This window comes from Mizuhopecten yessoensis, unplaced genomic scaffold, assembly GCF_002113885.1.
Source record: "Mizuhopecten yessoensis strain PY_sf001 unplaced genomic scaffold, ASM211388v2 scaffold9561, whole genome shotgun sequence".
In the NCBI taxonomy this organism is placed as follows: Eukaryota; Metazoa; Mollusca; class Bivalvia; order Pectinida; family Pectinidae; genus Mizuhopecten; species Mizuhopecten yessoensis.
Window position 1 is genome coordinate 140,961 of NW_018408109.1, and position 144,179 is coordinate 285,139.

Sequence of the window (144,179 nt, forward strand, 5' to 3'; positions counted from 1 at the left end):
AAATCTCAAAATTTCTAGAAAGATTTGGGTATTATTCAGTTTCAACACTTGTAAAATATACTTTTCTACTTGAAGTGATCTATCATTTATAATGTATCTATTCATCAACAATTTTTTGTTGTTTTCAAACAACAAATACATTTGTACAAGCATGAATGCAGTATTCGAATCAATAGGATATCTTTCATAAGTAAGTATTTTTGATAAAGATCCAGTGAGGTCAGGAGTAGCATTTTATACGGGGTTTTCCACACTTAACCATTTTTTGTCTTTCATAGATTGAGTATAAAAATGTTGTGAATGTGATTAGAATACATGTTATATAGTGTAGTGCTATACTTTATGTAAAAAATTCTCTACATACTGTTGTGCAGTGTTAGTGCTGGCACGTTTTATCCTCGGATTACTGTTTAGTTAATAATACATGATTTTAATTTGATATGTTAGTCTTAAAAATCGGTCCTAGTAGTTTTAATAGGGCTCCTTAAGATGTTTCTTTAATTTGGGGTTGGGGAGCAGGGAGCTGTTTTGTTTGTATTTTTATGAAGCTATAAAGCCTGGTGGGGTCTTGAACAATTGTTACAATATCGTGGAGAAAGTGTAGGTGATAAGATTAAAAAGTAAAACCACTCTTTATGTTTACCAGGTATATTTGGAATAGCCACTTAAATAAATGATTCTTGAAGAATTGGATTAAATTTTCCAATCTGTGAAATGCAAAATTGTAGAAATTAAAAATAACTGAATCCCTCTTTCTTTCTTACTTTTTAAGTTTTCTAATCAGCAGTTATCTAACTTCATATTTTATTTTGTTGTATTTTATCATGCAGGTTATTTTTTTTTTTAATTCTTTCAATTCAATATCATTTTTAGTTTAAGATATTTTGTAAAACTTTTCACATTTCATCAATAAATATCTTTTAAAATAAATCAAATGTGATAGAAACTTGAATAGATTATGAACTGAATGTAATGCTGTATTCATTTTTTGTACACGTTATTCACATAAATATTATAGAGTTAATTCTCAGTGCTGCTGAAAATAAATTAAAAGAATTACAAAGTAACAAGATTATAATAACAAGATTAATCTTCATGTTAAAGTAATATAGTCAAAGTTTGTTTAACCTTAGTTTTTTAGGACATTTGGTTGTGTATTGTTTTAACTGTTTACAATAAGTTACAAAAAATAATAAAATTTGTTAATCTGTTTCAGTTTTGTCTTTATTTGTTATAAACAGAGGTGATGCTAGCAAGATCCTACCCTCCGATATCATTGTAATGTATACAATAGAGAAAGGTAGGGACTATATACTATATCCCACATCTCCAGATCATGATTTACATTATAATCTCCACTCTCGGCCTTTCTCACATATGGTTTTCAAGATCTTTTTATCATTCTTGAAGATTTTTAGCTGATAACTTTTATATGACTTAATTATAAGAAGTAAGCTATGAGGTATAAGTGATGAAACGATGGCTGTTGTCTTCCGTGACCTTTGAACGTAGACCAATTCAATTACAGGGGACTATTAGCTCACCTGGGCCGATGTGAGCTTATGCTGTTGCTCAGCGTCCTTCGTCCAGTGTCAAGATTTTACTTTAAATGACTTCTTCTCAATAACCAAAAGGCCTATGTTTATGGTATTTGGCCAGAAGCCTGCTGGGATGAAGGGCTACCAAGTCTGTTCATATGAATGACTTCACCCATATTCAAGGTCACATGAGCCAAATATGATCAAATTGTTAAACAACTTCTGAATATCCCAAATGCCTTCTTCTTTAGGGTGCAGGGGCTCCATCAATAATGGTGATTATGCCATCGGTGGTCCTATCACAGAGGCGTGAAAAAATGGGGTTATTTACAGTGATTAGTTTGGTTTTTTTTTGGTGTTTTTTAGCTCACCAGGTCTGAAGGACCATGGTGAGCTTATGCCATACCGCAGCGTCCGTCCGTCAACTTTTCCTTTAAAACGAAACTAGTCTTGAACGGCCAAGTAGATTTTGACTAAATTTGGTCTGGAGTATTCTTAGGCCAAGGGGACTCAATTTTGTATAAACGGTGGGTCTGCCCCCCCTTGGGGGCAGAGGGGTGGGGCTCATTAGGGGAAATTGAGGTAAAACCTTAAAAATCCTTCTGCTACCATAGGGAGGGATTTCATCCTAATTTAGTCTGGAGCAAGAAATGGTGGGTGTGGCCCCCCTGGGGGCTGAGGGGCGGGGCCCAATAGGGGAAACATAGCAAATTCTTTAAATTCCTTCTTCTGTAGGAATGAAAGGATTTTGTCCATTTTTGGTAAGAAGCATCCTTGGGGGAAGGGGAACAAATTTTGTATAAATGGTGGGTCTGGTCCCCCTGGGGGCTGAGGGGTGTGGCCCAATACGGGAAATATAGCAAATTCCTTAATATCCTTCTGTAGAAATGAAAGTATTTGTTCCATATTTGGTCTGAAGCATCCTTGGGTGAAGGGGAACCAATTTTGTATAAACCATGGGTCTGGCCCCTGAGGGGCCTGAGGGGCGGGGCCCAATAGGGGAAACATAGCAAAGTATTCTTTAAAATCCTTTTTCTTCTGTAGGAATGAAAGAATTTGGTCCATATTTGATGTAGAGCATCCTTGGGTAAAGGGGAACCAATTTTGTATAAACGGTGGGTGTGGCCCCCCCTGGGACCTGAGGGGCGGGCCAAATAGCGGAAATTAAAGAAAAACCTTTATAATCCTTCTTCTACCATATTGATTAAGGGATTTTATACTAATTTAGTCTGGAACATCCTTGGGCAAAAGGGACTCAATTTCGTATAAAGAGTGAATGTGAGAAGGGAGGGGCCCAATAGGGAAAACAGCAAATTCTTCAAATACCTTCTTCTGTACGAATGACAGGATTTTGTCCAAATTTGGTATGCACAGTGTGTCTAACCCCCCTCCCGGGGCAGAGAGGTGGGGCCCAATAGGGGAAATAGAGGTAATACCTTTAAAATCCTTTTACCATAGGGATTAAGGGATTTTATCCCAATTTGGTCTGGAGCATCCTTGGGCCAAGGGGACTCAATTTTGTATAAACGGTGGGGTTGGACCCTCTTGGGGCAGAGGCCAGGGCCCAATAGGAGAATTCAAGGTTTAAATCTTTAAAATCCCTCTTCTTCTGTAGCATTGAGGGATGTTATCCAAAATTGACCTGGAGCATAATTGTGCAAGGGTGACTTGTTTTAATGAGGTTGAGGTCACCGCATCCTGTAACATGCAGTGTTGGTTGGTTTAGTGAAAAAAGCTGCACCTTCAGCCAACCACACCACGGGTCTCGGCACGTGGCTGATATCAACCTCATTAATATCAAAAACTGTGACAGGCTGACTGTGAAAACTTTGAAACTCTGAAATAGCGTGTGTTTTTGGAGGAAATGGAGTTCATGTCTGCGGAAGGAGAATACATTTTACGTGCATATAGGAGTTTTTTTTTATGAAAAATTATCCATCTGTCCAGCGGTACTAAACATTTTCCGTAGATCAACTAGAAATGTTGATTTTGATGCAAGAAGTTTAGGTGGGTTCGACATCGAGAGCTTTCCTCCCTTCTCGAATATATGATCATTGGTCAATGGGGGTGCCATTTTTACCGAAATTCGATCTAAACCCCTTAAACATGTAAAATTACTCTGAACACCTTAGTTTAGGTCCAAACATAGCTGTAACAAATTCTTAGGTCCCTGTGATAACTACGATTAAAATGAGACACTGACAAAAGGACAATGTCATCAAGGGTGTCAGAAAACAAATGAATAGCGGTAAGCTTCCAAGTATACTTCACGAAATTTCTGGCGCGTCAGGTGGATATGTGTCTTTTTTTACACCAGTTGAGGTATTCCATCAAGTACAAGTACGATATCAAACTGAACAGCTATAATATAACCTATTAGAAAATCATAAGTTTGAACACACCTATTTTTAGTCATGTGTGGGAATCTGTGAGTAATTATGGTGTAAATATTAATACAAGAACAATAATTGATAAATTTGGAAATTATTTATATGCAGGTGGATAAATGGCCTCAAACGTATTGGTCACTTCATTTAACTTTATATTCTGAGCAGGTGTACTTCTGGGAGCTTCAATGTGGCCAAATCAGACCCTAGGGAGGGCACTGAGACCATTATTTTCAATTCTGTCTGCAGTATGGCAACGTTGATGCAACATTTAAAACAAATCGCTGCATGGGCCGACCATATGGGATTTTTAGCATTGGAGTGGACCCCACCTTACAAATACAAGTGGCCCTAAAAACGAGCCCTGTGGTAGACCTTTACCTGAAAAAGAAATCCACATTATGTTCAGCCAAAAAATAAAAGTTTAATTGTGCCTTTGCTTTACAGAGTGGATCCTCAGTTATATGCCATCGTATACCCGACATGACGAGGACCGCTGCGTGAGCCGACCATAAGGGATTTTCAGCATTGCAGTGGACCCCACCTTTTCAATTATGTACAGTGATATTCTTAGTACCTGGAAGGTGATGTTGAAATCGTTCAACAGTGGAAGCACCAACTCCAGAAACATGTAGTATAGGTGTGTTTCCTTTGCATTGATAATCCGATAGCATCTCTGCTCTCTTCCTCCTGACTCATACTTATCATGAATGCTGAAACACAGTATCCAAATCTTCAAGGGGTCCGTGTTTGTAAATTCAAGGAATTCCTTGTAGGTTTCCTTACGCTGTGAGCTGTAAACACACAAGTATTTTTTTTTTTTTTTATCAATCATAAACAGACAATATATCACATTCAATGTGTTTGTAATTATTCGGTAATGCTGATAATGATAAAAGTATGTACCTGTGAATAAACATCAATAAGGAATTCCTCCACTAAGACAGGTAGGGATTTGATGCCGGCCTGTGCACAAAGGTTTGCAAGATGGCAAACGCATGCTCCTTCATTCTCGATAGGACGCTGGTTTTTGCACCAATCATAACACTAGCATTGTCGCTCATGTACCCACACAGTTGGTCCATTGAATTGCACGTGTCCTGTTGAAAGAGTTTATTAAAATTAAAAAACACATCACCATGTATGGTCTTGAAAAATGGTTTTGAAAAATTTGTCATAGTTGATTAATAATGAAATCTATATTTCTTGAAAGTTTCATATGCTCATTACTTTAACATAAAGAGCAGAAGGAAATATCCTTCCCTGAAAATGTCTTCGATGCACTTAAACAAGTTCGCAGCTGTGCTGAAGTTGAAGTTTGGCATTGTCAGGAATTTTGTTTAAATGGTTTTCTCTCTGGGGTCATAAACCCCAACAAGAATGATGAGGCATATGTCATCCCACTGATTATTGGACTCGTCAGTTGAATTGAGAACTTTTGGGTTCTGTACAGTTCTGCTACATACTTGTTACAAGGTGATGCTAAAGCGTTTTTAATCACGTTTGTAGTTTTTGTTCGTTTACATGCGAATTCCTTTGCAATCTTAGAATCTGGAAACATTTTTGAAACGGTGTCGGTGAAATGATCACTGATCAAAAACGGTAAACTTTGTTCGGCCACAAAACTACAAAAAAAGCACTTCAGATCTGTTAAGATTTTCATGAGTGCAAAACCCCGGACGAAACATATCTGAAACTTAAGCGTTGTCGGCATTGGTGTTCATTGGCAAAGGTACATTAGTACGTTATACCAAGTAGAAAAGGAACTGTTGAAATATAGTTGCTATCCGGAACAACTCAAAGCAAACAAGATTGTGACATTCCACTAAGTCCAGGAACAGCTATATCAACCCTCAGTATATCCGGAGTACTGAAGGAGGTTTCCATCTGTGCACTCTACATTCAGTAAATCTGTTACAGGCAACGACTGGCATCAATTGGATAGAGAACTTCTGTAATATTATTCTGAAACAGTAGAGGGGCAGACAGACAGACAGACAGATTATTTATTTCCTCTGGATAGAGATTTCAAAATAACACCAAACTATACAAATGATAATTACAGTTTCCGATTCAAAATAGAAAGTCCTGCAAGCGTACCTCAAAGTTACATTTACTTGGTCAATCGCTTTATGAGTATATTGATTCCACAATTCACATCCATACATGATTCCTGGCGTAATCACAGACGTGATTATAGTATTACTCGTCAAGGGGTCTAACCCATTATAGTGCATACCAACACCTACACGTGAATTGAGCGTCCGCCTTCTTTTTTTTTTTTTTTACAAGAGTTAATTATGCCTTCATCGTCTTTCAGGTTGTAGGTGAAACTAACCCCGCGTAGATGGTGCTAGTAACCCATGAGAGTTCTTTCTCACCAAGATGAACAGTGCGATTGAATTCCATGCGATTAAGTGTAAACTGCATGGCGTTACTCTTTTGGGGGTTATAATTAAGCCGCCACTTGCATGAATATCTGTGCACAATGTCTAATAATTCCTTTTGAAGGTGGTCCATGGAAGCGGCCAAAACCATGGTATCGTCCGCTAGAAGAACACCTGGAATATGTACATTTCCCACTTTCAGTCCATGATTGTAATTTTCGAGTTCAGCTATTAGATCATCAATTACTATCAAAAAGCACCAAGCGGACAAAGTCCCGACCGACCCCTTGCATCACCGGATACCTTTAGCTCAAAAGTTTATTGTAAAGAACTGATGCTTCAACGTTTCGAAAAGAGTCAAACAAAAGGCGCCAGAATTTCCCGTAAAAACCAAGATGGTACAACTTGTACATCATACCGGTTATTCATACACTATTAAAGGCCTTCTGGTTGTCTAAAAAAAAAAGCAGCGAATACTTTTGAATCACTTTCTAGGTAATGGCCGATGGATTTATTTGCCACAAACGCTGCGGTTATACTACCACAACGACTACGGAAGCCCTGCTGCAGCGGATGAGGAAAGTTCAGTTCAGTGCATTTCTTCAATAATCTATAGTATATGATCTTATCAAACAATGTTGGAACAACATGAGTAAGAGTGATGTATCTATAGCTATTCGGGTCTAGCTTATCTTTATTCCCTCCTTTGAAAAGACTAATAACCACACAATATTCAAAATGTCTAGGATACTGTCCGGCAGACATTATTCCATTGTGAATTCTTACTAATACTTCAAGAGCTTCGTCATTCAAAGGTTTAAATGTGCACTCTACATTCAGTAAATCTGTTACAGGCAACGAATGGCAACACTTGGAAAGAGAACTTCTGTAATATTGTTCTGAAACAGTAGAGAGGTGTTTCCGGTCTGGTTGTAATGCATGGTTTAGGACTCTTCTCTTCAAGCCTTAGAACTGGCCTTCACCTAGTTGCACACGACATCCTGGTTTAATATGCGCTGTCTGGTCACATCGCCAACACAGGCGTCCATCACTATAGGATTCTGATGTCTCTGGTTGTTGTACATGTTTGTTTCCACTGCCGCTTGAGTGGTTTTGCAATTCCAGATTTTGAATATTGCTAATTATAAAAAGTATGACGAACCACAGCCAAAATACGTCTAATAAAGGAAAGATAATTTAGCTTCCTCTAATTGAAAAATATATAATTCCATAAAAGTTTTCAATAGCATATCTTAAAATGGTTAATACTTCTTGTTAATTACTTTACAATCTTGCTGCACTTTGAATTCAATGGTATGTAGATGATTGTATAAGTTGTACGTATAACATGTACGTCAGGTACTGTCCATGTCAAGTGCAGGAATGATGGCAAGAACTAACAGGTACACGTACGAACACGCTATCACCTGACAAGACATTACCATGACAACACAATACAGGTGAAAAATACTCAGGTGGACACGTGGACTGCACAAAAATAGATGGCATTAAGTTAAGTTAAGTTTATTTCCGGTTCAGGACTAGTGAAAGTCCTCTATACCAGACTCTTATGTTACACAATACATATATATATATATTTCTATTCGGTACACGTTAATGTCTATGGTTTGATTAATGATTTGTAGTTAAAGAAAAGTTCTTGATGTTTCCAGTGGGTATCTAGCCTGTTTTGAAATACATTTACATTTGGTCCGGAGACAACATTTTCAGGCAGATTGTTCCATATTGTCACTGTTCTTACCGAAAAAAAGTTTTTCCTAAGCATCATTGTTGCACGCTTAGGGTATACTTTTTTGCTATGTCCTCTGTTACTGTGACGATCAGCGGCATCTTTCCAAAGTGTGATTGCATTACAACATTCTGTATCATATATTTCGTTTATAATTTTGTACAGTTCTATCATATCTCCCCTACATCTCCTGAAGGCCAACGTTGGTAGTTTAAGTTTCTCAAGTCTCTGACTGTAGGTGAGGTCTCTCATCCCCGGAAGGCACTTTGTCGCTCTTCGCTGGACTGCCTCGATCTTGTCGATATATTTTTGAAGATGTGGTGCCCACACTGGACTAGCATAGTCCAGTTGTGAACGAACAAGACATTTATATAAAGGAATAAAAGACTTTGTGTCCATAAACTGAAATGTTCTCCTAATAAGTGCGAACAGAGTTAGCTTCTTTTTTTTAAATTTTTTTTCGGAAATGTGCTCGTCAAATGATAGGCTGGAATCTATAATTACACCGATATCTTTTTCCTGGTCGGATGTCTCCAACATTTTGCCATCTAGGTGGTAGATTGGTTCCTGTTTGTTTTTCCCTCTGCTTCTTTCCTTGCCTTTTCGCATAATATATGTATACTATTAGATATACAGTACGAGGTAATAAATAATTTAAAAGTACAAAACAGTTGATACTAATATTACCAATCTGGTAATATTTAGAACGTTTGAAAGATTTGTCAGAGTTCTCATGTTTCCACGTCGTGTTTTCCGCCATGGCCCATGTTAAGGCATGGTAAGTATCCATTGAACTCCCCTTTATCAACGGAAATTCAGAACACCGCGTCGGGTTGACATTCGTAGAGTATGTTCCTGCCTTTCCTGGGCTAGGCTCCGATACATACCTTGTACGTTTCGGCATCTTGGAGCGCTATGCCCCTTTTCGCGCGAGTATTGTGTATTTCAGTTCAATTATTGTTAATTTCTGTGTAATTTAAGCCATATACCGTGTCCGACCATTTATAGGAGTTGTTTCCCTTCCTTGGTATTTTATAAGTCTACAGTGAACGAGCTGTATGTTAGGTAGTCTATTTGATGTTACATGGTTACCTTAAATTGGAGATGGAGCAAGAGGCTTAAAGGGTTGTCACTGAAAGTAGTGCAACTAGTTTAATATCCCGGGGTAGGGCCAGTTGATCACCCGAGCTTTTACCTCATAGATGTTAATAACACATATACACAAAATAGGTTACGGAACTAAAGGTATTTACTCTACAGTAATGCATCACCGGGAATGTTGAACACTATTTAGGACAATATAGAGAGTACACAAATCATGGAAACCACTATTATTATTTTTTATTAAAAACAAAATACAAAAAAGTGTATGTACATTCTCGTGGACACTGTGTTTAAAATAGCCTCTTAGAATGCGAGTGATCGTCAAATACATTTGTCTTTCAGTGTTAACGTTGACTACCATTATAACGTCGTTTATAAAGCCTTTCGGAGAATTTGAAAACATATTCAATCTGTAAACGGATACGCTCATATATATAATTACTATTATCAATGAATTATTAACAACCCACAACACAAGAGAGGTCATTGGGACAAATGAAGGTAGATATGTTAAAGGAACGGACATCCTAATCTAAATGTCCCAATAGAGACTGGACGCTGGAATGCAACTCCAAAATCAGATAGAATATGTCCTTTATGTCCAACGGGTATAGTTGATGAACCACATTAATTGTTTAAATACCAAAATAATTATATATCATCAATAAGAAAAAAAATTATATATCCATAATTATTTCACTACAAATGCTAGGTAATTAAAACGTATTAAAATGTTGACCTCTTGTAACACACCTTGTGTGTCATGAGTGTAAAAAATAAAACTTGAAACTCAAACGAACAAAAAGATAAAAGACAAACGGTAACTTGAACAGTGAAGCGGCTATGGTTATTTGTATCTTTTTGAACAGTGAAGTGGCTATGGTTATTTGTATCTTTTTGAACAGTGAAGCGGCTATGGTTATTTGTATCTACTTGAACAGTGAAGCGGCTATGGTTATTTGTATCTTTTTGAGCAGTGAAGTGGCTATGGTTATTTGTATCTTTTTGAACAGAACAGCAGGTTTTTAGGTAGGTTAGAATTGTTGCAATATTTACCGTTTCGAAAACAGATTTGAGATCTGTTATATTATTAATAAAATTTTCTCGTGTTGGCTGAAGGTCAATGCAATCTAATACGTGTTTTACGATTCGTGACATGCCATGTATTGAGGCTGGTCTTTGCTTTTTAATAAATAAGAATGGGTAATGTATGGTACAATGAAGTAAATCATCAGAATCACGAGTACGACTACTGAAATCGCCAACCACTATTACATTTTTATGTACAGAATATTTTTTACACATATTTTCTCGTACTTGGAAAATGATACATTCATATAGCTCGTAATACCGGGAAGAGTTGGGTGGAATATATGTAAATAACAACAAGTAAGTTGATTCTATTCTGACAAAATCAGGATTTTAAAATCCATTGACACTCAGCTTTTAAATTAAAAAAAATAATAAAATGAAAACAAATTGAAACAATTGCGACGCTTAGATTTCGATTTTGTCTTTAAAACTATTTCTTTATATTGTTTAATTGTGCTTGAACTCACAACATTAGACGGAAGATTGTTCCAGAAATAAACAGTTCTGTATGTAGACAGAAACATTCTGTTATCTAATCTTGAATGCGATTTGTAAACTTTAAAGTTGTGTCCAAGTGTAGATGAACTTTCCCTGTATTAAAAAGATTGGTAGTGGCGGAGCAAATCATTTTTCGGAGTGTATGCTTTCACAGCTGGAGACAAATTCTACTTAGCCCTAGAAGCAATCTCCCGTGTTCTTGGAACACCTTTAGTCTTATTATAAACAAGTAAAAGTTTAACTAGCTAATAATAAGACTAAAAGGCCCTTAATCGATTATCTGAGAACAACGCGGTATAATATATTCCGTCGGACTGAGATTTATTTTGTATTTCTCTCCCTTTTTATGATTGTTGCGGACGGTCCTTATTACTCATAAAAAAACCAAATCAATAAAATATATGATTAAACATTTTTGAAAATGTTAGTGTATGCCTGAGCATACAAGCATACATATATGCTACGCCACTGATTGGAAACTTCACAGTCATATTTCCCGGATAATATTTTGTAGACCTCTATCACGTCACCACGGGATCTTCTATATATACGCTAATGTAGGTTTATTTATTTTCTCTAATCGCTTCTTACATAATAAGTCTTTTAGGCCAGGTACATGCTTTGTTGCTTGAAGTTGAAAATTTCCCATTGTTTCAATGTATGTTTTGCGTATTAAATGTGTGGTCTAACTAAAGATGGGAATAGCAACCTAAAACTCTCTAAATTCATTTGTTCCATTGTTCTCCTTAGAACTTACACCATTGTGCGACTTCGCTTCTTTCATTCTCTCACTAAGGATTTTCTCTTGTTGGGTCATGTCACGTGTGACACTTCCTTCGCTAGATTAATCAAAGTATCACAGGGGTTACGGCCACGTGGAACATCCAACATCCCCAAAGTCTTTATATAACTAGTATATATATGTATCATGTCCATGTTTTGTTCGTACAATCTTTCATGGTAAATGCTCAATGTTGTTGTTTTTTGTTGTTGATGATGATGATGATGATGATGATGATGATGATGATGATGATAATGATATAGATGCTTTCGATGATGTTGATATTTTGATGATGATGATGATGATGATGATGATGATGAAAGTGGTAATGATTTTAATAATATCGTTGATATGTGAAAAATGTACCAGTTTTATGAAATTCATGTTAAAATGTTATTTCATGTTGTTGTACTTTGACGGATGATGATGTAGTATTTGATGTTGATTTAAAGAGATGATTATTTCATGATGATGAGTTATAAGACGACGACCACGACAACGATGATGATGATGATGATGATAATGATGAAAGCGATGAATTATGCTTTCGATGATGTTGTTGTTGCTGCTGATTTGTGATGAATGTGCCAGTAATATGTATATGTTGTACTTATATGAAATTATTTGTTGAAAAAATCCTATAAGTTGTAAAACTTACGGGAAAAAAAATTGAATTGAATGTATTTGGTGGGACTATGTCCAGTTGACAATCAGATGTGCATGTATCATAGTGACCACTGGTTCGGTTTTATTTTTATCTAACGTCCTATTAACAGCTAAGCACATTTAAGGACGTACCTCCATGTGTGTACTATATGTGCGGGAGGCATGGCATGTTGATGTGTTTGCCTCCTTGTGATAGCATTAATCTGATTCCGACTTTTGCATGCTACCTCACTGATATAGCATGCACAGTATTCTACCAGGTCACGTTATACTGACAACAGGTAGACCATTTTGTTTGTGATAGCCCTAACAACATGACTTTGGTATGTCCCGGCCTGGGGACAGAGCCCATTACCTAACCAACTTAGACAAGCACTCAACACAAAGACCAAAGGCAGGGGCGTAAAAAAAAAGCCCGGGCAAGTGTTACCATTTGTCAAAAAAGTAGCCACTGAAACCAAACAAAAGATGACGCCATGTTATCAAGATAATATCTTAATTGACCTTTGTATTAATTATTTACTAGATACTTATAATACTACATCATATTTTCCGGAATATCTAATATGTCATGATCGTCTAGTACTTCCAATCCGGTATTTTCGGTGTTTCAAAATGAAGAAGGCTTCCAATATTTCAAAAACGATATATACCTTCTTCAAGCCAAAATCACGTAATACTGATTCAAAAGGTGACACAATCCCTGCCACGACGTCGGTTACTAAAAACCCGGTACATGCAAATATTGCTGATAATCTAACAAGTCCACCCGCAGGCCCAAGCAGCACACAGCAAAGCACGTGCTTGGACCCTCCAAATCCAAGAAAGACACCCCAGCAAAGACCATTGTACATTGACATGGTATTTAAATCCCAGCAAGAAATCAATTCAGAACAAGTTGTCCACAATCTATTGACGACACCGTCTCTGTGACAGGGCCTAGACACATTTGAATTCCCTTCGATGTAGTTGAGACAGTTTTGGGGTTTAACGTTACGATATTGTCGATAGAAACTACAAAAAAATATTTTTCTAATCAGATGATCTGATGAAGACTTCTTATACATTCTCGAAAGGAAAATATGAATTAGCATTATTGTAAAAAACGTGGGACCCAGACCTTCTCCGTCATGGCATTTAGACTAATCATATAGAAAACAAACTTCTGGTAGCATGACTGAAAAAATAGGGTAGACAGGTCGGGATTTATATACTTTTCTCCCACAATCATTATAGGTTTCCTCACTCCCGATTCATTGGATTAACATGCTAGGAGTTGATAAACATTTTTGGCTACCCACTAGTGAGTAACACCCTGGACGTGATTTCATTGGTCACTTTTTTTTTTACTTATGACGTCACGTAACAATGCTTTGCGACGTCATCTTCCATTGTGACGTCATGATCACGGCAATTGTTTCCACCATCGGATGCATACATAGTGTACTTTCAAGGGAAACATATGGCTTTCCAGGTAAAATATGTACATTATGGGAGGAGAGGATTCCAAACTCGTGATGGTAGAATATCATGTTTATCTAACTCTCGTTAGTTAATTTTAAAATTGTAAAAGACGCTCGGTAATTATACAATTTGAAAATTAACTAACTCGAGTTAGATAAACATGATAACCAACCATTACTCGTTGGGGAACCTCTATATAACTTATAGAACTTTTACTTATAGATTTTCTCCTTCTGTTTTGAGGGGGGTGGGGCTAATTCATTTGATTTTATTAGCAGCTTTTATTAACGTACTCAGAAGGCGTCTGATAAGCAGTGTCTAAAATCATGATTAGAAAAATAATTGATTCTATATATGACTATCGTTTAGTGGAAGTCGGTTTCACTTTATATTTTTTACTGAACAGTACCAAGACAAACCAAGACCGTCTTTCCTCGCTAGCAATGCTACATGTCCACAGAGAAATTTCTATAAATACAACTTCATAACACAAAAGAAAAGGAAAGTGTCTTGTATCTAGACATTTCTAGCTGTAAGCTGTAAATTGCATGTTGGCTGGGCAACGTGTAGTGTAAAATAAACATAATAGCGAACATAAGTTGTGTGATGTTTTTTTTATTTCAGCGCATTTTACACTAAATATGTCTTTAAATAACTGTCTCGGATAACAATTTGAATGCTTCGTCAACTCTTAAAAGTCGGGGGGCTTCGTCGGGGGGCTTCGTCCCCCCCCCCCCCCCATCAGGGCCCTGTCCTGGACTAGCTGGGGGCCTTTGTGGCCTCCAAACCCCTGGCCTGGGCTTACACTTCAATTCTTCAATTTTCCCCTTAGCGGAAGTCCCGATTCTGCAGGGAGCCCCGGGAGTCCCACATTAATCGTCTTATACGACATGTAAAGGCCGATTCCTTTCCCAAACTCGCAGGTGTAACAGTGACCACTGGACAAGAACAATGTCTTTATATATATGATTGTGAATTAGAGTGCGTTATTTCAAATCCCCCTACTCGGTATGTCTATAGTACGCATGCCGGAGTCGATACCGTCCTCGACATGTAATCTACCTGCCCGCCAAATGTTTAGAACTGCTGGAGTACTTTCGTTTTCAGATAGCCCTGATAACGCTTGGTACCTTGACATATCTGAAACCTTTGATGAAATTAAAACTGTCAACTCGGATAAGTACCGAGAAGCCCCGAAGGATTATTTTGAAACCTACCCAACCATGTAGAGTCGGGCTTTATTGTGGAACAGAATGGAATTGTGTTAAAAACCTGTCTCGGTGCTATTTTAAGACGAACGTGGAAGTCCATTCATTACGGGTTCTAGGTCAAACAGGTCTACCTTGTTAAGTCTTGGTCTGCTTCACACAAATACCCGTGTGTGTATACAGGGTGTGTTCATGTAACATGGCGGAGTAGCGACACAGGTACCCGAACGACAACATTCTCACCTGTCACAACGATTTCATTAGCCGATAACTTGTCCTGCTTTGGAATATATATATAGCTGTAGTAACACCGGACGTGTATGTGTTAGGTTTCACTGGAATATTTACCTGTGATCAAAGATTGCCTACCTGTATTTAGTTATAGTGACTACCAGGTACAAGTAACGTGCTGTGTTGTAAGCGAGCACAGGTGTGACAAGAAAAAAGTGAAAAAAATCGTATCCAACACAATGTGTTTTGTGACATATTGATTTGTTTCTACCATGGAACATATCCTTGTGTAAAAACAGAATGGCGAGTAAATCTACACGAACGGTGAGTTATCTAAAGTTTACCTGGTACTGAAATATGTATACAATGTGGGATTTAAATAATCAATTACCTACATCACAGACCTATTTTCTTTATGCATATATACATAACTTCTATATTAATGTCTCACTCTGTCATTCCTTCTGTGTGAGTAGCAAACAGGTAAACATACTGTCATCATAAAGCTCCTTATTATAGAGAGCTGACTATGTGTGAATTTTCAAGACGACCGAATATATATATATCATACATCAATACTGTACACAAAAACCAGGGTCCTCAAATATATAGCACATATTAACTGCATAATAACATTTTTTGTCGTGCAGGCTCGAAGTACAGGTATAATTTTAACATGCCAGTATACAAGACACTTTATTTTTGTCGTTTATGTGTATGCATGTAACATGAAACGGGTCTGCGGATCTAATCTTACGACAGAGTTTATAAAAATGTCACAGCAGGTTTATAAACGATCGTGCAAGCATGATCAGAAACAACACGATTCATCAAATCTAAACCTAAATATTCGTCATTGTTTCTCGAGATAGTCAACTCATTTTACAACTGTGAGACCGTGTCGTAGCTCACATCGACAAGTCTATAGGAGTTTTCTGCGCTTTCAGCCTGCATCCCTACCCCCAGGTTTGGAAGTTTTCTTTAAAAAAATTGCCCTGCCCCCATTGGATCCCACCTCCTCCGACTGGTCATTTAACCACGTATCCGCAACGGGTTCAAACTTTACACTGATCACATACTGTTTAAGTTACATTCGTCATTTTCCACATATTGGTCATTTTAAAGCATCAAAACAGAAATGTACAAGTTCATAGTATGCATCTGTATGAAGTGTACTAGTTCATACTATGCATCTGTATGTAGTGTACTAGTTCATACTAGTACGTATGTATGTATGTATATATATGTAGTGTACAAGTTCATGCGTATGTAGTGTACACGTTCATGCGTATGTATATATATGTAGTGTACAAGTTCATGCGTATGTATATGTATGTAGTGTACACGTGCATGCGTATGTATATGTATGAAGAGTATAAACCATAATCTAAAAAATACATTGATAAATGCATCTTCGAAATCCAAGGGTTCTTCTCCCGACACACATATTAAAGATGCAATAACCATTGAAGTAAATCTGAAATCTCGATGCGTGACAGTCATTTAGGAAACATAGATATATATAGTAATAGTTATTATATGGTAAAAATGAATAAAGACATCCGGAAAAGATACTGAACGGTTATACTCCCATTACCCCTGTGTGTACACAGAGATGTGTCTGTATACTAAAGTTATAGTATACAAATCTTAATTAACGATGGTATACTGAGAGGAATAAATGCACGTATATATCTGAACAAATTACTTTTTATTAGTAAACAAATATATATAGGTATATAATAGCAAATGGGGTTGATATTGAGGCATTGAACTGTTATTAATGATTCCTCTCCCAGCTTGCTTATAGCTTGTACAATATACAATGTACATAGCATTTTAGCTCGGTGACTGTCAGTTATATTACGTGTCCCGTGTAGGAATTGAGAGGTGTGACGAGACGTTAAAAATATTTTAGAAGAACTACAAAGAGATCGAAAGTCATTAAGTCCACATGTCTTGTACTGTTTCCGCAAGTTACTTTACGAGGGAAAAGGCGACGCGGTATTACAATTGTTATGGTCTCCCTCAGGTGAAAATCGAACAGGTAGGCTTATCAAATACCAAAATGTACACAAAGAATTAAAAGTGCCTTGTGTATCGGTGAAATTCCACATTCCGTACACACAATCTCATTATACTCCTCACAGGTATGACGACGCACGATATTTCGTATAAAGGTATGCACAGGTGTGTTGAATTGATACAATTTCTTACCTGGAGGTGTTAACCACTGCCTCAGAATTGTATGTTCGTGTCTATAATACACGTCAGTATTACGTGTGTATGAAGCGTTTTATGATAGTTTGATTTCACAGATGGTTTGATAAGAAGCTCGAGGCGAACCCCTACTTTAACTTTCAAACTCATTGGTGGCCTTGATAATGTTGATTCTCTATCCCAACCAGCAATATCACGGGTTTCGTACACATACAGTACCCTTATGTGCCCAGCCACCGGTCTCCTGGCGTTCAACAGGTACTCTCAAACTCTAAAACACATCAGTCACATGGCCTTGATCATATGCCCTCACCTGGCCTTGATCAGATACCCACAAACTCTTAAACCAGTCATCAGTCTCATGGCATTGATCAGATACCCACAAACTCTTAAACCAGTCATCAGTCTCCTGGCCTTGATCAGATGACCTCACCTGGCCTTGATCAGATGCCCTCAAACTCTAAAACCAGTCATCAATATCCTTGCCTTGATCAGATGACTTCACCTGGCCTTGATCAGATGCCATCAAAATCTAAAACCAGCTATCGGTCTCCTTTCCTTGATCAGGTGCCCCCAAGTTCCAAAATCAGCCACTTGTCTCAGACACCTCCAAGTTTTTAAACCAGCCATCATGATCCTTGCCTTGATCCGATTCCCCGACAACTCTAAAACGAGCCACTCAAACTTGATCAGATATCCAAACTCTATCCAAGTCTCCCAGCCTTGATCACTCACCACAAAGTTTAACCTGTAACTAAGTCCGCGACTTTAATAAGTTTCTCCCTAACTCTACCTAAATCTCTAGACTTTGATCAGAAACCCTGTCAGTTTACCTGCAACTTCCATCCAAACAACTAGTCTCCCAGTGTTTGCCAGTACCCCTAAATTCGATATAAGTCGTCCGTTTACCGGCCTTGATCAGACTTCCAAACTCTTTCTAAGTTTGCTACTAAGGGGGCATTTTAGGGGGGGGGGGGGGGGGGGGGNTACAGTACTGTTAGAGCTTGTTACAGCTTAATACAATTTCATGTACCAATGCACTAGATTAAAGCAAAAGATGACGGGACAAAGCAGTATGTTGTTTTGAGACTATAACAGCATTTGCTATTGTAACGTCATCAATCTCTGATGTGACGTCTTCAATTTCATTGTTGTCAACACTTGATTTGCTGTTCAAAAAACTGTTTGAAATAGCTAAATAAAGGGTAACTACTCTATCAAAATGTTAATATAAATAATGATTTTATTATGGTCCTATAACACACATTTCTATTGCTGACAAACTTACATGACTTTATTAAGTTTGTCATCAATGGCAATTTGTGTTATAGGACCATAACAACATTTGCTTAACCATTAATTGCTTAAGTAATACCATCATCCTTTTTTGAGTTATTGTTTCTCAAAAATAACAAATCAACAAACCAGCATGTTCAGAACACATGAACGACCAGTCTACCTGTACTTGCTGATCGGCTAGAGTCGAATGTCGTATGATTTCAAATATATAGTCATTAAGTTAGCATTTATGAATAAGTAATCCAACACATTGTTTCGCCATTTATTGCAACACATCGCATTGTTATATACAAAAAATATCCGATATTTTCAAAATATTGCGCTAAACCCAATAAAACAGTTCTGGACAAATGCCGGCTTAAGTGGTGGCCCCACGGCTTTCGTCACCTTAGAACTGTGTCATAGTCTAGCATTAATAGGTAAATCTGGATATTGAACTGATACGGACAGCATTTAAAGCTTTGAGACGGGATAATCTAATCCTAAACGTAATAACTTCGTGTCGTGGCGGTTTTTATTTGCCGTTTAACGTCCCCTCCGGCGTTATACGGTCACGTGACGCATTACTACTCAAGTCACTTAATGGAATATCAATCCGCTAACGTTATAATTCAACCGCTACGAATCAACGGGGAGAACATTAGAGAAAGTGATTGATTCGCTTTTAGCAGATCGTCGATAAAATGTCAGTAGTTCAACTGCGATGTATCCGTAAGTGTTGCGTCACTTATAAATCGATTTAAACTCAAGAATTTTAAATATTTTATTTAGGATGTGCAACTTATTATAAAACAGGAAGCGGATGTAAATTTGATTAATAAGTACAATTATCTATTTCAGTGTTTTTTTTAAAAAACTTTTAATGTGACTTAAGTTATTAAAAGATTTTTAAAAAGACCCCCACTACTGTATGTGGTATATACATATAATGTACCTGTTTATACAAACCACCATACCTGTGTATGAAATATCTGTTAATAAAAGTCACAGCTTCATAATAAATGTCTGTTATCATAAAAGTTGTCCCCATTTCTCAAACATGTTTAGCTCTACATATATTCCTTAACATTTTCTTCGCGTTTGTTACCACAGATTGAATTCAGGTTCATATAGCACTATACCAACGAATGTCCGAGATCATAGATTGATTCTCTATTGGTTTGGTTTTATTTTGTTTAACGTCCTATCAACATCTAAGGTTATTTAAGGACGTGCCTCCATTTGTGTTGTGTAAGCGTGTGTGTGCGTATGTGAGCCGGAGACATGGTATGTTGGTGTACTTGCCTCCTTGTAATAGCGCGGATCTGATACCGACTTTATAGTGCTATCTCACTGAAACACCATACCGAAGGCACCCAGCACGGCATTCCGCCTGGTCACAAAACATTGACAATTGGTGAACCAGTTGTTGCCATTACCGTAAATGCTGAACGTTAAGCAGGGAATCACACCTACCATTTTTAAGGACTTTGGCACATGTATGTCCCAGCCTGGGGACAGAACCTAATGCCTTCCTCACCTGGGCGAACGCTCAACATTAAAACCAGAAATAAAAGGTCGTTAGAAGAAGAAAGAAAGATAAAGATCCCAAATGTTGGAATGGGTGCAGCAGATTTATTTTGGTCGCTTTTTACTGTAGCCACTATTACACTTGTATAATCTAGGATAGAGCACGTCAAAGACCTTACATGTACCCCACCTCCCAGCATTGGCAGAATTACGTATATAGTCAGTCACATGCCCAGTTAGAGTCCTTTTCTTCACAAATTGTTTGTACATTAAATACACAACTTGTTTAACCAACTCCGTTGAAGAAATATATAAACAGGTCATGCTGAATTTAGCACACAGACTCTGGCAAAACGAGCTGTATTCTTACCGCCTGCTTGATATAATAACAACAATAACCTTGGGATAATAATTACCCGTTATGGTGTCGATTTCGTCGAAAAGTGAACAAGCGAGGTGATTTGTTTCCTCATGTCGAACGAGAATATGAAATGAAACGTTGAAAAATAATTTTGTTTCATCCAGCTGCAGTTACTTATATGACGTCCCTATTATAGATAATATGTTTTTAAAATTAAGAAAGAATCATAAATCCTTGTACCAATGTTCACCATCAGTGAGGATTTACATGGGTGCAGTCATTCGGTTGCATCTGTTTTAGAGGTGCACCAATATCCCAGGCTGATTGGTGAAAAATGTCCATACTTCTTTAGGAAGTGAGTTAAATAAATGGGATTTTCAAAATAGCATCTTTTCTCAACTGTCTGTTTTTTTTAAAAAAAATAGTATATTTTTTTCATTTTTAAATACCCCCGGCAAAGCAACACCACCAACACCTACTGGCAAGTCCGTAGATCCTCCTCTTTATGAACGTTTTTTTTTTTATATAAAACCCAGCAGTAACGGCAGGACACGGGGAAGTGACCAAACACAGTAGGACGGTATTATATAACGGGTTTGTTTGCTCTATACATACTCCTGTTCTGTCTATTGTAACCACACGGGGTCGGGTTGGTCGTGTTACCATACATTCTTGTGAGGCTTGCTATTATGTGTATAACAGGCCCTTGTGTTATCGAAAATGACATACGATTTTAGACATGAATTTTCTGGTTTCAAGCTGTTAATGTTAGCCTAAATTGCCGATCGATCCAGAATATATCTAATTCGTTCATTGTATGGTTGTCACCCTTAAAAAAATTAAAGCTGTTTTACGCACATTATATTTCCGGGTATACAATATAAGATCCTAGCTTAGGTTTACACCCCATGATCTCTCCAATATTACAAGCAATTGATAATCGGTAATACAATTTATTATATTTCATATGACGATGATCTGCACACTGGCGTCGGTTTATCATGAATGTAGCTTTAAGTACATGTAACAGTTCAATCATTGCATTTTAACGAACTTTAGGGGTTCGCAAATTTTCCCGGAGTATCGCGGCTCCATAGAGTATGCGTTTTCTAGACTTCATTTCATCAAGCCATTTCTTTCATGTCTGACCTCTGCCCTCTATACAGGGGCACTGGGATCCATTACTGTCAATCAACTTTATGTTATCACGCTGTTTATCTTTTGTGTTTTCAATTTCACAAATGTCATAATTAACATTCCTGCATTTTTTATTTTTTTTATGGCTTCTACTTCACGGTCTGTGGTTTTTGGAGAGAATATTTGCATTTCATATTTAATGTGGATTTTTTTGTCTGTATGATGTTTTCTATTTTTACTGAGGTTTGATGAGATTGTATGTTACATGTAACTGATAGCAAGGACCTTACTTATGTTTTGCCCTGGCAAGGTAGTGATATGTACACCAAAAACAACTCCATCTCGTTGAAGTATCACCCATTAGATAAGTCAGACATGTGTTGGTTCGTTACATGTACATCAGACCTACACTGCAATTATTTTAGATTAAAGTCCGTAATTTATATTTCTAATAATTTACATAAAACCAAGTTATGCATTTTTCAACAGTCGTATTTTCAGAATGATGATTCAAATTTTATATTTTCCATATCAAAAAAATACATTAAAACCATCTAGGAAACAAATTGTGTGTCATAAAGTATAATGAAGGGTGGCCGTCTACGTGGATTATTTTTGGAATGAAAAAAATACCTCATTGTATAACAAACCTACTTAGCATCTACATTGTAAATTTTAAATTACGGACATGCTTCATGCACTTGGATTTCTTTGTATAGCATTAATTTATTTTAAGTGCCTAGAGAACACTTATACCTACATGTGCGTTATAACTTAAATATTATCCTATAGTGAAATCTGATAAAAATGGACCTGATGTAAATAACGACAATTCATGCGTTTCTTGTTTAGTAGCAAAAATACATTTTGTTGACAAACCAGTTTTGCATGGTTCTGTGTTCACCCAGTCGTAACACACAGGCGTAGTTTTCTTTCTTACACATATTTCACAAACATGTTATATCTTATATACGGCGTTCATCATCGTTTTGACGTACGTAGCAGAATAAAGATTAGCTGGCGTTTTTCTACCCACGATTCCTTGAATTGACATTTTATACATTCGGTAAGGAGATTAAGGAGGCATGGTAGTCTAGTGGTAGGACGCCGTGCTCGTGACCGAAGGGTTGCGGGTTCGAGTCACGTCACGGCACTTTGTTGTATCTTTGAACAGGATACTTTACTCCGCTTATTCCAGTCTACTCAACTCTAAATGAGTACCTAGTTGGGCAGTGCTGGAATTGTTGAAGGCTAGCTGTGAGCGCCGAAATGGTAACACCGGCTATTTGCTGGTTGCAAAGGCCCTAATAGTAACCACGGATAACCTACGAACTAGGTTGTGATAAAGCGGTATATAAGAATCTCGATTTATTATAAGCTCGCTATGCAGATTTAGTATGTAACTTGACAGGATCATTATGCTGTTGGCAAGGTTGTTTCCACGAATACAAGGTCATCACTTCACACCTTCATCCAACTTTTCTGTTATAACCTGTACATGCTTAAGACTCGAGCGAGGTATAGTCACACTTATCGTTGGTAATTTTCCCCCTGGACACTTGTACATAAAACACCATTTGAACGATAGCCCAATTAAGAAAAAAAAACTGTTTAACAGACTTGAAATGTCTTGTGAAACTTGTACATTAAAGTGTACAAGTTGCACAAGACATTTCAAGTCTGTTAAACAGGTTTTTAATGGCTTATGCCATCGATTTACGACTTATATGTACGACTTGGCTGATGCTATAGTTACGTGGTTTGTTTGTCGTCCTATTAGCAGCTATTGTCATTTAAGGACGTGCCAGGTTTTGATGGTTGAGGAAAGCCGGACTTCCCGAAAAAAAACCCACCGACCTACGGCCAGTAGCTGGCGACTGCCCTATGTAGGTCTCGAACCGGCGACCCAGTGCATGGTGGAGGGCTTGTGGTAGCAGAATGTCAGACGCCTTAACCACTTCGCCACCGCGGCCCCGCTCCTATCGTTACGATATTCTATTCGACACAAAGTTGATGTGATCCACAAAAACAAAATTTGTATATCAAAGGGGTGGGGATGGGGATCGGACAATACGGACATATGACAAATTATGTTATAACAAAAAAATATCATTGCCGATAGTGTATTACGTTAGCTGCCTTCTTTTATAATCAAGAGGAAATCAAAATGGAACTTATAATGAACATATGAACTTCGTATATGACTCTTTACTTCAGTAAATGGCAAAGCAACTCTTTCTCATAGAAAATGGCGAGCTCTTTTTCTATGGAGTACAGAAGATAACGCCGAAACGCTAATCTCTTTGGCAACTATTGAGAGTAGAAATGTCAACAATGTATATAAGCCGAGGAGATGTTCAGCTCCCGTAAGAAACTATAAACATTTACTCTTCGTATATTTGTATTATGCTACCTTTTCACTAGCCTTGTAACGTATTATGTCATTTCACAGTAGTAGCACTTTAAAGGGGTCATTAAGGGGGTCCCAACATCTCTAGACACTGTCGTTATATATATGTCATCGAAAATCGCCCTGAATCTGGTTTGTTTGTTTTTAAGGTCCTATTAACAGCTATGGTCGTTTAAGGACCAGTCGGGTTTTGGTGGTGGAGGAAAGCTAGAGTTCTCGTAGAAAAACCATCGACCTACGGTCAGTACCTGACTGCCCACATAGGTCGAGAACCCGCGACCCGGTGGCGGTGGGCTATAGTGGTAGAATGTCAGACGCCTTAACCACTTGGCCACCGTGGCCCCACACCGTCTTTACTGGTAGGTTATTGTAAACCAGTATCAGCGGAAATCAGTTGTATGACGTCAGCCACTGACTGACCTCACGATCAGTGGTAACTTGGAACCGTGACATGATATTTGCCCTTGACTTACATCACCATCAGTGGAGCACTTCCTCAACTGACCTTACCTGTTGATCGGAGAGCCACCACCGGTCACCGTGTTCTAATGACCATAGCTGTAAACTGACTCTCCAATGAGAGGGCATACATAATGTGTGACGTCATATGACCTTTACTTTAGACTTGACCTATACCAGCAGAGGACAGCATTCTAATATAACCATGATTGTGAGAGCGTACAGTTCAAAGGGAATTAAATTAAATATATTGAAAACAGAAGGTACTGTACAGTCATGTACGGAGTATGTTTTGTTTATTAGTAACTTATACTTGTAGTTAAAAGCAATATGTTAAAATATCGAATGTTCTGGTCTCTTGAGCAAACTAAATTATCAGATATTTAAAAAAATGTATAAAAAAACAGAAGAAACATTACAAAGGAGTCATGATCATAGAGTAACAAACAGATAGGAATCGTGAAGAATACATTGCTATACATGTTTACGTGTGTCCATTTAGTTAATGTCTTAATGACTAGTTCAGAGAGTAGTAATCTTATTTCTCGTGAACGTGGTAAGTCGTGATTTTTGTTCTTGTCAAGGCTAATATAGTAATTAAAGGTTCAAATTGCAAGTTGTCAGTTTTCTGTCGACAGACCTTCAGTGTAAAGTTACATAAGAAAGCTTTATTCAAACAGAGTAGTTTGCGTTGCGTGATGAAATAGTCACAAAAAGTACACAAAGTGGTAAACCAATACTCGTATTTCGTCACGACACAGGTTCTGAGCAGCCTGACGAGACTACACGCTGCAGATCTTACATGATGTAACCATCTCATTTAATTCAAAATGAATAAGGTCAATGTTTTGAGGATTCATATGCCTAATTTGAAAAGTTTGATCAACCGTTACCCGTACTGAAGTACCCATAAAACCCCACTCGACTCCCCTCTACTTCAATCGTTCCTTGCCAAGGTTATCGCTGTAGCGTTCTTTAAAAATAACCAAATAAAAGTTTGATGGACTATTCGAAGGCAGTATACGTTCTGTGGAGACATAGCGTGACACGGAGAAGGGCTTTAAACCAGGTTATGACGAAACAATGGACGTTCTTATCGCTAACACAAGTTTGGGGAATTCAAAGGAAGATAAACCCTTTAAAGGTTTTTGTTTACCTACGTACGTATGTGTAAGTATAGCGTACACAATGCGAATTGTTTAGGTAGCAAAAGCCAAAGCCAGCTTTTCTTCACAAACTCGTGTGCACAATGCGAAATCTACTCTGCTGACATTCCTATGATAATTGGTGGGGATAGATATAGGTGTTCCTATTTACGCTGGACACGCACTTTGTCGCCGTAAAGATGTCTGAATAAGGGAAAAAAGATCGTATTTCATTTGCGAAAAATAAAGCAAAACAAAATTACGTTAACATTTCACTAGAATGATGAAACTTTACTTTGGTGTAAAGGTTAATATTCATATTAACAGCATTTACATATCATATTCTCGACAGATCCGGTTCGGAAAGACTAGACATATTTTCCTAAGCGATACTGGTGAAACATTTTTAAGAGAGAGTTCACACTCACAAACTCTTAGGTAAACATTATGCAAAGATGTAGGAAGACGACGATATAAATCTCCTATATATAAACAGATGACGCTCACTAACATTATACAGTGTTAGTAAAACATGTATATCGTTTTTTATGTTGTGATATCTTTGTACCCTCCTCCCGGAAATATCAACAGGTGCTATTACAGTGCCGACCCTTGTTGGAACCCACTGTTAGTCAATTCGTTGTACTAACGTTTAGTGGTCTTCTTGAGATTGAAACCTTGGTTAACTCATTAAGATTTCGTTTGAAAACCTAACGAAACTTTTTTGACAAAAAGTAATACTGTATGGTAATTTCTACAGTGTCAATCATTATTCGACCAATCGGAAAGAAGGTTAACTCATAGAACCTAAAAAGCTGAATACTACTTGTAACCAGCCAATCAAATTGCGATATATTGACCAATTGATATGATTCATAACAGCATGCTTTAAGGATAACACAGCGTTTTATAACAATGAAATAATAATAATAGTAATTCGAGGTTCTTTGGTCACATGATCTGAATTTCAGATTTTTATTTCTCTTAGACATACAAAATATGTAACAACCTAGTTCGTAGGTCGTTTCAAAGCGGTTCACAAATTATTATCCGTGGTTATAGGGCCTTTGCAACCAGCCAATATCTTTCTCAACTCCCTTGGGAGCATACAGCCGGTTCTGCCATTTCGGCGCTCCTAGATAACATTCAACAACTCTAGCACTGCCCAACCAGGTACTCTTTTACAGCTGAGTAGACTGGAACAAGCGGAGTAAATTTTCTGGTCAATGCTACAACACAGTGCTGTGGCGTGACTCGAACCCGCAACCCTTCGGTCCTGCCACTAGACTACCGTGTCTCAGCTGCACTGAATATTTGGCAATTCCCTGTGAAATTAAGGGTCAATGAAATTTAACAAATTTAACACATTTCTATATCTTGTTTATTTGGTATGCAAACTAGAAACAGAGATTGAAGTTGTCAATATGTTTCCATAACATGAAGTCGTGTACTCGTGTCGTAAACATTGGGATTAGTTACGCCAAGTTGTCGTAACTAATCCCGGTGTTTACAACACTTACCACGTTATTCGGTAATACTGGTGTATAACAGTCCTATATTTAACATGTAACGACCGCTGTAACACCGTAAAGAATGCGTTTTTCATAGAAACGTAGACATGTTTAGATTACTGCCTGTTCATGAAGATAAGTCTGCAGACCGTGACAGGAAAGAAATAAATGAAAAAAATGATGATGATTCATGGGGCGTCGAGATGTACAGGAGCATTTATCGTTGGTTGAGTAAATATCACACAAGACCAGGATTAAGCCAGCTGAAATATGTGTTTTCTGAGGAAATGTACGGAAAATTGTGGGGTGAAATACTCCCGTACACTGTGTCTCGTGAAGGACTTCTTTTTATTTTCTCAGTATCACCTTTCTAAAATAATCTCGTATGCAATGGCCGTACAAAGCGTTTCTATGACACAGAGTATATACTTCGTTTCTTGATGACTATCAGTTATATCTATATAGGGTAGCTATTTAGTTCAGGAGTAGGGTGAATAATTTGATATTTTCACGAGTGCGAAGCATGAGTGGAAAAAATGAAAAAAATGAATCCACGAGTAATATATAACTGGTTGCCGTTATTTTAATTGACTAGCGTCAATTGAAAACCATTCTCGAATTTCCGTCATAATGAGAATACGATGTCAAGCCTTCATCGGTTCCTGATTACTCAAACAATGGCCGGAATACCTAACAGTTTCCGAAAACGTTTTGGTCGGTAAAGTTTTTCTAAACGCTGGGAGTATACAACAGATATGTAAATATCATTTAATGATAAGTATACGTATTAATGTGTAGTTATTATTACATTACCAGTTAAGCCTATTACAGTAAATCAGTAAACCTTAATAGATGATCGGCCTTAGTTTCGCAACTCTCCGCCAGGAATGCGATCCGCTATACAATTTACAATCTTCTCGTTTACGGAGAGTACCGAAGGTTCCCGATTGTACAACATATTGCGGACGCAGTCCTGATGTAGGGTAACGAAGCTAAGGCCGATAAGCAGTTTACATAATATTTTTTCTCGAAAACAGTCAACCGGATGCGTACACAAAAAACCTTACTATTCAATCTGCATCTTCCCGCTTTGAAAGCCGACGAACATGTACCACGCCCAAATAATAAATGTTATGTTTGAATGGGAATGTTTTAATCCAAAATTCATATGATTATATTGCTAATGGATTTTCACTAAAACTGACTGTCTAAATGACATGTGTGCGGCCATTAATACACCATATATCATACATGTAAATTCATACCAACCCCGGTGATATCACAAAAGATATGAATTTAACTCTCTCAACGTTCTCAATTGTCAAAGTAAGATTTTTTTGTTACAGGCTAAGCTTACTAAGATGTCAAAAGAAAATGTAAACATATTTTTGTTGTTAGGATGAGAAATTACCTCGAGACGTAACCAGAGCCGAGTATTTAGATTATATGCAATACAACATCAGGATGTCGAGGTTAATTTTAAGCTAAGGGCTTTCTTAGAGTCAAGGTGTTTTCTGGTACAAATGTCGGATTTGGAGATCAATATCGTTACTATACCAGATCTGTTATTGTAGGTTGATTACACTTCGATTTGTGTCAACAGTAGAGAGGTGAAGACAGCGTCATCAAAGCCAGAATGAATGTTAGGGAGAGAGAGAAGTACGGTGTGCATTTTACGAGTGCGCTATCCTCTACACCAACAAACTACCCAAGGGAATATATCATGAATTTACACAAAAGAAAACACGTGCATTCGAATACATTTAGATACATGATTCTATCTCTGAAAGAGTAGAAGCCCGAACCAAAGCCAGCGGCACTGGTCACGATCACACATGTCATTTTGAGTCAAAAATTAACCGGGCCGTAACTTAAGCTGATGATAACGATGTGTTTAATCTATCGCCTAATTTTTTAACTTCCCACTAGACACGGGGTAAACATGTTATGTTTGAATGGGAATTTTTTAATCCAAAATTCATATGATTATATTACTAATGGATTTTCACTAAAACTGACTGTTGAAATGGGATGTGTGCGGCCAGCGAGAGACAAATCTCACGCATGAGTTTCCGTATGTCCCCGGGTCACCTCAGACCATCCCAGATTTCACCTTCGGGTTCTACCGGGATTTATCATACAATGATAACGTCAATAGAGAATATAAACTGTTACGTTGAACATATTTTGAGATCTTGTCTTCACTTCGTAAAGTGTAGAACACATACGGACACTCCTGGTAGAAATGTATGGTCGATTGTAATCACCTCATGAAAGAATATACACTAAAATACATTTTCCTTATAAAATTGAAAAACACTATATAATTTGCTCAACTTCGGGCCTCTGGTAAGTAAGCAAACATGTTACCTGTTTTGTAACTAACGTGTATTATTACCCATCTGACTATTTTTGTACCTTACCTGATCACGCATGCCAACCTATCACTAGTAATTTATATTTGCAAGAACGATGTTTCTGCCAGCTTTGATGAATTCTGCAAATATACCTTACATTCCTGCTAAATTAACCCTTTCAGTGATCCCTAGTGCCTTGCTTGTCAATACCCCGCTTTTGGGCGTTTACCCAAGTCTGGTAGGCAATGGACTCCTTCCCAGGCCGGGACATACCAAAGTCCTTAAAACGACATTTTTTGTTGTTCCTTGCTTAACGTAACGTGCAGCATTACGGGTAATACTTCTGGACAGTGAGTTAATACTGTAAAGTCGGCCTCAGATCGGCGCTATCCCAAGGAGGCAGACACCCCAACATACCTAGCATCCAGCACACATACACACATGTACGCATACTTTACCTACACGGAAGCACGTCTATGAATGACCTTAACTGGTAAATAGGACTTTGAACTCAATATAACTAAATCAAGTCAAAGTACATATGTAAAACTATCACATATAAAAATGTGTTAGTGTGTCACATTGTATGGGACTATTCCTTCTTGTAAATCAAATAGCTTTGACTGGGAAAATCCTGATAACCACACTTTTGTTCAAGAATGTGTCGACCTTGAAGATGGCGATCACGGAAACAAAGTTGAACTTTATTTCTCTTTATAAATGTAACAGTATGCATCGTGATTTAAAGATAAATGAAGTTAACATTTCGTTTTGGTTTTGAAAACGTACCTTGAAACGATTTCCCGTTTGTATGTCTTTTCATAAATACATTCGGATCAGATATCTGTTTTATATATCTATTAATACTGAAAAATAATGGAGTTTATTGTTCATTTTGTCAGACAAACGGGATGTCGGATAGTAAACAAAGACACGTCAGTAACATACATATTGGAGGTGGCGCCTCTCCCCCGAGGAAGCGGTCATCCCATTCTATACAAGCACCAGCCACTTCTGCCTGGGGTGGAGATGAACGCCATTTTGACGTTTCTATCACAGACGAAAACCCAGAAAGTGCGAGTCCTCGGACAAAACAGAACAATGGTCTCGCGGCATTGGAGGAGTGCGAACTTGACCCGAAATTTGGGACCACTACACTTTCGTCTGCTAAGGTTTCGGATCAGCTGGTAAGTTTTTAACCATTCCCATCGAGTTTAATGAACTTTATTATTTATTCTTATAAATAAATTTTGACAACCTATATTTTTTTGTGGCAGAAATTTTCCTTTACTATAAAGCAATATAACTACAAAATTTGAAGAAATTCTACTGAGAAATGGTGACACAAACCTATTACCTTAATGTATTCCTAGTCAAGCACTTTCACTTTAGCTCGCCTGTTCAAAGAACAGAGAGCTATAGCGATACTCCCGCTATTAAATATGTGTACTAGGATGCTGATATTTAGCATGGAGGTTCCTGTTGGGTATACAATTGATGTAGGGAAGTGAAAATTAAAAAAAAAAATTCAAATTTTGAATTTGTTTGACCTGTTTTGTAATAAACGTTTTTGAAGCACATCAACGTTAAAGTTTTACCTGCAAGTTATTTAGAAGCTTGTCATTCATTAAACATGCTGATATTTGGCATGGAGGTTCCTGTGGAGTATGATATTGATGTAGTGAAGTTAAAATATCTAAATAATTTCACCCATTTTTTGAATTTTGCCACCTGTTTTGTACTAGGATGCTGATATGTTGCATAGCGGTTCCTGTGGGGTATAATATTATAGTGCAGTTAAAATTAAAAAAGTGCAAGTGATTAAGAAGCTTGCCATTCATTCAATATGCGTACAAGGATTCTGATATTTGTCACGAAGGTTCATTAGGGCTATACTTTCGATGTAGCATAGGCATAATGAAAAAAATAAAAAGGTACAGGATCAAATCCAGGTCGGGTCAAAGCCTAAGACTTTAAAGTAAGGCAATCTTCTCACTCCCTGCTAAGGATAATGTGACCGAGTGAAGTATCATGTCAATGTGTGTGCGGCATGATATTTCAGTGAGACGGCACTATAAAGTCACCATAAGTCTACCTGTCGCAAGCTGACGCCGTCTCAATATGACCTATACATGAGTTAAAGGGATGCCGAACCCAAATACACATTGACACCATCTCTGGTAACACCTTAACACCTGTACGGAATCCAATCGGAAATAAACCTTCCATAGCTTTGATGGGTTATTCCAGGGTAGGGCTAAATAGGATACGGAACTGACATCATGTTTCAAAACTCCCTATAAACTGTATTTATTTTCCATATTGTTTGTGTATGCCTTTACATGAGTAAACATTATTACCATTACTACTTCATAGATACCTGTATTTGAGTAAATATCGTATTTAATCGATAGAAAAAAAAATGATTTTAAAATGTTTCTCATTATATCTAAAGATTAATTAAACATAAACAATCCTATAATAATGATACACACAGATCATATCATTATACCATTTAACATACCTTTAGTGATTTTTATGTTGGTATTGCAGCAGTGCGCTACACGAATTAGAGCGCTTAGTAAACCACATGTGTACCGCTCATTAACTCTACGTTGAGGGTCCTCAGGGAACTATCAATACTGCCTTGGATGCAACTAGCATATATTTTGGTTGAAACCAAAATAATATCATTGAATTTTCAACTAAAAAATACAGCATTTTCTGTAACATCTTACTCATCATCAACTATCCTTTGGTATAGCTTCATATAAGGAAGTGTAGTGATAATGAAAAGACATAACAAGATGTGATTCTGGCAGTTTTATACTAGATATGGTGCAATAGTAATCTAAATCGCACTCATTGCTATGAGCACACTGGAATTTGTGACGCTTCATTTAACCCTCGTATCACTTTAATTCCAGCTAAAAGTTTTACAAGACTCGACTGTCGTTCACGAAGCGGTGGGAAATGGCAAAGACAACGATGACCACCGATCCTCAGGTCGCCACTCTACAGCAAGCGACAACTCGACAGAACAATCGGACGAGCCCTCCATAACCAGGTCACATGACTCTGGGGATTCTATTGTCCCCAGTAGCTGGACTTCCTTCGCTCAGAGCCTGTTCACAGTGAAGGGGTCCAGTAGCTACTGCTGTGCTGCTCTGCCACTGCCCCTTCTACCAAAGTATGAAAAGGCAGATCACTTGGTGAGTATCACAACGACTGCTAATTAAACCACACAAAATATTCAAATGTTCAATCCTTCAATCAAGTGAGATATGTTTTGCTATGTGTAAGGGTGACGTGCTAAAATTGCGAACATCCAGTTTTTCGTTTTAATCAGTTATAGAAACAAACATGCCAGAAATATTTGAGAAATTGTTTTCTCGCTGCAACGAAGTAGCGGAATCGAGACTAAGGTGTTGCTTTTCAGGCGAAGTCGGCGGCGGCGTCAACATTACGTTTTTGCGTTTAACTTAGTTTCACTGAAAGAATAAGAGTTAGACCAACCAAACTTTGAACCATAAATGCATCTTAGGTAGTGCATCTCAACCCATGCATCAAATGCTGGATACGGCCTATACCTTCATGGTCCATTGACTTTGTCGGCATCTCCATCAACATTAAGTTTTTGCGTGTAAATTAGTTTCTCTGATATGTGCATTGATGGTCAAAGCGGGGCACAGGCGAGAATATCCATCCGCATGGCTTGTTTTGATTTTTTACTGCGTTTGGTTCAGCCATGAGAATGGAAGTCAGTTTGTTTTGGAACACTATAGGCATAGAGTTTTCATTCTATTGACCTTTATTATCTCTGATGAATCTTAACTTTATGAAATAGCCATACATTGCTGTCCAATGTTTATTACCTTCTTTGACTTTTGCATCAACAAAGAAAATCGTTAATTAGGTGCTTCATATTTCTTAGTGATTTTTTCGCAAGTAAAGAACCACTGACTATCTTTCCAGAGCACCAAGACATCTGCTAATACACCAGAAGTCGATCACTTTTCACATTGTCCGTTAACGTCGGTAACTCTCTGTTAGTGAGTATGTAAAGCGCGTCAGTCATGCTACTGTACAAATTAACAGTAAAGTCTATCTAGGTTCAAACTAGCAGTGATAATCTGATAACAGGTACTGTTTTGGCGGTGTCTGTAACAATTTAAGATAACAAGATGTAAGTGATAAGACTTTTTAGTCGAGAAAAAGATTTTTATTAATTTGTTTTTCTGTCAAGGCCTCATTAGCTTCCTGGGTGACGATCCTGAGAATCATGGGAGATCTACCAGACATTGACACTGTAGACAAGATTGATGTCGCTGGGGTAAGTCACGTGACCTCTGGAATCACGGGGGTCTAAACCAGACGTAGAGCAGACTGGGTTATTTGCCTCAGTACAATTTCTCTCCACTAAGACGCGCTCATTGATACTTGGTTATGATACTGACACCCTCGTGATTACATCGGAAATGTGTGCGAGGGAAAAAGTTGGTTTTGATAAGAAAGTATTGCATGTTATAGACGTTTTGTTGAAATGTATTTGAAAACCCTTAATTTCAATGTTGATAATTTCTTCGAAGTTAAATTCTTTCTGCACAATTTACAAGACGCAATTCATCTAGGAAATGCTACATCCCCGTTGGCGATATAAATCTCAACCAAACATAATGTCAGGATTGGTAGGTGGGTCCTGGCGTTTCTGTTCAAAGTGAAGCATAAAAGAAAGTAGAAAAATCTATGGTATCAACAGGATAGATGTCGCTGGTTTAAGTCACATGACCAAGAATCATGGGTGATGTACCAGAGGTAGATATCGTAAACAAGATAAATGTCGTCGGGTTGAGTACCATGACCTCGGTAATCATGGGAAATCTACAATACCGTATACATTGTGGACACCACATATGTCGCTAGGGTAGGTCACATGACATCTGGAATCTGTCGCATCTGTCTGAACTGTATCTTGTATACAGGACGGACAACATCATGTACCCGTCTCTTTGTTGCCCAGTAAAAGTGGATAGCTTTAACACCATTGTATGCTACACCTGGCGGAGTAAGTGTAGCGGAAAGGGTGACCAAGGAATTTAGGTTATCTTAACGTAGTTAATTACAAGTACTACCAGAATATTACGTTGAGTTAGACAGGTACATGTAAAGTTTTGAGAAACATACGAAATAATTATCTTTGAAAATAAAGTTTGTGGATTCTTTAGATAAGGCGTCCAGAAGTGTTTTTAACGGGTGGTAGAAATAATATATTTTTATGTCTGTTTTGCAGTGTTGTTATTTTGCCATTTTGTTCAGACAACAACATTATTACATGTCTGGATATTTCCGAAAAAATGAGATACAAGCTTTTGATTTCAGTTTATTTTCTGGAAGAGTCGATTCAGTTTCCAGGGGATAACAAAGTAATATAATGTGTTGTATTATGTTAACATTACAGCAATCAACGCCCCCTACTGTCCAAGTCCGACAGTTCTACCACAAGAAATACACAAAGAAAGACGTAGATGATTCACACAAGAAATATACAGAACTGGTAAGAAATCTTCGTCAAATTTACTATGTCGGATATTTGTAGCATACATGTGTCTGCCTGTTATCTGTACTAAAACCATATATGGGCGGATTGGTCGAGTGGTTTATATTTCGGCCTTCCACGCTGGAGGTCGGGGTTTGATACCCGAAGTCGTCGTACGCATGGATATTCAGAGAAAGTGTTTTTCTCCTGCTCACACAACTCAAACAACCCTGGTGGAGTATAAATTGATCTGGGGTGGATGTAGTGGTATCTGTTATGTAGCATTTAGTGAGGTAGCACTATGTCAATCTGTCAATATTATTGTAACTCTAGTCTTCCTGAACGTTCGACCCTAAGCAAAAACATATTATGGTGTTTGAAGATACCTTTACAATGATGTTGTGACCTTTCACCGCTATATTTTGATGTCTTTTGACAAACAGCGCACAACGTTACCCACGATGACAGTTTCCTTTCACTTTAAGTGCTTGACTAACACTCAACACAATGTTATAGTGTCATGTCACTGACGGTGCTCAACGCTTGTATTAAGCTGTGTTGTCCTTTAACTAGTGTCTTTTGGCCAACGGTACTAAAATGTTTGGGATGAAACAAATTAAATTTGTGTTGCTTTTTGCTTTGTGTTGCTTTTTGGAGATAAAATATGTAAGATCCAGGTCAAGGTTATTCTTTTATTATATATGCATTTACTATATATGTAGTTTTACTATACTAGTTCAATAAAATGTGTCAAATACAATTTTTTAATGGAAGTCTGGTTATGTTGCAGGATCACAATAAATACTATACACAAATGTTTAAATGTATGTCTTATAATTAAATATTTTATCACAAAATCTACCGACAAGTGTGTCAGACTGACGATGCAAACTTTGTATCAGGGTAGACGACAATAAATCAACGCTTATGTGTGGAGTTAAACACACTAAACATTGGAGATACTAAATAAAGTACGTTGTAATCATTCCTGTGTTTCATTAATGCATATGAGCATGTGCACATTAAAATTAAAAAACTAAAATAAAGGATTCCACATTCCCATCAATAAATATATCGAGGTGTACCAAGTAGAGGTTAGATAGCAACACATTTCTCTTTTACTGCAGTGTTCTTTATGGCACTTATTAATGCATCATAACTTATGAATAATTTCTCTTCTGTTACAGTTTAAAAATCCTGGTTTCACAGAAGCTAAGGGTCTGCCCTTCCTCAGTGATTCATCAGCCTCCATGTTAGAGAAGGTCCAGTTTATATGTGCCCTCGGCATCTATCAGCCAGACATCAGGTATGATTGTAACATGTGTACCAGCCAGACCTTCGGTATGGGTCTCGTGTCTGTCAGCCAGACATCGGGTATGATTGTAACATGTGTACCAATCAGACCTTCGGTATGTGTCTCGTGTCTGTCAGCCAGACATCGGGTGTGCTTGTTATGTGTGTACCAGCCAGACCTTCGGTATGTGTCTCGTGTCTGTCAGCCAGACATCGGGTATGATTGTAACGTGTGTACCAGCTAGACCTTCGGTATGGGTCTCGTGTCTGTCAGCCTGACATCGGGTATGATTGTAACATGTGTACCAGCCAGACCTATGGTATGGGTCTCGTGTCTGTCAGCCAGACATCGGGTATGGTTGTAACGTGTGTACCAGCCAGACCTTCGGTATGGGTCTCGTGTCTGTCAGCCAGACATCGGGTATGATTGTAACGTGTGTACCAACCAGACCTTCGGTATGGGTCTCGTGTCTGTCAGCCAGACATCGGGTATGGTTGTAACGTGTGTACCAGCCAGACCTTCGGTATGGGTCTCGTGTCTGTCAGCCAGACATCGGGTATGATTGTAACATGTGTACCAATCAGACCTTCGGTATGTGTCTCGTGTCTGTCAGCCAGACATCGGGTGTGCTTGTTATGTGTGTACCAGCCAGACCTTCGGTATGGGTCTCGTGTCTGTCAGCCAGACATCGGGTATGATTGTAACGTGTGTACCAGCCAGACCTTCGGTATGGGTCTCGTGTCTGTCAGCCAGACATCGGGTATGATTGTAACGTGTGTACCAGCCAGACCTTCGGTATGGGTCTCGTGTCTGTCAGCCAGACATCGGGTATGATTGTAACGTGTGTACCAGCCAGACCTTCGGTATGGGTCTCGTGTCTGTCAGCCAGACATCGGGTATGATTGTAACGTGTGTACCAGCCAGACCTTCGGTATGGGTCTCGTGTCTGTCAGCCAGACATCGGGTATGATTGTAACGTGTGTACCAGCCAGACCTTCGGTATGGGTCTCGTGTCTGTCAGCCAGACATCGGGTATGATTGTAACGTGTGTACCAGCCAGACCTTCGGTATGGGTCTCGTGTCTGTCAGCCAGACATCGGGTATGATTGTAACGTGTGTACCAGCCAGACCTTCGGTATGGGTCTCGTGTCTGTCAGCCAGACATCGGGTATGATTGTAACGTGTGTACCAGCCAGACCTTCGGTATGGGTCTCGTGTCTGTCAGCCAGACATCGGGTATGATTGTAACGTGTGTACCAGCCAGACCTTCGGTATGGGTCTCGTGTCTGTCAGCCAGACATCGGGTATGATTGTAACGTGTGTACCAGCCAGACCTTCGGTATGGGTCTCGTGTCTGTCAGCCAGACATCGGGTATGATTGTAACGTGTGTACCAGCCAGACCTTCGGTATGGGTCTCGTGTCTGTCAGCCAGACATCGGGTATGGTTGTAACGTGTGTACCAGCCATACCTTCGGTATGGGTCTCGTGTCTGTCAGCCAGACATCGGGTATGATTGTAACGTGTGTACCAGCCAGACCTTCGGTATGGGTCTCGTGTCTGTCAGCCAGACATCGGGTATGGTTGTAACGTGTGTACCAGCCATACCTTCGGTATGGGTCTCGTGTCTGTCAGCCAGACATCAGGTATGATTGTAACGTGTGTACCAGCCAGACTTTCGGTATGGGTCTCGTGTCTGTCAGCCTGATATCAAGTATGATTGTTATGTGTGTACCAGCAAGACTCTTTTTCACAACAATTTTATTTCTTTTTACCTACTTTAGGTTTTTTTGTGATATTTGGGAATAGACAGAATACTTCAGGTCAGTTTCTAAAAGAACATTATTTACGCAAGAGCTGGGCTCTAACAAGAAAAACCACTCTTTACTTTGACCAGTGGTTTGGGTGACCATTGACGTGACTAAGAAATGATATGTCTTTTGTAGAGATGAGCTGTACTGCCAGGTTTGTAAACAGCTGACCAATAACCCATCACGCAACAGTACTGTGAGGGGCTGGGTTCTCTTATACCTCATGGCAGGCAGTTTCTCCCCTACAGAGAGGGTAGGTCTCATTTTTGTTTCGGACATATTTTATCTTTTAGTTTGGAGATGATGAACTTAGAAAAAATTACATCCACTTAATTCTAGACCAATGCAAGCAAGGTAGGTAATGTATTGTTTCGTGTGGAACAGATTGTACCACAGAGCAAATTTTGTCTCCCCTTTAGTTGACATATAAATCAATACTGAAATACTCTTTAATGTCCTGAAAAACAGACGGAGAAGATAGTTTATCTTTCATACACGACACATGCACTTTGTACTGATTTAACACTCCTCTGATAGAGCGAATATGTTTCGATCTTTATTAACTTATCACTATCAAATGCTAATGCCATACTTTTATTGGCCAATTTCTAGTTAGATGTATCAGCAAAACAACAGATTCCTTCCCCATGCAAATCGTATATTAAGAAGGACATTTCTTTCCAAACTGGTATCAAAAACTGGGGTTTTGTTGCAGTTTTCACCGTGCTTCCTCCAGTTCCTACAGGAGAGTATGCCGGAGCATGCTAATCGTGTGGAGAGATTACTGCGGAGGACGTTCATTACCGGGACAAGGGCTTTCCCTCCTAGCTGGCTGGAGTTCCAGGTAAGGCTGCATCACAACCCAGACATGAAGTTATCATTTCGTCGACAAACTGGCATTATTCGTTTTAGTAGTGTTATATAATGATTCGCGTTTTCAAATTGTAATAAAATCGAAATTAATGTTTAAACTCTTGTAAGGCAATACAAATGACAAAAAAGGGTTTTTACACAATGTTTATTACATGTATAGTGTAAATTCTTATCTGATTTATTTCTCTGTAGGCCGCCAAAAATGGCAAACCGATTCTGCTTCCTGTGGCATTAATGAACGGCAACAGGATGCTGGTGGAAGCGGATGCCGTGACTACGGTTCAGGAACTGAGTCGGCAGGTTGGGAACCGGATCGGTCTCCATCACCTAGAAGGCTTTTCACTCTACATAACGCTAATGCAGAGGGTAAACAATGCTACCTATTTGTCTGTCTTCCTCTGTCTTTCCACTTAATTACCAACGCATTGGCAGAGCAGGATACCCGACGTCGTTTTCAAGTGTACTTCAATTGATCAAACTTACAGAAAAACCATTGAATTTGCAACGGGAATACTTACACCATAAACAAATGTTCTCCACAGTTTAAATTCCGACTAACTGAGGGCGAATTTATCAAGTGAGCGAGTATTATTAGTACACAATATTTCATTTTTATATTGAACATGTGAATTTCGAAATTAATATGTGGTAAATATGGACATTACCGGTAAAGGTCCAGAGTTTGACGAGAAGAATGTTTCCCGCTGTAAAGTTAGTCAATTGATTTCGTGATCGAATATTGCTGCGAAAAGAAGCGCAAATTTGATATCTCGCAACCGAAACTCATGCATGACACTATTTCATTTCCTCTCTAGATCTCATGTCTGGGTCACGGGCTTCACCGTGTGATGGATGCAGTGTCGGAGTGTGAGCAGCACACCCGTCAGATGGGAATGAAGGAGAGCACGTCCACATGGAGGTTATATTTCCGTAAAGAGTACTTCACGCCCTGGCACGAGCACAACCGTGATCCCATTAGTATCGACCTCGTCTATCAGCAAGTGATGAGGGGCGTGTCTGTGGGCGAGTATAACTGTGACAAGGTATGTATAGTAGTGTATTGGATTGGTTTAAATGTCGGATTTAATTAATTGCTATGCTATATTACTTTTTGGCAATACAGTTTGTGAAACAGATATCCTGACTTTTGACAAAAAATGATAAAGCTAATATTAAACTGTCTATCATGCATCTTTTGTTTTTTTTGTTTTGAAAATAATGTGTACAGAAGTAGTTTTGAATAGGGATTAGTTCTATTTAAATCCGCCATTTTTTCCTGAATGAGTAAAAAGGATATATAAAGCTAGATTACAAAATTGTGCATATTTTATTCACTTTTCAAAAATACGCAATCCAAATTTACTGTTGATGGGTTCATACTATTTATAGAGCAAATTGATGTTTCTTCTCAAATTAATGTATCGGACAATGCTGTTACAGGAGGAGGTTTTGGTCATGATGGCAGCTCAGCGATATTTTGTAGAACACGGAAATGATTTAAAGCCGGAAAAAATTGAATCGTTCCTCACTAGTTGGCTTCCTGGAGAGAAGAAAATGGGTGATGAGCTGCAGTCATGGGTGGGAAAAGTGACACAAGTGCTTGAAAAAGACATTTTAAAAAGTAAAATCAATGCTGACACCCTAAAAGCAGACGTTGTGACATTCGCCAAAAATAAATGGTTTTCCATGTTTTCGCGTTTCTACGATGCAAGTAAAATCCAGGGACCCGACACCTCATGGTCGCATGTGATTCTAGGCCTTAATTTCAAAGGCATTCAGGTGATGGACGAGAAAGAGAATATCAAAATGCAGATTCCATTTATAGAGACTGCCTCTATATCTCGCAACAGGTAAATCATACGGTGCAATCGAGTACTGATTTTTCTTAAGCGTGTGATCAAAACCGCTATGTAACATAGGTAAGGTTTATTTTCTTCCAGAATTTCGTTCGGTTTTGACCCCTATTTTTTACTCATATCCTGTTTAATATAGTTTTTTTAACGCAAAGCAGGTTGGTAAAAGTATGAGGGAGAACAAGTTTGAATTTCAAAATTTAATTACAGCTGAACACTACACTGATGGAACCTGCGTGGTGACCACTTTTTAAGGTTGTTGTTTGCGCAAAGATTATCAATATATTTGTGTTTCACAATGCATTCTTTGAGTAGGTTACCAATTTTAAAAATGAGACTAACAGGCAGAATTGGTAAACAGCTCAATACGAAATAGGAAAATCCTCCCGAAAATCCGTATTGAACACAAAGTGTCTTGTTTAAAAAAAATAAAAAATCACGACCGATATTTAAACAACAACAAAAATTAGATTTGAATTAACAATCTTCCTGAATGCAGCAAGAGTGATATGTATGTATGAGCGGTATGTCTGAATGTTATAAAAACGTTATTTGACCCAAACTATCATGTATCCTCCAGATTAAGTTAGTTCACCTTGTTATTTGAGGATCATGATTTGGGTAATGTAACTATATTTATTTATTTTTAGACATACGACGACGATTTCCACAGTGAAATCTGAAGAATATGTGATATTTTCACTTCATTCGGAGGATCTCTACCGTTTGCTGTCTATGTTCCTTGAAGGATTGAAGCGCAAATCAAAATACGGATTTGTTGTCCAAGACTGTTCACAATATGGTGAGTTAGTCGTGTCATGTATTGACCAATCTTCAGTGTCCGGTAGTAAAATGCCTGATTAAATTAATCGTTAATGAAATAAAGTCGAGTTGGATCCTTCAGGTAGTTGCCAGTTAACCTACTTCATAATAACATTAAGCAATTCATGTTGGGCTACCTGGATTATCTTATTGGCTTTCCCCTGTTCTCTTATTTTGATAAAACAGAGGAGTCAAAAATCATTCTGCTGTCCCCATTGAAACTACCGTGATCTGAATCTATTCTGATATTTGTCCCTACTTCTTACCACTTTTCCTCTTTATCTTCTGTGGTACTCTTGTCTTCACATATCCACGCTAGGTTATCCTCATAAAGATGAATATTTTATAGATACTTTGAATAAGAGTATTATTTTCAAACGACTGAATCGAGATTTATAGTAATAATACACTTTATGTATTGTTATTATTATTAATATTATTATTTTAAATCTCGATTCAGTCGTTTGAAAACAATACTCTTATTCAAAGTATCTATTTATAGTATCTATTTTTAGTTATGTGTTTATAATATCAATCGACATCCGGTACTAAATCTGAACAAGAAGGTGCTAATGTGTATGTACACAAAAACATAAACCACCAATATTTTTTTTTTTGCGTGCTTCAAATATAGAAAAAGTAAAACTGCCACAAAATAGGAAGCTATACGGTACAAATATACCAATTTAAAAACGATCTGAATTATTTATTGAAACGAAATATAAGCTTAGTCATTTTGATATTAAAATACATTTTAGTAGATGCTATGGTATTTCTATTTCTTTAAAATTCTAAATTAGAGGCATCTACCCTTAAATTCTAGATGGTGCAATAGGGTTGAGCGTACAAAAAGGAGACCTCGTCAAACTTGATCATCCGTACGACGACTTGAAGAAAGCTGATGTTTTCACAGGCACGTGTCAACGCACGGGGAAGAGCGAGACGATGCCACGTGACCTGCTATACATACTCCCAGTTATAGAACAGCCAACAAAGGATATGATGGTACAGTGCTTAAGTTTTCATGTATTTCATGTGGCCATCAGGCAAATAAACACATTTTTACTCCAATTTTCGTCTCCAAACAGTTAAAATAACCGAGTATCATGATATGGGTCATTGTAAAATACACGTTACTATAAATGTTTATATTTAGACATACGGCGACGATTTCCACAGTGGAAATATTTTGTTATGCAAAACGACAATGTAGAAATCAACCAAACCTATTTCAGAATTTTATTCAATTGAAACGAAACAAAATCTTCAATCAACGTGATCTTGCTGACATTTCGTTCAGGAAAACGCCATTTAACTCTCGGATACGGTTTACATTTCTAGTGACATTGCTTCTGTGCCCTTATAATTTGTTCAATAAATATTACTGTGTTACTAGGGAATGGTGACTGTCCAACTTAGGAAGGAATTTAATCCATTCATTACGTTGGTTAACACTGAAAACAAGAAGGAGGAACACAACCTTCTCAATTTCTCCAAACACCACTTCCGGTAAGTTTAGGAATTGGAATTAGTATAGTATAAACGGCGCTTTGACAATCAGTTCGATGATGTTTCATTTTAAAAGATTTTAAAAAACGTGTCAATATATATATATTTGAGTGTGACGTATGCTCACCGGCAAGGACTTGTTTTACCACAGGATTAACGACAGCTATATCTACTTGTTTCAGTTTGTCGTAATTAACAGTGGCAAAGATTGTGAATTCACAGTCTGTGCTTCTGCCCCAAAACTGACAAAAAGAACCCAAACATCACTGTTTAAATACTTGATTTACAATATTTTATTACAGAGCAGTTGAGGGGTGTGAAATTATCGAAATACAGTTATAGTCTTAACTCTGCGATTTTGTCCTAATTATTCGAAGGAAACGCAAGAGAATTTGACAAATGATGCGAGTAAAATAATATTCAATGTACTTCATGTATGGCAGTCAACTATGTGAACTATATCTAGAATAATTTACACCAGAACAGTAAGGTCTGTACTGTTCAATTGAAGCGGTCATTGCTATAAACTAAGAATTTCAACATGCTTGTCATATATAACAGGATAGATTGAGGGGAAACCTTGATCGAGGAATTTATTCTACATGTCTTTTACAATAGAAACCAAATTATTATATATGCATGTATTGGTACAATGTTTTGTATCACCATTGCAGATCGTCAAATGAAAACAGAATGTCAAAAATTTTGTCCAAAGCCTCATTCAAGAAGGACAAGTCTACTCAGTTATGGAAATTCAGCAAGGAGCCTCTGAAGAAACCACTGCTCAAGAAAACCTGTAATCGAGAAGAACTGAGGCAAACGAGCTGTAGATGCTTCCTGGATATCCTTTTTACACGCATACAATTCTTCAAATATAATATGTGGGATTTGACGCGTAAATAAATAAAATAAAATATTTTCAGCTATCACTTCCATGTAAATCAATTAAAGACATGAGTAAGAAAACTCGCATGGGCCGAATCGTATAAACCTAGGAATGTGGTTTCTGATATACTCCTATAGATGATGTCGTGGTCATCACCGTGACTGATTGAATGTATTGCTCTCATGATCGAAGTGATGAATTCAATATTGAAATCCATCAACTGAGTAAAGCTGAATATAAATGAACATATTGTTGAGCAATATTGGCCATGTCTTACGTTACCTCAACACTATGCAGTAACATATTGTTCTATAAATCAAATTATCGATATAATGTCCCTCATTTCATTTATCACCTGACTTATCGCATATTTACCTCAATGTCCCCTCTTCCTCTTTCCGAATGCTGGATGATGATGACATGTGTGACATGTTGAGCTTATATTATATTGTGATTGTGATATTTACATTCAAACCTTAAATCACCATGGCCCTAAATGACCACAGTTGTCGATGGGTCGTTAAACACACACAAACAAACATTTAAACCTTAAATCACCATGGCCCTAAATGACCACAGTTGTCCATGGGCTGTCAATCACAAACAAACAAACAAACAAACATTTAAACCTTAACGCTGTGTACCGATCCAACAGTTTATGGGAGACTCACCAAACAAAGACCAGATATCCGACTTTGAGCTCGCCAATAACTGTGTGCTCGAACCGTCCATGAGAAGTGTGAGTGTAACGTATACAATAGAACCTCTAAAGTCTTGTTCTGTTTACCGTCAGAGCTCATAATATAACTGATCAGTTGTCATTATTTGTGATGATCAATTTATATGTGTCCAAGCAGCATCCCCATTTAATTGTCTGTGTGTGAGTACGATCAATCGTGAGAATAACATTAGAGCAACACTCCCAAAGAAACCTGTGTATTGGTCAATTAATTTGCCTCATAATAAGAAAGCAAATTATAACTACGGTGCATAGCTTTTCACTTTTTGCATATTGGGTATATAACCATAATCCAAAAGAAGTAGTCACATGCAGGCATTTTTGTTTGTTTTTATAAAATGGTGGTAATAATACTGAATTGTATTATATATATTTTGTTTTACTTTGATTGGTTTTGCAGAGACATATGAGAGAAGAGGTGTATTGTCAACTAATAAAACAGCTTACACACAACCCAGATAAGTAAGTGTATGTTTCAGATTGTATCATCCTTTATTTATTGAGTATACTGAATATCTTGATGTGATATATTCTGGTGTGATCGCACTTATTTATTCGTTTTGCTACCGAATGCATTTTTTTTTTATATGACTTGCATGTTTTCAATTATATAGAGTTGAAAATGAAAAATAGCTGTGAAATGCATATCAATTTTTTCCGAATTACGTACTTATTGCATGGTCATTTGTGATAAATCTGATGCGAAAATTAATGTTCTGTGCTACACAAAGACACCCATATTTACTTAAGTATACATTTAACTCCAAAAAGAGTCGGTGTGCATATTGTTGATTGCGTCAAAGGGTTGGATGTGACAGCGCTAGAATACGGAAACACTAATATAATAAATGCTCTATAAACACATGTATTTGTGGTCTGCTAAAATAGCAAATAGTTCGAAAATACTAAACTAGGATTAACAATCGAACGTATGTACATAGCTGTTTCTATAACAGGACCAGTGAGGATCGAGGCTGGCAGCTGCTCGTTCATATGTCCTCAACAGTCATCCCGGGAAGTGATCTGGTGGAGGAATGTGAACTCTTCATGAAAGGAAGTTTACATAGAATGGCCGCCCCTTGCCTTGATAGATTTCAGACAACGAAACGGTAAGAGATCAAAGACATGACGTAGGTTTAAAGTTGTATATTTTCCTGCATGATTGTGTTTATTCCTTGAGTGATGTAACCACGTCTCTTTACATCCAAACTTACCGTACACCAACTGACAGTAGCCATCGAAAGCTTTCCAGTAAGCGTATGGAAAGATTTCATCCCTGACGTTTAGATAGTGGATATCATTACAGGCTTGTTGGGATCAAGTATATATAACAAAACGAAAGGGAAGTCAATCGCTGCGCTCTATTGTCTGAACATATGTGTGGGTATTTTATCTAACAGGACATCAGCCAATGCAGTCATTATGATAATTGTACAGTGTTGTAAATTTAATTACTTTGTAGGAACGGATACAGACAGTACCCACCTCATCAAAAGGAGTATGAACTGCTTAGGTCCAACGAAAGAACAATCAAATTTGATGTGGTCTTGCCGTTTAACGAAAGACAGGTTTGTAAGAAATATGTTCATTGGCTACCATAAAAGGAGATACAATTGTAGACAAGAGTTTGTCACTTAACTTTGAAAAATAGAACAATTAATATCATATATTGGAGTATATTTTGCAGCCCAAGTGGCTACAACCCCGGACGGTGTTTGTGAAAGTTCAATTTTCTTGTACAAACACTATTATAAGAAAATCCAAAACTAAATGTGCTGTCGGAGAAATTTGTAAGAGTTAGACAAATAATAAGATTAAATCAAATGCTCTGTAATTTTGATAAGGATGTTTTTTCTTTTACTGTTCCTAGTCAGTAGAGGTGGAGACCACAAGTCGCGTTTTTGACATCAAACAACAGCTCCTGACCAAGTTTGACCTAGTCGACGCAGCGATGGAGTATGGCTTGTTCTTCGCCCTTCGAGACAGAGGTCCACAATATTCCTCTACCCATTCAAAAACGAGTGTGTGTCCTTTCACTTGCCATATAACTAAGATTAGTGGATTTCTTTACCATTTGTAAAAATGTGGGGTAGAGTAGCCGTGGTATAATAGAAGAGTCATGATAGCGTGCAGGTTATTTGAGGTAGATATTGGGAATCTATAAATAAGGATTAGTCAGTCTTATCTAATACTGGTTACCATACAAGCGTTACGTACATATGGTTGATAAGTCAATACGAATGATTCTTTATGAGAAATATTTAACATTTGAAATAACAACATGATAATCAATGTTCTTTTGTTATTGTTTGAATTCAGATAAGATGTATTTTTGAAAGTTATGCAATGCATTTTGAGAAATATAGATAATTTGAAAAAAAATTGAATGTAGACTAGTTTTACAAAATGCTAAAATTAAGATATGCTTACCTGTTATACGATCAGATCTATTTTCAGCCTCTGGTCACAAACATGGGTCGGCATTCAATATCACAGGCAGGTCAATAAATCGCCTGTAGTTGCAAAAATAGCTTCCCCTTCACATTTTATGGAATCCACTGATCGTAGTTGATGTCGTATGTTTCCTGTATAACATATACACTTCAGCCAAGTTGTTTAAATTAAAGCCAGTTTATGAACTTTACTATTTACAAAAAAAATGTATTTCTTGAATTACAACACGGATGGGTGTGCCAAATACATGTGAAGAGCGTAAGAAATTGATACGCTGGTGTGTCTTTAAACAACTTGGTAATAGTTCATGCCACTTTCAACCACGCTTAAAACAACGTACTACATGTATCCCCGAGACGACTAGGTGTATCGGTACAGCCATTGCTCTGCATCGCTTCTTTTCGATGTTTGCTCTTTAATCTAGGAGAAATAGTAAATGGTTCTTATATTAAGAAAGTATATCCTATGCGTGTTTTTAATCAAACCTTTATGAAAAAAGCTATGATACGGTGTGCTTGTTACTGTTCTTAAATTTTCGTGATAACAAAGACATGTATTTGTGGTTAAAGATGGCTATAGAACAAGGCAAGGTGTGATATTCATTGCAAATATGTTTCAGATTCCTTACTTCATGTTCAGTCTTACTTTATAATTTTGAATGTCACCGGTGTTTTTGCACTCAGTTTCTGCTATTCTGCTATTTGTATTAACATAACGTAACATTTTGGATGAATGAAATATTTCGTAACAATAAATATAAATTGAAGCTCAACTCGAACATAATTATGATTTAAGCGTGAAAGGGATATCGTAAATTTGATGATGAAAGGATTAGCAATGCTTACACTCCGCCTGTGTTCGTTACTATATATTAACATGTCTTCTATATAACACATGCTCCTCTACAGCACTGATTAATGAAGGCATATGTCTACACTGTGGTACAGGCCACTAAGTTGTATAAATATGTACAAGCATACTGAAAACTAGAAATGATGCGAGAGATAACTGTCTCCCCTGTCTACCAATCTGCACAACTAGGTATCAGCATGTTTGTAAGTTATTGTAGAAAAAATTGGTATTTCATGTGAAATCTTGACACCACTAAAAATGGAAAAATCTCAATTTTATTGGATACTGTGTTGAACAGACTAAAGGTGTATAATCCTAAGGTGGAGTTAATGAAACCATTCAATTAACATTGAAGAAAAAATATCGAAAATCGTATTTTTGGCTATTTTTTTGTATCATGGTAACTAAATTACCATGATAATTCTTGTGATTCACATAATATATATTTAAATATTATTATACAATGTACAATGTGTAATGTTCTGTATGTGGTAGAGTAAGGATACTAATGGTGGTTGATAACATTTTTGACTAAATATTTTGATATTGATATGTGATACAAATGCATTTTGAAACACTGATTCCGTAAATTTGAAATAACAATTTCCTGAAGACGGATTCGTGAGACGCTGGTTCCAAATAAATACCAAAATAGTACATTCTTAGCTTAGTGCAACGATATACTTGTTATAAGTAGTATTATAACAATTGTTAAAAAGGCAGTATTATCATTCTAAGCGCACTCTGAGTATTTGTCTGTGGTATCCGTATTCAAATTCAATCGATAGATCCATTATGATGCAATTTCATCCAACGTGTTTCACTATTTTCAATTGATGCAAATTTTTAAATTCACAGTTCCTGGTCTTTTCTCTACCACCCATATTCCATTATCTCACGTGTTGTTATCTTCCACCCATAGCTGCTTTTTCCTTAATTAATGCACCTGGCATTTTCTTTTTGTGTGTGATCTGTTTTGCCGCATCTCCTGATTGCAATCAAGCAGACCATCATGCTATAACTTGACACAGTGTAGCAGTTTCATATTCCCCTGTATATATATATTTACATGTTCCACGTAACGACTTTTCCCTGTACACAGCACACCGATTAGGTCCCTGCCGAACTGTTTTCCTCCTATCAATTTGATACTTTCGTATTTAAAGTACTGTTAAAGATAACGCTGCCTACGGTGTATATTTATTTTGAATTGTATGTGAACTTTTGTGATGTTCTCTTTGTTACAACATGTTATTCCACCCATCAGGTTTGCGCTTACGTTATATTAGTTATTGCCATTACTAGAAAAGGTATAATCCTGCAACAGTATAAGATGTATATTGATAACATTGGGATAATGTGGTCTGGTGTACCGCAATGTAATTAGCTTACAAGTAATTTTCATGGAGCTTTCAATATATATCGAGCGGGTACTTGCCATCAATTCTATACGAAAAATGGATGAATATAGCTTAGAAATATGTTATATATGACCACAGATAGGGTAAGACATTTTTATACATTTTACAAACAACTAGTATTTCTTATATACAATGTATGAATATATATATATATATATATATATGTGCATGTGACACATATTGATTAATGTTTTTCTGAACTTTTTATGACTATTAATGCCTTTTCGATAAATAAACAAAAGTTGTATTTTGGATGTTGATAAAGCATGTATATTTCCATCGTCCTGGATTATTGCTTTCTATGAACAAGTCCATCGTATTTCCAAACTTTGTTCATTTTATGTTTTTGCTACTTGTGTTGACATTTGAACTTTCAAACTTACAGTGTTGGGTGCTTACGATGGAGATTATTTTATGGATGCCCTCTGTCACGTGGAGAGATTCTGGACAAAGCTGGCACACTCAGGGAGAGTTAGTCGTAAGTTGAAAAGACCGGTAGTAAATATTACTTTTGATCTTCACAAAATCCAGCCACTTTGAAGCCGAAATACTATGGGTTAGCAAGGTCCATTAAAGATGGTCATCCCAATGATGAGTCATATTTTATCAACTCCAGGTAAACGTCGGTATTGAGATATGAAATTTAGATATTTTTGAACTTAGTAAGTTATTTAAATGATGCAGAACGAATATAGCTCAGTTTGTAATAAGGAATTAAGTCTGCTGCCGTCATAGAAAATACTCTTTATTTGAATGGAGTTGACACCAGTTTTGACTGTATGGATATTATCGTTAATCGTAATATTATTAAGCTTCAATATGGTTAATCAATTGTTTGAGCGCAGACAACTATCAATTATGACATTGTGTTTTTTACTAATTAAACTTGATAGAAGTGATCGAGAGCATATTAGGCAAATGTTCATGCTACATCGGCTAAAAGCGAAGGTTTGGGGAAATGTTTAAAAACAAAAACGGGGACTATGCACATGCTATATACATGTAGTACACTGGTATAACAAAGACATAATACCAATTGTTTTATAATACTTACAGAAGCGTCACCGGAACCTCCACCAGAACCTCACGTGTTCTTCATGAAGAAGATATGGGTGAATGCCGAACCTGGACAACACAGGATGGCTGACTCCATGTTTCACTTTCCTCAGGTAATTGCACTTTTATGTAATCAGTCCTTCACTATAGGTCAAATTACCACAAAATTCAATACGGTCAAGTGTCTGTTGTTGGTCGTCCCTAAACTTTCCATGGCATTGCATTGCAAGGAAATACATTCACTAGAAATATATATGAAAATGAGTCTGTATTATTTCTACAGAGTTTATAATTTCTAGCGTGATTGTAGTAAATATCATAATTTATGTATCGAACAACCTATATACATCATTTTGTTCTGACAGGAACTGCCAAATTACCTCCGGGGCTTCCACAAATTTTCAAATGTTGACCTTGCTAGAATGGCGGCCTACATTTACCGAGGGCAGTTTGGTGAAGATTTGGCAGGGATGATCAACTTTCAGTAAGTATAAGGTGTTGTTAGGTAACTTAATATCATCATGAATATATAACAAACTGATGAATCGTCTGCATATAAAGTATAGGAGTCTAGGTATGTGAGCTCAGTGGTTTCCGGACTGTATCCTGTGATTTTTTAGCTATATTCCTCAAACTTCTCAGGTCGAGATGTCCAAAATCCATATATCCCTTTGTATGTTAAATCGCTTCCAATTATCAAATAGTCTTTTCGCCATTTTAACGGAACAAGATAACAACATCTGAGAAATTATTGAACCTTAAAACACATTTTAGAATCAGAGGCTCTAGGTCAGTTCACAGAAATCCACCCTGTTAAATAATTTGGACCACCATAGTATGACTACCCAGTTTTCGGATGAGAACCCTATTGATTTCAGAGCCAAATGGTCAAAGGTCAAGTTACTCGTTATGCGAACAGAAAATCGTTCCAGAGGTCTCTATCGTAACTTCCCTTCAAGGAACTTGACACTTCATATGATAATTAGCAGTTTAGAAGAAACCGTATCATATTGGGATCAATGATCTAGGTAGCCTTCATGGAGAAATTCATACCGGAACGACACGTTTGCCTCAATAACCTTAAAACTTGTACATATTGATCACTGAAAAAACCCTAGAAATTTAGAAGTCAGAATGACAAAGATTATGGTTCGGTTTTTGTGTGGAAAAGCTCTATGGTGCATTCATTCCGTCATATGCACAGAAATGCGCAAGTATTCGTTTGCTGGAGTTTTACATTTCTATATTTTAGCTTATGTAGTGGCATATTGTATTGTTTTGAGTAGAGGTTTTGATATCATGTCCGAAGAGCCTTATTTCCATGTGTGTTGACACATTGGTATATTTGTTTTGTACTTCTCCATTCAAATGAAATTGATAAAATCGATTTTAAAAAGTTTTGTTAATCTTATATAAGAATATGTTTGACTTAATTTCCACAGTGAAAATATCAACGCTCTGATACCTCGGTCCCACGCCAAGACAAAGTCAGTCGACGAGTGGCGAAAGGTCAGTACAGCATGAAGACACTTTAGAAAAAGCTCAATTCAATATTTCATCGAAATAGGGTTAGGGTTAGGGTTAGGGCTAAAAACAACTTACGTTTGAGCACGCTCTAGTTAAACTAAGTTGTGAGACAATATCATAAGCTGATAGAGGTTCAAACCTTGTTGAGGAGCATTTTTCTAGATGACACTCGTATTACTTCGTTGATGGTAACAACTATTAAACTAATTATTAGATTTTGTGATTGGAATTTAAATCTGAGTTGATGGATTTAAAAAATCGACATTGTATATAGTCAGAGCTTGATATGTTATTTTCTATGTTCAAACGTAAACCATCAGGCCGTAGAGACAAACCTAAAGCTGACCAAGGACCTTTCTCCGGACAAAGCCAAAGTAGAATTCCTCAAGACCATCTGGGCATGGCCCACTTACGGCAGTGTCTTCTTTGAAGTCAAGGTAAATAAGCTTAATAGTTCGAGTCAGTTGATCAGAAAATTTACCTTAAACATTAATAAATACATGAAATCTCTGCAAAACAAAAGAAGTTGTTTATATATAGGCGTACTTGAATTGACAATTACATTTACGCGTTTAATCACATTTGAATCTTATAAAATTATACGTATATACATTACACAGCAAAAACGGTATTGATAGGTTTAGTACATCCTTTAATGGGGTTATTAACGTGCACCAAAGATAATTATTAAAGCGATAAAAAATTCGGGCATAAAAAGAGAAACGTAGTAAATTATTTTACAATGACACGTTTGTTCTATTAAAACATCGTTTTGTCATACCTGTGTAAAATGAGTTTTAAATTTACTATTAAATGTGCCACATTCTTGACAAGTAATCATGTTTAAGTATTGTATATACCATCTAATATACAATGCAATATGTCACTGCGTTTTTCTTTGCAGCAAAGAATGATGAAAACTATGCCAAAACATTTGTTACTGGCCGTCAATCCCAACGGTGTGTTACTGCTGGATCCCGAGTCCAAGGTAACCTTTGATCTCCATGGTGACTTTTGACGTAATGCCGGGAAGTTGAATGCCAATTAAAAAAGATAATTACCATATTATCTAAATATAAAGGCAATGAGAGTTATTTGAATAGTTGCGTTTTCGGTCTTTCTCTTTTACTATGGTTACGTCCCTGCTGTCCGACTTGTACATCATTGTAATCACCTTTTTTTTTTTTTTACCGAGTATCAAAATACCAATAAGACATTCTTACATGTATGATAGTTATGAACTTCTAAAAAGAAGAAAAAGAAAGAAAAAAATCCACGATATATCTTTTTTTCGCATGATATCAATTGTCGTCAATGTAATTCCACAATATCATAACTAACGTCTTAATTTTAGCGCCAAAAAGGTGATATTATATGCTATTTTGCACAAAAAAGTATGACATCAGTTTATTTACTGCATACCGCAGTTGTAATTTGAGTTGTATAGTATGGTCACTCAATACGTAATAATTAGTATGATTGTAAGGAGCACATTGTTTTTGTAGATCATTCCATGTTATATTATTAATCACTTGTTGATTACCAGTATTTGTGACTCTATTGTAGGATATTTTGGCCAATTACGAGTACGGCAAAATCCCTAACTGGGCCTTCGACGAATTTTCCTTCACACTCGTTGTTGGCGAGTCGTCAAATGCCACGAAAATATTCTTCGAGACCAGTGTGGTGAGTAACTCATATTAATATAGATATTAAGCCATATTTTGCTTGTGGAGATCTAGATCTTTTGAATCACAGTTCTGTGTGTAGTAGCGAGATAACGCTTAGTGCAAAGGGGAAACTTGTGTGCAGGTTTGATAATGTTTTTCGATTGACATTGTCATGTGGTTCATTTTTCATTTTAAAACAAAATAAATTGCAGCAGGAGAGTCTTTTTCATTAAGTATCAGATGGTTGGTGATCTACAAACTCTTTCAGCTGGATTTAACAGAGATTTCAAAACGGTGTAGGGAATTATCTAAGTTCCGCTATGGAACTCCGTTTTATCGTTCCTTTTTATTTGATGTCACCTCAGTGCCCGACCTTTTGTATTGACGTTAGTTTAGATTGTATCTCCGTGTTTTGCCGTCATACGTTTTAGTTCACCTAGTCCAAAGGATCAAGATGCATTATGTCAAAGCATGGAAATTGCATGCCAATTGACAAGCAAAGAAGGCCATCTATTCCTCGAGTGAATGAGATATGTTTAGCCTCTCTTTCCTTAAACTAGGCCCACGATAACCAAACTTGAAGTATTGCTACAGAGTATTGAGCAGATGCTGTTTTCGACTTGATTTAAATCCGAAAATGATACCCAGTTCGGTGTCATTTTTTACTAACTCTTAATTATGTTAAATCAATTGGAACCAATTATAGCTCCAATATTCCCATGAATTCATTAACATAGTTTTGTAATTATTTTTTAAGAAATCAAAGATGGTAAGCATTGCCTTAAGTTGGCAGAAACATTTCCTGTTTAGTTCTGATAAATAAATAAATAACTGAGCGATATAGCCACTATCGACCTCTTGTTGCATTTTACAATGGAGGGTGACTTCTAATGTAATACGATTTGCAACACAGATAATATCTTTACATCCTTGTATTTTAGTTATTTAATGGTCTTCATTTGCAGAACTGGCTGTAATAATTTTTGTATATTTTGCGATTTCAGGGACACAACATTGACGACGTTGTGATGTCGTATGTGGCATGGACCATGAACACACACATCAAAAAGCGTCCAAAGTACGCAGGTGTGACTGTTGGTGAATCAAGCTGTTAAACTCATCAAACTTCAAAATATCGAGTCATTAGCTCAAAAGCCTCACATTATAAAGATGAATAAAAGTTATATATTTGGTTCAACAAAAAGCAAGATTTCAGAAATAAATTCTGACGAAGAAGGTTCACTTTAATAGGTCAAAGGATCAGAGGAGAGATAATGCATGGTAAACCAACGTGGAACTTGTATCTAGAAATTATTTGGGTTTAAATAATCTATTACAGGTCCTGATTTCTTAAATATAGCTTCAAGCATCAAGTGAAAATACCTAAATACAAAATATTGATATACGAAGGAGATTGTATCACATCTCGTTACTCGGGATAAACTGACATACGTTTGATCATGTGTATTCAGAGGTTTGTAAGTATTCATATTTCGCAAATATAAGTATGCTATTGTGGTAATTTTTTGGGTTTGATGTCTCATTAAATAATATTAACCAAAGTATATAAATTTCAAAGGAACTGTACGTCTTTTATATTTAGCTTAAATTCTGCATCAGATTATGATGGTGGCATAAGTAAAGTTTTATTCTACATAAAGTACACATTGTATTATAAGTTTGGTGGTTTGCATAATAGTATGCGTTTAATATCAATGGATTGATTGAGAAGAACATGTCTGTTTTATGATATAATAACCAATATGTATGTCTAATCACCCGTATACATAGACACTTTGAAACAGATACTTGTTTTTGTATGACATTTATTTTATAACGTTTTTACGAAAACTTGATGGATTTACATCATATTGAACAAATACTAGAAGCTCAAAAGTTCTTTAAAAGACCAAATGGTAAGTTAAATTAGGTACGCAAGTTTGTGACACAGATACCAAGGCCGATACGAGGAAGAGGTTCGTAATAACAAGGTGTGGATTTTTTCCTGTACATATTTAGCTTAAACAGTATTTATATCTGTGTTCATTTTTTCTTAAAATTTTGCAATCAATGATTGATATATATATTCCGTTGTATTTTTAGAAATCATATCACCACATGTGTTGATTATTTGTATATATAACATTATATTCATTGTCTTTCAAAATCCATATTAAATATCGTGTGTTTTTTAATCATTCTGTTCTTGTCCTGTTTGGATCCGGTTGTATGAAGCACTGTTAGCTTAACGGCATGTTAAATAAAATTTTAAATCTCAACAATTTTCATAATGAATGAAAGCAGTGTAATTGGAAATAGCCATTATATGAGCATCTACAGACAAAACCCGTAGAAGGACTTATACATTTTTTTGAAAAATAGTCGAGACAAAAAAAGATGAAAACAGTTCGATAGTACATGGTTTAAACCGAACGACCTGTTAAGTTAACGGTGCTATAAACAACTGACCTCTTTTCGTTATGTATTGGGTGTACACTGAAGTAAACCTATATATAGATCGACAAACATGATTTAAGTTTATAAAATATTTTAAATGAAGATGATTGATTATGATTTATAGGTAGTTTATCATAATTATATTAGATTCAGCAGATTTGATATAAATCACAATCAATTGTCACAAGTTGAATATCCTGTTTATCCAATAACCGATATATGATAAAGAGCTTTACTCTTTATCAAATATATGTTACTACAAGTGTAACAGTGAAAGTATTGACATCGTCACGTGGTGTTTACTTGTAGCTGGAAATGATTAAGACACAATCTACTTGAAATACAAGTTTTCAATAATATCTTCTCTTGTGGCCAAAAGCTACAACTTTGTAACCATACAAAGGCATCCATAGGCACTTATTTCATTTTTGAAACACTTAAAATATTTTTTTATTCTGTCGAGCTTATTGCCTATGAACAGTCTTAAATGAACGAAATGGTCATCCAATTACTTAATGTTTAAATGAGAGCTTTCTTACTTCATAACTCGAGTAATCACATTACATAAAAGTTTAAGAAATTAGACTCTACGAGATAAAGGTGATGGAACATATAGTAGTTATGGGGTTTATGTCATTATCCGTTGTAACGCTAGTAACGATAATGTAGTTTGCTTAATACATCCGGTGATGTGCTATCTTATTTTGATTATATCTAAAAGTTTAATTGTTATGCTAAAGCTGTCCTTCTCCTACAGTTGTGTAAATATGAAAGTTATCATTTCAATTTGAAAAATATTTATTTGTTCATTTTTCCCCATTTCTTGCTTCTATTAAACTGACAAAAATCAAAATGTAACCCAGTGGACACAATGCAGCAATAAACGAAATCTAGGATACTTATTAGTCGTAGGTGTTGCAGTCGACACAAAAACTGTACCGATATCACCATTTATTTATAGGAATAATATTCAGGAAGTTTCACTTTAACAATGAAACATATGTCAACCATGTCTAATTGTATGTTTTGTTCTTGTAATTGCCTTTGGTACATGTAGCTTATAAACATATCTATGAGTTGCATTTCAACCTAAGGGGGATAACAATTTATTTTTCTCTGATCTTCAGTTATCTCCCTTTTCTTTGCTCAAAGACTTACTTGATTTGAATTATACACTGAAAACCATATCGAGTTATTTAACGGTTCTATTAAATTTCATATAATATGAACAAAACCAGGGATACAGTCGTATTTTTTTTTTAGAAATGCCAATGAACATTTCAAAAGGGAAAAGTATAATCATTTATTTATTCAGAATTATTGCTCAATTAAAATCTAAATTCGACAGAAACAAGAAAACGTTTTAATATTACATATTATTAGCTTAAATCTGTCTCAAACGGCTGAATTCCTCAATATTTCTATATTATGATATCGTAAACTTGAAAACACAAATATAATTGATGTCTTAAAGAAATAAACCCGGCTCCCCTCAACGAATCCCAGTCTCTGTAACAACACATTCAATTTAGATATCAAATCTTATAAAATGTGATGATATGATGTTTTGATTATATAACCACAGTTGACGTTTAATACATTTTCTTACTGTGATTATTATTATGATAAAATTCTTTTTAACAAAAACTGCAAGAGTTGTTTTACGTTTTGATCACTTTCTTATATTTTTCGTATTTTTTTAAAAATATGTTTCAAAAGTTTGGCTACAATAGCGCAAACACATTAAACTGTTGAATGATTAAAATATTGTGACACAGCCAACCAATATTTTAGTATACATGTTTTATACGTACTGGGCACTGGTTATATTTATTGCTTCGCATCTAACAATTTGTCGCTTTTAATTATGAATCGATATGGTTATTGAGAAGTAACTGTATGGTTACGGATCAAATGTTTTATTTAAAGAAAAACTTCACTGGCGAGCAATCCATACTGTCAATAGTTTTAAAGTCAGGAAAGAATTTTATTCCTCATTTGGAAATGGTTTCATAGACAGGGATTTGTTATATGCAACTGTCCTATGCAACTTACCATTCTTATTGTATGAAATATATTGTAGTTGAAAAATTAATAAGTTAAAGATCACGGACTTCTTCAGTTTAAATACAATGTAACATGCAACCTAGTTATAAGCTAATCAATTTTGTGTTTAACATTATACACTTAACAAAACAGGGATTCTAATAGCATAATGTTTTATGCATCTTTTTACAACATGATTTATGCAAATGAGTTGTTACCAACGTTATAATTAACCTATATATATATCCAAACATATTGTAGCGAAGCTATCTCGAGGCAAGAATTTATAACAAATATAATCTGGATACATTATCTTCAACACAGGACATATCTGTATACTATTGAAATAAGTATGTCATTTGAGTAAGATTATATATTTTTATGATACATCAGATGTGTTATAATGGCTATTACGAATGATAAGATAAGAAGTTATGAGTTATTATGATAACATGTTATAATATTGACAGGATTTCAATGTGATGAGATGCTTTATGAGATGTTATTATGGCGTTATTGTGAGATACTATGAAGTTTCATGATAACAGGCAATGTGATTTTTTGATCCTATGACAAGTTCTGTTAATTATGTCTTCTCGAATTTATTATTTCTAGTTTATCCAATAAAATCTTGTCTGCTTCATTTATAGGTGTGCATCTCACTGTGATGTACGGTGGGTGATTTATGCCATTACGTTATTTCGGCTTCTCGCCCAGAAAAGTCAAAACAACGTAATTTAAGCATGGTAAGCAAACTATACAGTAAAAAAATGTCCTGGTGGTGAAAAATCTGATCTCCTTGATTTACACTGTCGATGCCGAAGAAGATGCTTACTTTCCGGTACAACTCGCCTTATTCTCTTTGTACTTTTTAAAGAGGCTGAGAAAATAATATTGTTTCTGTCTTCATATTTTGCGATACACTCAGCGATTATGAGATCGAACAAATTTTGTTTATGCAGCTGTATTCACGTTCTTTCCTGCATCGATTACAGGAGCTACAGAAGGTGTACATTACACATTTGCCAAAAAAAGTGCAGTTCATAACCGGGTTGACAAAAAAGGAAGACAAATTGTTTTTCCATAAAATAAATCTATAATAATGAGGACCAATAGTAAAACATCGTTGCTCTATTGTCTGAGAGCGTTTTACATGTAACATTATACCAATGTCATTAATTAAAGAATCTCTTTACACAAATCCTTGTTTTTATTCATTCATGCAGTTGCATTAGGCTTACCTCTGTCAGTGTGATCGACAAGTTCATGTCACAAAGTTTCACCAACACTGGCGCTTCAGAACTATAGATTTAAAATAATTTGCTTGAATTAAGTCAAGTAAGTTTTTTTTCAATACAAAGCCATTGAAAGCTTGAAAAGCGATTTCCAGACGACTTAGATTCCACACACCTTCCTACCATAACCTTGCGCGAACACGATACTATATTATTTTTGTACGAAACATCAAACAATAATATATCCAGAAAGTGAAATTGGAGAATGAATTTGCTATTACATATATTAAAACACAACATGGAAGCGTGCCAACATTTTTTTACCGTGAAAACACAACATCAATATCAAAATCAAAAACACAGGTTGAAATATTTTCCTTTTTAATATAAATACATCTCAAAGGATAAATGATGAAACTCAACAATAATATGGGTTAGTGATTGTAACACATCAGGTAGATATGTATATCTGTAAACATGGCGCCCATATGGCCTGTATCGATCACCTTTGTTGAAAGCTGGAGAAAAATGTCACTTTCGAAGAGGATACACGTCTAATGTTTATTACTGTACACCATTTTTGTTGAAAGAACGGCAACCTATTCAAGTAAATGTAACTTTGTATATTACCTCAGCTAATGCACGTCCAATGTTACAACTTCAGAACTTAAGGACATTTAGAAGATGTTGTTTTAAAAGGGTTTTGGCACCGTGCAGATGAGTCAAGGTAATTCATATAAGCTTTACATCCCTTCAGCTGCCTAACATGCTACTGGCCAAACATCCTCACAATAGGCCTCTTGGAAGTGCAGAGGTTTTTTAATAAATAGACGCCGAACGTTCAATGGGCACCGCGCCACAGCATTAGCTCACTCGCCCTTCTAACAGCGAGTTAAACATTTTCAATTTAAAGTAAAATACATAATATCGTAAATGGGTTCAGGTAGTATTAGGTTTCATTTTACGCACTCACGAGTTCACACCTTGCAACAGTAAACGACATACAAATCGGTCCCCCGGGAGTGACCATACTGTAGGGAGAAGACAAAACAATATTGCGATGGGACTGCAGATCAACCTTTTCCCTCCAATCAATTAAGCATAAGAGAGAAAGAAAAAAACATGTATTCTGCAGTGGAAAATATTGAAAGGTTACCTGGACCTTAGCTGGAGTCCTATTGCTATCTATCACCTGCAGGTTTGGGTAGAGAATATACCTAGCTTATCCTACCGTATGTTACTGTCAGAGGCAATTCATGTCCTCTCCTCGAACCTGCAGGTGAAAGATAGCTTCAGGGCTTAAGCTAAGGTCCAGGTAACCTTTCAATATTTTCCGTGGTGAACGAGACCAAATTCAGAATTACATCGACTTACTTTTCTCCTTTAAAAAAGGACCATCAGGTTAGCAGCAGATAAACAATATAAACATGGTTTCCTACATGTAAAATCTATATACTTACATGTATACATTTTATATTGTTACCATAAGAAAACAAAATACTCATATTTGTACAATCGTAACCACAAGTCATACATATATATACTCCTACCTGTTATATTATTACCACAGGTAAACTCTATGCAGTCCTACCTGTTATATTACATATAAATATATATACGCCTACCTGCGGTATTACTGCAGGTAAATGTATACACTCCTACCTGTTATATTACTACAGGTAAATCTATATAAGCCTATCTGCTGTATAACTACAGGTACATCTATATACTCCTACGTGTTAAATGTATATTAATTCATGGAAAATCAATATACTCCTCACTGTGATAAAAGTAAGATGAAGGTCAACTAATTCATTTTATTGACCCATATTCTTTGCATAAAACACATTTTATCACACCTATTTGATTGAAATAATGCATTCTGCATGCATTCTTAGTTTTTTTTTTATTAATTTACTGTCTTCTTTTTACTGCCTCTAACATGCTTTTCATCAAGCTGATAAAATAGGAAGTTATTCTGTACTGAAAATATGATGATTTACAGCTTGAATACATTTCTTGTTGGAAAACTTAGAGACATTTTATTCATTTCAATATAATATTTTGACCGTCATAGTCACTTTGAATCATATTCCAGACAAATGCTTACATAAAACAGAAAATGGAATGTGACAAATTGATGGATTTCCGTATATATTGATTGTTTTTTTTAACATCTTTACATGTAAAAGGCAAGAATGAACGGTTATGTGATGTCAGTCCGACCAATGAACAAATTGTTACTTTGAACATTAATCAGTAGACGTAAAATATATAGCACATATAGCATCAAATACAATGCGTATAACACTGGCCAACCCGGGACTACTTCCAATGGAAACCTGAAACTTTACGGAACATCCTTCCAGCAAAACATTAAATTTCTAACGAATCAGAAAGCACTCATTTATTGCGCGGACGTATACATTCACTCGTGCGTAGAGCTTTTATCACATACTTTCCATATTTGGTAGATATCGATACAAAGATTTTATAAACTTTGATATTTTTTGCAAATACCGGGAACTTTTCAGTTCGCCATGTCAAGGGTATTCCCATAAAAAGTAGTTCTGGCTAGTAGGTAAATACAACATTCCGTATTGCACATGTGCAATAGGCCTACCGAACGTTGTATTTCATGGTCTGAAAATTGCTTGTATTACTATAACAAGATTCAACAGGTATGTGATAAATAGAGGATCGGTCATAAGTTTCCCTTCGTATTAGATTGATGATACAAATTTCGGATTTTTCATTTTTCCGAACCTCTGGCGAGCAAATATAAAAAAACCACCGAATATCATCAATCTAATATGAAGGGAAACGAATGACAGATGATTTTTATAATATTATACAAAATAAACTGTATAATTGTGATCTGAAACGAATATTTTGCACTTGGTCGTCTCTGAAACGATGAAAATCACGTCCGCTTCACAATGAAGTGACGTCACATTGATTGTTCCTATTCGATTGTGACGTCATTTCCAGAGTGATATTACACACGTTACATAAACGTAATTTATGTGATGGCTTTATGACACTGCATAACACGGTATTCATATGATAAAGACTGGTATTGACTTACATATATCCAATTGCCATAAAAACACAATAGGATTGTAGGAAACCAATAAATACATATGTATATGGAGGATATTAAATAGTTTCCAATTGAATACTTACGCTATATATTTCATGAGTTATGGAACAACTTTGCTATCATTTGGTAAGATCTGCTTACAGAAATGTTATCAATGGTGTAGTTAAATAAATAATCTCATTGTTTATAATCAATATGTAAAAAAAATACCATAGCTTCATCTGCACCTGAACAGATTGTTTCTGCTTTGGACGCAAGGAATAGAACAAATTGTTTTGCTTGGTCAGTACCAAACTGATATCTATAAAATGTGACATAGATCACTTTTAAATTTAAGATTGAAATATAAACTAACAGGCGAAGTTGTAAAAGAACTATTGACTACGAGCCACTGTAGTATAGTAACAGTTTAGTCTATCTATTGGTGAATTTCGACGAATTTTAGTATTACAGATTTGATTTGTTCAGATCTTCAAGGACTTGAAGAAGCCCCTCCTTGGCAGATCCCAACCCTTGCTTTAGAGATGGCTGAATGCTGTGACCCTGATATACAGATGCTGCTCCAAGCAGGGCTCCCAATGCAGCCCCTCGATGACAGTTTTCTCCTAAAAAAACATGTATTAAGCATTTTTATCATCATTAAAGCCTTACTTCCATATTCCCTTTCTAACATTTAACTCATTCACCCCTGAAGTTTCCTAATGAACTATTCCAACCTTTGTAATCAAAAGGGTTCAAATGTGTTTTTAGGGGTGAATGAGTTAACTGACACAGGGAAAACATGAACATAAATCTAACAAAAATGTACAGAATGAATGAACACTTTTCTCAGGATTTAGCCATCTCAGTACATCACTGGTAAAGCTACACTAAGGCATTAGGAGTGTATTGCTAAACGGAAATAGGAAGAACATCCTTAGTTGAAAATCCAATGTAGGGAGACAGTATCACAATTTCCGCATATTCTAATGTTTAATATTAAACTGATGAATATTGTATGCTTATTATTGACAGAACAGTGTGTTCTTTCAATAATAAAGTATTGCAAAGCAATCCAGGCATTAATTCAGTTGTTTTTAATCAATGAGTCACATGTGTCCATTTTTCTGTACTTCAGGAAACCTGCTACCTATTTCACTACTGTGAAGTTTTTCAAGAACGATAACTCTGCTATGTGAATATGGTTTTATTATAAAATGTCAATTTTTAATCGTTTATAGATAATGAATTTTACACAATTTCAACATTTATGAAATTGATATACATTAATGTAATAATCTATATTACTATCATTTTTATTGACATTATTTTGCAAAAAGTTTCATTTTTTTTTCAAAATTCACTCCTTTTTACATGAATTTCCATTTAAAATCCTTAAAATTCTGACAATCTATATTTTTTTGATGGCAGATTTTCTTTACTTCAAAGCAATATAACTACAAAATTTGAATAAGTTCTAGTGAGAAATGGCGACACAATCCTATTACCTTAAGGCATTGTGGTATACAGCCAAGAATAAACACAGCATTTCTCTAACCAATTTTAATGCAAGCCAAGCTGTATTGTGCAATTAGAATAAACTCCAATAAAACAACTCACCTATCTACATCTCAAACCATTTAATTACTCAATTTGATTCTACATGTATACATTTAAACTGATTTTCTTCTATCATTTTGATATAAGATAGCATATACATGGATAGAATAAAGTTTAAAAAAATGATAGACTTAAAATAAATACTATATTCTTTGGGAATGTATTTTAAACAAGAGGCCCAGAGGGCTGTATTGTTCACCTGAATAATAAAGCAACCATGGGAAATTGTTCTTATTACAAAAAATCCCTATAATGGTACAGAAGAAAGATTTTATAGATTTTAACTTCAAGTTTCCCTTTTGTTTATACAAAATTTAGTCCAAGAATTCTCCAAGCTAAATTGGGATAAAATACTTTAATCCCTATGGTAGAAGAAGGATTTCAAAGGTTTTTACCTCTATTTCCCCTATTGGGCCCAATAATTCTGGCCCAAGGAGGGCCAAACCCACCATTTATACAAAATGAAGCCCCTTGGCCCAAGCATGCTCCAAACAAAATCGTGATGAAATCCCTTAATCCCTATGGTAGAAGAAGGATTTCAAAGGTTTTTACCTCTATTTTCACTATTGGGCCCCGCAACTCTGCCCCAAGGGGGTCGAAACCCACTGTTTATACAAAATTGAGTCCCCTTGGGCCAAGCATATTCAAGACGAAAATGGGATAAAATCCCTAAATCCCTATGGTAGAAGAAGGATTTTAAAGGTTTTTATCTCTATTTCTCTTTTGGGCCCCGCAACTCTGCCCCAGGAGTTTGAAGACAAGTATAAATTGCTTATTATTTTAAAAGAAAGGAAGGTTTGACATTCATTTTCTCATTATAGTTCTAACTGTTAAATTTAATTTATAGAGTGACATTTTTCATTGTCATCTCATGTAATAATTTTTGATCATATGACATTAAATATTTTACAACAACTTCTTTGAAATCATCAAAACATACTAAACAGATTTTAATTTTTTGCCCTGAAAGGAGTAAGGTTTATTAAAAACAAAGCACAAATGCCTTTTCTCTTCCTTTCTGTTTCATGGTTAAGGGTCAATCATTGATGTTTAAACACAGTTTGATGATATTTCAATTTAAATGATGCATTTGATCTGAAAGTGATTTTTTTTTTATATATAAATAAACAAGATATAGGAATTAAAATTTTGAAGTTTGGCCAAAGGAAATATGTTTTTCACATAACGTCAACTCAGATGATGTTAGGAAGCATTTTTCATGAAAACGTTATTGGTCTAAAACATCAAATCTACCTGGTAAACAAATAAATTTCATTGACAAAGCATACTATAATAACTTAATATCTTTGAATTTAACTATAAACAAGTAAGTGGTATGATTGGTATGGCTTCAAGCATCTTTAAAATGGCCACAATATGACAAATACTAGCAGCAAAAATTACAACACAAGGTTTGTAAGAATGCATCCTTAACTCATTCACCCCTGAAGACACATTTAAACCCTTCCAATTCAAAGGTTGGAATAGTTCTTTATGAAATTTCAGGGGTGAACGAGTTAAAGAGGGAACTACAAAAATAATAATCACACCTCTCCCCATTGTTCCCCAATCCTCAGAAAATCATTTAAAAAAAAATTAAAACAAATGTTTGAGAAAATTTAAACAATGATTACCAATACTTACCTCCACAATTAGCATTCATTAGAACCCCTGCATTGCAATTGTCTGCAAATTGAGCTGCAAGGAACAGGAGGCTACTCATGGCGCCCTCTATGTAACATGCAGACCCAAGCCGGCCAACTGCTGACTGACAGGATTGTAACTGGCCCTCTGATCCTTGTGGATACCTAAACAGGAATACCACTATTGTCTACATCTACTCACTTGTGACCATTTATGTGGAAATCATGTTTTCTTTCATAAATATATACATATATACCAAATTTCTTTTTTTTTCCGTCCAAAAGATCAAGCGTAACATATTTGTATACATACAACAGTATTTGGCAAGTTATTTGTATAAATCCACTTTCTGGTATTACAAAGCAATGTTCTGTTGTAACAGTTCGTGCAAAAATATTTTTCTATTTGTCATATATTAATACTTAGTCACTCACTATATATGTAGTTAAAGTGTTGTCTGACTATTATTTAAAATTCAAGTACCAGAATAACAAATATCAAAATTATTTCGGCTTTTTTGCATACTCTGAATAAACAGAGTGCATGTTTGTTAATCAATCACTTCACAGATTCATGTTAAGTGCATACAGTATATACCAAATAACCCTAAAACAATCATGGCTACATGTATATATTCCTTAAATAACTAGAATTTTGTTTTTGTGAACAAAAATATATGTCTCCCCTTATTTGCCAATAGACAAACTTCGGTAATAAAAAATGAACAAAGGACCATATCTCTTTATATAGTGGGGCACGAGACCCAAATTTAGAATGTGACACTCCTACTTCCCAAGATAAGTGAAGCACGAGACCTAATGCCAGTGCACTGCACACCTTCTGTGGGTGATGCAGGTATGATTCAAGTTTGATCAAGATATCTTTAACGGTTTAAAATTTACGGGCCAGACAAGAATTTACTGAAGATGTTGCACTTTTTTGACCTTTGACCTTGAGGTGGAGGTCACAGTGACCTAGTTCCAGTGCACTGCACACCTTCTGTGGGTGATGCATGCATACCTTAAGTTTCATCAAGATATCGTTAATGGTTTAAAAGTTAAAACCTGGACAAGTTGTGATTAGAAGAACCAAAAGAAGAAGTACTAATACAATATGTCTCCCTTCATTCGAAGGGGAGACATAATAACTTACTCTTCCCTTACTGATGATATCCTTACACTATCAGATATATATATACATCTATTGCTGTTTCTTGCTGTACTATTAGCAGTTTTTTGCTTGCCTCTTTATAACTCATCTTGATTGTCTCATCCACAAATATAACAAGAAACCGCCAATGGCGATATGGCCGGATTTCTACAGTACATTTTCGTGTAAACCATCACATGTGGTAAGCATCCTTTAGGATACATAAGCCTTGCAAGTTTAATTGATGTAGGACAAGTAGTTACTTGGTAAGTGACCTAAACCAATCTTCTTAACCAAAGTGCAGATGGGGTTTGACCTCAACCAATCTTCTTAACCTGGTCAGTCAAGCGGTAAATGTAGGTCAGAAGCAGAATCCGAAGCATTGCATGTGATTAGCATCCTTAGATACAGAAGTTAAGCCATGCAAGTTTAATTGATTCGGGATAATATAATAAATAACTTGCAAACTGAGCTTAATCATTCTTCTTAACCTTCGTGCAGACAGACGGACAAACAGGAATCGCAAATCTATAAGCCCTGATTGCGTCGTGATCTGGCCAAAAATCATAATTTTACTAAAAAGTGCCTACATTCAATTATACATTTATGTATAAAATCATTTGGTTATTTCATGAAAGGGTGATAGTTTACTTATTCCCCTGCTAGGCTTTAAAAAAACCCAGACCTGTTTTTGGCAGAGAGACATACAATGTATTCCAGTCCTACCTGTTGGCATCTTCCACGAATCTCTGTATCATTTTCTGCTTCCTCAACCCACCAAGTTCTGACCGCACCATGCACTTGTTGACCTCTGAAGTAAGGTTGCGGCCATTGATGACACTGTGCAATAGTCTGGCGTACATATCTATATAAGGCACAAGTCCTGGCTCGGGATGGGTCAGTTTGATGAATGCCATGGCTGACTCCGCACACTCTGACTCAGTCTTGTGAGAGTTTCGTATTACCCAGGGGATGGCCGGCACTATGGACCCAATGACTACAAGCTGATGGTCAGAGGAACCCTTGGACTTCCTGGCATATCTGAGTTATGGTTGATAATAAGATTTTAACTCATTTACACTGTCTGTGTACATACAATGAGACTTTCAAGAGATTGAAAACTTAAATCCCTCAGATAAACGTTCCCCTTTTACTGCAGCAATATACATTATATGTATTAGTCTAAAACCACTTGCCTCTGCTTGAACTCATTGTAAGTTGTGTTTAAAAAAATGTTTGAAAGATAACACAAAAAAACAGACTCGTACTCTAAATAAACCGTGAAGCGGTTTATGATATGCGAGTACACTCTGTGTTTTTGTCCTTATAATTTAATCTACTATACCCAATCCCTGTGGAAATCCACCTTTTTGATGGACTCTTTTCTTTTAGAAATTATTACGCCGCTGTATCAGCCAATCATAAGCGATGTTACAAACGGTGACATCATTTTTTTATGTTATGGGCTGATAACATAAAATTTTAAGCCAAAGAAAATGATTATTACAATTATTGCTATATATTGAGTAACTATATGTATAACACTAGCTGTACAATATAAAGTATTGTCTGCTATTCAGTAAGTAATATTTATATAGGCCAAAAAGTGAGTCTGCTATTTAATATACATGGAGTGGCAATAGAGGAAATCTCTGACAACGTCTTAACCCTTTCACCCCCATGTAACAGCAAAAGTAAGATACAACTAAGTTATCATCAAGATAAAATTATATTCTAATTACTGTCTTTCTATGGTAATCTTACTCTCAGGTAGAACATCAACATGGAACACTTATTTTTAACCAATTCCTATTAGATTAAAATAGTTGGAAAGTTGTCAAATAATCATTAAAATATAAAAGTTCATGTCCTGATAAATTCTGTTTAAAGGTTCTGTACAGAAAATCTATTGAAAATTGGTCAATGTGAGATCTTGTTTCAATGCACATGTCTAGCACAAAGACATTCAATGTAACATGGTCTTGCCTTGCCTCTGTCCACTTCAACAGCTCCGGTGCAGACTTGGGAGGACAGTTCTCTGACGACCAGTCTTTGAAGAAGGCACGGTGGAAGGATTCTGCATAAGTGTCGTTGTGTGAAGCTGGTGTGGTCATAAAACTCACATAATCTTCCAGAACATGACCTCTCATTTCCCTGTCATCCATAACGCCTGTGGGATCCAGTCTACTCATTGTGTTCAGCATCTGTAGTGCCATCATGGAGTTTAGAGTACTGTCCCCTGCCTTCATACCTATCAAACAAACAAATGTCTAGTTATCATAAATATGATATAACATTTAGATATATAGGTGGTCGGTTGGTGCAGTGGATAGCACACTTGTGCCTTTCACCAAGGCGACCTGGGTTCATATGCAAACGAGAAATTTGCGGACGGTATATCGTGATTTTACTGCCACAAATTATTTTGATTGACCAATCAAATGCTGTGTTACATCTCAAATAAAATAGAATACACCATTACATCTACCAAACAAACATAGCTGAAGTGGAATGTAAACAGAGCTGTCCTCACAGCAGTCTCGTTTTGGTGACATTGATGAGCTGAACCAGAATACACAGTGAAGCAACATTTCAGACCTAAACTTTTATATTAAAACTACAAATTAAACACTTTGCTTCTTTGTTTCCATCTAAAAGGAAAGTGAACATTGAAATTAAGAATTGTTTGATTGACTGCAATACCAATCTTCTACAAAGCTTTCCTGAACAACCAGTTTGAAGGTGATTGCCCCAGAAACTAGTCGGTCAAAATACAAATAAAATTTAAAACCAACAATTTGTATACAGGAATCTAAAACAATCGCCAAAATACAGGGTGACTTTGGTGAAATTTAAGCCTCAAGTTGGTTAGCTTATTAAGAATATCACCTCTCAGGTGATATTTTCTCATCTGTACCCTCATTTTTTTTATTTGGGGGAGACTCTATTCATCTCATATATGACAGTGAAAAAACAGGCAGAAATCAGACCAGCCTTTTGGATTGATATGTCTCGCCTATGCGATGCTTTAACCATCAATGCACATATCAGAGAAACTAACTTAAATGCAAAAACTTAATGTAAAAGGAGATGCTGACAAAGTCAATGGACCATGAAAGGTAGGCCGCATCCAGCATTTGATGCATGGGTTGAGATGTACTACCTAAGATGCATCTATGGACCAAGCTTGGCTAGTATAGCACTTATACTTTCAGTGAAAATAACTTATTAACTCGAAAGTTTAATGTTGACGCCACCCACGCCGTCGCCAAACAAACATCACCATTGTCTTGCTTTTACTTCTTGGCAGCGAAACAAATAATTAACACACTCAATGATTTACGATATTTGCTTCCATATGTTAAAGGAAGATTTGATGTACCAAAAAAGACTAGTGAGTTAATAATTAAGTTGTAATTGTTGAATGTGACACATCTGTATATCTATTACAGATCTGTTTCTATAACAGTTAAATACTGACCATGATCCTCTACATACAAATAAAAGCTGCTAACACAGTGAACCTTGCTTGATGGTAGTGTATTGACTGATCCTGACTGGTCCAGTACTTTAGTTGTCGTGTACCTATACTTACAGTAACAAGCTGCTGACATACCTACCTTGATGGTAGTGTATTGACTGATCCTGACTGGTCGAGTACTTTAGTTGTCATGTACCTATACTTACAGTAACAAGCTGCTGACATACCTACCTTGATGGTAGTGTATTGACTGATCCTGACTGGTCGAGTACTTTAGTTGTCATGTACCTATACTTACAGTAACAAGCTGCTGACATACCTACCTTGATGGTAGTGTATTGACTGATCCTGACTGGTCGAGTACTTTAGTTGTCATGTACCTATACTTACAGTAACAAGCTGCTGACATACCTACCTTGATGGTAGTGTATTGACTGATCCTGACTGGTCGAGTACTTTAGTTGTCATGTACCTATACTTACAGTAACAAGCTGCTGACATACCTACCTTGATGGTAGTGTATTGACTGATCCTGACTGGTCGAGTACTTTAGTTGTCATGTACCTATACTTACAGTAACAAGCTGCTGACATACCTACCTTGATGGTAGTGTATTGACTGATCCTGACTGGTCGAGTACTTTAGTTGTCATGTACCTATACTTACAGTAACAAGCTGCTGACATACCTACCTTGATGGTAGTGTATTGACTGATCCTGACTGGTCGAGTACTTTAGTTGTCATGTACCTATACTTACAGTAACAAGCTGCTGACATACCTACCTTGATGGTAGTGTATTGACTGATCCTGACTGGTCGAGTACTTTAGTTGTCATGTACCTATACTTACAGTAACAAGCTGCTGACATACCTACCTTGATGGTAGTGTATTGACTGATCCTGACTGGTCGAGTACTTTAGTTGTCATGTACCTATACTTACAGTAACAAGCTGCTGACATACCTACCTTGATGGTAGTGTATTGACTGATCCTGACTGGTCGAGTACTTTAGTTGTCATGTACCTATACTTACAGTAACAAGCTGCTGACATACCTACCTTGATGGTAGTGTATTGACTGATCCTGACTGGTCGAGTACTTTAGTTGTCATGTACCTATACTTACAGTAACAAGCTGCTGACATACCTACCTTGATGGTAGTGTATTGACTGATCCTGACTGGTCGAGTACTTTAGTTGTCATGTACCTATACTTACAGTAACAAGCTGCTGACATACCTACCTTGATGGTAGTGTATTGACTGATCCTGACTGGTCGAGTACTTTAGTTGTCATGTACCTATACTTACAGTAACAAGCTGCTGACATACCTACCTTGATGGTAGTGTATTGACTGATCCTGACTGGTCGAGTACTTTAGTTGTCATGTACCTATACTTACAGTAACAAGCTGCTGACATACCTACCTTGATGGTAGTGTATTGACTGATCCTGACTGGTCGAGTACTTTAGTTGTCATGTACCTATACTTACAGTAACAAGCTGCTGACATACCTACCTTGATGGTAGTGTATTGACTGATCCTGACTGGTCGAGTACTTTAGTTGTCATGTACCTATACTTACAGTAACAAGCTGCTGACATACCTACCTTGATGGTAGTGTATTGACTGATCCTGACTGGTCGAGTACTTTAGTTGTCATGTACCTATACTTACAGTAACAAGCTGCTGACATACCTACCTTGATGGTAGTGTATTGACTGATCCTGACTGGTCGAGTACTTTAGTTGTCATGTACCTATACTTACAGTAACAAGCTGCTGACATACCTACCTTGATGGTAGTGTATTGACTGATCCTGACTGGTCGAGTACTTTAGTTGTCATGTACCTATACTTACAGTAACAAGCTGCTGACATACCTACCTTGATGGTAGTGTATTGACTGATCCTGACTGGTCGAGTACTTTAGTTGTCATGTACCTATACTTACAGTAACAAGCTGCTGACATACCTACCTTGATGGTAGTGTATTGACTGATCCTGACTGGTCGAGTACTTTAGTTGTCATGTACCTATACTTACAGTAACAAGCTGCTGACATACCTACCTTGATGGTAGTGTATTGACTGATCCTGACTGGTCGAGTACTTTAGTTGTCATGTACCTATACTTACAGTAACAAGCTGCTGACATACCTACCTTGATGGTAGTGTATTGACTGATCCTGACTGGTCGAGTACTTTAGTTTGTCATGTACCTATACTTACAGATACAAGCTGCTGACATACCTACCTTGATGGTAGTGTATTGACTGATCCTGACTGGTCGAGTACTTTAGTTTGTCGTGTACCTATACTTACAGTAACAAGCTGCTGACATACCTACCTTGATGGTAGTGTATTGACTGATCCTGACTGGTCTAGTACTTTAGTTTGTCATGTACCTATACTTACAGTAACAAGCTGCTGACATACCCACCTTGATGGTAGTGTATTGATCGATCCTTACTGGTCCAGTACTTTAGTTTGTCGTGTAGGATCACACCACCAATCACTGGCTTTGACTTCTCTCCCCAGCCAGTCCTTCCACTGTTGTCTGTAACAATACACACAGAGGATTTATAAAATCTGTCATCCTGTCAGAAGTGAAATAGGAGAATCTCAACCCAAGTTGTTAAGTGTTGCCAAGTGTGGATATACCTGTCCATCACAAGAGACAAGATATCTAACATGGAGAAAAGTGTGGAAAAGTGTGGATATATCTGTCCAGAGTATAGAAACAAAATATCTCACACAGAGAAAAGTGTAGATACACCTGTCCAGGGTAAGAGATAAGGTATCTTGCACAGGGAAAAGAGTTGATATACCTGTCCAGGGTAAGAGACAAGATATCTCGCACAGGGAAAAGAGTGGCTATACCTGTCCAGGGTAGGAGATAACGTTTTCTCTTACCCTGGACTGGTGTATCTGCACTTTTACCGGTGTGAGATTTCCTTGTCTCACCCTAGGGTTGAGACAGGGGAATTCCCCTATTCATAACACAATGACACGACGTCACAATGTGAGAACAGGGTAAGAGAAAAATAATCATTCACCCCCTTGTGGATGAGATAGGGGAATCTCAACCCTCGAGGAAAGATTCTTAAGTTGCAACAACACTCGGCACAGCCTCGTGTTTGGCAACTTAAGAATCTTCCCCCTCGGGTTGAGATTCTCCTATCTCACTCTCAAGGGGGTAAAAAATTCTATTAATCTCACACTGGGAAAAGTGTGGATATACCTGTCCAGGGTAAGAGACAAGATATCTCGCACAGGGAAAAGTATGGATACACCAGTCCAGGGTAAGAGACAAAATATCTCACACAGGGAAAAGTGTGGATATACCTGTCCAGGGTAAGAGACAAGATATCTCACACTGGGAAAAGTGTAGATACAACTGTCCAGGGTAAAAGACAAGATATCTCACACAGGGAAAAGTGTGGATATACCCGTCCAGGGTAAGATCTCTGATGCGACATCATGGAGTGCCAAAGTTGAATGTTTCAGAATAAAGCTGCCATTGTTTACATTACTGTCAAAGAAATTTGAATGTGGCATCCCTTTGCTGTATAATTAGACATAATGGATCCAGAATATGTTCCATGTATTTAGATGTTGAAGGAACCAAGCAATGGTTGTTGTCGGACTGTTATCTCGCTGAAGCGTGAACAACGCCATTTTGAAACAAGTACCTATACGCTAATTTATACACAGTCACAGTTTACTAAGCTGAAGAAAGGAGAGATGTAAATAAACAGCTGTATGTGACATCCTACTAACATCAGACATTACACCGACATCAAAGTGGTTGTGATATAACAATGACATCAAAGTGGTTGTGACATCAAATTGACATGAAAGTAGAGGTTCTGAATTCAAATTGACAACAATCAGGCTGTGACATAACAGTAATATGATCAATACAGTTTTGATTATGCTAACATTTGATGAGGTTCTGTCATCAAAGTGACATCAAACAGAAATTGTGACATTACACTGACATCAAGAAAATTGTGACATCAACAAGAGGTTTCGACGTTACAATGACATAACATCAAATGGACATCGAAAAGAGGTTGTGACATCATAATGACATCAAAAAGTGGTTGTGATATAACAATGACTTACCAGTGGCAGATATTGTGAGGATACTGGATGGGTGATGTTTTTCAGGTGCAGTAAACCCTGTTAGCCAGCCTCCGTATCCATCTTTGATGTCATTGGGATCATAGTACCAGTGGACAGGCATAGCCAAGGCATCTGCGATAAACATTCCCCAAAGAGCTTCCTTCCTGGCCTCTCGCAGTTTACTGGACATGCTGTAAGTATCATTAACCAATGAACAGAAAATGTAAAATTAATACTATTTTGCTAATTTTGTTTACAAATTCTGAAAAACAAGCCATTCAGATTGATATGTTTCGCATAGGCCTCACTTTGACCATCAATGCACATGTCAAGTTTGGTTGGTTCAGCACTTATAGTTTCAGAGAAACTAACTAAAATGCAAAAACTTAATTTAGAACGGAGATGCTGACAAAGTCAATGGACCATAAAAGGTAGGCTGCATCCAGCATTTGATGCATGGGTTGAAATTTAATACCTAAGATAAATCTATCGTTTGGTTGGTCTAGTACTTACACTTCCAGTGAAACTAATTATAACTTAAACGCAAAAAAATTATGTTGACGCCACCATCACTGGAAAAGCAACACCTTAGTCTTGCTTCCGCTACTTGGTGGCGATGAGACAACAGTATTGTATCAAGGCATTCTTTACAAACATTTAGCATTTTTTAAGACATGTACATCCTTATTGCAATATTGAAGAAAGCAATGTTTCTTTCTACAACTACTTAGAAAAAGCTCAGCTAGTTTATAAAAAACAATAATTCAGCTTCCACATCCAATAGATAACTTGAAATTGATTGACCTTTTGTGTACCATTATAGAGAGACAATATTACATACATTGAATAGTGAGCTTGTGAGAGCTCTCGTGGTGTGTCCTTATGTAGAAAGCCTTGGCGGGACTGGCCTGTGGGTTTGATGGGCGTGTCGGAGAGAGGGATTCTACCTAACAGCAGGAGTGTGATGAAGGAAGATGTCGTCACTACAGATGCCTTGGTGAAGGGTCGGATAGTCTTCAGAATTGCTGACATAAACTGTTACAACAAAAGTCTAGTTTTAAATTTGAAAATATTCATATGGATAATAAACAAATGAAAATTAAGGGTAGTAAAACTAAATCCTAGTAAGAAAAGACCAAAATTTGAAATGCATTTAATCTATATGTTGATAGTTGAAGTGATTTCTAACTAAATGCTAACGTCACACTACCACAATTGGTACAATTTTGACAATTTTTCAGTGATATTCAAAAATTCAGATCTTGTATCTGGAATGTTTATTTATTCTTGACAAAAAATACCTATGGTGGTTCATTTTCAGAAAAAGTTTTAATTCTACCTTATTTGTTTTTGAAAATAGAACGCTAAACTCGCAGTGAGATTTCGTCTGTTTTTCGGCAGTGATTAGTACCCCAATTGGTACACTATATCACAGGCTGTGAAACTTGTTTTTATTTCTACTAGTTGATATGCCGATTGCAACAAAAAATATCGCTTTTACAAATACCATACTGAACTACAATTGTATATATACACTTTTATATTATCCAGTTATTAGGACTAGAAATCAACATTAAAACATGCTTATATTTAACCCCTTCAAAATTTTGTCAACGTATGTCTTTTTTACTGTTTTTTTTTATATGTTTACTTTGAAGACATTGTGTACTCTTAAAATGTTCCTGAAAACAAAACTATTCGCTGGAAATGCTGATAAATATCTCTTTTGTTACACTGTTAAAGGAAAATGCTCAAATTTGATTTTAAAGTATTATTCGAACCATTTTCTGACTGTGTACCAATTTGGGTAGTGTACCAATTATGGTAGCATGACCTTAGGGAGCAACATACAAAATGTATTGTGTTGCCTATTTAATACAAAATAAATAATGATCACTACAAATAACTATATAATGAAACAAGCTGTAGAAGATTTGCATGGTACTTATGATATTGTTACAGGAAAGAGAATAGTGTGCTTCCACCAGGGATCGAACCCTCGATCCCCAGGCTCCTAGTTGAACGCTCTACCACTGAGCTAAAGGAAAATTCCTTCTAGCTTCTTACATTACATTCCAATTAAAAATTATTCAACAAAATTAATGAACAAAGTTTGTTTGTGAATAACTGCCACTTTCTCATAAACGTTTTTAAGAGAAGGCAATATACTATCTCCTTCCAATGAAAAAAATAGAGAACAGAGAGCCCATTATTTCATATTATTAAATGTGAAGCGTTATTATAAATATGCATTGCTTCCATTTTGATGATATTTATTCTTTCGGAAATATTAATAGTGATATACTTACTTTAGTTTATTCTAGTCCTTTTCAATTTGAATCTTTGTTGCAGCTCACCAACAATCACATTGCCTCTCACATGACTACAAATAAAGTTAAAAAACATGTAAACATAAATATGATTTATATATAAATACCTTCTTTACATTACAAAATTAATAATAAAATATACTGTTAGTGTTAAACGAAACAAAATCATCATGTACCGTCGCTTGAAGGGATCTATAACCTGTGTAGAAATATCAGACTTAACCAAATCTACCAAGTTCCGACCGTTCGGTTTTTATATAACGTTTTGAACTTAGGCAAGATGTCTCGGTACCTCGTTTTTACAAAACCAAGTTATTGTACTTGCAAGTTGTGTACATTTTTTAATTCAGGAAAATACTATTATCAAAACATCACCTATAAATAAAAGAAGTAGTTTAAGCGTTCTTCAATTTTGTCAGGACAACATCAGACAGCATTTTTATACAACAGATAAATAAATCATTAAATGGACCACGGACTTAGATAACCAAATTCCGTGAATGGACTAAAGCCGAAAGTGAATTAAAAACTATCCAAACACATTGACTGATTGAAGAGGTACTGTATCATTATACCATCCCAAATTCCAATCATGAAAACTGCCCATACTCACAGTTGCTCCAATGGCTCCTTACAAAAACGATGTTATGAAAGAGAATCAGATAATCATTATCAATACACATACTCACCTCCGTCCCACTAACTTGGGGGTTGGCACAGAAAGTCATGGTTATATAAGTTGAGCTTTTGTTGTGAAACTCTTCTCTGTTGGAGGCGTGGGAGACACTAACTGTGTGCCGGAAACGGTGCCCATTTCCCGGAAATCGGATCACAGATATTTAACAGATTTGTGCCTCGAATGCAACATTTTAGTGTAAACTGAGGGATACTGAACCTTTTATGTAATAAAATGGGTCATTTCGACTCCCCCTGCTTTGATGTTTGAAACATTGCAAGATTTACATGGAAGCTAGGTATATTCGAACTTGAACTACATAGTACGATGACATTTTGATATCGTGTTTCATACTCGAAAAAAAATTGGTTTCAATTTATATTAAAAAAATATGGTGTATATTTGAAATGTATAGAAAGCACATAACCAATATTGCAAAATCTTTCATTTCAATCAATTAAATATTTGTCGTTTCGAAAACGTCCATTTGTTTTTTATTTTAAAAGTCTCACTATCAGCTTGAAAATTCACAGATAAACTCAGCAACAATATTTTGAAATTTTAGAATTAAAAAGTTTTTTTTTTTTTTTTTATCTAAATCGTAATTTGTATTTTTTTATTCTAAAAGTTCAAAAGAAATAAATACTATGCACAAGACATTAGATATACGAAGCATGTAAAGAAATAAGAATACTTATCTTCCATCAGGGAATCGTGGATTTTTTTGCTGTATCAATATTGATCTTTGTTGTTGTAAAATGCTGTATTTTAAGTTCAAAATCATGTTATTCAAAACATTTTCTTTAGGTTGGTAATTATGGATTATGAAAAGATGCATGTAACACAACCGGAAAGTGTTTATACATTTTATGTGACGTTTCGGTGACTAGTACGGCATGTATAAACTGTCATCTTCATCAGACAAATGACAAGTGAAGCGTTTTACACAAAGGTGTCAAACATGTAAATACTCCGCAATGGGCCAGTTCTGAATCGAGACGAGGGGGCTCATAGACTCTCGCACATCTATGACAAAGTGGTAAACAAAGCGTAGCTGAATCGAGTCATTTCGGTACATATATAACAAATAATTGGACATACGCTTACAGCGTATAGTCGAATCGACATCGATTTGTAGACAACTCGTACATATTTTACACCTTTGTGTACATACGCTTCACCTGTCATTTGCCTGATGAAGGTGACAGAGTACATACCTTACAGGTCATCGAAACGTCACATTTAAACACTTTTTGGTTGTGTTACATGAATCTTTTCATTGTTCATGTTCTTCAAATTCGGAAGTGTTTGATGTACAACGGAGTTCACTATAATTTGTTTCATATAGGTTATACATGCTTAATTTTGTAATTGCTTTTTCCAGTGGTTTCAGGTTTATTACATGTAACTTTATCATGACCAGAAAACACCATTTTAAGAGGTATGCTGCAGATACGTGTAATATTGAATTAATTTAACGAGTTGTTTCATTTCATATGAAATTTAATAAACGAGTTCAATTAGTTCAATATTACATGAACACGAGTGTTAGATTCTATTAATATTCAATTCGAGAAACACCACTACATAACTGTTATCAATGCGTCTCCTCTATAAAGCGACGACTGACGAAAGGACGCATTACATGCACTCGCTGCGCCACAAAATATAATTCCAGAAACTAGTCCATGGGAACCTTTTAAATGATCAATAATTTAAGTTTCTTTTAATCAATCTGTGTTTTATTAATTATTATAACAACATTAATAATGATGTTTTACACTAAAACCATAGCAGTGACGTCACATATTCTGATACGGCGCGTGCACTCTCAAGGTAAAGGTCATCACAACACACATCGAATTTGGCCCTTTATCTCCGGTAAATAAAATTACCCTTTTGTTTACAAACGTAGAAGTTGTAGTGCATAGGAATATCACCTGATCCCCATGGTGACAAGACTCATTTGCATGTTTATTGAACGTATTCTAGGCCTATATCGTTTTTATTATACGGTAATATTGCACAGAAATAGCTAGCATGTATTATCTGATAAATCACGACATATTTAGAAATATAACAAATTGTATTGTTTTTTTCATTTCATACCACATCAACTAGTCAAGCGGGAACCATCGTCACTTTACGTAAACGAGAAAAATACGTGCTCGCTTACGGAAAGTGCCGACGGTTCCAAATTGTACATATGTATAATAGCAACGTACTTTAGTAATCTTTTACTTAACGATATTTACCGGGACTCTAAACCTCCAATGCATTTCATCAGTTGCAGTTTCCGTCGACCTTCCCCTGATAATATTTCCCAGTATTATTTTGCACTGTATGTGAAAGTATATAATTAGACAGTCGCGATATCTGCTGACTTGGTGAAGATAAAAATTAGTTAGGGTCAAGAACACTGCCCTGTTATAACATTCTCGGGAGATAAAATGCATTCAATCCTCTTTTGCCAATAAAATGTCCTTGTACCATATTCAATATTCAAATCCAACCTGGTTAAATCCAATGGCCGATGAATTGGCTGTTCCGGGAGGTACACTATTTAGAACAGCCTATAGTTTGACGGATACTCCCGCCACAATTGTGTTGTTGGTTCCACATTGTTGGTAACAAAATAAGTCGGAAACACATCGCTGTTTCTATTATTTATTAAAATACATATTATGGTATTTTCAGACAATTTTAATACACACATTTTATTTTTCATTATTGTGGTAGTTTGGTTTACCAATGTGGTCAAAACTACAATTTAATCATACTTTTATCTTCTTAAGTGCCTGATAAATCGCCATGAGGAACTATGGTTATAGTGTACTCTACACCATCAGCGATGTAACGACACTTTTGATTGGTTAAACATTCTAAATCACTGAGCTATAAACACGCACGTGCAGACTCTATTTCCCGCAATAGACATGAACGTGCAAATCTCTGCCAAAAGCTACAGTGTATACGTATTGCATGTATAAACCAGTGAGCCATATGCATGTGTTGCTGGTCTTGGATGTGTTTGATATGCCGAATGACGGTACACGTGTGCACGTGCATATCGTTTTGTTTCCACATGCTTCCACGTTACACTTTGAGGATAGGTCCGTTCCACAAGCTTCCACGTTACACTGTGAGGATAGTTCCGTTCCACATGCTTCCACGTTACACTTTGAGGATAGGGCCGTTCCACAAGCTTCCACGTTACACTTTGAGGATAGGTCCGTTCCACATGCTTCCACGTTACACTTTGAGGATAGGTCCGCTGGCTGCACCGTCCCCGAAAAACTACCAGTTGCACATTGTACGTGGTTTGATGGCGAATTGAAACAAAACATCACGCGCAATATATTATCAAGTTTATTATTTCGGAAATGTCCTCAGATTAACACTACACGCGCTATTGCGTAAACAGCAATGTAGACAGAACGTGCACAGCAACATCTGTCAATAGAGTATGTGTTACGGATACACGATCTGGTACTTCGGATATTGAAATAACCTCAACAATTCACTTTATTTTGTACGCGAAGTAATCAAACGACAAACAATCAAGGTGTGACGGAGGTTCATCATTTTAGACCCGAGGGCTAATGATTTAACATCATATCTTTGGACACAGTGGTTGATTGTTACATTACCTCTATGGACAAGAGGATCACAGTTCTTATGTCATCTCTTTGGACACGAAAGTCATCCCAACTTTACGTCATCTTTGGACATAAGGATCAACAGTCTTAATTAACCTCTTTGTACATGAGGAACCCGAGGTAAAACCAGGGGTCAGTGGTCTTCGTCCTTCCGTTGACCGGCTTAAATGCCTGTATATCAACTCTCTGAGGATGAGCGATACGCTCAACTCTTGAATACATTGCTCCGAGCATGTACTGCTCGACGGTTATCAGGCCTTTCTCTAAAAACCGTAACACAGACAGCTTGTACTGTTTTGTAAATGTTAAAAATACATCGCGTTCCCCAAGAAATATACCCGCGCCGATCCAGTTCATGTGAATTCTGATGATTGTGCTTGGATTTGCTGCAAGCCGATTATTAAAAATTCGAGTAGCGCCAATTTTAGTTCTATCGAATTCTGTAGGGACTTCCAACCAAAATTTCTTCGTGGCGTTTTCGATTTCCCGGAAGTAGCCAATATCAACCCAAGCAAAGAATTTAGAAGAATATGTGTTCCTTTTCGCCGCGTCAGCAATAATGGGGAACTTCGAATGTGTTATACATGTATAATTTGGAACTGTCGTATATGGCTTGACTTTCGGATATTTGGGATTTGCGAAAATCTGTTCTATTTTTGGTTTCATTTGGAACGACCACAATGAGTCACGCGATATGCGGATGACCTTTGTGTTTGACGTCACATTTCGTCTAAGATCAAGAAATATCTTCTCAAACTCTTCACTGTCCGTATAGAAGACTACAGGATTCTGTATCCAGGCGAACACTCGTATCCACTGTTTGTACTTGTCTGGTCCTCGGGTTTCTTTGCCTCCTCTTGGATAGTTACCAATGTCGAAGAAGGCAGTAACTACTGTCAAACTTCGGTTGCTGTTAGTCCAACGGTCAAGGTCATTCACATTTGTCTGATAAAAAAAATATAGATTGAGATTAACAATTTCAAAAATTAAATGTATCCCTGGATAAAAGTATCCAGAATTCCAAAAAATATCCAATGAAGATCCCTGTCCAACTGTATAGGCCAAACACGAAATCATACAGTGACCCCCCTTACTTCGTTTTAGATATACATTTGTGTACATATACCCCTGTTGGTCAGGTAGATCTTTTGGTTCGAGCGACAGTATAATGATCTGAGGTCCAGGGTCTGAGTGTTGGTCAGATTTTTTTTCTCAATACACTTTCAGTGAAGTTCTGCAAATGCATTGTTGCAGTTTTTGTCAGTGGTATGGAGATCCCTATCGGCGCGTATATAGACCGATTTAAGTACACGATGAAATATTTGCTAGGTTGATTAAGATAATATGTTACACTGTAGTTCTTAATACAAGTTATAGTTATGGTGTGTTAGGTGTACATGTAGCACACATCCTTATCTCTAACACTAGTCACATGTTAAATTTGTGACGGAACAGTCGTTCTTGCATCCACAAGTTTCGATTGAAGAAAAATCTACGTTTTGTATAACAAAGCTAAAAGCAGTTTCTATTCATTTTTTTTTATTTCGAATTCATCGATTGTAAACTTTTGTCGCATTTATGCACAAACACTATGTCCAGGATGTGAGCATTATAGGATTTTACTTAAGCATTACGTGGATCTTTTCAATCGTACGTTCACCAATACTTACAACTTCTGTTTCCTTCAAATAGTCGAGTAAGATGTCATCGGTATGATGCGGAGTTGGGTTTATCTATATCAAGAGAAATAAAAACCCAAATTTTAACTGAAAACACTAAACACTTCGTAAACAAACAAAAAACAAAAAAAGATGACACATAATAATTACATAGTATGTTGTTAAAAAACAAGCGCATTTAGAGTGCGAATTAAACCGTTATCATCTAAAAGTATGATAAGCTCGATCTTTATATATAAACTTGATTCATTTACAACAATTATGAAACAAGTTATTTCAACTGATATTAATAACACCCGTTGTCAGTATCATGTGACCGGGCGGAATGCTGTGCTGGGTGCCTACGGCATGATATTTCAGTGAGATAGAACTATAAAGTCGGCATCGAATCCGCGCTATCACAAGGAGGCAAGCACATCAACATACTCTGTCTCCAGCATACACACACTTGCACGCATACACTACACACACTGAGTCACGTCCTTAAATGACCTTAGCTGTTAATAGGACGTTAGCCAAATTAAATCTAAACCTCTTGTAAGCACGGATGAAAGCGCGCGTAGGGTCTTAATGTGGGAGGAAACCGGAGTACCCGGGGAAAACTCATGTGTACGGGCAGATGACCCTATACCTTTTCACGTCCGATCGGGGAATCGAACTCGATATTTGATCACATGTCTAGGATAAGATATAACTTCGTACATGGTGCTGTTTATGTGTCATATCTAAGGTTGCATTTTCATCATGTAGCTCACCTTTGGTGTCGGCGCTGTAGCCTCATTCTGAACAGAATCAGTATTCAGGTTAGCATACGGTAACTGCACAGGTCGTACAAAATGTAACTGAAATAGAGTGAATAATCCTTGCATTTCGTGTATTAGAAAACCATGACGGCAGCGATCATTGATTGATCGGAAACAAAGACATAGTGTATCAGCCTATTCTTTTCATCTAATGTATCTGCTCAATACGACATATTTTTAAACATGGGCAACCCTAAACTATATAAACAATGGAACTAAAGACCATGCATATAGATGTATTTACGTCACTGTATGCATTACAAACGCCTCATTATTTGACCAAACATAACATTGTCTGTTTGTTACTGGTTTATCGGGACGGCGATCTTACATGCGCCTATATTACACAGCATGCTCAAGGCGTAGCGGTGTTACATACATGATATATATGATGAACTGCGGTCTGTATCCCCGGGCATGTCCGAATATATGGCAACCACTGACCACCTCCGGGTCACATTTTACCTGCACTTCCGTATTAGCTTCATATTGTTTATACCTGTATTTATAGTATGTGAACATTATAATCAAGTCGTAGGCCCTAACGGAACTTTGGACGTGTTGTCAATCAAATTTAAGACATTAAAACTGCATAATTATGTGCAGGTACACACTTGAACATAAACAAATATTGAATAGATAAATTACAGGTAGATCAGTGAAATATTTAAATGAATTCGTCCAACAACAAAATAAGTTCCCCCAAAACGACGGAACATTATCTAAGTATCCTTATGGGTGGTTTATACTATCAACATTTACATTGGAACCTAGTGTTAATGAATTAGTATAACCAATCTCGAAGGTTTGTAAGCAATAATATATTGTGCGGATCACAATCGAATTTGAAGAATAAATATTGCAGTATCACTAAGGTTTGACACTTACTTCACTTGGGAGGGTGGCCAGGAACGTAGAAGTCATACGTCTGGAGTAATAATGTCGCTGTATAGCAAACACCATGATACAGATGAGAGGCAGACATATGCACAGGGTCCGATATTTCCCCATTGTAATCCACTGATGCTGGAAACACAGAACCTGATTAAATATACTTTAAAACAGTATGATAGTTATATCTCGCAGCAGTAGTTTAACGTAAAGTTAGCGTTTACTACGCGGTTCATTCGTGTTGCTAACGCTTTCTGCATACAATTTATACAATGCAATAATTGAAAATATACATATATAATTATGCAAAAGAAAAATAGGCTACTTACATATCTGTTTTAGTTCTATTACTGAGCAGGTATCAAAGGTCCGATCTACCCGGCACAACGGTGGCACTATCAGGAATCTCGACAGTTTCCGTAAACCAGAAAATATGTACGGAAAGGACCGACTGTTCCCGATTGAACGGCGACATAACACAGATCACAATCGGGAACCGTCGGCACTTTCCGTAAACGAGAAAATAGGTCACAGTACGAGATTTTGGGACACACAACAAAGATTCTGACTCCAACCGCAGTGATCTTGACGGCTGATACAGGGTAACAAGCTCCTGTAGGTACTGAGGAGCTGTTCCATTCAGTGCCTTGTATGTGTATACCAGAATTTCGTAATGCGACATGTATCGTACAGGTAACCAGTGCAACGAATAAAGCGCAGGTGTGATGTTCTCTCTCTTTCGAGTACGAGTAACAAGCCGTGCTGCAGTGTTCTGGACCCTCTGCAGACGACTAGTTAGTTTGTCAGATATACCACAGAGCAGGGCGTTACCATAATCCAACCGAGAGGTAACAAGTGAATGCACCAAAATCTTGCATGCATCTGCAGTTAGAAACTGCCGAATACAGCCGATGTTCCTGATCTGGTAGTAACAGGATTTGGCAATAGCGTTCACTTGTTTCTCCATGTTCAGAGAACTGTCAAAGTATACCCCTAGGTTTTTAACAGCTGNCAGGGCGTTACCATAATCCAACCGAGAGGTAACAAGTGAATGCACCAAAATCTTGCATGCATCTGCAGTTAGAAACTGCCGAATACAGCCGATGTTCCTGATCTGGTAGTAACAGGATTTGACAATAGCGTTCACTTGTTTCTCCATGTTCAGAGAACTGTCAAAGTTTACCCCTAGGTTTTTAACAGCTGAAACAGTCTCAATAGTTATGGCACCAACCTTGAGCTGGAGAGCCATTGTTTGCTGACACTTTGGGGAAAAGACGATTAGTTCCGTCTTTTCCTGATTAAGTTTAAGCATGTAGAATTTCTTCAAATTTTGTAGTTATATTGCTTTGAAGTAAAGAAAATCTTCTGCCATAAAAAAATATAGGTTGTCAGAATTTTAAGGATTTTAAATGGAAATTTATGTAAAAAGGAGTGAACTTTGAAAAAAAAAATGAAACACAATTTTTTGCAAAATATTGTCAATACAAATGATACTGACATAGATTAGTATTGCATTAATGTAAATCGATTCCATAAATGCTGAAATTGTGTAAAATTAATTATATATAAACGATTAAAAATTTACATTTTATAATAAAACCATATACGCATAGTAATTGCATGTAAGAGTCATCGTTCTTGAAAAACTTCACAGTAGTGAAATAGGTAAAAACAACTACTTTCGTGTTTACTACATCAAGTGAAAGTTTCCATTTATTTTTCATACAGAAACCAAGCGCATGGCATGGATGGCATATGCAGTGTACTTGATGGCTCTGCTAGTTTAACTAATTCACCAGCCTACTTAAGCACAAACAGTGTTGTTATACCTATTTCGTCAGATTTTCATTTACAAAATTCAGTTCACAATCGTTGACAGAAAGTAAACATAAAACCGGCAAACGAATTTCACCTTGACAACGACTAATATGATTAACGTAAAAAATAAGACATAAGTCATGCATTATATTTGTAACACTATTTTACATAATAATACAAATATTTCATAATCTTTTAAAATTTATCATGAAATCTTTGTTTTATAAGCTTACACCATAGAGTACTTCTATCAATACGCTCATAGTTTTGTTGTTGTAGTAAACAAGACAACGATACAATATCTTCTTATCCTTTAATGTTCTATTATTCAGAGACTGGAACACAATATCGCATCAACACTTAAAGATCCCCGTACCACTGACAAACCATGTAACCTAAGTGAAGTTTGAAACTGTTCTTACCGGCATGACTGTAGCTTTATTTGAATCATATCTGAATAGAAAACCATACCTTGCAGGACAATCAAAATGAAATAAATTAAATGAGCTACCTGGTAGACAGAGGTGTCCTGGCTAAACTGTACGACACTCATATCAAAAGGGGAAATAAGGGGAGATTACTGTATGTAGAAAAAGCAAAGTGCAGTGGGATAGGGATTGTTAATTACAGTACCACACTCCCTGAAACCAAACAGTGAATCAGTTTAAATGAAATTTGTTTTAACCCATTGTGGAACCAGAGTTAGTTGACATTCTCAGACAGGGACTGAGGTGGACCGTTTTTTTGCAGGAACTGTAGCTGGTTTGCTCGGTCTACCAGTGTGCTGGTTGGTGCAGTTGTTGGCTTTACTGGCCTCCCTGCTGTGAGGTACACCTGCTTGTAAACCATGTCTCTGATCAGCTACATCTGAGGATTGGATACAACTATCTTTCCTTTATATCAGCGGCATACTGTTCACGGATGCCGAACACGGTCCTTTTGGGATGAAATGACTTGCTTTTGACTAAATCGAGTTACTGGTCGTACATGTGCCGACCATACCCATGTGAACTGACATAGTCAAAATTTGGCGTCCGATATAAAACAGACCTTTGTTTGCATGACCTTCGAATAAGTCGTCACAATGTAGTTTCATGTTTTCGTGAATTTTCAAATTTCAAAATGACACTCGGTAAAAATCATGTCTTTACACTTCGAAAATTAAATTACTCGAAATAGAGAAACACAATTGTATTATAAACAACCGCCACTTGTGGAATCTCTGCTTATAACATACCTGCTTATATATCAATGTCCAGGGAACCAATACGGTGATTGTAATATCTCACTGCGTTAATTTCTTAAACAATAACAAAGCTGGAAAATTTGATAAGCACTATTCCGACGTTTCTAAAGCTTTTCATTTTCATGACCTTTCACATTTCGGAGGATCTTGGTTTGTCTTTGATCGTTTGCGAGCGTTTATGAAATCTTTAGATCGGCATTTTACACTGTATACTTTCTGCTTTGAGCTATACAATTGGCATTGTACATTTTGTAAGTGAACTTTGAGTGACGAGTTTGGCATTGTGTGTTGAATCTGAGCTATGAGTTTGACCTTTATGGGCTTATTTGAGTTGTAAGTTTGGCATTGCGTTTTGACTGAGATCTAAAGTTGGTCTTTTTGAGTTAATTTGAGTTGTGAGTTCGATCAAGTGTGTTGTTTTTTTAACTAAGAACTTGGCCTTTTGAGTCCTCGTACATCTCAAGGCGTACAATAAACCAGATCAAGACAAGAAGACAGAGAAGAGTTTTTATTTACATTATTTTACGAAAACATACATTTTAAAAGCGATGCTGTTTAAGTATCATGTCTAGTGAACGATTGACATAATATTCTTTTTAGCTATCAATGTAATATATACACAGCATATAATTGCAGATATTTGGGACAATACTTGAAGAGTAACTCATTCGATTGGTCCGTCATACCAACGATAAGGTCTAGAGCGCACTTGAGGCGGATATATACCATGTTATCTACTAATGTCAATGAAATAAACCAGTTTCACCACACCATATCTAACACACTCTGCAGGACTTGTGGCAGAATCGCAGCATATACCCCGGGTTGGAATCACATTGATTTGATTTCGCCCACATTGGACACAGAATGTGTTCATCAATGCATACTGAAAAAGAAACCATTATAAGTTGTAAATGTTAAGAAAGATATGGAATTCAAACTGAATCGTTTTACAAAGGAACTCTGGTGTTAAGTATGGTGGTGTGTACTATTACGTATATATCAGTTTAGTAAGTATGCTTCCAACAGCGACAGCTTTGACAACAGGACAGATACCAGGTACAAGATACACTCGTAATACTAGGAGTGTTACAATACGCCAAGAGTGTATCACGATACATTGCAATACAGAATGAATATATTGCGATTCGTATCCCGATATATATTGGCATAGGAAGGATGTGCTTAATTTTTATAATAAGCTGTTTTCAGAGTGTTATCAAACTTAATCATATATAAGATGGATTACATAGGTTTAAGATTTTTGTCAAACCAACCATCGATTAAAAAAATTGAACTATTGCTTTATGCTTATTGGCAAATCTGTTAGAATTTGTTGTAATTTTCAAAGTTAAAACACCAAGCGGATACATAGAGGTATGCTTTTGAAAAATATTGCTATACAGTTTTGTATCTTCGCTGATGCCAATATCATCTTTATCAACTCAGTTGTTCGTAATCCAATAAAATCATGCAAAGATCGACAGAATATATAAGTAAGTTAATTGTAGGGAGAATTAACGATCTTTATATAAGGAAATGAAACTCGCTTTCTAGCAATTGCTGATAATTTCAATATCGATTCTTGTATTACCCCTCCCCTCTATGTAACGTTAGTTGACGCTACCATGCATTGATCTGGATGAGTCCGTTATGGTCTACATTGGTGAAAGGGTTAAACCAAATTTCATGAGTTGTAACAAGGATTATGTGTATCTTACCACTGTTACAGTTTTTACAAGCCTTGCGGCAGGCTCTCAGGCTATAGCCGGCATTGTTCCTACAGTATCCCACCTTAGCCCAGGCCTCACAACTCGTATGGTCGTCTACACAGGCTGTTAAAAACACACAAAAAGCAATAGACGTTACAAACTTCACAACGACAAAGATGTTTTGCAACTGTAGAACATTTTCAGCAATTTCATTTTTCATATATACAAAAGAAAATATATTTATACTTTCATCTTCTTCATTTTCCATAAAAGTTCGGTAAGGTAAGGATTTATGTTTGGAAGTGATTTATCAACATACTGGTGAAAAAATATTCTAATTCATATTTACAGCTTTTGCCAGTAGTACACTTTTTTATACTAAAATAATTATTTTTTGCAATATCAGTAACTATTCAGCTTCATTTTTCCTTTCACAAAATCTAAAACAAACTTTAATATTGAATAAAATAATAATGATTTTACTATACAACATTTTATATAGTGCCCTATCTAGCTATAATAAGCCACTCTAAAGTGCTTTACAGTACATGGGTATACGATTAATACAATTAGCATATGCATTAATCAATACAATTTTCGAGGAATTCGCAGGAGTTGCCTCATCAGGCGCTAACTACTAGTCCTGGTCAATATCTCCCTATGTGTGTTTACCTGCTTGTGAGCTGGATATGTAATGTGTTAAATAAAACAAGCTCGGATTTTGCTTCAAATAGCCACCAGATAGCTTCTACAAAAATGTTTCTGACAATGGGGAGTAGGGGATTGGATTCCCTATGATGATAGATGATAGCAGTTGCATGCATAACAGTCAAGTTGCGCGCCTACAGCATACTAGTTGTGTTGGTTAAATGCGTTTTAATAACCTACAATAATGTTTTTTCTTGTCCCAATGGTGAAAATAATCGATAAAGATAAAATCAAGACGGGTAATTTGAATCAACATTTCATTAATGAAACATATGTAACAATTACGATAAAACACGTATCATGTACGAAAACTTAAATCGGCCTAAATCTTGGTGTAAATCTCAAAATGTTTGTTGTTACACAAAGTTCCCTTTAATAAGTTGAAGCTATCACCCTTAGCACATACTTTTATATTAGCGCAAGTAGAGTCAAACGCCCTCGCAACTGCAAGGTTTATAAATATTGTATGTAGACCGATGCCTAGGAAGACAGCACCGCCGAATTGAAATAATGCAAAGAAAAGCAAGTGTAGGTAGAAAAGAGAGGCAAGTAAAATGTCCTACGCGTTGCAATGGGATCAGCAGATCAATGTTGTTCTATTCAGTGTCCTCTTAGTGGAAGAAACTTAAGAAAATCCCTGTTCTGCAGAGGCCCCACATAAGTCGCCTCTTACGAGGCACATGCGGTAGTATACACGTATATGTGTATTTATGAGATGCGACACATACAGGTATCATTCAGAGTGCACTTGTACCAAAGTAATATACTGACTTCAACGGTAGGCAGATGGTTTAAACCGTAGTCTACTGACCTAGTGGCGGACGTGTGGTGACCTCAGTTTCGGTGTCCTCCCTCTGACCAGTGTCTATTTCCTCCTCCTTTTCCTCCTCTTCCTCTTCTTTAGTGTTCATGTCGTCATCTTTTGAGTCTGTGTCTATCTCATCGTCCTGATGTCCTCGACCATCGTCGTTTGCTATGTCCTCGTCGTGGTCATCGCGTCCATCTCTCGAACCGTCGTCCTCGCGAGTACTTGCACACACTCCGCACGAGCGTTTACAGTTGGTTTTCATGTAGCCCGGATTGATATCACAATGTCCGCTCTTAGACCACGTGTCACAGTCTTTGTCATTGTGATAGTTCCTGCAGCCTTCTACAACACGTATACACAGCATAACTGTCTACAGGACGGTATACACAAACCATTAGTATGAACAGCAATGATATGTTTACTTACGAAGGAATATTCTATAATACAGAAGTTGCATTTTTATTGCATTTGCTATAACCAAAGCCATTATACACAGCATTTATTTAAGGAATGATTTTTATTTTTTCAACATTTATGAGGTCATAACAACAATGGGTTTATGGACATATTGAATGAATCGCGTTAGCGATTCATGTAAAATATGTCCAAAAACCCATTGTTGTTATGACCTCATAAATGTTGAAAAAATAAATATCATTCCTTATATTTACATTGACGAATCCTTTCAGTGGATCGATATAACAACGAATAAAACAAATAAACAGGGTTTGTTCCTGCTTATACACGGGTGCAACGCAGTGGCGAGAACAGTGTTTTTTCGCGGGGAAATGTGACACTATCGTGAGAGATCTTAGCAACCGTCAACAACAATAACACAACAAAATGTAGTTCCATATTCAATGTTTATTTGTAGCACAGGACACGTGAATACGTGGATATTTCACAAAGCACAGTTCAATAATATTTTAAGATGTAAGAATTAAGCATCTAGGTCGGTCGTTCCGAGTGAGTAGTTTTTGTAGTGTATTACTACGCAGTGTGATCAGGTTACTATCAGTTCCCACGTGCTGAGATTCTATGAACACCTGTGTTATGCATTTATGAATGTAATTTTTGTCAATGGGTCTAAGCATACAGAATGTAAATATATATATATATATGCTTGTTTATTTATGACGTCACTTAAATTGTTGACTATACAAATATTGATGACGTCATGTAACCAACGGTGATAAATAAACATCATTCCGCCTGAAGAAGCCCTCGAAGGCAGAAAGACCTAGCGGACGATCTGAAAAATTTGTTTAATTCCATATTTTCCTTCGCAAGGACTTATTTATTTATTATCTACTATATATATATATATACTTGAAAGATCCACGTCAACAATGCATTGCGTAAAATGCTCTGCAGATATTCACGAAGGAATATTCTATAAAAAAGAAGTTGCATTTTTATTGTATTTGATATAACTAAAGCCCATATAGTGTTAAAAGTTCTCACTTCATTTATATATTAGTACATCTACATCTATTAACCCTTCGAACACTGTAGACCATAATGGACTCATTCAGATCAATTTATGGTCGATGTTATTAAAGTTACATAGGGATGAAAGGGTTTATAAACCTGCCTGAAGTATCTTCATCATCGGTGTCCTGGATGTCTTCATCGTTCCCTCCATCGTTGTTGTCCTCTTCAATCTCCTCATCCGTGGTACTATCATCGCAATCACCACAAGCCTTTTTACAATTTTTTGGCATCCAGCGATGGTTTTTCATACACTCGCCATCCTGGGCCCACAATGTGCACTTCTTATCGTCATAGAGATTCTTGCATGATCCTTCATAGGATGATAACATTGTTATTTAATACACTTTTTCGATTAAATGAGTTTTATTATTTGCTTGAATTTGAATATAATTGTTTTACTGACTTGTATCAAACGTTGATCACCACATATTTATCATGTTTTATGTATACCTTAAACGATCCTGTGTAATATCATTATAACTTATTAATATCATTGAAATAACGGAAACCTACCATCATTACAGCGATTACATGACTTCCGACAGTTAGGCACCATCCAGTCCGGGTTACGTGTACACTCCCCACTACTTGCCCACTTGAGACATTCACGGGTGTTGTGTTTGTCTCGACATCCTTGAGCTAGAATCAGCGACAAACACAATCAGGCAACATACAGTATATTTATTCAACATAAAATAAATTCAGACAATGGTGAGCACTTTCAGATATTGGCAAACAAAGACACATTGAACTCTCTCGAAGAGTTAATTGAAGCTGATTACACGCCTCCTCCCCCCCCCCCCCCCCCCCCCCCCCCAACTGAATGGGTCTATATGCAAACATATAATGTTAAACGTTTGTATATAGAAGTTGACGCTAGTTGACTTGTTTTTGCCTTACAACTTTGACTATTGTTTTGGAAGCGCCTTGCTTTAAACAACATTTTTAATTCGGATACAAACTCCGTATAATCACCCTTATTTTGCCACTTTTGCAAGTATAAGAATCCATGATATTTATCTTTGTCAATTTTCGACGTATTTCCCCTCCAATCTCTTCACTGCCGAATCAGAGCGAGACGTGGGAGTTCAAAAAAGTTTAGGGAATGAGGCCCTACACTCTGCGTGTACAATGAAACGTTCATTTATACGTTAAAAGAGCAAAGTTAAGCAACTCCACAGGAAACATTGAACAGGGATATTATGGTCTCCATATACTAGAATAAACGTCTTATAAAAGGTAGGATAAAAGCGATAAACTTGATAAAGCAGGGGGTTTTCGTATGCGAACATCCTCGCATTTGTTTCAATATTTTTTTTGTCTTGACCCAATCCCGTATTTGATATTCTATTAGGTCTTCCTAAAAGCTAACTGAATTCCTCGTTTTACTAAAACAATTAAATATGATGACGGATCTTAGCATCTTCCTAAGGTATGGGTATTTAGGTATACGTTTTTATAACCTTTTATATTATTGACATTACTTACGGTCATCGTTTTGGCTGTCGTCGGTTTCATCTCTAAGGGGCGTGTCCGTGTCTGGATGCATATCCTGTTCACAAAGTCGACACGCCCCTCTACAATTATTGTACATCCACTCCCTGTTGACCATACACTCCCCTTTGCGTGCCCAGATCTCGCACTGGGAAGAGTTTGTGTGTACGTTTCCACAATTCTCTGTAAAATAGACGCGTAGGAATCAAATCATTGTTTATAAATAAACAAATAAAAATAAAAAATAAATGTCTGAAACGTTTTGAAGTTTATTCACAGCTTGTGTTTTACATTAATGCTAAAATAACCAAGAGAGAGCTAAATTATTCAATTCATATGTATCTTTAAAATATGGGTATACCCTTTTCGATCAATCGAAATGCGTGTTATATCATATAAAATTGTAGCAGATCAATAGTTCAGTATAATTTTAATTGAAAATTTGATTCGTATGTTTTCCATTGATGTTAACACCTGTGTAATGTAGACATTTAACCTGGCGCAATGCTGAAAGCTTGGTTGCTGCGTACATACAAAGTGTAGTTAAGTAAAACTATTCACGTCTGCTGTAAATTACGCACAGGAAAAGAATACACTTGCACTTGACATATGCATTATAATAAGTTTATTGTTAGGTCAAACAAAAACAATAAAACACTGCGTCCAGACATAAAGGCAAAACAATATTATTGTCATTGTCGTCAATAAGATTCACGAGTTAGGAAATATGTCATGTCAAAGCTTTACTTTCTCAACAAACTATGTACGTGTTAAACGTGTCCCAACGTTTCAAGACCGACTGGTCCGTTTGTCAAATTATGACTGAGTGAGCGATTTGTATAATGTGACAAAATTAAAATGCATATTTTTATTGCGATATTATTGTTATTAGTTTTCCATCAGCACTTTTTTGCTTAAAATGCTGTTATCCTCAAAATGGACTTTTTCACAGTTTAATAACGATTTATTCGTGACGGACTATTTATTTACTTGTGTGTGGATAACATGTCCAGTTCAAAACGTCTTCTAGCGCGAGCAAACATTGTCATTTAATAAAATCAATTCCCAAATTGGAAAATTCATTTGTTCAGACGTTCTTAACTTCTTCCCGAGTATTCTCATACTGTCAACCCATGATTATGAATTTATCATGTTACTGGTAAGTGGTATTAAGTTGTATATAGTTAATAATATATTATGTCGAACAAACAAAAACACGCAGACACACAACCCCCNATTAGTATCGTTGAGAAACACCAGGAGACATGAAAAAAGGAAACATATTACGTCTCCCTATAAACACCAGAAGATTGAAAGATAGTGCAAGCAGGGATCCAGACAGGAGTATGAAAGACATATGTATTTTTTTCTGGAATAAGGAACTTGCATGTTTCCACCTACTTACTAGTAGCCAATGTATTGTTATTGGAACACATGCCGCACGTGCTTTTACAGTTGACCTTCATCCAGACCTCGTTGACCACGCAGTCCCCGTTCTTAGCCCAGCTGTCACACTTTTCATTGCTGTGCTTATTGTGGCACTCCTCTGTCACGTTTAAAACACAACCATATTAGATTATAGTTTGTATTATAGAGAAGGATATCAAATGGTTAGTGTTTACTATTAATATGGTTTATTAGTATGGATGCAAAAATAACGATATTAAAATATAAATTCATAACTGAAATAATTTAACCTCTTACATTTCAATTACAATACGGGTAAGACATTCGAGAAAATCATCCCGAGGGTTTGATATTTCCCTGTCACACCCTCTAGGTAGAAAAGTTATTTGTTCCGATCTTAAATACATGTACAAGCGTTTGCATTTTTTCAGGAAATCCATATTTGTTTTCCATGGTCTGCTACTGTTGACGTGACGTCATACTATTGTTATGACTTATATTGCGCCATTCTACACTAGGGGTGACAAGCTGATCTTTTCCAGATAAAACGGGAGATCCGTCTGTGAAGGATGGGAGAGAATATCATGAATTGGCCAGTGGATAGGAGGGAGATAGACAAGGTTTGAAATTTCATCATGATGAGGGGCCTGGCAACAGAAGTGATACTGATACTTGAAAATTAGGAAACAACTACATTATGTAACTCTACTTTGAAACATCTAGCATAGGATCACACTTATGTTAATACTGTATGTGGTGTGTGTGATCTGTAAACAAAGTTACTATGCGTGCACATACGTTTATGAAAACTGCTGGGAAACCCGAAATGTGGGATTCCGGATTTTGACAGCAGGTCATGTAGTAAGGATTAATGGTCGTTATGGACGGTGGTAAGACAGGGTATCGCGCGAGCTTACACATATTTTCGAACTGTAAAAATTAGGGGGAAATAACTACATGTAATATCCGCACCGTTTATTAGAAGTGTTCAGACATAAAGGTTCGAATACCAGAAAAGGGCATTCTAAACCGGTAATCTATCAGATGGACGAAGTTGCATTCCGGGAGCACACTCTTCTTTCAAAGGTTAAGACGTTTCAATATACGTTCATCGTACAGTAAAATGTCAATGACAATGCTACTTGATATACCTACTGCCAACATATTTCAAGGCCCCTTTTCCCTTCATACTATTAAAGTACGTCTCATGCCAATATTTTACCGGGAAAATATGGCAGCAAGTTGTCAATTTACTTGTACTAGCTGAGCTGTTTATTTACTCATACGTTGGAAGTGGTGGCATTACAGGAAACCGAATGGATATGGTATTTAAAACCAAACATAAGACGCACACTTTTGCTGCCCAGGACACAGAATAATATTTTTCACAGAATGGCAGTGATTGCACGTAACTGCTTACATCTATGCTACAAAAAGTTGCAGAGATAGTGGATTAACGCCAACGAAATGAAAATATTCTTACCCACAGTCCAGTTCTTTGGGAACAGATTCGTGAAGATACCTAGCCATTGCCATGCCCATGTTGCCACGTGATTTCCTAAAAACGTTCATCATTCCTTGAATAATTAAACTGACCACAGCTTTGCAAATTTACATCTTGAGATATCGCAACAACTAATAATTTGCATGTTTCTTTACGAATACCTTAAAACAATGTACCAAAGAAAACATTTTCATACGTGTTAAGTGAAAGATATATCAGGGTAGTTTACTCATATATAACTACTTTATTAACAGTGCAGCCAATATTATATCACACTGCTAATTTGGCGTTGATGTGGACAACATTTATTTCCAGTTTTAATATGTTTACGTTTAAGATATATTTAGACATGAAGAGAAATGTGCTCGATAATGATGACTATCGAATATGTTCCCCTTGTCACGAACATCAAATATATCTGTAGTAGCATAATTAATCATCATGTTTTCAAAATATTATTTCAGAAAATGGTCCAATAATAACATGTTAACAAGTAAAAAAAGGGAAACAATTCTACCTTCCGCATTGGTCCCCGCGCTACCACATAAGCCACACGCTTTCTGACAGTAGCGGTTCATGAACTTGGTGTTGAGTTTACACTCGCCCTGTGTAGACCACACATAGCATTTCCAACTGTCGTACTCGTTCAGGCAAGCTAAAACATCATTGTTGTAATTTGCAAGAGGTTTTACAAATAGTTAAATATCATACTATACAACATATATATCATACATTTTCATGTTTATTCGGGGAAGGCAAATATAACAAAATAAATGTACTAATGCTGTTACCAATGTTTGTTTTGCCAAATGGATATACATAAGATCTACAGAAATTTCCAGATTAATGAGAGAGCCGCTTAAATATATACCTCGATCGTTACTTAAAACATGACCAACAGGGACGACTTTCTAGTCGGCTGCATGGTAAACATGGTGATTTCAATTTTTTGCGAATTTTCCTTTTCTTGATAGCAGCATCCCTATTGTCGACTTACGATGAACACGGACACGCTCCAAATATGACGATTCCGTGATACAAGTCAAATACTGACCGACAAAATAGGGATGCAGACTGATGAAGACTACGGGCAAGCTTGAGGGTTACTATCATGCTCGCATCGGTTTCGCAAAATACATGTTTTCATCTCTCAATTAATCTAATCAGTTTGTCTTGTGATTTACTGGTCACTACCTCGTTCTCATTTTGATAAAATGACATTATTTAGATTTCGCCAAGATATACATTGTGGGTGTCTTCGATGAAGCGAAGACGCTTACCCTTCCGGAACACTCGGTCATATAATCCTTTTTTTATATTTAAAGTGTCTTCGTACAAATCTTTCCTTTGCATTTCTTTCCAATAGTTTCCTTGATTTAAACTTCGGTATTCCAATGTTTTCTTTTATATTATCCAAAATTCTACATCAAAACTTCGCATTAATAGACTGAACCGTTGTTATAAGTTACACAACATGTTTCAGAGAGTTTAGGGTATAATGCTGAATTATATGTGTTGGAGGATATATACAAAAAAGCAAAACTTAATGTACTTTCTGCCTTGGGTTTCCTGGGCCTTATGTTCTCCTGGCATTCTGAGGTACCATCCGGACAGATACAGTGGCAGTTCTGGTCAACAATCCCTCCGTCCGCGCACCGGACACTCCTCGGACAAACACCTTAACAGAAGACACGTGTTAAGAATAAGATATTGATTGGAGTAAACTGTTATAGATAGTAGGGTATGAGTATTTACTTACTGATTAAATGCACATTTTCGCTTTTAGTTGTCCTACGTTACAAACATTGATATCCCGATAAAATTGAATGGGGTTGCCTTTTTAAAGGTTAGCATGTGAATTAAAGAAAAGAGTGATGTTTATAACCAATATTTTGACTACATCAAATATAACAATATTAAAGAACGTTTTTTAAGATAATCATAGCACACAGAAGACCTCAGGTAACCACATTATAGTTAGGTTACATAACTGGCGTTTGAAAATGGATGACATATCTTCTGAATGCAGTGAGTATATATACTATGCATATAAAATCACTTTCTGTGATATCTATTTCTCAAACAATGATCAAATTGTTGCCATCAAAAATAATTATATTTTAAAATCATACCCTAGACATACCAGACGGTTTTAGGATGAACGTAAGACACAAACATGATTGCACAACCAAGTTTAAACATATATCGGTTGATTTATGTACTGTGTACACGCCTATGGTGTAATTTCAGTATATGTTCGAAGCTATGTTAGCATAACATCAGAGAAGGATCATCACAGCCATGTCGAAAAAGAAACTCCACAGAGCTGATCATATATATAGTAAATAACTTCATTTGACGATTCACAAGCAAAGCGTGATAAGCAAGTAAGAAATTAACAGATGAAGCAGGTGTAACATTACTAGCTTGAGGTCACTCTTAAAGAATATATATCTGAAATCGTAGTCATACTGAAACATGCCAAATGTTCTTATCTAACTTTGGGTGATATTTTCGTCTAGACCAACATAATGTTATAGGAAATTGAACCTTAATATATTACATTATACTGCTGTGAAACGAGGAAACAGCGACGCCTGGATAACTGTTTTTTTTTCTAGGTTTCCATAGTTATATATTTTGAATTACTGGTGTATTGCCAAACCCTAAATTCTGGAATTTCCACAACTAATTTCAAAACGTTCCCCTTCATACTTTGACAACAATGTTTCACTGTTTGGGTTACGAAATCGATATGGTACCTGAACATTCGTACATCCGGTTGACCGCTTTGACGTCACTAAAGGAGAGTTCCTTTCGCCACACCTTGCCGATGGTCTCCTCCTTCGAATGATCCTTAGCACGGATCGTCTGTGACTTACCATCTTTTGCAAATGCCTGAAAAGACATACATACTCACTTCTCTAAAATAATAGTTTGTCACACACCCACGTATGTTGCAATCAAACTCGACGTGACTTATCAAAGGCTTCTATAGGAAGTTGATGAGATACATGTTTACCTTATGAAACACACATAGCAGCACAGATTGTAATGCGCCAGCCTTCTGACTTCAATGCAGCAAGTTTGATTCCCACAAACGGCGGGATGTGTGAGTGGGTCATGTGTAATTAGCAAGTGACTTTCTAGAGTGGGTTATTATATGGTTTGGGTTGGGTATTATTGCTCCTGTAGTGTAATATACAAAGCTTTTGGAAATACGAATCGATAACAATAAAGCATGTTATTTTTACAACAACCAACACATGCCTACCCTCATACATGTATAAGTACTAAATGGGATCAAGTGGTAAGATACCCCTGAATAAGTCTGCTTTTACACTCGGCTATCTGGTTGTGATGAATATATGTGTAATATCCCACGAGTATCTTGGAGCAATATCTTTGAGATAAGATCGGGTTTTATATAATTGATATTTATTATAACTTTCAATGATAAATGTAAAATTATGTAGAAATATTTAATCTAGTGTGTAAGATAGAGTAAATAAAGTTCACTTGAAGGAAAGAGCAGTAGTGATTCGAAACGTGTAGGTTGTAAATGTACTGTTTACAATTTGAAATCATGTAAAATAATTTTTGAACTTGCATGAGGTTTAACCTAGCAGTACAATGCCACTAAGCGCGTTGTAATGCGTTGTACTCACCGTGACTCCGTAGTGCATCACAGAGGAATACTCGTACGGAACATCATACTGGTTCACCTCCTGTGTCGAGTATTTGTTAAACCATATGCGCATGCTCGGTGCTACATTGTTATAGAGGATTTCGATAAACTCGTCTCTGTTCGGGAGCTGATGCTCGTGAACAAGCCCAAGGGCATGCCCAATCTCGTGAAGATACAACCCTTTCTGTGTGTTCAGAAAAGAATCATGTTCATTTTTCCAAAAACACATTGAATAAAAAACAACTAACGACTGTGTTAAAATAGAGAAAAATCGTGTTTCATGTAACACAATAAAGTTAAAAATTATTTTTTAATAAATATTCTACAGTTACGATATAGAGTGTTGGTTAACATGAGGACCTAGGAAAATCATTTGGTGTCACTAAAGTTATCCATCATTTATCAATTAACCTTTGGATTCGGACACAAGAGTACCACTTTACAGCCTTATAAAATTGACAATTACTTAAAGTTTGTAAAGTAAATGATACCAAATGGTTATTCTTTTGGAACATCGAATATCATTACATCGCGTAAAAGTTGTAAATAAATTAAAGAGTCAGGTTCCTCGATCCAGTAGTATAGAATCAACTCACCCAGCGACACCCGTTCTGGTCCAGGTTCAGCAGCTGTCCTCCACCCACCATGCCTAACTGGGAGTTACACCTGAGCGAGCAAAGAGTAGTGATGAATACTCCAACAGTGTCACAGTATCTGTTGCTTCTCATTTCCCAAAATTAGTCATGATGTATATCCTAACCGCTTAATTAACCCTTTAACCACTGTAGCCCATAATGGACTCCACATAATTAAATTGAATTCAACAGCTTATACTCTATTTACTCATATTCCGTCTTTGCGGATTGCAGAGTTATCTTCTCTTGGGAACAGGTATTGATTGTTACGTCATTGGTTTGTTCGAGAAAATTACGTCGTTTTCTCAAAAATTGATGACGTTACTCTCACAAACAAGTGACGTAACAATCAATACCTGCTCACAAGAGAAGTTAACTGCAATACGCAAAGACGGAATATGCCATTTGCCAGGTGGGTGAATATCGATCGTAAATTAAGGGTTGTTGTTGATATTCCGTGTATTTTGATGTTTATATTGGGAATGGAGACACCGGACATATGTCTTAAGAATCAATTAACGATTATTTCAGGTACATTAGAGAATCCCGAGGTCTCGCATGCTCTAATGATCCCGCTGTTCCCTAGCATCATTACAAGACAAAGAATTTCCAAGTTTGATTATGATAGCGATATGTATTTCATTAGAGGAATTCTTTTTAAAAGTAGGATGACGCATATGTAAGTTTTTACTTTTGATTCTGAAAGCTTTTCATGATATGGCTTTTTGATTGTATTTGCATCCATGCTGCGCTATAATGATGTTTCACATTGCTACCGCGAACACATTGTTTTTGTGCTGAGAAAGCAAACATGAAATTTAAAAGGAAAAGCAAATTAGGCAAATCATTTCCTATACGGATAAACTGCTATAGTAAAAGTCGTCCAAAAGAAAAGTAAACTACAATCACATGGAAGGTTATTTTAAGCCCTGCATGGCATTGCTGTTGGTTCCATAGGCAATGCAACTGCTGATTGAACTTTAATAACCCACTCATCACATGCAGATGAACATTAAAGGATAGTGCTGTTGGGCGATGAACATGATAAATCAACACGCCATTACAGCGATTAAACAAAACGTTCAAATGTAAATAAATAATTGATGTTCAAGGAATATACGAATGAATAATCATAAGCACTTTTCTACATGCTTTTATGTGCTTTATTCAGATGACGATTCTGTAGTCCATGTTAGTAAATATCCCTGTGTGACACTTGGATATTATTTTTTTGCAGAAACGTAAGCGACCCAATAGAATACAGTGACTATATATCTTTTTGACAAATCTGTCTAATTTTTCATCTGGACTAACCCGTCACCGTTTTGGAACCGGATATAATTGTCGTCATCGGACGTTGCCTCCCGGAAACGGACACATGTGTATTTCTCCCATTCGCGCATGGCAACTCGAATCAGATATCTCTCCTTCGCCTCTGTAAAAATAAAGTAGAAATATATGTATGCAATATTTAAACATCTCAAACGTATATAGGAACTTGAGCACATTAAAGATGAGTTTTAAGAGGGCAGAAAGCTTAAACTAAATTAGAAACTTGTTGATCATGTACATTTACTTGGAATGGTCACAGCAGCAACTTAACTTCCGGTTAAGGAGATTTTCTCTCTGTGATAAAGCCATCAATTTCGCAAAATATATGAGTTAATCTATGTGATATTTTAATGCCAATTTTGTTGCTGTTAAAAACATCGTACCACTGAGGTCTATAGCGATGGAAATTCGACTTCCAACGTCAGGGCAACTTGTGTCAGATCTCTTAACAGGGTGTGTATGTATATATATATTGTACCTGTAGATATTGTTTATGTCGGCTCAGCCCTTTGCCAAATCATAATTTTCGGGAATAGGCCAATGCTATATATTTTTATGTGAAACAAAATTATAAAAACGAAAAAGAGGAGTTGAAGATTACTTTCAGGAGGTCACCACTGTCTTTGTTTAAACAAAATAATAATTTTAAATGCACGTACTGAAATGGCCCGGAGTCAGGTAGAACGGTACTTCTCCGTTCGGCCATCTTAAGTCTATTCGTCTCACTGCCTTTCGTTTCTTTCTCTTCTGTTCAAAATACGGCATCGTCTTGATATCTCCACTAAAAGACCAAAACATATAGAGATTATTGATATTTGTTTATAAGAAACCGTCCCCTTATGCCTTACTTATCAATAAGTCGTCTAATCACACATAGAAACCACCTCTAGCAAATACCAAAGTAAACCTCCGAAAACAAAAAATATATGTCATTTTTCGAAAGTAAACTTGTGAAATGAACATCTTTCCCGTCACTTTATTGCGGCATCCGTGAATAATTACAAATGAGAAATATGACTAAGGATTTCATCCAAGAGTTTGGGTTTACCTTGAAAATATGGTAGATTATTAACAGCATGATTTGATTCAACATAAACATATTTTCGCTGCAATGTTAAGTACAGTAATGATGTTTTCATTCCCTTTTTTGTACAGCATACACATTGCATTGGCTATGCGAACTACAGCGATGGTATACCTTACAATGCACAAAGATAAGACGGGGAAGTAATACTAGGATTTGGCCTCACTATTCTGGCGGATGATACATATTACGAAACTGTTCTTCCGTCAGCAGCATGTCTAACTCAGCCAGGAACATGCCATTTGGTCCAACCATCTTCTGAATCGATACTGTTAGAAGGCGTAAAAGATATGACATGAAGTTTAGATTACATCATATTTGGGGCCACTAACTCTGTAAAGACAAGTGCCGAAAAATACATTTGATTATGAATTAGAATATTTATATGCAATTCCTTTGGAAAGGTGATGTGGTTCAGAGATGTAAAGCAAAAATATTGTTTTTGATGCAAATTTCGATTTCTTTTGCCAAATTTCATATCTCGATAAAAAATGTATGAATTGTAAATTAAGTTATGTAACCATTTCTATAAAAGATAACTACAACGTACAAAATGTGTACATGGTTATGTATCATGGTCCGTTATTCACATTCGATCGTATCAGACCCTTTAGTTGAACGTATGGAATGAGATTGCGATGGGTTACCGGCAATGCATAAACGAAGGTATGTATAAGCATAATTGTTGTATTAAAATACATTATTGAGAGGAACAATATGGCCCGTTGTTCTTTTGATCATGATAAGTCAATGTATGATGTCTTAATGTTAATATCGATCAGCCTTTTCCATAAGATGTAAAATATGTCACTTCTCTCTGGTGGAACACATTTTACATCCTAAGAATTAGTGCAGTTTCAAGATACAACATTCCTGTAAAATTCTATAGTTATAGGACAAACTATATATATATATATTTATAAACAGGGGAGGTGTCCCCTTCCTCCATAATTAAAGGCATTGTAATTACGTTGATACTTTATATCATAATATATGATAAACTGTCGCATAGTGCAATAGATGTAACAGTTATTTCAATTAGGAAGTTTCTAAAATGCTTTGGGTTATAAATTCCGTACTTCTTTCTGGTTATTTGCTCTGTTAAAACATGATAACAAAAATGGCGATGAAGACGTTTCTCATCAACAGTACCTAGAGTGATGAGAAATGCATCAATTTCACGCTAAAAGGGCTCATCACTATAAGAGACAGAATTCGCAATTTACTGTTGAGTTTTTCAATTCATTATTTTTAACGTGTAGGCAGTGGTTTATAAAAAAAACTTGTGTTGATGAATAAATGGTTTGATGTATCAAATTGCTTGCTGCAAGAAGTTAAAATTTGTTATGATATTAATGTACAATGGGGAGACCATTGAATTTGCTATATCCCTTGAAATAAATAATACTAGGGATTTACTTATTGACCATCGATTTCTGGTGTCTGCCTCAACACCTACCAAATATCCTTTTCTACCGTGGAACACTATATATTGCTTATTGATTAGGTATACATTAAATACATACATGAATGAATTGCCGTATGTTCCTAGATGCCATTATTTTCTTGATTGAAAGTTAGCTATACACAGAAAATTAATGAATCTTTAAATACCGTTCGATATTCTAATTCCTTATTGTGTTGACTTATAATAAATATGTAAACTACCGTTCATGCCTCCGTTTGCTGCCGTGAGAATCTCGTCAAGGGTTAAGTTGGTGTACTGTTCCAGACTGTACATGTCATCTGGTGACATGTCTAGTTGTCTGAAAGCAGCTAGTTCCTGGCCTCCTACCACTCCACACAACAGCAAAAACTGAGGATAAACAGCTAGAAGCATGTAAGGACCACAATGCTTTCATGAAGTCATGATCACCTTCACAAATGCAATACCCCTCACCCCGCAATATAGCATCACAACTCGGTGTATCGAAACGGTGATGCAAATTGTAATGAATACGACCTCATTAATTAAACTCATTTTAATTATGTAACTTTCTTTTGATTAAAACTATAAACATGCTATATCGTTAACCTTGATTAATATATTTGAAGAATTATATTACCGAACCCATGATCCCCTGCAGTTTCGGAGAAAAACAATACAGACCCCTGCATAAATCTATAAGGAGACTTATTTGAAAAGCCTGCAACAACTGATTTTTCCTTCTCTGCTTTGTAGAGAAAAAACACCCACAATTATTATTGCTCTTCCTATTTCCCTTTAAAAAAAAATAACAACAACAAAACAAAACGTTACGACAGACACCAATCTTCTAAGATTTCTGGACAGTGTTTTCACTCTTAATTATGGCAGAAATCTTAAATTGTATGATTTAAAACAAGGCTTGCTATCGTATGTTAAACTGTTAGCCTAGATTATCAAGGACGGCAGTAAATCTGATATATTATATACTGTAATGCGTGATGAACTCAAAAGCGTTGTCGAAATATGTCTGAATTTAACTTTAAATATTATTTCAAAACACAATTTAGATAAGAGCAAGTGCACCAACCCGGTAATTTGTTTTGTGGTCATTATTAATCATATACAAAATGTAAAAGTTAATCCTTAGTATACCGGATGTTCTCACTTATAAACAAATAATAGAGGCACTGTTAATGGTCTGCACTCTGTTCTATAAAGTTGATTTACACGAAGAAAGAAAAGTCACATTTTAAGAAAAAAAAATTGCAGGAAGATTAACTTCATGTTTTTTATTCATGGTGATAGGTTTGTTACATAAACTTGAGGACCATTCACTCCATGATGAAAACCTAAGCCTGAAAGGTTAGACCTTGTCTGGCTGTAGCTATATATATATGTCATATAGCTATATATAGTATTAGTTATCTGTATGTGTTATATACTGTTATGGATGAGTAATCTGTATGTGTTATATATTGTTATGGATGAATTATCTGTATGTGTTATATACTGTTATGGATGAGTTATCTTTGATGTTATATACTGTTATGGATGAGTTATCTGTGATGTGTCAATTACTGTTACGGATGAGTTATCTGTATGTGTTATATACTGTTATCGATGAGTTATCTGTATGTGTTATATACTGTTATGGATGAGTTATCTTTGATGTTATATACTGTTATGGATGAGTTATCTGTGATGTGTCATTTACTGTTACGGATGAGTTATCTGTATGTGTTATATACTGTTATAGATGAATAATCTGTGATGTGTTCGATACTGTTACATGTATGGATGAGTAATCTGTATGTTTTATATACTGTTATGGATGAGTTTTCTGCGATGTGTTATATACTGTTATTGATGAGTTATCTGTATGTGTTATATACTATTAAAGATGAGTTATCTGTATGTGTTCAATACTGTTATGGATGAGTAATCTGTATGTAATATATAATGTTATCGATGAGTTATCTGTATGTGTTATATACTGTTATGGATGAGTTATCTGTATGTGTTATATACTGTTATGGATGAGTTATCTTTCATGTTATATACTGTTATAGATGAGTTATCTGTGATGTGTCATTTACTGTTACGGATGAGTTATCTGTATGTGTTATATACTGTTATGGATGAGTAATCTGTATGTGTTATATACTGTTATGAATGAGTTATCTGTGTGTTATATACTGTTATAGATGAGTTATCTGTATGTGTTCAATACTGTTATGGATGAGTAATCTGTATGTGTTATATATGGTTATGGATAAGTTATCTGAATGTTTTATACTGTTATGGATGAGTTATCTGTGATGTGTCATTTACTGTTACGGATGAGTTATCTGTATGTGTTATATACTGTTATAGATGAGTTATCTGTATGTGTTCAATACTGTTATGGATGAGTAATCTGTATGTGTTATATACTGTTATTGATGAGTTATCTGTATGAACTATATACTGTTATAGATGAGTTATCTGTATGTGTTATATACTGTTATGGATGAATTATTTGTGGTGTGTTCGATACTGTTATGGATGAGTTATCTGTATGTGTTAAATACTGTTATAAATGAGTTATCTGTGTTATATACTGTTACATGTATGGATGAGTAATCTGTATGTGTTATATACTGTTATGGATGAGTAATCTGTATGTGTTATATACTGTTATGGATGAGTTATCTGTGATGTGTCATGTACTGTTATGGATGAGTTATCTGTATGTGTTATATATTGTTATAGATGAATTATCTGTGATGTGTTCAAGACTGTTATGGATAAGTTATCTGTATGTGTTAAATACTGTTATAGATGAGTTATCTGTATGTGTTATATACTGTTATGGATGAGTAATCTGTATGTGTTATATATGGTTATGGATGAGTAATCTGTATGTGTTATATACTGTTATGAATGAGTTATCTGTGTGTTATATACTGTTATAGATGAGTTATCTGTATGTGTTCGATACTGTTATGGATGAGTAATATGTATATGTTATATACTGTTATGGATGAGTAATCTGTATGTGTTATATATGGTTATGGATAAGTTATCTGAATGTTATATACTGTTATGGATGAGTTNGTCATATACTGTTATATATTGTAAGGATTTTGTTTTCTATTAATTTTTATGAGTTATATTGGATTAGGTATCTTTGATATTTCTTATTATATTATCTATGATATTTTATGTAATGTAAAGGATAGCTTATTGGTGATGTGTTATGTATTATTAAAACTAGGTATCTGTGTTCTGTGATACTTTACGGATTAGTTATCTCTGTTGTGTTATATAATATAAAGGATCGGCTATCTGTGATTTGTTATGAATTAGATGTGTTTAGGTATACGTTATATGTTGTAAATTTGACAATATTAGTTAAGTGTCTTTGATGTGATAAAGCATCATATAGTTGTAATGATAGGTATAGGGCCTTGATAATTAATTAGCTTATATTTATATAGATATGCAAGGTCGAGGATGTACCTTATCTACACTGATCCGTGTGGTGGGTTAAATATAACTTGATGTGTTATATCGTGATATGATATGTCGAAATTAATTGAGGCATATTATCATTTGTTAATTAGCCTGCGTTTTTAACTTTGTGTAGAGTCGAGGCCGTGCGTTTATACATTGCAGAAGGGCGCTCATAATGGTAATGACACTTTTACATATTGAGTTTGCTTACGTCAACAAAATATCCTTGAAACTGATTACTTCATCGATCCGTGTGGTGTGTTATACATTTATACGATCGAGATTACTCATGACTTTCGTAAAACTGATATTTTAAAATAATATTTACAGTGAAATCAAAATAATAACCAGACATATTCATCCTTATTTATAAGACAGTTAAATAGCACAAAGATGGCCTCCCCAGCTGGAGCTAGAACTTGCCTACCTGCACTACGCAGAGGGTAGTCATATCGCCAGCCACTGTCGTCCGTCGTGCACTCCCGTCTCTGAAGCCCTACCTCCTCGACTAGAACACATCTAGGGCAATGTCAAGAGTGTAACAGGAAGTTCACTAAACTACTGCGGTGGATAGTCTACTTAAGGATGTGTTTTACAGACCCTATAGGGACTTTGGTCGGTAACGTTGTACAATTATATTCTCACTATAGGCGTACTAAAACGTTATTGTTGGGTTGGGTTTTAAACGATGATATTGGTGTTTATTACGAAAAAAACAGGTACAGGTTGTATTTGTAAATTAAAAAAAGATGATTGCTGTAAAAAAATACTTATTTATAATAATTGGGAGTGATGAGGATAGTTAAGCATCGCCTCGCGGTTGAAACTCAATTGCCGACAATGGTTAACTACGATATACGTCCACTTATTTCAAAAGTCAAAGGGGCATCATCTATACTATTTTGCGAAGACATTCTCCAACAATTTGAACCATAAAAACATCAATTTACACGTAAAACCGGGAAATCCAAATCGCTATAAACGTTCGACTAACATAATCATAGGAATAAGAATCATTAAGACAAGACACTTTTCCCCCGATTTAAATTTAATTTACGTTCGGACCTGTAAAACAACCCCAAGCAAGCACTATTGGTAAGAAAACACAGTATGAAGTCTGAGCTCGATCAACCCAAGAAAACTCAAGTTATCGCACGGAAACATATTTTCTATTTATAGTTATGGTGACCTTTGACATTCTGACCTGAAAAGCAATTGGTAAGGAATCACTGAATGAAATCTGTGCTCGATCAATCCAAAGAAAATCGAGTTATCGCACCGAAACTTTTTTCTATTTAAAGTAATGGTAACCTTAACCTTTGACCTTCGGACCTGAAAAAAACCCCCAAGCAAGCACTATTGGTAAGGAAGCACTGTATGAAGTCTTGAGCTCGATCGACCCAGGGGAACTCAAGTTATCGCACGGAAACAGTTTTTCTATTTATAGTTAAGGTGATCTTTGACCTTCGGACCTAAAAAGCAATCCTAAACATGCGCTATAGGTAAGGAATCACTGTATGAAATCTGAGCTCGATCAACTTAACAAAACTCGAGTTATCGCACGGAAACAGATTTTCTATTTATAGTAAGGATGACCTTGACCTTTGGACCTAAAAAGCAATCTCAATCAAGCACTAATAATAAGAAAGCACTATATGAAGTATGAGGTCGATCAACCCAAAGAAACTCAAGTTATCGCACGGAAACATATTTTCTATTAATAGTATCGGTGACCTTGACCTTTGACCTTCGGACCTTAAAAGCAATTTTAAGTGAGCACTGTTTGTAAAGAAGTACTGTATGAAGTTTGAGCTTGATCAACTAAAAGAAACTCAAGTTATCGCATGGAAACCTCGTTTCGGACGACGCAACCGACGACGACGACGAATACATGTACTTATATGTCGCCTCGCGTTGCAGGCGACACAAAACCGCAATTGGAATTCAAAATTTGTACAATCAGGGCAATGGGTGTCCTTCATCGACAACACCTGCAGCATAGCTCTAGTGATATCCTAGAAAAAAATGTTGTTTCTACCGGAGAGACTTCAATCAATATGCTGAAGACGTTGAATGATCACCTCCCCGACATGATTTCAATCTATGGTTTTCAGTGTTAACCAGGTACATGCTCGTTATAACTGTGCCCTGTTTGTAACCTTGTTGACTTAAGTGGCGTCCACGTTTTTATACAGAGCGTTTTGACGGTTCCAAATAGGTAGCAGGAAACACAAACCTTTCTGAGCACAATACTTTATCGTCTATTGTTTTCTAATGCGTCCCCTGTTGTTGTTTTCCCTTTCGTTTTTGTGTTTCGTTCTTTCCTTCTGTTTTGGTGGCACTTGGTGTTTCCTTTCTTTTTGGTAACTACTAGATTCTGGTTGCTGCATTTCATTCTAGTTTAGTGTAATCTCGGTTCCTCTTTTCTTTACCTTTGTTTGGTGTTTCTTAGGTTCCTGTTGTTTTCCTTTTCGTTTTGGTGCTTCTCTGGTTCCTGTTGTTGTTTTCCTTTTCGTTTTGATGTCTCTTTGGTTCCTGCTGTTTTTGTCCCTTTCGTATTGGTGTCTTTTTGATCCTGTTGTTGTTTTCCCTTTCGTATAGGTGTCTCTGGTACCTGTTGTTGTTGTCCCTTTCGTATGCGTCTCTCTGGTTCCTGTTGTTGTTTTCCTTTTCGTTTTGATGTCTCTCTGGTACCTGTTGTTGTTGTTCCCTTCGTATGCGTCTCTCTGGTTCCTGTTGCTTACTCATTCGTTTAGTTGTCTCTTTGGTTCCTGATGTTATTTTCCTTTTCGTATAGTTGTCTCTCTGGTTATTGTTGTTGTTTTCCCTATCGTATATGTGTCTCTGGTGCCTGTTGTTGTTGTTCCTTACCTATAGGTGTCTCTGGTGCCTGTTGTTGTTGTTCCTTACCTATAGGTGTCTCTGGTTCTTGTTGTTGTTTTCCTTTCGTATAGGTGTCTCTCTGGTTCCTGTTGTTGTTGTCCCTTTCGTATAGGTGACTCTGATTATTGTTGTTATTTTCTCTTTCGTATAGTTGTCTCTGGTTCCTGTTGTTGTTTTCTCTTTCGTATATGTGTCTCTGGTGCCTGTTGTTGTTTTTCCTTACCTATAGTTGTCTCTCTGGATCCTGTTGTTATTTTCTCTTTCGTATATGTGTCTCTGGTGCCTGTTGTTGTTTTCCCTTACCTTTAGTTGTCTCTGGTTCCTGTTGTTGTTTTCCTTTTCGTTTTGATGTCTCTTTGGTTTCTGCTGTTTTTGTCCCTTTCGTATTTGTGTCTTTTTGGGTCCTGTTGTTGTTTTCCCTTTCGTTAAGGTGTCTCTGGTACCTGTTGTTGTTGTCCCTTTCGTTAAGGTGTCTCTGGTTCCCGTTGATGTTTTTCCTTACGTATAGGTGTCTCTGGTTCCTGTTGTTGTTTTCCCTTTTGTATGCGTCTCTCAGGTTCCTGTTGTTTACTGATTCGTATAGTTGTCTCTCAGGTTCCTGTTGTTTACTTATTCGTATAGTTGTCACTCTGGTTCCTGATATTATTTTCTTTTTCGTATAGTTGTCTCTCTGCTTCCTGTTGTTATTTTCTCTTTCGTATATGTGTCTCTGGTGCCTGTTGTTGTTTTCCCTTACCTATAGTTGTCTCTGGTTCCTGTTGTTGTTTTCCTTTTCGTTTTGATGTCTCTTTGGTTTCTGCTGTTTTTGTCCCTTTCGTATTGGTGTCTTTTTGGTTCCTGTTGTTGTTTTCCCTTTCGAATAGGCGTCTCTTGTTCCTATTGTTGTTTGCCCTTTCGTATAGGTGTCTCTGGGTATTGTTGTTGTTTTCCCTTACGTATCGGTGTCTCTGGTTCCTGTTGTTGTTTTCCCTTTCGTTTAGGTGTCTCTAGTTCCTGTTGTTGTTTTCCCTTTCGTAAGGGTGTCTCTGGTCCCTGTTGTTGTTTGCCCTTCCGTAAAGGTGTCTCTTGTTATTGTTGTTGTTTTCCCTTTCGTTTAGGTGTCTTTGGTTACTGTTGTTGTTTTCCCTTTCGTTTAGGTGTCTCTGGTTCCTGTTGTTGCATTCCCTTTTCGTATGCGTCTCTCTGGTTCCTGCTGTTGTTGTCCCTTTCGTATAGGTGTCTCTGGTTATTGTTGTTGTTTTCCCTTTCGTTTAGGTGTGTCTGGTTCCTGTTGTTTCCCTTTCGTTTAGGTGTCTCTGGTTCCTGTTGTTTTTTCCCCTTTCGTTTAGGTTTCTCTGGTTCCTGTTGTTCTTTTCCCTTTCGTTTAGGTGTCTCTGGTTATTGCTGTTGTTTTCCCTTTCGTTTAGGTGTGTCTGGTTCCTGTTGTTGTTTTCCCTTTCGTTTAGGTGTCTCTGGTTCCTGTTTCCCCCCCCCCCTTTCGTTTAGGTGTCTCTGGTTCCTGTTGTTGTTTTCCCTTTCGTTTAGGTGTCTCTGGTTATTGCTGTTGTTTTCCCTTTCGTTTAGGTGTGTCTGGTTCCTGTTGTTGTTTTCCCTTTCGTTTAGGTGTCTCTGGTTCCTGTTTCCCCCCCCCCCTTTCGTTTAGGTGTCTCTGGTTCCTGTTGTTGTTTTCCCTTTCGTTTAGGTGTCTCTGGTTCCTGTTGTTGAATTTCCTTTTCGTATGCGTCTCTCTGGTTCCTGTTCTTGTTGTCCCTTTCGTATATGTGTCTCTTGTTCCTATTGTTGTTTGCCCATTCGTATAGGTGTCTCTTGTGCCGTTGTTAGTTGTTCTTTCGTTTTGGCATGTTCTCTGTTCCTGTTGTCTTATCGTCTCGAATTGTACTTCCGGTCTTGTCCTTGTTCAATACATATGTACATGTATGTTTTCTACTATACACATTGATCCATCTTTCGTTTGATAAGGAAATACTTCCTGTTAAAAACAGAAGTAGGTTTTAATAACTACAAATGTATAAAGTTTCCAATAATATGCTACGCTAAATGTTGTTTCAGTCACGAGAATCATTAATCGCCAAAAAAATAAGGAACTATATTTCCCTAGCAGAAGTACAATTAATGTATACTATAACTATGCCTTAAAGCAAATGTTGTAACAATCTAATTAAAATTATATCTTCACATCGCTCCCGTTTACTGATCAGTAAACGGGAGCGATTGAAACCTTAATTTTAATTACATTGATGTTGTAAGTTTAACTTGGTAAAATCTGTATCTTCTTGTGAAAATACGTATTTTTCACCCAGTTATAAACATCTTTTCTTACAAAAATATTTCTTCAAACTGAATATTTGACTGAACTACATTGTACACTATCATACCTAATACATTGTACCGAACTGAGGAAACTCCATCATTATCTTTTAACGCAGCTTTCTTTTCCAGGTAACGCAAATGGCGATATCAACCTGTGGGTGTAAACGTTTTGTGAATAAAACACAACAAAGACAGGATGAAGTATAAAGAGGATAAAATCGTGAGAGTAATCGGATTAATGTTGGACGATCACTTTTTCATCAAACGGTTGATATACCCATGGGCAGAATTTCTCTTGACGTATTTGGATTTGTTTTCATATTGAACTGAACATATCACTTTTAGTTTTGGCGACTTTGTGTTTTCTTTGCCCATTCAGGATTATTGTTTTACTTTATCAAGAGACACTATATACATTGTTCCCTTGTCCATACATGTATCTTGCACATACCTTATTAATTTGAGTTCGAAGTACGGTGTGGTACACACTTCGGCATCCTCTTTACGCTAGATAGAGGATGTTGACAAACTAACACGTGGTTTCGAGAGGTGTACATTGAGAAAGACTTATGGCGGGATTCCTGGTCACTATCATGATCTCATTGGGAAATATTTTGCTTTCTTGTCTGATGTGAATATCATTTTTTTTTAATGTTCATAATTTACCTTTTAGTTTCCTTGTCTCTGTTAAGTTTCTTATTTTAGAGTGCGACTTTTTTATTTGACCTAGATTCACATGTCGGGGTATCGTCGATGAAGAAAAAAATCTTACACTTCCAAAACACATTGTCTTTTCTTCCAATGGTTTAGAAAATGTCGTTTGAAGAATTTGCTGACGAAGAGCGACGGGCGGCATGGTATGACATAAGCTCACATTGGTCCTTCGAACCAGTTAATCTAAAACTAACGACCCATAGGTTGTATACCTCTCGTTTTATTATTATCCATTGTGGCCATGTTATTTTCAAATTTTTTTTTTTTTTACAAGCTATTACTAACAATAATACAACTGTAGCAAATTTAAAGTGTCCTTCAAAAAGGGCATATTTTGAAAATTTAACATTTCAAAATTTAAATTATTTACAATGTATTGGTATATTAGAATTTAAGCAATAGCGTTTACTGTTGAAAACAAATGTGCAGAAACGTGGACCGTTTACCATGGCGGACTCTATCCTTGTACTTGTGCATGAATATTAGGTCGATAAAATGATATTATCTTACAGGTGATTTAATTGTGAACACTGATTACAGAAAAGTATTTTCAAATGAAGACCACTCAACACTTGTACGACTACCTACATAAACAAAACAGTTCTTTTGTTGATAGTAGTTTTTTCTTATTTTCAAAAGGTGACCATTTCTAATATGCCCGCTTCCTTATATTAGAAAAGGTAAATGTCAAAATCACTCTTATTTCGTCCCGTAAAATTCCTTTACTTTTATTGAAAGTGTTAGTATTCCTCGGGGAAACAGTGCATCCTCTTTTACTATATATATCAGTGCCAAGATAAAAAATTATTATAAATTACGTTGTTTTACTCTTTCCTCGGGAGCGCTTTTACTAACAATTGACATAGACACCAGTGATGGGACCAAAACATTAGCAATTGACATAAAAATAAAACAATAACAAGAGAATGTACGTGGAGATTTTATTTGTAGTCAGTTGGAGAGTGACGGGTTCTTTCAGAGAAAGTAGACAACCACGCATGTCCTTTTATCCAGGGCCCAGGTACGTAGTGAACCTCTGTTACAGACAGTACCGCGTCTGCTGTCGTGTAACAAATGACACGAGAACATTCTCTGATAACATGTTGAGCTCCAGCAGAAATACACACGCCTGAATGAAACAACACACGGGTTGTTAGGAGCTGCAATAAAATGGTCGTTGGGACAAGCCAGATTCGAAAGGAACACTGGCTCTCATTTTCTATCTGCTCATAGAATGGAAATCAAACATTTCTTCGTATGTCTTCCTCAAACTGATCTATTTGAACCATATTTTATTATTTTCCTTGTTTCCGGTACACATGGATTTTCGTTTCTGATATGGTTCGTTTTGGTGGTCAAGTAACGAAACACAGAGCAGCTGAAATGAACCCTAAAATATGACTAAATTGATTATACTGAAAATAAAACTTCAGTAAGAGAATCAATTCTCCTTATCCCACTCATAAATATATTTATCTCATTTCATAGGTTTTTACACTTCGAGTCCCTGTGACATCATGCTCACTTCGGTACAAAAAAAAAGTTCCGTCGGTCCTTCAGCAAGCCAGAATTATCGGTAAGGGACATACATGCGGTACCAATGAAATTGGCTTTGTTGAAATAACAAAAACGATACATCCAACGCAATGAAACAGCTACTTCCATTGATATCACCTCGGGTCTGAGTCAGCACACATCGATGTTCCTTCAATGTAGTATTGTATAGGGATCACATCAAACTGAGAGTGAGGAAGGAGACTGGAACTGTCCACTGCTTTCGATATTACATATTGCTCAATAAAATTCACATGAATATATGTATAGAACTAGGTTCTTCTTTGATTGATTTCAATATCAAAACAGGAGAGGATAAGTTAATTGATTATAATAAAACAATATGTAATATTCAGACCAAAGATTGGCTAGTAATGAAAATTTAAGTTAGGTAAAAAGATGTAAAAACTGGAAAAATATATACTCACATTATACACAAAGTACACTGTATATTATCATTTTGGAAGTAAATGTAATAGTTGTCAAACGTGGAAAAGTCTAGAACTCTTTCATTTATCACACATATATAACGGGTATCACTTTCTCACCAAAGCTCCTTTGATCATAGTATTCGGATAACGTGACAGGGGAACTAACTCCTGACAAACTATTCCACCTTTCTTTTTGATCACCTTCAAAATCAAAGGGATAATGCAAAAGATATAGTTTTGAAATTTGGCGGTAATCTGGAACTTAATCCTATGGAGTGCAGTGGTGAAATTCGCCAAATTCAGCCTATTATCAAACAGGACCGGCAGATGACTGGAGCAAATCTAGGATAACAATAGGCGCAGACCCTAAGGTCCAGCCAAAAAACATAGCAAAGTTAAACAAAGGTAATGCTGATCTACACGTGTTTAAAAAGATAATACAATGTGTCTATCAGTCAGATGTAGTTCCTGTACATGGATATTGTATCACCAGGATACACTAAAATTGAAACTGTAAAGCAACATCTCCTGTTGGCTGGTAAATGATACATATACCAACATCTATGCGAATACAACAAATAAACAGTGAATACAAAACAATTAAATGATACAGTTACCCATTGACAAAGGCTTATCAAACCTGTTGTAATGTCATCCATTGTGACAATAATCAACTTTCTGCTGATCTGGTAGCATAGTGTTTTGGAAGAAAAGTTGATGGACCTTGAAATGTCCGTCCGAATTTCTTATGAAATGTTAACATATTTTTATTTTCTTATTTTAAGGGCTTGGAGGGCTGTCGTTTTATTTACACGGGGGACGGGGGGTGGGAGGTGTAACAATGACAGTCATGCTGTTGTTTTATCAAGGTAATGAAAATCATTACATTTACTTCAACTCTCTGTGATTGTTTCAATATACAAGTCTGGTTGTAATATGGCTATCTTTCCATGAACCACTGGCAAAATGCCTGTCCGAGTTTGATTGACCAAGGCCCGTATTCATGAAACCATTCTCATGCTCAAGCATGGATTCTGTGCTCAACCTACTTTCTTGTAACTCGCTTAAATCTTGTCAAACGATCAAAAAGTCAAATGTAAACATTGAAAACAGTTTTCGGCTTTAAGTCTTTTCAATGTTTTTCCAAATCATTGAAAAAAGAACATTATTTTTATGAATTTATAACGGGATCAAGAAATTCGGCTTGAGCACAAATTCCGTACCTGAGCATAAGATCAGTTTCATGAATATGGGCCAAGGTGTACCCATACAGACACTATTGCATTTCTTATGACCGTGGTATCATTTCATTGGACAGGCGTCTAAGCTGCAGGCCCCACTGACTTCCCTCCAGTCTCGCTGTCATTTTGGCAAAATTCACATGGACACTGAAAAAAGAAAAAACCCAGGAAAGTCAGCTCTGCTTATTTATGAGAACTACCTCAATGGTACTTGCAAATGTGCATAGTATTGAAAAATGCAACTTTTCCTTTTTATCTTAGTTTTCATCATTATGGCATCAGCAAATCATATATATAGGATAATATCTAGAGACTTTGTACAGTATGAAGAATAACAATAGAATTAAGAACAGCAAAAGAAAAATGAAGGGCTTCAAAATGTTGAGAGCCATTTTAGAAAGGATAAAAATAACTTCATCCATAGTCCCCCCCCNCCCCCCCCCTGGCAAACATACTTGCAAACCAAATCTGGTTAGCCCAGATGAACCAGTTTTGCTGAAACCGTCCTAGTAGTTAAGAAAAAGTTGTCAGAACAAAGAACAAAAAGGTTGAAACGAAAAAAATACTACCCTGATGTTGAAATTGGTCCATAACTTTAGAAGAGTTGTCCGGACAAACATTTTTCTACGAATGGATGGATGAACAGAGAGACAGACAGACATGATGATTCCAGTATACCCCTCCCTAACTTTAAATTTTTGTTTCATCAGATACTTTGACTGGTGTACATGTCTAAGCTTGACACCAGACTTAAGAGAGTTTGACAGACAATGTCTGGTGTTGTAAAAATATATGTCCAGTATCCGGGCTAGGGTAAATTGGGCTAATCAGAGAGTAAAAATAACCTGTTTCCGTAAATAGTAGTTTGCCAGTATGACATCCGGTATGACAATTCAATGGTAAAGAGACCACTTTAACTTACAGATTATAATTATATACATTACACTGTCACTATAAAGATGTTTCTATTCTGACTTTGACCCTCAATTTAACAGCAGAATGAGCTCTTGAATTGACTTAACCTACAATTCAACAATGGGTGGGTTATATACTTACGGCTGACCCTTGATGGTAATGGTGCGCTGTACAACATCTAGGTATTCTCGGTACATCTCCTCTAGCTGTCTTATTTCCGTATCAAGCAAGTGATGTGCCTTTCGACCTTCACCATGCATGATCCATCGCGGACAAGGGGCTCCATCTAGCGAAGGTCTAACGGGACGACTGGATTTGTTCACCCCTGGAGAAAGACATTTTAAGCTTATGCATTTTTTGACATTGGCTTGGCACAACAGACACCTAGATGAATCCAATGATAACTTATAAAGAGAAATAATAGCGGCGTATCTGACAAGGAAAGTGGTTGGCGTATCCTTTAACTCATTCACCCCTGAAGACACATTTGAACTCTTCCAATTCAAATAGTTCATTATGAAATTTCAGGGGTGAAATGAGTTATTTAATTTTAATCAACTTATCAGACTTACGTTCTATAGTAACATAAGAACAACCACTAATACAAATAACAAAAGAGTATTGAAGTGTCAACACACCCAGAATTAAAACTCAAAATCGATAGACAAAAGGCAAAATATGAACAAAGGAAAAATTTACACGGAGACCCCTGGAACAGTACAAGTAGAATAAGATAGTTGCATCCTCAGAACTCGGGCAGAATCCAAATATTTGAAATAGTTTCATTCAGGGGTCGACACTAACACTAGTCCGCTAGTCCTGGACTAGCAAGGACTAGTGAATCACCTTACCTAACTGGTCCTTTGAAAAATATGATTATAAGATAAGAATACTCCTTTTTAAAATTACAAAACTGCTCAAAATAAGATATATTGCATGATAATTGTAAAAAAGAAATCTGGGACTATAGTTACATTGACAAAGGACTAGTTAATAATCTATTCAACTAGTCCTGTGGACTACCAAGCAAAATAAGTCCTGCAATTTGTTGATTTTTAATATACATATTTCTTGAAAACAGATGATCATTTTATTTACATAGAAATATACAAAGTCAGGTCTTATTGAAGATAACTTTATGGTTCTAAGACACTTTTGTGTAGTACTGGTCTGTAGAAATGGTATATATTATAGTATACATTGAATGTACAGGATAAAGTGACTGACAATTGCCCAGGATATAATGCTCACCGTTTGGATCACTGTAGGCTTGCTTTAAGAACTCTTTAATTCTTTTGTCTGATATGCCTTCTAATCCATACAGTCTCAGTACTTTTTCTGTGTGTTGATCCGAGAAATCATGCTGCCGTCTACAGCGAAGAGAATACTCACACTTATCCAAGATATAGAACTTACACAAGTGCAGAAAGGTGCAGGTTTCAACCTTGTTACAACCTTTGGCGGTGCTGTAGAATGTGCATAACTCTGGAACAGTTAGGCCACGTCTGTTTTGCAAGCCGAGAAGCTGCTTGGTTACTTCTTCACGACTCAGTCTATCCAGATAATGATGGCGTAAAACATCCTCATTATGTCCGACTTCTTCGCCGTGTCCATACTTGCATCCCATTGACTGGCACTTGCTCATTAAATGGAACTTACAAATGTGTAGGTTTTTGCAGTTTCCGATGCACATGCCTGGTTTAGTGCCATTTACTTTACAAAGCTCTAAGTTAAAGTTATAGGTGACGGTCGTATCAACTTCTTCCCTCACACCATTCTGCCACAGAGGTCCACCAAAGTCAGTCACAGTAAAGGTTTCTTTATAATCTTTCAACAACCCTTCCAAGGTTCTATCGCTAGACAATGCCTCGACCTCTTCGATAAGGCCATCAGTGCTAACAGAAGATTTCAGATTGTCCATGCTCACTGTCCCTCCCATTAAGACCAGTCGCTTCACTATTTCACTGACCAATTCCCGAACAGAGAGGTTAAACAGTGATGCTCCTTTTGCTTGGTGGACGCCAGGTGAGTATGATGTAACGCTGTCCGACCTTCTCGGGTAACGCGGTCTTTTCATTTCCTTTCTAGACATGGGCTTTTGGCTGACCACCTCGTCCAAACGTCGAAACTCCATGCCACGTCCGTAGTCGTAACGTTCGTGTTCACTATTCCTTGAGTAGGGGCTAGCTCTACTGCTGCTGCTGCTGGGGGAGTTCCATCTATCATCCCTTCGATCCGCGTCGTCCTCGGGGCGACGGTCTGTCCCACGGAGTCCCCTTTCACCCGTTCGTATATAGTTAAATTGTATCAAATCTGTAAAATATCAGATAGACGCAATTTGGTTATTTTATGCAAGACCATAATCACTTTGAGGAACGGATTGAAACTTACCGTATGCTAAAGTTTGAATACAGTATACATTTGTATGTTATAACTATGTATGGATGGATATTACATAGGTGGACCAGTAGAACCCATGTCACAGAAATGTCGCACAGAGCTAGGGAGGAAAACTAACCATTTCCTTAAGTCAGCATTTATGAAAACAGAAAACAATATTAATGAGTAAATAATTTATAGAAGCGAAAATGCATGGAATAGATATAAAACCGTTTGAATATGATTTTTTGAACTGCTGAGATATCAGGTATTGTAATATAATACTACAAATATAGCCATATATTCACTATATCTATGAAAGTGATGGGGTTTTCCAGACTTGAAAAAATACTTTCAAAACTTTCCCATCCGAAGACCAACTTTCGAAGAAACTTTTCAATTCTGTGATGTAATATTTTAAAACAAATCATATCACGGAAAAGTGGTTCTCCTTTGGGAAAGTGCTCTAAATAATATTTTAGATTTGCCCTTACTTACTCTCCTATCGCCCTGCATACATCGGCCACTACTAGCCACATCATGGCTCTACCCAGCTAGGACTTAGTAGTAATACTATATTTGGCCATGCAGGCCATATATAGAAACAGATAATTCATATAACATCTTGAATTATCTGTCATGCCCCCCCCCCTCCAAGACGGACTTGGCTAATTTTGTGAAAGAGTTTTTTTTTATTAATAAGGATTTGTTTTTTTAATAATTATGCAATATTTTGATAACATTATACTCATATGAAGCGTGAATTATATATATGTAATCTTACGAATGAGCACTTTTGATTTTGCTCCATTAGTTTGCATAGGACTGCTTCATAGCTCTGGCGAAGCTATATATAAAAACCAATCTCGTTGTCAGAAGCTACGTTATTGCAGCTAAGTTACTGCTGACACTACATAACATTACTTCTTGCATTTTCATTAAGCATGATATTTTATGTGCTTTTGTACGTTTATGTTGTCATAATTGATCACTACATTCAATATCAGTATAGTATTATTGATTGTACATATATTCTATAAAGATACCCGTATGTCACTGTGAATAGAAATGTATCCCTTATCATAGTGCATTAGTCTATATCTCATAATGTATATAAATCCGCTCTTTCCTGTATCCCTCATTCTACTCACTTTCTGTATTCCTTTCCCTCTAGATCTCCTATAACTTTTCATCTTTCCCCTTTTCCTATATCTGATCAGTCGCTGCCTGCTTGAGAACTTTTAAAAGGAGACAGATTTACAAAAGTTTCAAACTTTTTTTCTGAAACCTGGTTGTATAAAATGTATGTTTTGAAATGTTACTGTGAAATAAAACAAGAGGCCCATTGGGCCTTACAGTCACCTGAGTCCTACAGTATTTATTTTTGTTGTTGAAATATGTACCAATTTGAGTAAAAAATAGTTAAGTATAACGTGAACTTAAGTTTCTCAGGACCATGAGCTGATAATTCCTAGACCGAGTTTCAGTTAAATCGGCCTATTAGAACTTGTTTTTAAGTTTGAAATAGTTATTTTCAAAATAGCGGCTGTGGCAGCCAAATTGTATTTCTGATTGACCCGAAAAATAGCAACACTTTAATCAGGACCAAGAGTCGATTATTCCTACAAAGTTTCAGATTAATCGGCCCATTAGAACTTGACTTTAAGTTTGAAATAGTTTTTCAAAATGGCAGCAGTGGCAGCCCTATTCGATTTCTCATTTACCCGAAAAATAACAACACTTTGTCAGGACTATAAGTCGATCATTCCTATTAAGTTTCAGTTCAGTCGCCCCAGTAGAACTTGACTTTAAGTTTGGAATAGTTTTTTAAAATGGCAGCCGTGGTGGCCATATTGGATTTCTGATTGACTCGAAAAATAACAACACTTTGTCAAGACCATTGGGTATTGTTGTACAGTCTGTGTTCTATGTGTTCTATAAGTTAAACAGGAGTCAGGCAGTGTACAGTTCATGTGTTATAATTAGGCCAGAGTACACTGGCGTCACCAGACTTCTGTCGTTGTATCCTGTCCACATGTACAAGTCCTGTGCTAAGTGTTGTCAGTTTACCTGTCTGTGGTTTCATGCTTTACTGTCTGGGCATGTGACTGTCAGTGTCAGCACTCCATTTACATTGGCCCATAGTTTTGTATTGTCAATGTGTTGTATATTTATATAGGAGCAGAGTGTTACTTTCATTTCGGGGCAGACCAAAGGATTGATTTTCTACAAAGACTGCCGTAGATATATATATATAAGTTATGTTAGCTGTTAAGAGACATTAAATGTAGCTGGATATAGGACGGAATGGGAATCTTGAGTAGGCATTAGGTAGGATTTAGGTAACTTACAGTAGTGATATGTAACATTAGGGTTAGAGAGGGGGGTTGTTCCTCTCGGTAGGGTTAGCGGGGGAATCGTCCAGGTAGGGTTGTATATGTATCGTGTAGGCCTATATGCATCATGTTTAACACGATGTTCCTAAACAAAATCAAATCCGTGCCCCTGGCCCGCTGTGGCCCTGTTATTGCCCTTCTACTTCTACAGGGTACTGATCAACTTCAACAATTTGAAGATTAATGTCAGAGGAGGGTTTAGATGCATTGACGGGTCATAGGCACGTCAATTGTCAGCAGGGGTTGCTCCAAAGTTGATAACTCTTATACTTCCGTAATGTTCGAAAACGCCATGACACTTTCGCCAGTAATGCTGTATATGGTACCTTGGTTTGTTTAACAAAATGCTTGGTAATAATTGAATAACAGCTACTCAGTTAGTTGGGGATGTCATTATCGTGGTATTATGTACCGTTCACACGAATGCTGACAAAGTAACATTTCTTTAAAGTATAAAAAGTAACGTACTTTTCATCCCAATCGTGATGGCGTTGCCCAAAGACGACCGCATTTTTATTTATCATAATTTCATTTGAGTAGTTAGCATCCCTTAGCTGATTTCAACTGGTGCATTACAGATTGTAGATAATTTACAGGTTGTTCATAAGTTGATTTGTTCGTGCATGTTGATGCACAATTTGTTTTCCTCTGCCACAACTTCAGTTTGTGTATGAGTTGCATCCCCAGTGCTGTAGTTGTTTTCCACAAAAAAAATTGATGTTGGGTTATTAAATGTCTATATATTGAACAAATTCTAAAGACATTTGGTCTATGTTTCGCCTATATGGAGAATAGTCCTTTAATTTTTTAAGGTAATTTCTTGTTGGTGATTGTTTAACATTTTAATATTAAGATTTAATATGTCCGATATAAAAATTTACCATTCGTTCTATGGTAATGTGGAGTTTTCAAAAATAAACTATACTTTACTTTAGGATGACAATATTGTTAGGGTTGTCACCCTTGCTTTGATTTTACTTCAGTACTAAATATCGGTCACCCTTAAAAGCGTCTTCAACCGAAAACAAGGGTCTTCAAATGACAACCAGCGTTGCCAGACAAATTCTTGAAAAATACTAAATAAAGTAGCGATATGAGAAGATATGTTGTTAATAAGACTATAATTGTCTCTAGACCAAATTTCAATTAGATATTTGATTTTTTTCCCCGATTTATGATGAATTGAATTTTACGATCTGCGGCGTGGTACGTGTGTGTATTAACCTGTACAGTTAAGAAAGCGTCGCCAGACAAAATCTTTGAAAAGTACTTACTAAAGTAAGCGACATCAGAGGATATGTTATTGACATGACTTTCATGTACCTATAGCTATATTTTCCCAAATTTCAGCCAGATATTTGAAACAAAAGGCCCAAGAGGGCCTGTATCGCTCACCTGAATATTTAAGCAGTCATAGCAAAATATTCTCATTAAATATTATATTGCACTAAAAATATTTCCCTCGCAAACTTTGTTGGCTACATCTGTTGAAACTACCAGCAAAATATTATTATAAGATTCTATGCTTTTTTATTCTTCTTCAGAAGTTGCTTGACATATTTTTACCTGTGACCTTCTAAGTAGGTCAATGTCATTTTCCTTCTCAAATTGGTAAGCTCTATTCCAAAATGCTACCAGACAAATCTTATGAATCCATTCCTTTTAGTTCTTGAGAACAAATCCTTTAAAATGTTGTTGACCTCTGTGACCTCTAAAGTAGGTTGAGGTCATTTTCATTCGCCAACTTTGGTGAGCTCTATCCCAGGAAGTCACCAGCCAAATATTATAATTTTATGAATTTTAATTCTTCAGAAGAAGTATTTTGAACTGTTTGACATATTTGAACGCTGTGACCTTGAAAGCAAGTCAAGGTTATTTGCATTCGCAAACTTTGTTTGGCTCTTTCCCAGGAAATACCCAGCCAAATATTAAGGTTCTATACCTTCCAGTTCTTCAGAACTTTTTCTAAGCGTTAGATATATCTGACTCCTGTGACCTTGAATGTAGGTCAAGGTCATTTTCATTCGCAAACTTTGTTGGGCTTCTTCCCAGGAAATAACCAGCCAAATATTAAGGTTCTATACCTTCCAGTTCTTCAGAACTTTTTCTAAGCGTTAGATATATCTGACTCCTGTGACCTTGAATGTAGGTCAAGGTCATTTTCATTCGCAAACTTTGTTGGGCTTCTTCCCAGGAAATAACCAGCCAAATATTAAGGTTCTATACCTTCAGTTCTTCAGAAGAAGTTGTTTTAAGTGTTTTGACATATCTGCCTCATGTGACCTTAAAAGTAGGTCAAGGTCATTTTCCTTCTCAAACTTTGTTTGGCTCTTTCCCAGAAAGCTACAAGCCAACTATTTAGGTTCTATAACTTTCAGTTCTTCAGAAGAAGTCGTTTTAAGCATTAGACATATCTGACTCCTGTGACCTTGAAAGTAGGTCAAGGTCATTTTCGTTTTCAAACTTTGTCAGGCTCTTTCCCAGGAAGCCACCAGCCAAATATAAAGATTCTATACCTTTTAGTTCTTCAGAAGAAGTTGTTTGAAGCATTTGACATATTTGACTGCTGTGACCTTGAAAATAGGTCAAACTAATTTTCATTCTCAAACCTTGTTGTGCTCTATCCCAGGAAGCCACCAGCGAAATATAAAGATTCTATACCTTTCAGTTCTTCAGAAGAAGTCGTTTGAAGTGTGACACATTTGACCCCTGTGACCTTAAAAGTAGGTCAAGGTTATTTTCGTTATCAAACTTTGTTGGGCTCCATCCTAGGAAGCCACCAGCCAAATAGGAAGATTTTATACCTTTTCGTTATTCAGAAGAAGTCTGTTTTAGTGTTTGACATATTTGACCGCTGTGACCTTGAAAGTAAATCAAGGTCATTTTCGTTCTCAAACTTTGTTGGGCTCCATCCCAGGAAGCCATCAGCTAAATAGGAATATTCTATACCTTTTAGTTCTTCAGAAGAAGTTTTTTGAAGTTTTTTGAAGTTTTTGGAAGTTTTTAACATATTTGACCCCTGTGATCTTGTAAGTAGGTCAAGGTAATTTTCGTTCTCAAACTTTGTCAAGCTCCTACCAACAAAGCTTTCAGCCAAATAACAAGACTCTAGGCCTGTCCGTTCTTCAGAACAAGTTGTTTAAAGGAAAAGTTGACGGACGAGGACGGACGGACGACAGACGCCGCACCATGACATAAGCTCACTTGCCCTAAAAATGACTGAGTATTGATATATTTAATTTTTACGATCGGCGGCGTGGCACATGTGTGTGAATTTAACTCTGCAGATCATGAAGCGTCTTCAGACTTTACCTCTAAGATTAACCTTTAAAGTAAGTGAAGATGTTTTTCATATGACTGATACACCTATGTGCCAAACTTCAGGTCGATATTTGAAAAATGACATAGTAATGATGATTTGATTTTTTTTACGATTGGCACCGTTACATACGTATGTAAAGAAATATACAGATAGTAAAGCGTCTTCGAACTATATCTCTAAAAATAATCTAAAATGTAAGCGACATCAGACGATATTTTGTTTATATGACTAAAACACACCTTTATATCAAATGACCGAGTTATCGTGAGGTATTGAAGTTTTATGAGTACACGTATGAAGCTCTCGACGTGTCACATATGTCTACATGTACGTAGGACTTCGACTGTATAGCTGAATACGACCAGCTCGGATCATATTGCTGTATTTACAAACATTGTTTCACTAACATGCTGCGATGGTATAATCAATTACGTTAATAATGACACGTCTATATCACTTTATATTCAAACAAGAAGCTGCCCCTAAAAAGATCAGTTTATGCATAGTCTATGACAAAATAACACAAGAAAAGTTTATTGAGTTGATATTTAATATAAAATCCTTCAATATCTCGCGTGGCAGGCTATTCTGCTAGCAACGTATCAAGTCAGAAGAGGATATATAGATGTCTTCACATGTTCAAGCTTCCGATCGACGTTCAACATAACTAAAACAGGTTGGGTACAACGGCGCATATGGGTAAGAATCCTGCATTTGTGTAACATATTTGTATGTTATGGTTGAATGCACTTCAAATCTACTTTCACTATCCTATATAAAAAATCAAAATTTTGTAGTTCACTTACGTTATTGAAAATCGCCATATCTATTGGTTATTACAAACAACTTTTGGTTGAACAGTTTTTGGTTTTAAAAGTATTTCACGACCTTTGAAGCCTTAGAAAAGTCGGGACATTTAAAATCACGAAAATGTCAAAACACGAAAAAACGTTCAACCAAAAGTTGTTTATAATAACCATATAAAGAGCAATTTTTAATAAAGATAATGAAATACAAAATTTTGATTTTTTTATATATGATAGTGAAAGTAGATTCGAAGTGCAATCAACCATAACATACAAAGATGTTACCCAAATGCAGGATTCCCAACCGGTAAAAGATTGATTGCTTCCCTTGAGTGTGAGTTTACAGTTGACCTCAGAAAGTATGAATTATTAATATTATAGCATACAATTGTGCAGGAACCAGTAAAAACCTGGCTTACTGTTCAATTAAGAGACCCATGAAGTATTTAAAATATGATTTTTCATTGGTGAAAGAATTACTTTATATTTTTAGTTGACCCTGCTAGGCAGGAGGAATTTATTTTGTTTTGGCAAAGTGACGGTAGATATGGAGGTGAAGCCGTAACTGACGTATTTGGTGTGTATATTGGGTAACCATTGAAATCTAATTATTGAAATGCATGTTTACATTGATGAAAATGCTACATTTATATACTTACTTTGCATATCTTGCATATTTTGGATGTTGTTCTACGAGTCGAGTAACAGCATTCCGGAAGACTGTAAAGGATGGGTAGTCTCCGGCGCGTATAGCGGTGGGTCCGGATTTTTTTTAAAAACTTAACTAGTTTTTAATTTTATTTACGGCAAATCATTTGAAAATCAAACCACGTCAGGTAGAAGTTTTATGAGAGTAAAAAATAGCAAAAGTAAAGAAATAAATGAAACAAATATAATTAGGGCCGTTTTCGTTTATTTATTGACTAAGGATCACAAATATTAATAAAACACATGGCTAACGAGAAAAAATTAACACACAGCCAGACTCGACATTTTAGAAAAAATGACGTTGAGCCGATATAAATGCAGCGTATATTTCTATTCATGAAATTATTCGTTGTTTCTAGAAAGTGCTTTTAGGACAGAGAGGCCAATCAGCATATATTATACTAAATTGTTTAGTGATTTGCGATCAATAAATGTGTGTCATGGAAAAACTGTGATTTAATTCGTTCAATTAGAGGCTTTATATGTCTCTGGTTCAATGTTCAAAGATATTCAGGACGATACCAATTGAAAGAAATTAAAACAATTGTTAAGTTTTTTTTCTCGTTAGCCATGTTTGTGTTTACATGATTAAAAGTATAATTGAAAAAGGAAGTTTCATAGACAAGCCATCGATGAAGCCTTGTATACATATATAACTGAGAACAATTTCTTGGAAGATGCAGAGACGTATATATATTACACAATACGTCTCTGTCTCTGGCGATGTATGTTTGGATGTGATGATGTTTGTGGTAATAGCGTTCATTTGAAGTGGCGAATTTCACCCGGTAAGATCAGATGTACAATAACATTATGCCATTATATTACCTTCAAATGTAAAAAAGGTAAATATATGTCAAATACTGGTAACGCGGTAATATTTCCAAATGGTGTGGAGTGAAGAAAGAAACATTTTATCCAGAATTATCTTATACAATATGTATGGAAGACCACACACTTGTTTTTTTCGAACGAATCAGAAAGCACGAGTTTATTGCGCGAACGAATATATTCACGAGTGCGCGGAGCTAAATTGAAAAATTCTTAGACTCGTTTCATAACTCTCATATGAAATCGAAACTCATCCTATATGTCTGTTATTTTTTTTCTACAGTAGAGTGAAACTATATATATGTGTGTGACAAAATGAGGGATATGATATCATATACCCGCTACTATTATACTTAGACTTTTAGGCGATTTATCTAAAAAAATCCCCTTTATGAACAAGTGGATAACTCGCTCGACCGAAGAGCATGACAATAAAGGAATTTGTACTTGAAACATTTGTGCATGACACATGTACCATAAGTTGGGTAATTATCAAACTTTGATGTCTACGAAAGGCAGTTCACTAATACAAAATCATAGTGATAGATGAAACTGTACGGTATCTACTGCAGTAAACACATGTGATTCAACAGACTGCCTGTTCAAACATATAATAATCTAAGTCTGTGGTTTTTTACCCACATCAATCAAGCAAGACTAGTTTAGAACAGACGAGTTAAAACAAAATCACGTCTCTAAAGGAAAGATAAGGTTGCTATTATATTTGACAAGTTTTGTATGTGTACAATACGCCTGTCTTTCAGTCAAGCAGATAGGAGAAGAATTATTTTAAACGGTGTTATGATAAATGGCGAGTTTCTGTCACTAATAGCAGGGTTATATTTGTTGGGCTTAACACGGAAAATAGCTTGCTAATAATCGATACAAGAACGCCTGTTGTTATAGACATTATGTAATACCCGGGAAATCACTCCATGTGACGTCATCTATTAAGGTGATTTTATACAGTTATACCAAGGAACGAATTTCAAAAAACGAACTGATGTTTATAGTTTCCTGAACATCTTAATCATGTCTAATACGACACGAGAATTGTCCTAATCAGGTGACAGGACGTTGCGTGTGTTATACGTATCAATTAAGGGTCCATTGTTGAGGTTAACAAGTTGTTATATGGACCTGATCGAGTAATATCGACCGAGGACTGCCTCACAACGTTGTTATGCGGACCTGACAGAAGAGTATAGTATATCACCCTATCAGGTCCACATAAAAACGTCTTAACCTTAACATTTTTTTTTTTTTTTTTTTTTAATATATTTTACATATCATGTCGTTAGATAACATGAGGTATTACAAACGTAAATGTCCAAATAAAGAGAGTGCGATACATTGTAAACATGACTTAAACATTATCACTGAATTCATAAAATTGTTTTATTGACAAAAAATCCAACTTTTTTCACTAAAAATACAGCAAAATAATCATGTCAGCAAAATAATAATAAACTATAAATTATTGGCTGACAATTTGACGGGCTTTCATGATTTGGTCTTTGATCTCAAACCTTTTTTAAAACCTCATGGTCTTTACCTCTATGAAGAAAAGGATAATACAAACCATAGTACTGAAAGTAAGCTTTGTTTTTTGTTTAGAAATCAAAGTACTGGAAGTCCTGATTCAACTATAACATTAAAAATTTGAAGATGGATTTTGACAGTCATTGTTTGAGTCGTTTTCAATGTACGTGTGAAGGTCATTTCATTGGAACCATGTTAAAGCCCCTCTTTCAAGAACGTTCCTTGCCAAATACATGTATCATGGACCTACCCATTTTCCTTATTTGGGAAAGGTTAAGTATTTTGACATGTTTGACCCTGTGATCTTGAAAGTTGATAAAAGTCAATCATTTTTCAAACTTGAAAGCCAATCACCTGAACATGTTACAGCTTAAATATTAGTACCCTAGATCTCGTAGAATTTGAGAAAAAAATCAAATTCAAATATTGACCCCTAAAAAAGCCGAAAGTTAACCTTCGACACAAAAATGTTTCCTGAGAGAAATATGTGAATTGGCAGACACCATAAGACACCAATATAATGTTAGTGCCTTACCCAACGTTTTTGAAATATTTTAGTATAAAGAAATATTTACTTTTTGAACATTTAACCTCTATGACCTTGATCGTTAACAAAGGTTAATCTTATTTTAAACCTGATAGCTGAACATCTTGTCATCTTACAAATCAAATATCAAGACTATATATAGGCCTTGGATACCTTGAGAACAAGTTTTCAAAGTTTGTTATCCAAAAAGTGCATTTGAACTTTGACCCCTACCAAAAACCGAAAGTTTGACACAATTTATTTTTCCAAAGTAAAAGTTTTGTATTATTGGGCTACATAACATATCCAAAGTTGAAATTGATGGCTATATTCGTTAATGAGCTATTGCAATTAGGAAAGAACGGATACATTATGTATGACATCATGGCGGCCATCTTGAATTTTTGATAATAATAAAAGATATAAAACATTTGGACGTTCAAAACGGGCAAACATGAATACCTAGACTGGAAAAAATCTGCTAGCCAGGACAACACAATAACATTGTGTCGGCTTTTTATAAAAATCAAAGGAAATATTCAATATGGCGTAGGAAGTTAACGGTAAATGCTACAGAAAAACTGAAGACATCAAAATCATCGGGATGAAATGTACTAACGACTAAACACGAATTTTTCTTTTGGCCTACAATATATTTGTAAGACTATAAACACATCTGTTACCAATAAAAAGATTAGGTGACATCGTCACTCATTGAATGATGCTGAAAAGGAGAGCGAAAAAAACCCACCAGAAGTTATAAACATTCTGTGATACCCGGATATGACATTACCACACGATCAGGGATATACACAACTATAAATATTTAGCGGGATTCTACTGTTGTATTCTAAAATTAATTATTAATTGATTCTGATCGATGTCGATAATCATGCTTTTTAATTAACCGCAAATGTAATGATATTTGAAAAAAAGAGCAAGTAATATTAAAAAAAATCAAGTCCCCATCACCTGCCCTTATTTATGCATGCAACTCCCCGGCAGCAGTCTATGGCAATACACTGTGAGGGTAGAAGCACTGAAACACTTTTTAAAGAAAATTTATTACTGTTCCTTATTTAGCTTCAGGAACATCATAAGCTTTGTTACTTTTACAAAACAAAAGTATGTTTTGGCTTTAGTTTGGGTATCACCAGGGCGTGTGTCTGTTACATTTATAACGAGCTGGGTCGGGTTCTCTTGGACGTTTTAGGGTACTTGGGTACCCAACATGGAACATCTAATCATATCAAGCAGTTTTTGAAAATAACTGACTGCATTTGAACTATTATTTCTTTATTTAACGAACAAATGACATTATCATATAATTCATTTTTTCACAAAACTGTTCGTTCGAACAATACGTTTTTCGTGTTTAGAAATGTGATAGGATATTTTAGTCATTGCACTGCATTTTAAAGGAATTACATGTAGTATCACTTTTGAATTTGATGAGGTTTTTTTCAATTAAGTTAATGAGCAAAATACAGGAGGCGTATAAAGTTTGTTCCAATCACTTAAAACTATATAAATATCTACATGTATTTCGATAGAATAGATACATTAATTTGTGTAGCAAAATATACATGCTGCATCATTTACAGTGATATAACCATATTTGTTTCATTTACTATTTGTTTGCAAAGAAAAATCGTGACTTTGTTTGCGATATCATTTTGATAGAAATTTTCATTATTATACTGTAAGACAATTACCCATTGCGTTCTTAAGCAATATTTATATTAATATTATTATCGAGATATCACTGTAGAAGTGCCCATTTCTTGTCAGTTAAAAATGTCTCCGGTTAAGTTAATGACGATAGTGCATTGTAATCCGATACGTGTGAACAGTCGATAACAAATCTTTGTATACAAACAACTCGTCAGAAATTTGATCTTCCTTATATATAAATTATTTATAACTCGATGACATGTACTTTATTTATAACTCTTTATAAATACATGTCGATGACTTTCTGAATATAACATCCAAGCATAAAAGTTATATTCGACCTCATTCCCCTAGACCCTGTGTTTAAATTTGCCGTAGACATTTTTTGACAATTAGCTCACCATAGTTTAAATTCTAAGAGAAGCTTATAATTATATTCACATAATCAGAAAGAACATTATATAGGTCTTTAGCTCTGTCCAGGTTTCATCAAGCTTAGACACACAAGAGGCCCAGGGGCCTTGATAGCTCACCTGCAATTTTCTATTTTAATTTCAACCCTGTTGACTCCCGTACACTTTAATCCAATAGTGCAAAAACATAAGCCGTAACAAGGACTAAATCCCTGGGGGCAGTAATGACACTAAAGACATGAATATTTTTGGTTCTTCATGCCCACCAATTTAATATATGATTATAGGGTAGGGATCTCAACTCCTTCCAAAATGGCTAAGAGGAACATCAGGTACAAATCCTAGTGGCATGAACGTAGACATCTCTTAATGGCCACTCACTGTATATCTGATTAAAAGTTTGTGATCAGAACTAGCTTTTTGTTATGACCCAAAATGTAAGCCCCATGGATGGAGCTGGATCCCTGACCCAATCCTAGTAGCATGAAGGAATTTGACTCTTCAAGCCTAGCAATTTTATATGTTTATAGGGAGGAATTATGAAATGTTTTATTGATATAACCAAAGGAGTAGGTCAAGGTCATTTCATTTTGCAAACTTTGTCAGGTTTAATTCCGGGAATACTTAAGTTGTCAAACACGTTATAAGACTACATCAAAGGAGGCTTCCAGTCAAATATCATAAATGTAAACCTAACGGTTCTTCAGAAGAAGTCATTTTAAGTTTTTGACCCCTGTGACCATGAACGTACATACATGTAGGATATGGTAATTTTTTACTCGCACACTTTGTTAGGCCCCGTCAAAGGAAACTACCAGCAATATATCATGATCATAGTCCTTTCGATTCTTCACAAGAAGTCGTTTGAAGGTTTTGACATATTTGACCCCTGTGACATTGAAAGTAGCAGGCGAAGGTAATTCTTACTTGCAAACTTTGTTGGGCTCCGACAAAGGAAACTACCAGCCAAAAATTATGATTCTAGTCCTTTTGATTCTTCAGAAGAAGTCGTTAGAAGTTTTTGACATATTTGACCTCTGTGACCTTGAAAGTAAATAAAGGTAATTTCTATTTGCAAATTTTGTTAGGCTCCATCCAGAGAAGCTATAAGCTAAATATCATGATTCTAAGTATTTTGGTTCTTCAAAAGAAGTTGTTTAAAGAAAAGTAGACGACAGACGACGGACGCTGCGCAATGGAATAAGCTCACTCGCCGTTTGGGCAGACGAAACATAAACGAAGTCAGGACTATTGGATTAAGAAAAGCAAATGAAAAATGTTGCATTTTCGGTACCTTTCAAGTGTATGTAACCTCTGGTTAGCAACTTACCACATTTACTGATAGTTGTTGGGTAGTCGTCATGGCGTCCTCGTTTGTTTGACACGGAGTAATCGTCAGGCCTATGTCGGCTCGATTTTTTTGTTGAATAATCCTTGGCAAGCCGCTTTCGGTTGGGCATGTTGCAAGTGTCACAGCGGCTGGAGTGTGTTAATATACCGGAGTGTGTCAAAATGTACCCGGTCAGTGTTTATAATAGGTATCCAACGGGTACATTTATTATGCTTATGTTCTGAGAATTCCCAATGACGTGTTCATTTCTGGGTACGCTACTTTCACTTTCGGTTTTAGATTTTTTGTAAAAAGCGCTTTATCATTATGTTAACACAAACTGACATTAAGTTTAACCTTGTGTTTAACCTTGTGGTGTGTATGTCTGTAGTCTCGTTCAACTACACGCTTGATCACTTGTAGTAGCTTTGCAGAAACAAGAGTCTGGTTGAACGAGACTATTTTTTGTGCAGTATGCATATTTTCGTTTCTATTTTTTAACAATCAGTTTTGGAATCCCAAACAGAAAGTACAAAACAAACATAAAAACAACAATGTGAGTTTATCGAAAATCGTTAACTGGACCTCCAGGAAGAAAAAAGATGGCCAAGAACCTGGTGGGTTTTATCAGTACTATTTATTGACTAAGTGTTATCAACGATCTAGCATGGAATATCGTCAAACATTTTAACGGAATATCTTGACATTTTAGACAGCTTTAAAATAACAGCATAGAATTACAATGACAAGAAAAGAAACAGAAATATTCTAAAAAATACAGATATTACAATGTATCAGCCGTGCGTGACTTCAGAACAATAAAATATACTGTATTTTAAGTTTGCTTGCTACACGTACTTTCATTTGTTAATTTAAAATATGTGAAGTTATAGCCAGGGGCGTTTCTAGGATATTTGAAAGAGGGGGCGCGTAGAATGAAATCTGTATTTGGACCTTTTTTTTGCTAAAAAACATAAAATAATTGTGAAATGCACTAATGTAACGGTTCCTGACTTGGAGCATGTATATTTTATAGTTAAAATGTCAGGGTGTTTATGTGTTTAATTAATGAATATGATAAATTGCCATATTCAATACAATATTAGCAGATTACGATATTTTTATTTTATTTTATTTTTTAAAAGGAAGGGGGNTGGACCCGCCCCTGATAGCGCCATTGTTTAAAAAATAATAAAAATGACACATTATTTGCCATAGAATGTTTCATATTTAGTTTTTAGTGCACTCGAAAAAAACTGGGGGGATATTACAACCTATTATCATACACCACTGGGGTAGACCGAATGATATTTCAATGTCGTTTTCTTTTGGCAATATTACCATGTTTATATTGATGTCGAACTTCTACATTCTATTACACGTCTCATCGGTTCTCCGGCAAAACCACCGGTCTGTATTTATAGTGGGAAAAAACATATCTATACTCTTTCAAGTTTGGTGAAGATACATGTAGACTGCAGATTTCAGTTTTACAACAGTCCTTAAACTTGACAATACTATCTATCCATTCTTCCTGCAATTTATTAACTATCTAGCGTCTATCATCCTAAATATGTTAGGGGTAGTCGGGTGGCGCAGTGGAACGGTTTCCATTTCTGCACAATATAAAACATTGGCGTGGTTCCGCTGACCTTGATTGATCAATATTTAGCAACATGTCTGATAGGAATCATACTAATCACAAATAGGATAATTTGCGGTTACCGTGTGGCTATTTTTAATCATACAGTTTATTATCTGGCCAAAGGCCGATGGGCTGATAAAACGTATGGTATAAAAATAGTACTATTGTATTTTCATCGCCCTTTTTTTAATAAATAATTGAACAATAAGAAATTCTAGTGTTTAATGTTTGTTTCTTTTATCAGTATTCTTCAACTTAAAACAGTTCATCAAATCAATTAGAAGATTTGCAAGCAATCAGTATTGAATTACGCTAAGATGCTATGTTAACGTCACTACCCGTCTAACCGGATAATCCGATTCTTCTTTCCTTGTGTTTTACTACAAATCGGAGAATCCCACCGGGTAAAACTCCATCAGATGCTTTATATTTGTTTTTCTATAATATCATGTTCTATCTTTCATTCTCAATAGTTCCTTATGTACATATTAAGACTGTAAAGCTATGCATGTATTATTATTAAAGCTTGTTACGAACGACGAGAAGGACTATGTAGAAGTACATGTACGTTTGTACTTGTTTCCCGATCATTTCCATTAATCGACCTGAATAAAATAGGGTTTAAACTAATTTAAAACAGAGTACACAGGTAAAATGATATCAGCACGGTTTGATAACTTGCATTGTTACATGTAGGTCAATAATAACTATTTAATCAACAAAATAACTCTTCTATCACATAATCAAAATTACTATTATCAGAGACAACAATTGATAGCCTGTCATATCAATTCAAATATCGTCAGTTGTCGAGTTTATAAGCATCCACTTTCACTCCTGAGAGTCATGTTTGGGAAAATCCCTATAAGGAAGAGCAAGCTTTACCTGGTTCAGCGACGATAATTGCCTTATATGATTATATATGGACAAAAAACAAGGTAAATATATTCATGATTGTATATGGACACAAAAAACAAGTAAATATGATACACACATAATTATATGCAGACAAAAATAGGTAGAGCTGATAGGCACAGGATATATATGATACACATACACCAGTTTATGTTCACAATACAGCGTCGGTGTTCAAAGGACGCTAACAATTACTACTATGGGGTATTATGATATGATGATCAAGATATGCACTACCTGTTGTAATTGTACTGTGACTAATACATGTACGTATATACTGTAAATCAACAACAGTTGAAAAATAGGTAGAATAGGTAGAATATCTTTTGTGACGAAATACTAAGGTAAATGATCTAAATGATAATAGCGAGCTGAGTCGTTTGATGCACTGCTGTATTTCATTAAATATGTTATTTTTAGACTCGGCTACATAATTGCCCCGACATTGTTTACGCATGGTTTGTAAACGAGTCACGAGATAGGTTAAGAGATTTCAGAGATTTTTATTATCACTCAGGCACACTATTGTGCGCAACAAGAGGGCATCATAAAGTACAATATAACAATGATATGGTTGACCGTAAAGCAATCATCTTACTATGCTAGCGTACAATAATATAGTGGAAACTATTACACTCCTCATACAATGATAAACACAATATTACACTGTACTATCATACCTTATTATAATAATAATTAAGAGGAGAGGCGGGTCTATAAATCAGTAGAGGTTTTCACAGTGAGAAGAGTTCATTTGGGTTGTCTCATCTCACTGACACATACCAAATGTATACGTGATTGTTGAAAGGGTTGTCTGCAAAAATAGCTGTTGACCGGATGGTGTCAACCCTTTACCAACAATCGAACTGTCCAGTTCTGCTACTTATATACACAAAAAAACCCATCATCAGTGAAGTTGGCACGTGCATGTGCTGTTGGTCAAAAACGCATTTAAAGACCAAAAACACTTATGCTTTTCTTGCATATTGGTCAAAGTAGCAACTGTAAAAATTACTTCATAGCGCATATCTGGGTTTATACAAAATCTAAGTATTACGGTGTATTTGCCGGAATAGAACAAAATATTTTTGATTTTCTTAATGGTCCCGTTTAGGTTGAAACAACACCTCTTAAGTTATCTCGATATTCAATTGTATCCTAGTTGTTGACTAGGACCACTTATTCGGTTAAAGACGGTAACCATTTTCAGAAAGTCATCCACATGTATTTATAAAGAGTTATAAATAAAGTACATGTCATCGAGTTATAAATAATTTATATATAAGGAAGATCAAATTTTTGACGAGTTGTTTGTATACAAAGATTTGTTATCGACAGTTCACACGTATCGGACTACAATGCACTATCGTCATTAACTTAACCAGACACATTTTTAACTGACAGGAAGTGGGCACTTCTACAGCGACTAACACGGACCGAAACGAGAGATATCTGATACAGTTCGCCATTAGCCGAACTCTTGTATACGGGTAAGTAGTATGTACTATATAATATTTTCGACAGACCCGTTCAGGATCGTTACACGATACACGGTCTGTTATACCCATTAAGCGTCAACGTGTCTAAACACATCAAATACCATTAAGATATATGTGGAAGGTTTAGTATATATATAGGATCTTACACGAGTTTTCCTTTCATATGAGATTTATGAAACGAGTCTAAGATTTTTTCAATTTAGCGAGCCTCTGGCGAGCTAAAATATAAAATGACGTCACAATTGAAACAATTGAAACTTACAACCAATCGCAGGGCTGATAGGTCATATTACATGGATTAAATACACAAAAAAATACGACATTGGTATATTCGCTGGCAGTGGGCTAGATACCTATCTAGGGGGTTTCCCCTGGGGGGGGGGGGGGGNGTGGGGAGAAAAATTGAGGAAAAACCTCTGGATCCACTACTGAGTCTGGATAACACAGTACATCATAATGTGATAAACCTTTATTAGTAACTCATGCTTTAACGGTCGTCACCCGCTGATGCATTAGACGGTTTAACAGGGCTCTATGCTAATGATATTTATGTTTCGTTTTACACCAAAACAATATTTTAACGTCATCGGGCTTCATGATGCTCGTATTAATCGTGTTCAAACCATTTGTTTATGACAGTAAAATGTGTTTAAACTCAACCATTGCGGGGCCAATCGATAACGACGATTTACCTCCCTTTGAACGATAGTCTCCATGTAATGTATTAATTTCTTCACCCCCTTCATCTGGTAATATGCGTAATTTCCTTGAAAAACTTTTCATTTCTTCTTCATTCCTTTCGGTTGAACCCTCTTAACCAGCATACAACATCATCCTCCCGGACCGTGTGCGGAAAATCCAAGAAAATCTATGTGAATCGATGAACATTTTATGGACTGTTTTCAGATATCAAGATAACACTGGCATTCAGAAGCCATATGACAATATGTATTGGAAAATGTGGGTTTGTGTATGCAGAGGCATGTCTTATCCAAAGCAAGCAGCTTCGTGAATCAATTTTCGAAACGGGCACGACACTTCTACATGCACATACGTAATCACAGTACCGGATATCAGGTCCAGGGGAGGGGTGAACGAGGTATTGCAATCAATAAGATATACAAGATATACAAGATATACACACTTAGTACATCTAATTAGCTACATAACGTCGTTTTATTATTTTTCTACATAATTAGGAGATAGCTGAAACATGATTTGATTGCTAACACATGAGAGTTGTTAAGGATTTTCTTCTTGAAAACTGTTAAAAATAACATTTTAATATAAATGAAATTCATTTCTTGCAGCTATTAATTAACTCAAATGTATTAAAACATACCGTATTTTTTCCAACGTTGATGCATTGACATGTCGATAATTCTCCGCCTAGAAGTTTCATATAGATATAGTAATCATTATGACTGTTTATCCACATTTTCTATTATATCCGTGTACCAAGCATTTCTCAAACAGTTATATTTTTACCAATATTGGTGTTTTTTTTAATAATAGTTAATGAATATTTCCCGGTACATGTATAAATTGGTATATGTGTGTCAAAATATATCACATAGTTAGATAATGTACGTCCCGAGTTAAATCCTATATACAACTTACAAATAACGTACGTCCCGAGTTAAATCATATAATGTACGTCCCGAGTTAAATCCTATATACAACTTACAAATAACGTATAGTACATCCCGGGTTCAATCATATATACAGTACAAATAATGTACGTCCCGAGTTAAATCATATAATGTACGTCCCAAGTTAAATAAAAAAAATACAGTACACAAATAACGTTCGTCCCGAGTTAAATAAAAAAAAAATACAGTACAAATAACGTACGTCCCGAGTTAAATCATATATACAGTACAAATAACGTTCGTCCCGTGGTTTAAATCACTGGTCTTTATGAATGAAACTAGCATATCACAGTAGCGAGGAAATATGATATTTACACGATGTACATGTAGTAAGTATCATTTCAAGGAAAACGGCGAAGTTTTCTTTATCATGTACTTCGTATTTCCGGATTTGTTTGTCTGGGTTTTTACTTCCTCACAACAGCTGAGGTCATAAGACGGTGTTCACTGATGATGGGACGCGTACGGATCCCCTGTCCCACTACACTGTGGTTTTTCATATACAGTAACTTCATCTTTATTACTTTTTCGAGATCACTGTAGTACAGTTGGGCCGTACCAATGCTGTAGACCAGGTACATTATGTAGCTCAGTCGGTTAGATCAGTAGTATAACAATCTGAAGTAAATCCAGTGTTCGAACCCTGGTCTTACCCCGCCATTTTTCCCCTTCCAGAACTCTGTTGTTGATTATTTTCGGTTTATTTCGTCTTTCTGATTTTTCAAATGAGTTCCGCAAATATTTTTTTTTTAGAAGTGATTTATCAAAGCTATAGTCATTTACAGTTTCCGGGAGTGTCACGTGGATCTAAAAATGCCACTTTGTAATGGGCTTCATTGCAATGTTATAAACCGGATACGGTATCAAAACACTCCAACCGGGCACCGTCCGGAGTCTGGTTAAAGCTGACAAGGCGAATACATATCACGTGACCAATGATCGATCTTCTGTTTCCTGTTTAATAGAGAAGAATTTTGAAGGCTATTCAATTGCATTGGCAACTTTTAATGTGTAGTTTATGGACCTAGATAACAATTGTTGACAACAACAGGGGCAAAAAACATGTCAGCTACCACAATATATAGCTGTGTATTGATTAAATATGAAAACCGATAATTCATCAAACAAGAGGTCAATAGGGCCTGTAAAGCGGATAGATAATAATTTGATCGGTGTAGGCTTGCCCCCCTAAATAAGCAAGTCAGCAACATACGTTAATTGATAACATAACCCTGACAGATAAGCATTGGCAATTAAACGGAGGCTCGGCTGTAGTGTATGTGTGTGTACGACGTGTTTTACGATGCATGCAATGATTGAAATACAATTTATAAATTGGAAAACTTCCAAATCTTCCATTATTATTATGTCTATCGATGATGTGGATTAGTGTCCATCCCAAAATGAGTTATTTATTATTGTAATGTGTTTTAGATATGGATACTCAGAACCAGGGCAAAAGTGGCAGAGGAAGAAAAAGAGGAGGAAAAGGTAGGAAAGATAAACAAATGTCATCGTCTGTTGGTCCGGAAACCCGCAGTACCAGTAATAGAAAGGAAAATCCAACAGGTCCCGATGTAAACGATACGAGCGGAGTTAAGGTAAAGGCAGGCAACAAGCCAGGGCCAATCAGGCAAACTGATGATAAGTTAAAGTCGACTAGTCCCATGGGTAATTCCCAGGTCAACAATAAGACGGCTTCGAAAAAGAGAACAAAGACGTCTCAATCATTTTCAAGGGAATCATCAGCGCACACACCGCCACATTCTACCACCAGGAACAGCGGCCAGACGGATGGCGGGACAGGGGAGGACCTTTTCCGGCAGACCAAGCAGAAAGGAAAGTCAAATCAGCAGCCATTTCCATATAGACCGGACGGGCTGGTGAGTTACATTGTTGAAATCTTAGTTAACAACGGCGGTTCTATACAAATAACGTCTCTACAAAAATCACACAGAACACTTTACCGTGATATGCTCAAGCTCTCCTCCGATAACACATGTGAAGGATTTATACACGACCACCGCCATGTTTTGAGAGGAAGTCCCGATACGGGCAACGTCAAAATTATGTCTTTCATTTCATCTTTGGACATCTGTAAGGAACATGGAAGTACCGTTGGCTCATGTCCCAATGAGTGTAGATCCTTGCATATCTGTAAATTTCAAATGATGAATGAATGTTCCAGAGGAAAGAAATGCCTTTTCGGTCACAACTTGAGAAACGAGTACAATTGGTACGTGTTGAGATCTCACTATATGGAGAGACTATCTAACAAACAGATTCGAGAATTCCTGGGCAGCTTAGATAACAGAAGGGGACTTACCATACCCGGTATATGTTCATATTACAATTCGATGAAGGGCTGCGGGAAGCCAGACAAATGTCCATTTCTTCACATCTGTGAACATTATATTCGGGGTGATTGCAGATTTGGTCTGAAGAAATGTTGTCGCTCTCATGATTTATCAGATATCCAGCCGCAATGTATCCTTGAAAAATATGGGCTCAGTGGGACGAAATTTTCCGACCTGCAGAGAATCATCCGCAAAGAACTAGAACTAAAAGAGGCAAATTCTTCTTCCTGTGACAAAGACTCCTTGTCACCGTCAAATGTTTACGATTCAGACGATGCTGATGTCCAATCCAACGGATGTCCTGGCTCAAATTTATGTTCAAGTTACAGTCAGATCCGTCACCAGTGGGGAAGATCTGATCACGATAACGAAACAGAAGATATGTCCAGCTCGTCATGTGATGACAAGGAATCTGATGAATTTTCAAATGAATACGGAGAAGAAGCGGGCGCATACTCGAAAAACGACAGTGGTATTCGTGGTCGGTTGCCAACTGTTAACAAGGAACTTCATTGCCTGCCTGCATGGACATGTAACCCTACACACGAATCACTACAACAGGCGCCAAAGGTCGATGTGCATGACAAGGAGGAGCAGAATGACTATATTATGCCTGCAAAGATTTCGTCAAGTGTAGACAATAGAGGTATACAACCACAAGTGACGCGTAGCCCTGTTAGTAGTTATGACCACTGCTGGCGGGTATCTACGGGGACGGATGAGAAGACTACTGAACTAACGGCCGGGGAATATCAGGAACTGGACTTCCTCTACCAAATGTATCTCCGAGCCAGACAGTGTACCATGTCACTAAGTGGACGAACGTAAGTAGTACTCGTAAAAACTGTTTAGTAGGTACAGGTCAAGGATTTACATCGGTTGACGTGCTAGTGATATTAACTATTTTGTGTCACCACCTGAAACCTTTAGTACTTCAAACCAATCAAAGTCTTCGATCTCAGTATTTGCGTAAACCATACTTTTGTCTTCTCTTTCCAAATATGGTATGAAGTTGTGCATATATTATCCATTCGTTTTTCTATATTTAGTGTGGCATTTGCAATGTCTGTATCCTGTCTAACCACAATTTCGGTTTAGAGATGATATTTGTTTGTTCTTGTGTTTTGATTTTGTGATTTTTGGTGTACATGTACATGTAGTTTGCTGGCGTTGTGATGTATTCGTCCTTGTGCCTTGGCGCAGTTGTAATATTTTTGTTCTAGTGTGTTGATTTTGATGGTTTTGTCGTTGTGGGTTGAATCAGTGGTAAGTTTTGTTCTAACGTGGTGACATTTTTGGTTTCGTTAAACATGTTGATTATTTGTTTTGTGTCGACCTTTACCCTGTGTATCGTCATAGAGGTATTTTTTCTATTTCACTTGATTACACAATACAAATATAAAATAATTTTATTTGAAATAACGTAGCATTTTGTTATTCCCAAATATTTTCTTCATGTTGGTAAGTATGGATTATGAAAAGTTTCTTGTTACACAACCAATAAGTGTTTCTATGTAACGTTTCGATGACAAGTACGGTATGTACTCTGTCACCTTCATCAGACAAATGACTAGTGAAGCGTATG

General features: G+C 36.4%; 6 protein-coding genes across 13 annotated transcripts in view; 2 read left to right on the forward strand and 4 right to left on the reverse strand.

The window, feature by feature from the left end:
• The first annotated feature begins 14,853 nt into the window (after positions 1–14,853).
• LOC110458400 (myosin-VIIa-like) lies at positions 14,854–61,308 on the forward strand. Of its 4 annotated transcripts, none has more exons than XM_021510078.1 (29): positions 14,854–15,430; positions 30,417–30,701; positions 32,442–32,726; positions 33,761–33,847; positions 34,973–35,068; positions 36,238–36,356; positions 38,289–38,406; positions 38,869–38,997; positions 39,219–39,392; positions 39,842–40,069; positions 40,467–40,876; positions 41,530–41,681; positions 42,525–42,706; positions 43,098–43,210; positions 43,885–44,051; positions 44,741–44,835; positions 45,236–45,297; positions 45,792–45,944; positions 46,298–46,403; positions 46,706–46,856; positions 47,293–47,331; positions 49,948–50,040; positions 50,619–50,731; positions 50,984–51,102; positions 52,061–52,127; positions 52,466–52,582; positions 53,050–53,133; positions 53,712–53,831; positions 54,820–61,308. In XM_021510078.1, exons 1-29 carry the CDS (start codon positions 15,407–15,409, stop codon positions 54,928–54,930), a joined length of 3,999 nt encoding a protein of 1,332 aa, XP_021365753.1. In that variant the 5' UTR covers positions 14,854–15,406; the 3' UTR covers positions 54,931–61,308. The 4 variants fall into 4 exon arrangements, with proteins under 4 accessions (XP_021365753.1, XP_021365755.1, XP_021365756.1 ...); XM_021510079.1 differs by lacking the exon at positions 14,854–15,430 and adding an exon at positions 27,393–27,446; XM_021510080.1 differs by lacking the exon at positions 47,293–47,331.
• A 1,241-nt stretch (positions 61,309–62,549) lies between these two features.
• LOC110458390 lies at positions 62,550–77,762 on the reverse strand. The gene is made up of 9 exons (XM_021510066.1): positions 77,679–77,762; positions 76,969–77,042; positions 75,501–75,694; positions 74,660–74,850; positions 72,972–73,088; positions 69,035–69,299; positions 67,775–68,089; positions 65,900–66,063; positions 62,550–63,261 (listed from the first exon to the last, which is right to left on the reverse strand). The coding sequence occupies exons 3-9, from the start codon at positions 75,689–75,691 to the stop codon at positions 63,104–63,106; spliced, it is 1,401 nt and encodes a 466-aa protein (XP_021365741.1). The 5' UTR covers positions 75,692–75,694; positions 76,969–77,042; positions 77,679–77,762; the 3' UTR covers positions 62,550–63,103.
• A 3,060-nt stretch (positions 77,763–80,822) lies between these two features.
• LOC110458384 lies at positions 80,823–85,117 on the reverse strand. The gene is made up of 5 exons (XM_021510054.1): positions 85,027–85,117; positions 84,695–84,832; positions 83,759–83,845; positions 82,995–83,057; positions 80,823–82,269 (listed from the first exon to the last, which is right to left on the reverse strand). The coding sequence occupies exons 2-5, from the start codon at positions 84,815–84,817 to the stop codon at positions 81,412–81,414; spliced, it is 1,131 nt and encodes a 376-aa protein (XP_021365729.1). The 5' UTR covers positions 84,818–84,832; positions 85,027–85,117; the 3' UTR covers positions 80,823–81,411.
• Positions 85,118–88,254: 3,137 nt separating this feature from the next.
• LOC110458362 lies at positions 88,255–109,089 on the reverse strand. Its single transcript, XM_021510025.1, has 18 exons — positions 108,979–109,089; positions 105,296–105,443; positions 103,794–103,896; positions 103,203–103,324; positions 102,526–102,646; positions 101,173–101,242; positions 100,557–100,760; positions 99,651–99,786; positions 98,441–98,566; positions 97,406–97,543; positions 96,868–96,942; positions 95,383–95,523; positions 93,972–94,160; positions 92,997–93,122; positions 92,584–92,793; positions 90,993–91,331; positions 89,483–89,596; positions 88,255–88,647 (listed from the first exon to the last, which is right to left on the reverse strand). Exons 1-18 carry the CDS (start codon positions 109,000–109,002, stop codon positions 88,538–88,540), a joined length of 2,496 nt encoding a protein of 831 aa, XP_021365700.1. The 5' UTR covers positions 109,003–109,089; the 3' UTR covers positions 88,255–88,537.
• An 8,494-nt stretch (positions 109,090–117,583) lies between these two features.
• On the reverse strand, positions 117,584–134,768 carry LOC110458389 (poly [ADP-ribose] polymerase 12-like). Of its 2 annotated transcripts, none has more exons than XM_021510064.1 (4): positions 134,527–134,768; positions 119,851–120,912; positions 118,741–118,924; positions 117,584–117,831 (listed from the first exon to the last, which is right to left on the reverse strand). In XM_021510064.1, the coding sequence occupies exons 1-4, from the start codon at positions 134,654–134,656 to the stop codon at positions 117,732–117,734; spliced, it is 1,476 nt and encodes a 491-aa protein (XP_021365739.1). In that variant the 5' UTR covers positions 134,657–134,768; the 3' UTR covers positions 117,584–117,731. The 2 variants fall into 2 exon arrangements, with proteins under 2 accessions (XP_021365739.1, XP_021365740.1); XM_021510065.1 differs by lacking the exon at positions 134,527–134,768 and adding an exon at positions 128,162–128,225.
• Positions 134,769–135,014: 246 nt separating this feature from the next.
• LOC110458393 overlaps positions 135,015–144,179 on the forward strand; it is a 17,938-nt gene continuing 8,773 nt past the window's right edge. For 2 of the 4 annotated variants that reach the window (XM_021510071.1, XM_021510068.1), the window contains exons 1-2: positions 138,385–138,576; positions 141,672–143,418. In XM_021510071.1, coding sequence (XP_021365746.1) covers positions 141,674–143,418 — 1,745 coding nt within the window. In that variant the 5' untranslated portion in view covers positions 138,385–138,576; positions 141,672–141,673. Of the gene's footprint in view, positions 135,144–137,023; positions 137,110–138,384; positions 138,577–141,671; positions 143,419–144,179 lie in introns of those variants that run through there. The other 2 variants (XM_021510070.1, XM_021510069.1) reach the window with 2 other exon arrangements.

Coding starts and splice junctions, on each gene's coding strand:
- LOC110458400 (XM_021510078.1), top strand. CDS start 15,407: ATGGCGAGTAAATCTACACGAACG. Junction 40,070..40,466: donor GCGAGTATAACTGTGACAAG/GTATGTATAGTA, acceptor ATGCTGTTACAG/GAGGAGGTTTTGGTCATGAT. Junction 44,836..45,235: donor TCGAACCGTCCATGAGAAGT/GTGAGTGTAACG, acceptor TTGGTTTTGCAG/AGACATATGAGAGAAGAGGT.
- LOC110458390 (XM_021510066.1), bottom strand. CDS start 75,691: ATGTCAGCAATTCTGAAGACTATCCGACCCTTCACCAAGGCATCTGTA. Junction 74,851..75,500: donor TCACAAGCTCACTATTCAAT/GTATGTAATATT, acceptor TGATACTTACAG/CATGTCCAGTAAACTGCGAG. Junction 63,262..65,899: donor AATGAATGCTAATTGTGGAG/GTAAGTATTGGT, acceptor ATGTTTTTTTAG/GAGAAAACTGTCATCGAGGG.
- LOC110458384 (XM_021510054.1), bottom strand. CDS start 84,817: ATGGGGAAATATCGGACCCTGTGCATATGTCTGCCTCTCATCTGTATC. Junction 83,846..84,694: donor TGGCCACCCTCCCAAGTGAA/GTAAGTGTCAAA, acceptor ACTCTATTTCAG/TTACATTTTGTACGACCTGT. Junction 83,058..83,758: donor CTACAGCGCCGACACCAAAG/GTGAGCTACATG, acceptor CTCTTGATATAG/ATAAACCCAACTCCGCATCA.
- LOC110458362 (XM_021510025.1), bottom strand. CDS start 109,002: ATGACTACCCTCTGCGTAGTGCAG. Junction 92,794..92,996: donor ATGTAATCGCTGTAATGATG/GTAGGTTTCCGT, acceptor CATCCTATGAAG/GATCATGCAAGAATCTCTAT. Junction 88,648..89,482: donor TTGTAAAAACTGTAACAGTG/GTAAGATACACA, acceptor TTTCTTTTTCAG/TATGCATTGATGAACACATT.
- LOC110458389 (XM_021510064.1), bottom strand. CDS start 134,656: ATGCCCAACCGAAAGCGGCTTGCCAAGGATTATTCAACAAAAAAATCG. Junction 120,913..134,526: donor AACAACTATCAGTAAATGTG/GTAAGTTGCTAA, acceptor GATATTTTACAG/ATTTGATACAATTTAACTAT. Junction 117,832..118,740: donor ATTACCATCAAGGGTCAGCC/GTAAGTATATAA, acceptor TTCTTTTTTCAG/TGTCCATGTGAATTTTGCCA.